The following is a 102,181-nucleotide window of genomic DNA, read 5'->3' as shown; positions in this document are numbered from 1 at the left end:
AATTGGTCAGAGTTCATGAAATGTTTATTGAAGAAGGTTAATCTTTCACCTGTGTTTTGTTTTAAATGATATAGCATTGCCTGAGTTCTCCTCTCTCTCCATGCCCTCTACACCATAACATAATTTGAATTAATGGGCACCCAACAGAATATGATCTTCTAGTGTGCAGGCAATTATTAATCGCTGGCAGAAACAAATTACCTTCCTCTATTTACCTCAGTGATGTTGTTACTCATGCAGAAAAAAGGGTAGAGGGAAGGAGGACGTCCATGTGTTTTAAATTACAGAATTGATTTCATTATTTGCAACATTTGCTTCAACGTGTTTCACTGAAAGAACTGTACACAGATAAAAATAAATGACTTTGCACTGTGAAATCACACATAGGCAGGCATAACAGTGGAACAGCATTTCATTTGAACTGTGACACACTGTTTTAATTGACAAAATCTCACCTATAGAATTGTAAATGAAATTGCATACATTCCATTCGTATCTCTATCATTTCCTTGAGTGCTGTCAAAGGGTCAAAGCATTATTATTTAGGAACAGGCACACAGGAAAGCAGTAGATATAAACTGTTGTAGAATGATCATCAGCATTTGTATACTTCTCTCACCATGAAATGCTACTGTTGAAGGCCCTGCTTATCACATCCCTTACCAAAAAACCCATGAACAAATCATGTGGGGAAAAACGTCATCGGACTGATATTGGCTTTTTTGCGCATCGTGATCAAATCGTCTATTACTGACTTTGTTGAGCTTCACAATCAATTTGAGACACTTTCAGATGATTTGGACATGATGGAAAAAATGCTAATATCAGTCCCATGACTTGAATGGGATCTGTACTATAAATGCTAAAACTTTAGCATGTGGAAACAAAGGCAGGGAAATTAAACCAAAGCATTAATTGCTGTCATACCATGTCCATAGACTGCTTACAGGGTAAGGAAACGAATGTATAATTTTGCAATTTGGGTGAACTATCCCTTTAACAAGCACTAGTTAGACTGACCAGATTTATGGAACCACAAACACTAAAATACTATATATTTTCCCTTTGTAGATTATCACCTGTCATATGGCTCTCTGTTGGACACACGGATGTCCACTGCTTGGGGGCTCGGGTACACATAATGACAGTGTAAAAAGGTAGAAGTTAGAGGTTGCTGGAGTGTCAGATAAGAGAGTATTTTTTGCTCATAGAAGACCAGCTGTGATATCATGTCGAGGCAAAAGGTCATGGTCCTCAGTCCTGTCTACTTCTCACTTAAAGACCATTGACTAAGCTAAAACTAATATAATCATCTCAGACCTCAGTTATGTGGGCAAACAGAATAATAGGATGGATGATTTAATGTGTGCATGTATGTGGGCCATTTATTTAATCATGTTGTTCACAACATTGAGTAATCCATAGCAACTCACAGTGTGTTGCTAATATCTTTAAATGGCCCTTTTACTTTAGGCTCAATATGTGAAATGATTACTATTTTAAATAGGCCTATAAATTAGAATGAACAAATTCCCTATATCAACGTGTATGTTTTATAGAGAGAGAGTCTATTCGAACGCAAGTCAGTTTAGAATATGGTGCATGCTACACATCGCCACTATAGGCCACGGCTCTTAGTGGTTGGAAGAGGCGCGGACTCAGAACATACTAGTAGGCTACACAAGTGGTGGAGGGAGTGAGTGTATGCTCGCATACTGTACAGCAGGCTACAAAGACCATGCCAAGTATAGCTGGAGCAGCGACGCCGTGGCAAGGTTCTTATCGATTATTTTTTAGAATCTATGCATTGTTACGCTTAACATTCGTAAACGAGCGTCAAGATTCGTAAAACATGTTATTTGAGAGAAAACCCGGCGTCTGTTATTCTCGTATGCATATGAGAAAATCGTCGGTGAGTTCATGTGTCTTATTCGACGAAGTGGCAATTTTTAAAGCTTGTGGAGTGGAAGACTTTTGGAGTCTGGCTGTATATTTACAGTCATAGTTTGTAAGATGTAAAGCATAGGTTGAAAGAGAAAATAGACCGAGACCGTGCGTCAGACACCCACTGAATGTAGCCTACAGGGGAAACATAGTCGGTGTCTTCTATGTTTATCTCCGGGCTGGCCGGTTACCCTCTGGCTTTCGTTTCTCGCTGTGATACAAAATAGCTTCTCAAAAGGATGCAGGTGAAAAAACAAATGTGTTCCGACAGGAGCCCTGGAGAGAGCATCCGTAAAAAGTCATCATGCTTCTCAAACATCAAGATATTCTTGATATCGGAATGTGCCCTGATGCTGGCACAGGGCACTGTTGGAGCCTACCTGGTGAGTGAAACATTTTAAACTGTGTCATTGTCTGTCATGTCTCTCATGAGAGCATCTTGCCAGACGCATGTTTTATATGCATTTTAGTATTTCGGCCGTTTTATCTTAGCTATAACTCTATATCCGTGCCAGTAGTGTGCGTGTAAGCAAAGTGTCTGTCATGAAACGTGTAACAGCTATGACATAATGAGATAATGTGTAGCTAACCGGTTTAAGAAGGCTTGACATCAAACCGTTTTTTATACGCAGTAGCCAGTGCCCATACACATCTGGGAGATGCAACACATTTTCGTCTGGTTGCAGTTGAACATTGACCGTTTGTCAACAGCAAACATAGCATATTTCTCCTCTGTCAACAAAACAGTTGTTGATGATTTAATCTCCTAATGCCGCACCTAAATAATCCAATTGTCCAAAACAACACTCAGATTCCATAGAGGACAAGAATGAACCGGTGACTTGGTAGAAGTCTATGCGGCAAAGGGCTCCTATAGCTGTAATATACAGTAGTGTAATGTACTGCAATAACACCATTTATTGATGTAGATGAGTGAAATGTTAGGTCCCTACCTGTATTATCAGTGTCAGGCTTGAAAGCAATCCTATCTTGACTAAGATGAGCAGGCAAGACTATTCATCTCTTATCTCTAGTTCAAACTTGATGGTTTTGATATTCTGTAGGCCTACTTGGTTAAGGCTTTTACATAGTTTTAGTCCTGTGATGATCAACATTTTTTACCACAGTTCAAATGAAACAACAAATGATGGATGAGTAGGTTATTTTAGGTCACATGCTGGGCTAGTGCCACTTCCCAGGGGAATCAAAGATGTAAACTGAAATGCTTTAGCCTTATTTGGAGTGGAACATGTCATCTATTTTGTAGCACTGAACTGAAAGCCTCCTCCTGGCCATGGGAATGTTCATGGCATGTTGGTATACAGTCAGAATTTCCCCTGTAAGGAGAGAACTTGGATTTTTAAGCCAAAAGTACAATTAATGAGAATCCATCACATCCTGCTTTTGATAATGAGTTTAATGACCCCAAATTATTGAGTGGAATGTTTTCCCACATACTTGGTACTTTTTTTATTTTCTTTTTTTAGATCTCTTTATTCTATTTTTATAACATGTTGTTATATATGTTTCTTAAATCTATTTGATTTGACTAACTTTATAACACTACGTGCATGTGAAGTCAAGTTCTTGTGAAATTAGACCAGTAGTCTCCACCCTTTCTCTCTCACTTGGATTGAACATTGCAGTCATTTTTCTGTGATGTGTCTCTGCTATGTACACACTTGCCAGTCACAGTGGAAGAAATGGTTCTATCAGGACTCCTCTGTGATAATTGGTTCAGTCATGTCTCATTTGATTAAAATGCAGTTGAAACGGAATATGGCACATCTGCAGTAGTGCCTCCATGGGACTGATGGCTTTGTGTCCTCATTTATACATAGGCACTTATAGCTTAGTTTAGCTCAAATGTTGACACCTACATTAGAACTGCCATTTAAAGCCCTGTTTCACTTTGAGAATGTAAATGTTTTCAACTACACTTTTCAGGAGGTTATTCCAAAGAAGGTTAACAAACATTGAACTAAAAAGGGTGTACTTTAAATTGGTAAGCAAAGATGAGTTGGTGGAAGGCTAGTCACTCAGCAGGTATGTCTGCTTGTAAAGTATACTCTGGGGCTCAGGCAGGGATTTGCGAATGATGGATCTGAGAGGGAAGCGCATGACTTGCCTAAGCAAACTGGACAGGCATTCTGCATGCTCTATGGTCGTCAGCACAGGTAGTCTCTTTCACATGGCACCTGCTCCATTTGCATGGGCTGGAAACCAGGCACCAGCTCCAGCTACAGGGACAAGTTGATGACCCTGTCATGACCTCATTAGATGTTCTCCTGTCAGAGGTACTCTTGTGTCCATGATAGGATGAGGCTACTTAAAGTGTTTTTGTGCTGCCAGGAAAGCCAGCCTGGAAGTCAGGGGTCGTGGCCTATGCTCTTGCTCCACGTTAGCAGCTTACAGTGGACGGGCTCTTTTCCAGGCAACATAGTCTCTGGGTAAACAGTCAGTGCACATACCTGCATGGACAATTACTCTCAACGCTATGGGGTTGTGATATGACTGTCAGCTTCCCTAGCTCATTTTGAGAAGTATCTGGAAATGGTGTGTAGGCCTACCTTTAGTTCTCAGTTCTCGGAAATTCAACTGAATGTGGTTTCAGCTTTGTAGTCAGTCCCATGTTCTATGTTGTGGTAATGTGTGACAGTGGTGAATGTGTTTCCTGTTATGTGCTCCACCTACTTGTGGGAAAACAGGCTGAACTATCTATGTATTTTATAATTTTTCCCTCATATATTCAATTTTCAAACCCAGTTTAATAGTTGATTATGATAATTAGACACCAACTTTTTCGAGACTTAAATCCATTCAGGTTAGGTGTTAGTTAAAGTTTGTTGTTACTACCATGCAGTCTCCAATCTTGCAACTTGCAGATTGGTAAAGCTTAGAGAGTACAGACAGTCAGTGAAATATTTAATTGCCAAGGGATCAACTTCATGTTTTGGAATTAGATTGGATTTTGTCAGAAAAAGGCCTCTGGCTGACTCTGAATTGTCCTTTTGAAAGGGCTTCTATACAGAATAGGAACCTGAGACGCACTTCAACACTTTTATTTAGCAATCGGCTGTTGTTATGTCTCATACTGTGCTTACACAAGCCTCATCCTCCTGTTTAAAAAGGGATGTCTGTGTGGGGCTTGGTTCCTCTGAGGTAATGTTGAGGTGACAGTCACATTGTCCACGAAAACGCAGCCAGACAAGTTTGCATTGTAACCATGCTGCAATAAATAAACACACTTTCGTGACTGACTGTTTAGTTTTTGGTTCAAGGTTCCATGTCTATCTTTAACTAGCTTACTGTAACCAGAGTTACTCTTCTTTCTGGAACTAAAGATATTTTTGTCAATTATTGAGTATCTCGGAATGCTGTGCCTACTCTTTAGTAAAATGCTTCACTGGCAGAGTGCATTGGATTTTAGGGGACAGGTACTCTTCTAAATTCACTGCATTTTTCAGAGCTCACTAAGCTGTCAGTCCAAATGCTGCCTGATTCTGGCCTGGGCAGTAGATGACATGACATGGTCTACCTGGCCTGGCTGCCATTCCTCTGCTGTGGTGTGGTGGTGAGGTGGAAGTTCAGTAGTCTGTGCTGGTGTCTGCTGAGTGCTGAGAGCTCCAGCTGTGCCGTGAGCAGGTTGCATTGGCTTGGAATGGGCTCTGAGGACCGGAGCAAATGGTGATGTTTCCAACCCAACTCTTCAAGCTTCCAGTATTGCTGGGAAGCCACGTTACATTCTCTGGCAACTCAGATGAGACTGCAAGCCCATTTTGGACACCCATAGCATCCCTATTGCTGAGCTGTAGTTTTAGGAGAATAAAACATTTTATAATAATAGGCCTTGTGCAAAGGATGACATCACGACATTGATCATCCTGTTGTTGTGTTCACATTTAATCAAAGTGTAGCTAGTTGTATTAGTATAGTTACTACTCAATCACACCTTCCATTTAATGTAACTTAAGTCACTTTGTAATCACAGAGAAAATATCATTTTTCCTGCTGGCATCTACGTTAGCTTCTATTTTCCTGTATCCAATGGTCCTTAGAGGAGCTTAACTTAGCCTATTAGCCTGTTTGACATTGCTGTGGGAATGGAACAGGACCATGCCCTTTCAAGGGCATTTTGGGACACATCTGAAAATAGTTTGATACATTTGTGAAAATGTGACGGGTGGGATATGGCTCAGCAGTTGGTTCTCAGACATTACAAACCCACATTATTTGTTGTGAAATCCTTCCAGGCAATACTTACCAATTGAAGTAAAGGCAGACGAGGATGCTGCATGCAAAATTAGATAAATCGGAGGATACACACATTTGAGAATAGGCAGCGTATTATACTTCCTGCAGAGTAAGGGATATTGCCCCTCTTCTTTATGGTAGAGCATTTGTGTGTATTCCATACATTTCTGTTTCAGAGTCTTGTCTTGGTCTTTCTATACATCGTTGTTGCCTGTACAGTGTTGATACAAATGTGTGGGTGGTTGTTTTTGGCTATGTTCTTTAAGAATCTTTCTACCCTATTAGTTGGGGGTGTTCCGTATCACCAACTAGGAGGCAACCAATGCAGGTAACTGGGCTTCAACCATATTCTTGTACCAAAAACAGAAGACTCAGTTGGCCAGTTTCACCAAGGTCATTGCTATCAAACTATGTACAGTCCTCCTGAGCCTGTGTGAAGTTGTTTTTTATCATTCAGGTTGCGTTCATCATTGAAATCAGTGCCTTATAAAAAAAAACTGGTCATTCACTGTCTGCTTTCATGACAGTCTGTGATGGAGTGCATATCACATGAAGAAAATATAAATGAAATGGAGATCAATTTGATCATTATATTGAGTTAAGATCTTATCTTATGAACTGAAATGCAATCCATAATGTCTGACTTCCATGTATTTTACCAACAATGGCAGAGGGGAGACAAAATCCCCTGCTGCCCCAACTTCTATCTGGAGACAGTGTTATGCTCTTATCTTTCACTTGCATTAAATGCTGCACCATTAACTCAGAGAGAGAGAGTGAGCGTTAGGGGAGAAGGCACTTTCAATAAAGCCTTGGGAGTAAGTGCTGCAGTGCCCAGCTAATGAAAGACAGGGATGGATCTTGGCAAACGGGATTTTACTCAGACCACAATGAGAAACATCTGAAGAGGTCTGTGAGTCAGTAGATCCAAAGGAAAGGGATTATGTAAAAGGACACAACCTCCATAACATGGTATTTTCATAGCCGTGCTTCCTTTCTCTCATTTGCTCTAAACCCTCTTGCGGTCTGTGTGCTACTTGATTCAAAATTCCACCATGCAAATAATATCATATTTCCTCTCATTTGCATATACCGAAAGTTTGGAAACCCCTCGGCACGTTAACCCTTATTATTCCAATATATAGAGTTTTATGTCATTATTTTGTATTACTTTTGGTAGAATCACTTCTTTCAGAGAAGTTTAATATAGAAACATTTAATTTGACTTATATGAAGTTGTTCTGTAATAACCAAAATCATATGACACTTAATCGGAATTCAAAAATACCCTAAATACAAATGTATTTATTTTCTCAATGTTTAGGCCTACAGTCTTGGTTATTTGTTTTTAAATGTCAACTGCATGCTATTCCTTATACCAAAGGCCATTCATTCAAATGCATCAAATGTTTCAAGTGATTCTAATTTTCTTACTCATGGTAAAACTGTAACCTATTTATTTAGTTGCTATTTGTAAGCTAGGTGTTTTCATGTTCCTCTCAATGACATTATTCGCAGCTAGTGTGAAAGCAATAGGCTTTAAGACTGGTCATATTTCAGCCTCATAATGATGATGCCCTGCCATTTACAAAGTTAATCAGTTTTGTGAAGTTAGTTATGATTGCCTTTTATGAGTAACATATTTCCTCCGCTGTTGCTTTCTCAGGTGAGTGTCCTGACAACCCTGGAGCGACGATTCAATCTCCAAAGTGCCGACGTGGGTGTGATCGCCAGCAGCTTTGAGATTGGCAACCTGGCTCTCATCCTATTCGTCAGCTACTTCGGGGCCAAAGCCCACCGGCCAAGGTTGATTGGCTGTGGGGGTATCGTCATGGCGCTAGGAGCTCTTCTGTCAGCACTGCCGGAGTTTCTAACCAAACAATACGAGTACCAGCCAGGGCAGACATGGAGGACTGAGGTGGGCAGGAATGGGTGCGCCAACAGTACCAGGAATGGTGGGCAGTACATAGAGGAGATGTGTTCCAACAAGGCCAACACCAACATGATGTACCTGTTGCTGATTGGGGCCCAGATGCTGCTCGGGATTGGAGCCACCCCAGTTCAGCCCCTGGGTGTGTCCTACATAGATGACCATGTGAAGAGGAAAGACTCCTCTCTGTATATAGGTAAGTGAGGTAGATGCATGAATACAGGGTTTAGAATAATAAGTAAATTAGGGAGAACCTACGAATTCTCAAAACCGGGCAATCAGGGCACATTTCCATTGGTTTTGTTGTAATGTCTGAGAAGAGGAACACAACATGAGCTTTGGCAAAATGCATAGAATTGCAGGAAATTAGCTTTAAAACTGAAAAACTGTCTCTCAGGTCCATGACAAACTGTGTAGAATTACTGGAAAGTAGCTTCAAAATGGCAAAATATTTTGTGTGTGTATAGCTCAATTGGTAGAGCAAGGCTCTTGTAATGCCAGGATAGTGGGTTTGATTTCCAGCACCACCCATACTTAAAAAATATAAACACGGAAGTCGCCTTGGATAAAAGAGCCTGCTAAATGGCATATATTATATATTAAAATAATATTTATTATAAGGACATTGTTATCACACTACCATTTCAAAATGAATTTGTTCCAGCGCTCAGGGATTCACAAGACTACTTACATTGGTACATCTCTATGGTGGAAGGACTAACAGTGGTTGTGTTTGTCTCACTGCGGGAAGGTGCAGTGTGTAGACATCCCTGCCTCTGAGTCAATACAGCGTGAATGTATTCTCTGTGTTGTGCTCAGTCTTTCTTTTGTCCCCAAGCACAATCTGACCTAAGTGACCGCAAGGTGAGCAGATCTGTGAGGGGTTTATAATCTCAATTACATTTGTGCTTGAGTCACAGTCAAGAGCAGATGCCAGGGGTGGAAAAGGAGCATTAAAGTGCAAAATATCTCCACTCAGCTGGCTTGCTCTCTCATGCAAGTATTTCACTGCTGACGTGGCTTTTCAAGGTTTTACAGTGCATTCAAAGCACTTTCTGAGATAACCTTAAATAGCAGATTATTATTTGTGAATGTACCTTAACGATACTGTAAAGGCCCATGTTTTGACATCATTGTTGAAGGCACTTGATCACTGATGTTTTTCTGCCTAACTGTAAAGCTAGCTGGCGTACATTGAGCATTCAGTATGTGTGTAATCTTAACATGAGACCATCTTGTATGACCACAATTACACACCATGGCTTAATACTCCATTCTGATTTGCTGAAGGGTGTACACAGGGCATGTTACAGCACAGCCATTAGGCTAGATGCAGGCTGCTGGCTCAAATCTGCTGCAAGAGGAAGACCACCTACAGAGATAATTCACAGTCAGATGAAGCACAACTAATTTCTCTGACTGCAGCTCGCTTTGAAGACCTACAGTTGTCAAGGTGATACATCTTTGAGGGATTATTGGACATTTCCCTGCAACATGTGCTCTTTCTTTTTTATTATAATTATTATTGAAAAAACATTTAAAAAAAAAAAAAAAAATTCTCCCCAATTTCGTGATATCCAATTGGTAGTTACAGTCTTGTCCCATCGATGCAACTCCCGTACGGACTCGGGAGAGGCGAAGGTCGAGAGCCATGCGTCCTCCAAAACCCGACCCTGCCAAACCACACTGCTCACTTAACCCAGAAGCCAGCTGCACCAATGTGTCGGAGGAAACACCGTACAACTGGTGACCGTGTCAGCGTGCATGCGCCCGGCACGCCACAAGAGTCACTAGAGCACGATGGGACAAGGACATCCCAGCCGGCCAAAAACCCTCCCCTAACCCAGACGACGCTGGGCCAATTATGAGTCACCTCATGGTCTCCCAGTTGCGGCCGGCTGCAACACAGCCCAGGATCTAACCTGGATTGGTAGTGGCGCTTCAATCGCCGCAGTGTCTTAGACCGCTGCGTCACTCGGGAGGCCCAACATGTGCTCTTTCTTCTGTATTATTTGTTGATAGTGAGAGAGAGAGAGCATTGTTAACCTTTTATATAGAGTACCCAATTCTCTTCAAAGCAGGCATGTTTTGAAAGAGGCATGGCCATAACGTGTTGTCCATGTATGCACATTAGTAGCCTTTGGTGGGATAGAGACAACGTGGCTTTGTGAATCAGCTGCTGGCTGCATACGTGGCCATGTTTGATATCTCAGCAGTACAGCAGACTGAAAGTACGGCTGAATGGGAGACAACTTCCGGAAACACTCACAACATTAGCAATGGAGATGATATTTGTTAGTGTAACTAGGATGTGATGGTCAAACTCAAGGATAAAGGCCTTCAGTGTCTTGTGTGATCTTAGGCCAGCAGCGTAGACCTCCCTAACTTTCATTCTTACTCATATGCACTTTGTTTCGAGTCCTAGCTATTTTTCACAGCGAGTTATGTTTTTTCTAGAAGTGACAGAAACAAACAAGAACAGAACACAACAGCTTCGACGTAATGCACAACTGCAACGCCTTGTTAACACTGTACAGTAGGAAGTGGACTCTCATTGATTAAAGTTTGGCAGGCACAGAGGGAGATTTGGTGCTGTTCTCCTCAGATAAGCTGCATGGAGAGTTGGAGGAAAACAAGTGGTGAGCGTTGGAGAACAATGTGTTATTGAGTTGGGAGCATGTGCTCAGCTGATCGTTCTAATCCTCATGCTGTGGGCATGTCATGTGCTTGTAGCAGCATGAATGGACGAGATTGTCTGAATCTCTCTAAGATTTTTTTTCACATGCTGATAATGTATTCAATGATTGTTCATTAATGTACACATCATTGTACGCAGGGAAAATACACATTGTTAAGGTAATCAGAAAAAGTTTTACTTTAGTTGTAATTTACCGTATTTTTCCTTTGTTAAATATTTTTCAAACACTTTTGCAAGACACTCCGAATTCAGCATGACAGCATTGAATTTCACTGCCTCGAAAAACTGAAATACTGTAGATGCTTCTATATTTCCACATATATATATATTTTTAAATATTTTTCTTTACCCCAATTTCATGGTATCCAATTGGTAGTTACAGTCTTGTCTCATCGCTGCAACTCCTGTATGGACTCAGAAGAGGCAAAGGTCAAGAGCTGTGCGTCCTCCGAAACACAACCAACCAAGCCACACTGCTTCTTGACACTATGCCCACTTCACCCGGAAGCCAGCCACACCAATGTGTCAGAGGAAACACCATACACATGGCGACCGTGTCAGTGTGCACTACACCCGGCCCACCACAGGAGTTGTTAGTGCACAAGGACATCCCTGCCGGCCAAACCCTCCCCTAACCCAGATGACGCTGGGCCAATTGTGCACCGCCCAGTGGGTCTCCCGGTAATGGCCGGCTGCGACAGAGCCTGGACTCAAACCTAGAATCTCTAGTGGCATAGCTAGTGGCATAGCCTTAGACCACTGTGCCACTCGGGAGGCCCTACAGAAGTATATTATTGTTGACGAATGTAGACCAAACACACCCATAGACGTTACAACAACAACAAAAAACTCAACATACAGCACCTGCACGGGGGAAGGCTGAATATGTTGTTTTATATGGGCTTAATACATCCCAAAGGCCCACAATATGAAGGTTAATAGCTGGTGTTATGGTAGCCTAATTGATTCTGTATGTTAAATGACTAAAACAGACAGTCAGCATAGTGATTACCCTTTAGCCCGCTAGTCTCCTGTCTCCTGCAGTCTGTGTGTCTGTCCATCTGTCCAGCCTAAACAATGTTACATGCTAGCTATGGCAGATTTAACTCTTTATATTTCACTACTATGCATTAATGCTGTAAGGATAACCTGAATGAACAGCCTCACATACTGTCCATAACATGGATGGAGCATTGCGGTGCATTTAAAGGGTTAAAGGGCATAGAAACCGTTGACAGAGGAGGAAGAGATGGTAGTAGGATAGGCAGTCAGAGAGCAGTGAGAGAGGATGGTACTCCTGCAGAACTATGCAGTGTGATCCTTGTAAAGGGCGAGAAAGTCGTATGTACTATTTGAACACGTTAAAGAAAGCTGCTGGCAAGATTTATCACTGTCTTGAGTCTGTTCTTAGTCTGACACAACCAGGTTCATACTGTACATCAATGTGTCAGGAGACATGAATATTAATCTGCAGCTCACAGTAACATATTGCCTTGTCTCCTCGTAGTGCAGTGGGACCCAGAGTGTGAGATGAAACTATGGTGATTAGACTAATATACTACCACTATCACACCATTGGTAGAAGTCTCTGCTCAGATGTATGTTCTGCTATGATATGTTCATTTCTAAATTACCATCATCACAAACTGATGATGGTGACGATGGCAATGACACCACCTATAGCCCCAGGCATAGCCTATTGTAAATAGCCACTGGGATAAACTGTTGAGGTAATGGCAGGATGACATCAGTGGAAGGCCTGTGTAAGTGTGAGAGTGTGTTTTGGGGAAGAGAGAGCAGTGGTTTGTAGGAGTGGAGCCATAATTACAGAGTGATGCAGGAATGCCAACCAGCCAGCCATGAGGTGGGTCTGACCGGCCCGACTGCACATGCATACCACATAGCTCTGTGAAAAACAACTCCTACTAACTCAGCGGCAGAGCTGGGCTGGCCTGTCGACCAGGCAGGAATTATAGTGCTTTAACATCAGATGAAACGGATTCAAACTATGTTAGCATTTTCTATATTTTTTTTACTTTCAGTTTTGTGATTAGTCACTGTTGAATTTGCAGGTCCAGTCATGTTGATCACTGAACATTGTATTATTTTGCTCAAATGTATTATTGAGGGTTGAAAGGATTTGTCTAGGAAGGAGTGAAATGGCTACCATCACGACTTGATGTTGAAAGTGGTGCTGTGGATAAACACTGTGTTTTACGAGTTGATCTTGTTTTCCATGTCATTTGGGCCAAAGGAAACAAATATGATTAGAGAGTTAGTGTCAACAGGATATCCGTCCGTTCCCACTGCTCTATGATCCTTCACCATCTCATTCTAACTATGGCTCTTCCCACAGGGCCTCAGGTTGCAAAAACATACTGTACATACATGTATGAACTGACTGTAGCTTAGCAATGATGCTCCCTCCATAAAGCATTAACTTAACCCCACCCATCCACCTCTCACAGCTTTTGAGGCTTTTTCCATCCTGGGTAATCTCCTGTAACACGAGAGGACCTAGATAAAGACTGAAAGGATCACGTTAGTTTATTCAGTGTCAATGTATAAATTGGATATGTGCTTTTTAAAAGGCTGTGTTTCTATGATATGGGGTCTATAACACATAGTTGTTTGATGATTGGAAAAGTGTTATCACTGCTGTCCATCTTGTAACTGAAGATCATATTAACTTCACAGGTTTCAGAGACGTTCTCCTAGATGTGAGGGGAGGTCATAATAGGATGAACTCTCAAGCTTGGATCTTTTCGATCTTGTCTTTTTCAGTTAATGCTTCATGTATTTTCATTGATAAAGATATAAGGTTCAAACAAAAGCCTCTATTAGAGAGGTGTCGTGAAATGTGGCCTTTTGAAATGCAATTCCATTGTGTGTCAAATCGGCACTCTTAAGCCTATGCTACACGAATGCAATTTGGATGCAATTTCTGTTGCAGATGCTAGTTGCAATTGACATCATCTCAAGCAACTTTGCTGACACACGAAGAAATTCAAAATGCAATTGAAATTGATTGCAACATCCAATCCTGTCAAACATCACATCATGGTTTGATAAATGATGTGTTTAACCAAACGTTTGGTAATTGTAACAGCATCGATATAGACAAAATCCTGACTGTACAATTTTGCTAGCAAGCCAAAATGTTGCTTATTTGCCAACCATGTTTTACCAAGCTTGAGTAAAATAAAAAGGAAACCGCTGCACACTTCATCAGGCATCCATATTCTTCAGCTTTTTACCAAGCTACAGTGCCTTCAGAAGTATTCATACCCCTTGACTTATTCCACATTTTGTTGTGTTACAGCCTGAACTCAAAATGGACATTTGCACATTATTATTTTTTAAATTCTTCAAGCTCTGTCAAGTTGGTTGTTGATCATTGCTAGACAGCCATTCTCACACCTTGTCATAGATTTTCAAGTCAAAACTGTAACTAGTCCACTTACAGTGCCTTGCGAAAGTATTCGGCCCCCTTGAACTTTGCGACCTTTTGCCACATTTCAGGCTTCAAACATAAAGATATAAAACTGTATTTTTTTGTGAAGAATCAACAACAAGTGGGACACAATCATGAAGTGGAACGACATTTATTGGATATTTCAAACTTTTTCAACAAATCAAAAACTGAAAAATTGGGCGTGCAAAATTATTCAGCCCCTTTACTTTCAGTGCAGCAAACTCTCTCCAGAAGTTCAGTGAGGATCTCTGAATGATCCAATGTTGACCTAAATGACTAATGATGATAAATACAATCCACCTGTGTGTAATCAAGTCTCCGTATAAATGCACCTGCAATGTGATAGTCTCAGAGGTCCGTTAAAAGCGCAGAGAGCATCATGAAGAACAAGGAACACACCAGGCAGGTCCGAGATACTGTTGTGAAGAAGTTTAAAACCGGATTTGGATACAAAAAGATTTCCCAAGCTTTAAACATCCCAAGGAGCACTGTGCAAGCGATAATATTGAAATGGAAGACCACTGCAAATCTACCAAGACCTGGCCGTCCCTCTAAACTTTCAGCTCATACAAGGAGAAGACTGATCAGAGATGCAGCCAAGATGCCCATGATCACTCTGGATGAACTGCAGAGATCTACAGCTGAGGTGGGAGACTCTGTCCATAGGACAACAATCAGTCGTATATTGCACAAATCTGGTTTTTATGGAAGAGTGACAAGAAGAAAGCCATTTCTTAAAGATATCCATAAAAAGTGTTGTTTAAAGTTTGCCACAAGCCACCTGGGAGACACACCAAACATGTGGAAGAAGGTGCTCTGGTCAGATGAAACCAAAATTGAACTTTTTGGCAACAATGCAAAACGTTATGTTTGGCGTAAAAGCAACACAGCTCATCACACTGAACACACCATCCCCACTGTCAAACATGGTGGTGGCAGCATCATGGTTTGGGCCTGCTTTTCTTCAGCAGGGACAGGGAAGATGGTTAAAATTGATGGGAAGATGGATGGAGCCAAATACAGGACCATTCTGGAAGAAAACCTGATGGAGTCTGCAAAAGACCTGAGACTGGGACGGAGATTTGTCTTCCAACAAGACAATGATCCAAAACATAAAGCAAAATCTACAATGGAATGGTTCAAAAATAAACATATCCAGGTGTTAGAATGGCCAAGTCAAAGTCCAGACCTGAATCCAATCGAGAATCTGTGGAAAGAACTGAAAACTGCTGTTCACAAATGCTCTCCATCCAACCTCACTGAGCTCAAGCTGTTTTGCAAGGAGGAATGGGAAAAAATTTCAGTCTCTCGATGTGCAAAACTGATAGAGACATACCCCAAGCGACTTACAGCTGTAATCGCAGCAAAAGGTGGCGCTACAAAGTATTAACTTAAGGGGGCTGAATAATTTTGCACGCCCAATTTTTCAGTTTTTGATTTGTTAAAAAAGTTTGAAATATCCAATAAATGTCGTTCCACTTCATGATTGTGTCCCACTTGTTGTTGATTCTTCACAAAAAAATACAGTTTTATATTTTTATGTTTGAAGCCTGAAATGTGGCAAAAGGTCGCAAAGTTCAAGGGGGCCGAATACTTTCGCAAGGCACTGTACTCTTTACCTATAGATGTGATAGGTAAAGACCTTTTAGAGTTTAATTCGGGAGTTTGTTAAATGATTCATTTAAAACGGTCTTATTTAAAAACATATACAGTGCATTCAGCCCCTTGACTTTTTCCACATTTTGTTACATTACAGCCTTATTCTAAAATGTATTAAATACATAAATACAATACCCCATAAAGACAAAGTGAAAACAGGCTTTTTAAAATGTTTGTACATTTCTAAAAAATAAAAAGTAAAACAGATACCTTATTTTTGTAAGTATTCAGACCATTTGCTATGAAATTGAGCTCAGGTGCATCCTGTTTCCATTGATCATCCTTGAGATGTTTCTACAACTTGATTGGAGTCCACCTGTGGTAAATTCAATTGATTGGACATGATTTGGAAAGGCACACACCTGTCTATATAAGGTCCCACAGTTGACAGTGCATGTCAGAGCAAAACCAAGCATTGAGGACGAAGGAATTGTACGTAGAGCTCTGAGACAAGACTGGGGCGAGGCACAGATCTGGGGAAGGGTACCAAAAAATATCTGCAGAATTGAAGGTCCCAAAGAACATAGTGGCCTCCATCATTCTTAAATTAAAAAAGTTTCGAACCACCAAGACTCTTCCTCGAGCTTGCCGCCCGGCCAAACTGAGCAATTGGGGGAGAAGGGCCTTGGTCAGGGAGGTGACCAAGAACCCGATGTGGCAAGGTTCACCTTCCAACAGGACAACAACCCTAGCACACAGCCAAGACAATGTAGGAGTGGCTTCGGGACAAGTCTCTGAATGTCCTTGAGTGGCCCAGCCAGAGCCCGGACTTGAATCTCCCTGAAGAGACATGAAAATAGCTGTGCAGTGACGATCCCCATCCAACCTGACAGAGCTTGAGAAGAATGGGAGAAACTCCTCAAATACAGGTGTGCCAAGCTTGTAGCGTCATACCCAAGAGGACTCGAGGCTGTAATCACTGCCAAATGTGCTTTAACAAAGTACTGAGTAAAGGGTCAGAATTCTAAAAACCTGTTTTTGCTTTGTCATTATGGGGTATTGTGTGTAGATTGATGAGGAAAGCAAACAATTTAATCCATTTTAGAATAAGGCTGTAACGTAACAAAATGTGGAAAAAGTCGAGGGGTATCAATACTTTCCAAATGCACTGTACTCTCCTGAGATATCAAGTCACTTCACAAGACAATTTCGCTCTTATATTGTACTGTATCTATGTAGTATAGTACTGTATTTACAGTATCAGCATCCACCACATTTTGCGACATAACGTAGGTTCATGTTAGCTCTGTTACAAATGTCACTTCAGCTTTGGTTCTGTTGCAGTGGCATAAACCTCGGAGGGATCCTAGAAAGACACGTCAACATTCTGCTAAAATGTTCTGAATCCAATCAGTGGCTTCCGCGAGGCATGTTTAAAAGCTACTTAAACTCAGCTCTGTTATGTCATCTTGAAGGATTAGATTCTAAATGGGTTTTTCCATCTCTGTGATAAGCTCCATGTTGAGAGTGCCCTAGCAACACCAGTTTGTTTTATTCTTAAGCAATAAACAGCATGGATTCATCAACAGGCAGCAGAGAAGTTCTCTTCATCTTTCTGTTCTGCGTGGACCTGCATTTCCACTAGCCTGATGGCAGGCTTGTCATCACCTGCTTGGCTGCATAATTCCCTGAATGCTTCAGAGGCACCACTATAGTAACTACACACCAGTTGTCAGAGCACAGTGGCCTTACTGAGCCATGTCAATTGGATCTAAATGCACAGCAACATGAGAGCATGTCAGGAGAGCGCTTAGAAATTACTGCTACACATACGTTGGAAAATGAAATCATGGGAAGCAATCACATAATGCTGTGTTTGAGACAATAAGAAGCAGGATACCTTGTACCCAAAATAGCACACATGCTGGTAAATGACAAACTGTACTACAGTGATTGATAAGTGATAGCCATTATTAACAGTTGTCATTAAAAATAGGGCGGGCGTATAACATCATTATCATTAGTTGACTCTGCTGTCGTTACTTAAACATAATGATAGCATTTATCAATGCTGTCTGCTGATGAAGCAAAACAAATGCCATGCAGTGCAAGTGAGTCACCTCCTGTGCCCCGTATCAATGAAGCAGGAATAGGCTATAATATATCATGTATAGCAGCTTCCATTTGGGCATTCCTCATGTTATCCTTAAGTTATCCGACACTATGATTATGCAAGCCTCATCATTACAGCTGCCCATGGCACAACTTTGTTGTTGTGTGTCTGTTTTGGCTGCTCTTAGTGAAATGTTAGATGGTGTCACTAAATTCCTTTGTGTGCTGTTAGGGTATCTGGTTGTTAAGTTGTTAATCCTCAGATTCTGTATGAGATGAAGCCTGGGATACCCTTTCAAAAAAAACACATGAAAAATCATGTGAAAAAACATGTGGTTTTCAGAACACACTAGGGCTGGGAATTGCCATGGACCTCACGATACAATATTATCACAATACTTTGGTGCCGATACAATATGTATTGTGATTCTTATAATTTGATATGTATTGCGATTCGATACTGCGTTTTTATTGTGATTTCAAGTTCCAAACATTTTGATCACTGTACTGTATATTTTGCTACAGAGAGACAAGAGAGGGCATGAGAGCTAGTTTTGATTAGGGAAATATAAGTACTGAAAACATGTTGACTCACTATTTAAAAAGAAGATGGAGAACAAGCTATAGAATGAAAATACCAGAGTTTTGGCGCAGGTACAGCCAACTAGCGCTAGCTAATGCTACCTACAGTAGCAAAAAATACAAATACAATTATTTTGTTTTTTTATGAATCAATACTTGAGTAAAATATCGCTATAATATCATTGCAAAATAATATTGCGATTTGTAACTGTATCAATTTTTTCCCCCATCAGTAGAACACACTTGTGAACAAATCACATGAAAAATGTCACATGTGAAAAGTTGGTGTTAACATTTAATATATGTGAAAATATGGTTTCACATGTGAAATTTAAGCTCAACATGTGAAAACAGCTATTTCACATGTAAAACGTATCACGGGATTTGTTCACACGTGTGTTCTACTGATGTAAGGGTAGCTGCAGCAGTAAGGCCTGTATCCGCTGTATGAACTGCTTTCTGCTGTTGTCCCTTATGTGATACCATATTGTGTGAAGGCTATACTTTCTGAGTGGCCATGAACATATGACAAATGTGGGCATTAACTTGTCACCCAAGCAATGATGTCGCAGTGCTCTGTGTAAATTTAGATGAAGGTGAGGGATAAGAGCTGAATGGTTTCTTTATTCATTTATGCTACGTTATCTTTATTGATGCCAATATAACACAGCACCTTTATTGCCTATGTTTATAGCTATGTATCTAAAAGATGTCCTTCAATATGCCTTAGAATTATGCTTTAAAAGGTCTGTGTGTCATCTCCCTTGTAGCTCTTGCTAGTGCTTCTATCATTTGAGTTAGAGTCTAGTCACCCATGAAGAGTTACAGATGACTGATCAGAGCATGTTGCACTGGTGTTAAAAGGTTGTCTGCAGCCTTGACCATGCCCTGCTCCCCTGCCCTCACCAGACCCAGAGCACTGAGCACTGACCCATGTATGTGCTTTGGCAGGGCAGTTTCATCAGAGCAAAGGAAAGAGCTTCACCAGTCATGCTGCTGTCCAGATGCCCTGGTATATCTCTGCTTTGGAGACTTTGAGCACTTTACTCAGAGCCTAAAAGCTCCAGTGTGGCTCACGGGTGCTGGGCAAGCCAGATGACTACCATGCATCCGTTGCTTGAATTCCAACTGGTCTCACCAGAGAGGGATGTGGAGGTTGAGTTTGAAGCCTCAAAATAGGTCAGACCTTTGAATGAAGTGGGTCAGTGTTGGATAACAGATGTGGCCCAGAGCCCCAGATGGAGGCCTTAACACGTTAACACCAGAGCAGTGTGCTGCCTGCCACCCATGGCCTGCCTCTCAGCATATCACTCACTGTACTGTATAGGCCGCCATCTGCAGCACCAGAGAGTAGGGCCAGTGGCCTGGTCCACTGCCCGCACACTTCCCACCCATCCCAAGCCACCGCACCCCATCTCTGGCCCCTACTGTATCACTCTGAGCCCTGTTACTGTAAGGCCCGGGCCAGCTCTGTGTCTGAATGCTTAGGGAAGGTAGAGTGGATGTGTGTTGGGCTAGGCAGAGGGGTGGACGTCATAACGTCCTCATCTCCCTCTCTATCTCTAGTCCCGTCAGTAAACCACCATGCAGCCTTCTCAAGGCAATCTGGGTCAGGCCCTGTCGTAGGGCTGGCCGATATATCAAATTAATTTGAATAATTTGCATGTATTTTTTATTCCAGACGCCTGTATCGCATTAATCCATTTTTGTATTTGTGTGTTTATGTCCGCTGGTTCTCATATTGTCTTTTTGGTCTCGTCTCCTTTACTCTTTCTGTGCTGTGTCAGAGGCCTGCATATAACGATGAGATGCTCATGTCGGCAACCTAAAAGTGGGAGTCGTTGTTCCAAAGGCGGGAAGGCAGTTTGACAAGCTTGTGTCACCTGGGGGGAAAGTGAAACCTCTCACTTCGCCTCATCCTCTAGCTGTGTGCACCTTCCGCTGATTAAAAAGGGGACATTGTTTTCGGTCTGGGGGGGTCAAAGGAATAAAAGGGGGCAGAGGCAGACCATAAACACAACAACATCAGCAAGCCATTGCCACGGAAATGCCTGTTTGTCTAGCTGGTTTTGACTATTGGATTGAGATACTCAGTCTTTCCCTGGCACGGCTGTCGGCTCTGGCCATATGCCTGCTGGGAAGGATGCAGCTGTCAGAGGGCTCAGGCTGATGTGAGAAGCGAGCCTCTGCTCACAACCCAGTGACACAGAGAAGTGTTCACAAATCACAGCCCAGGAACTGGCCCTTCCGCTTTAGAAGAACGCAAGATCCACGCAGGCCTCTGGTTAGATCAGTTCTTGGATGCACAGTAGCTGTTCATTTTCCGAGGTTAGGTTGACCTTGTAGTTGGTGGTCAAAGTGTGCAGATTCACTGTCCTCTCCTGGCATTAACACAAATCCCCAACCTCATTGATTGAGTGGTATGTAAGTAGTGGCTCTGCAGGATCCAAGGATTACCCAGTAGCATGTTCAGCACTTCATCCCTGTATCAATGCTGACGTGGAGCGCAGGATAACATTGCCTAATTAAATGGACTTGAATCAATAGGGTGGGTAGTAATTATTACAAACAATCAGATGTTTGACTGAATCAACTTTTATTAAGTAGCCAGGGTTAGGAGATCCCTCTCGCTGGTCCACCTGTATTCTGTTGGTTTTCAATGAATTCACAGGAGTTTAGTATGTGTAATCCCTATATCTGAGAAAAAATAATATGTGATACAAAACCTGATGAACAGTAGGCCTATCTATTTTCCATTCAATAATGCCTTGGGGGAAAATATTCTGGCCTCACCACATTACAATATCACTTCCATATTTCACTTTCAAAAATGAGCTCACTGTGGATAGTCAATAGCGCTGAACGCTCTCCACATTACAGATCACTGCCAACCTCACATTTGGCAAACCCCATCAATTTACCCTCTTCCTCAGGATGCAGAAAAATGACTGCTTAATTGTAATTTGTGGCAGATATTCTCTTGTCCAAGCAGCTTCATTATATTTTCCTGGTTGAGGAAGGAGGAGCTCTGCTGTTGGCATCTTTAGCCTGGTAATTAGGCCAAGCCACCTGCTGAAGGAGCTGCTACCAGCTGCAGTCAGTCACTGATCCCTTTACCCTGCACTGGCTCCTCCTCTCCTTCTATGTGGCAGCTGGGGGCACTCCAGTAGAAGAGAGCAGAGCGCTGCACCCCCCCCGCCTTAGCCTCCCATAGACCGCCTGATGTTCTGCCCTGCCTGCCTCCACCCATAAGCACAATGGACACTGTGTGTGTCACACTCCAGGCCTCAGGAAAACATCTGAGTCAGCATAACAAACAGATCATACAAATTGTAACAAGGCCCAGCACAGGGTTGCTATGGATGTTAAACGGTGCCCTCCTCCCTCTATATCCTCTCTCTCTTTCTCTCTCTTTCTCTCTCTCTCTCTCTCTCTCTCTCTCTCTCTCTCTCTCTCTCTCTCTCTCTCTCTCTCTCTCTCTCTCTCTCAATTCAATTTAAATTAAATGTAAGGGCTTTATTGGCTTGGGAAACATATGTTAACATTGCCAAAGCAAGTGAACTAGATAATAAACAGAGGTTAAATAAACAATCGAAATTAACAGTAAACATTACACTCACAAAAGTTCCAAAATAATAAAGATATTACGAATGTCATGTTAAGTGCAAACAGTTAAAGTACAAAGGGGAAAGTAAATAAACATAAATATGGGTTTGTTCTTCACTGGTTGCCCTTTTCTTGTGGCAACAGGTCACAAATATTGCTGCTGTGATGACACACTGTGGTATTTCACACAATTGATATGGGAGTTTATTAAAATTGGGTTTGTTTTCAAATTCTTTGTGTATCTGTGTAATCTGAGGGAAATATGTGTGTCTAATATGGTCATACCTTTGGCAGGAGGTTAGTAAGTGCAGCTCAGTTTCCATCTCATTTTGTGGGCAATTTGCACATAGCCTGTCTTCTCTTGAGAGTCAGGTCTGCCTATGGCGTCTCTCTCTCTCTCCTTCTCTCCCTCAACCTCCCTCCCTCCCTGACCTGGTGCTGACACAGAGGTGGCAGTCTGACAGTCCACCAATGTTCCAGTTCCACATCAATGCCCTGTTTGCAAACATGCTGAATCTATTTATGCAGTCTTACAGCACAGAATGACTATACTTATCATTGTGAAAGGGCTCTAACCTAGCATTATTGAAATAATTGCAAATCACAGGCTGTAAACAAGAGAATATATTTTTTTTTATTTCTCAGCAGGAACGTGCACGTTTTGATTTTTGCCCTAGCACTGCACAGCTGATTGAAATAATCAACTCATCATCGAGCTTTGATTATTTGTATCAGCTGTCTAGTGAGTTTGGGAAACCCTGAGTGTGGTGACACAAGTTTATGATGTTGACTTACAGTGTTTAGAAGATCAAACTCTTCACACGTATGTAGGCAGACAACAAACAAAACAGGAACACACACAGACAGTATGTACGTACACATAGACATACACACACAGACGGTATGTACGCACACAGACAGTATGTACCGTACACATAGACATACACACACAGATAGTATGTATGCACACATAAACATACACACAGACTGTATGCACGCACACAGACAAACACAGACAGTATGTACGCACACATAGACATACACACACAGACATTATGTACGCACACATAGACATACACACACATACAGTATGTACGCACACATAGACATACACACACATACCGTATGTACGCACATACAGTATGTATGCACACACAGACATACACACACATAGACAAACACACACATACAGTATGTACGCACACATAGACATACACACACATAGACATACACACACACACATACAATATGTACACACACAGACATACACACATACAGTATGTACGCACACAGACAAACACACACATACAGTATGTACTCACACATACAGAATGTACGCACACATAGACAAACACATATTTGATTGATGCTAAAAGCATGAAACATGACATGAATGTATGACTCCTTTTTGAAATACAAAGTTAGGAACTATGTGGTTTAGTATATACTCTCCCAGATTAACACACAGGATGACACTTCAGTGACTCATTTTTATCTCCGGAGCCAGTGTGACTGAAGCGTCCCCCCAGTTCTTCAGTCGGGTGTGTGGATGAGACTGTGGCTCACAGAACATTATCCCTAACCAAACAAACAGAAACATTCTGGGAACCAATATCCTAGCTGGGTATCGTCAATGAGGGGAGAGGGAAGGCTTAGCACTGCAAGCTATTGTCCTTAAATGGTCTCTCTGGTTTATGCAGGGTCATGTTGCTGGTGTCAAGCTCTGTCTTCACCCAAACTGGACTGTTAAATGTTAATGACAATCCGCGTTTAGAATGTTAACCCGAAGGTGATTTCTAATCATAGCAAAGACTTGATATAGACAAAAAGTGCCTGCTACTCTGTTTCTGTCTTGCTCTGGATGTGCGACATAATCCCTCTGTCCCTGTTGCGTATTATTATTCTCCTTTAAAGGAAGCCCCACACAAAGTACATCAATATCATACATCCTAATGCAATAGCCACACATTGTCTCTGAATGACTTCAGTGGACATGTTCTTTTATAGATCTAAAGAGCATTTATTGCTATGACTATGTCCTGGAGTGTGTCATGTGTCCATTCAATAAATTGCTGTTTTTAGCCTTCGGCAGCTTGTAGTGTCTTACTTAAGTGATTTTATTCTTTATTGACATCCACACTATCACAAGATGGTCACAAGCTATGGTGTTGCATTCCCAAAACAATGAAATAGGACTGATTCAAATAACATGTTATTTGTCACATGCTTCATAAACAACAGGTGTAAACTAACAGTGAAATGTTTACTTACAGGTCCTTTTCCAACAATGCAGAGTTAAAGATAAAGATGCAAAAATATAAAATACAAATACAAATAGTGACACAAGGAATAAATAAACAGTTAATAACGAATAGCAATAACGAGTAAAAATAAAATGGCTATTTACAGGGAGTACCAGTGCAGAGACGATGTGCAGGGGTACGAGGTAATTGAGGTAGATATTTACAAATACAGTCCCAGTCAAAAGTTTGGACACACCTACTCATTCAAGGGGTTTTCTTTATTTTGACTATTTTCTACATTGTAGAATAATAGTGAAGACATCAAACTAAGAAATAACACATATGGAATCATGTAACCAAAAAAGTGTTCAACAAATAAAAATATAAAGTGGGGAGAACAAGTATTTGATACACTGCAATAAAATGCAAATTAATTACTTAAAAATCATACAATGTGATTTTCTGGATTTTTGTTTTAGATTCCGTCTCTCATAGTTGAAGTGTACCTATGATACAAATTACAGACCTCTACATGCTTTGTAAGTAGGAAAACCTGCAAAATCGGCAGTGTATCAAATACGTGTTCCCCCCACTGTATTTTATATTTGAGATTCTTCAAAGTAGCCACCCTTTGCCTTGATGAAAGCTTTGCACACTCTTGGCATTCTCTCAACCAGCTTCTCTTGGAATGCTTTTCCAACAGTCTTGAAGGAGTTTCCACATATGCTGAGCACTTGTTGGCTGCTTTTCCTTCACTCTGCGGTCTAACTCATCCCAAACCATCTCAATTGGGTTGAGGTCTGGTGATTGTGGAGGCCAGGTCATCTGATTCAGCACTCCATTACTCTCCTTCTTGGTCAAATGGTCCTAACACAGCCTGTTGAAAAACAAATTATAGTCCCACTAAGCGCAAACCAGGTGGGATGGTGTATTGCTGCAGAATGCTGTGGTAGCCATGCTGGTTAAGTGTGTAGGGGTAAAGTGACTAGGCAACAGGATAGATAATAGACTGAGCTGTAGCAGAAGCGTATGTGGTGAGTGTGAAAGTGTGTGTGTGTGTGGCGTCAGTATGCATGTGTACATGTTATGTGTGTGTGGACGTATGTGTGTTGGGGTGTCAGTGTAAGTATGTGTGAGTGTGTGGGTAGAGACCAGTGTGTGTGCAAAGCGTCAGTGCAAGAGAATTAGTTCCAAGAAGGGTCAATGTAGGTATTCCGGGCAGCCATTTCATTAGCTATTTAGCAGCCTATTTTAGCAATCACATGACTTGGGGGAAGAATCTGTTCAGGGTCCTGTTTGTTCCAGACTTGGAACCAACCTCCTGGTAGAGAGGTCCTGGAAAGCAGGGAGCTTGGCCCCAGTGATGCACTGGGCCGTACTCACCACCCTCTGTAGGGCTTTGCAGTTGCCGTACCAAGCGGTGATGCAGCCAGTCAAGATGCTGTCAATTGTGTAGCTGTAGAACTTTTTGAGGATGCCACATCATTTCAGCCTCCTGAGGTGGAAGAGTAACTGTCGTGCCCTCTTCACAACTCTGTGTGTGTGTGTGTGTGTGTGTGTGTGTGTGTGTGTGTGTGTGTGTGTGTGTGTGTGTGTGTGTGTATGTGTGTGTGTGTGTGTGTGTGTGTGTGTGTGTGTGTGTGTGTGTGTGTGTGTGTGTGTGTGTGTGTGTGTGTGTGTGTGTGTGTGGACCATGTTAATTCCTTGGTGATGTGGAACCCAAGGAACTTGAAGCTCTCGACCTGCTCCACTACAGCCCCATTGATGTGGATGGGGGCGTGCTATCCCCTCCGTTTCCTGTAGTCCACAATCAACTCATTTGTCTTGCTGACATTGAGGGAGAGGTTGTTGTCCTGGCACCACACTGCCAGGTCTCTGACCTCCTCCCTATAGGCTGCCTCATCGTCGTCAGTGATCAGTCCTACCATTGTTGTGTAATCAGCAAACTTGATGATGATATTGGAGTTGTGCACCGCTATGCAGTCATGGGTGAACAGGGAGCACAGGAGGGGACTAACCACACAACCCTGAAGGGCCCCCATGTTGATGGTCAGCGTGGTGGATGTGTTGTTGCCTACCCTCATCACCTGGGGGGCGGCCCGTCAGGAAGTCCAGGATCCAGTTGCAGAGGAAGGTGTTCAGTACCAGGGTCCTGAGCTTGGTGATGAGCTTGGAGTGGACTATGGCGTTGAATGCTGAGCTGTAGTCCATGAACCACATTCTTACATTGGTATTACTTTTGTCCACGTGGGTGAGGGCAGTGTGGAGTGCAATAGAGATTGCGTCAGTTGTGGATCTGTTAAGAGATCTGTTGGATCTGTTATGTGAATTGGAGTGGGTCTAGGGTGTCTGGGATGATGTGAGCCATGATCAGCCTTTCAAAGAATTTCATGGCTATAGATGTGATTGGAGACCTGATCAGTTGAGGGGCTATTTTGACAAATATAGGCCACACTAAATGTTCCCTCTCCTTAGGTTACCTCAAACTGGACATTAGTTCAAGTGACTGAAAATATTAGCCTTTTAAAAGAGCTCTTTACGGAAGTGTATATAGTTTTATTTGACTGGCTATATTGCATATAGCTTTAGAGATTTAGTTGTGTACAACAGTTATTTGTTTAATGTCTTGTTAAATTACTCTGTGCATGATGATGGCACAGGGGCACAGTCACAAGTATCAGCATATCATTTTCTGCTCTGTGCTGCATTTGGGCTTAAAATAGCTGATGTTGTCCACTTGATGTGATGCTTTCAACCCATCAGCAAGCCCTGACACCGAACTCCCATTCAGGGTTGTGATCTCTTTGAGGTTTACTGTAGATCCACACAGACACAGACACTGGACTGCAGGGGCCTGCAGGAGACTGGTTAGTTTGGCCCAGCACTTGAAAACTCCCCCTGAAATTCCTGAACCAGACTTGTGTCCTCAGGCTAATGCACAAAGGTAGAGAACTATGACACTCAAAGGCACTCGCATATTTAGGCTCATAGCCCTACAAAGGAAAGGCATGTTGGAGTGTGCTATTTTAGTAGGACACAGTATGGAGTTGGGGACATGGATAATAAGGATAAATGGAACGATAAGTTTATAACATTAATGTGCACCACAGTTTTTTGTATTACCCTTTAAACTACTACTACTAGTTTGATTTTTGTAGCCATCAATTGCCTCATTAACAGTCACCCATATTAGCAGACTTATTGCATTTCAAACTTCACACTTAGTATAGGCTACTTATTGTAATGAACGATATAAGCAAAACCGCTTGCGATAAGTGGTCTGTGTGGTCGGTGTTGATCATTTTGGGTTTATCGTCCCAGCCCTAGCATAGTATTTTGTACAGTGTTGCAGTATGTGTGTGTCTGTGTGACGTTTCCAAAATTGCCTACGCCAGGTCATTTGCTGAAAGGAATGATTATCTGGAAAGTTATGCTTATTATTGTTTTTTTATGTATTTCAAATGTACACTTTTATTTTCCAGTCAGCTAAATAAAATACCAGACCAATCACTTCCACAGAAACCCTCAATCCCCCTCCTCTCCTCCTGACCTACACAATACTGCACAATAACTAGCTAAAACACCCTGAGCAGCAGGCTGGTTTACATGCTGATGGTTTGACGTGAGTGGCGTCTAGGGGGGCAGCAGTAAGCAGGATGATCCTGATGTATTGTAATGGCATTTGACTATGAGTTGAGAGCCTACTTTAGTTCTTTGGCTTGTTATTTAGGTCAACATAGTTGTGGAGTGTTGTACTGGTAACATTATGACAGTTGATTAACATATCATCCCAAATGTGAAAAATGTGCGTGGTCAACCTCAAAACAGGACAGTTAGGAAGTTCTCAGTTAACACCTGTGCTGTTTACAAAACAACTGACTGAAACCCAACCTAAATCCTTATGTTGAAACAATGATACTGTTGCACAAACTATATGTATAAGACCATGTGTGTCTGGAGGCATATCCGGACACATCAGTAAGATACATTTGTCTGTGTTTAACTCGGTTTAAAGCAGATGCCTGCAGAACAACATGTTGACATTGTGATACACCATAGCCTGAAGACTTTACAGGCCAGGCAGGGTAATGCTGTTAGTTGTGACTGGTAGACAGGATGCAGATCGGGCTAGGCCTAATCCCCTCTTATACGGTGTACTCAATGAAAATAGACGTCCTCACCTAAGTTTACTCAGCGGGTTCGTCCATTATTTGTCCTGTTTGCTTGGTCTGAGCGGTCACTGTTGACATCCCTTATGAAAAAATATTGCAGTCAGAGTGCTGTATAACTGCAGTTAGAATGCAGCATAACTGCAGTATGCTGAAAATACGGCGTCCAGTATAAAACAACAATTTACTGCGGTAATTTGGCAGTGTAACTGCAGTTACAGTGTAGTATTACTGCAGTACACTACATTTATTCTGCAAATAGTGTGTCCAAAATACCACAGTCAACTGCAGTTACTGCAGTCTTTTTTTGTAAGGGATAATACAGCTAAATGCGCTTTTTACCAAACTAATGAATGGCACTCCCACAGTCTGTACTCTTTTGGACAGGTTGGTTGTATGTTTGAAATGGTCAAGTACGTTACAGCAAGGAGAGAAGCCATTTTAGTGACTGTGAGAGACAGAGAATGTGGCAACTCTGAAGACCTATGTCCTTGAGCAGGGCATGAAATGAGCATCTCTATTCCTGTTATAATTACCTCAGTTATCCTTTGGGGTTGGTCAGGGGACCTTGCATAGCTAATGAGTTACAGGGAATCTCCTAATATCAATGCTGCAGAAAGACAGAGCATAATCAAAAATGAATGTCTACCAAACAGTGTTGTTGCTGCTGAATCACCTCACCAGTGGCAGCACATTCTCACACTCCTTCCCATAGGAAGATTCAAGACAGTTTGCTTTGCTCTCATATCAAACAGCAGTAAAATGCTTTCATTAAGTTCTGATTACCCCTCTGTGACACTGGGGTGGTGCAGCCTGCTCCCTCATTGTGTAGACAAATGTATTTCAGGTAAGACATATAGTATGTTTCCTTTCAAAATGTTACAGTACAGTATGACTCAACGGCGCAAATGTAGTAATCTATTTGAAGTCTCAACCAATATGGATATTATCCAGGGCTGTTCTAGCTTTTTTGGGTACCCTAAACGAGATTTGATTGGACGTTGCATGTTGTGTATTCTACTATTCTAACTAACAGTTAGTTGAGACCCCAAAAGCGGTTGGTTATGTCTAGAAACGACACTGATATTATCACACTATTCTATGGGCTTGTCACGCCTGCTCCCGCTCTCCCTCTCTGGCGCTCGAGGGCGCCAGGCTGCCCTTCATTGCACACACCTGTCACCATCATTATGCGCAGCAGCGCTCATTGGACTCACCTGGACTCCTTCCCTTTGTTGATTGCCCCGTCTATAACTGTCTGCTCCCCCGTTTGTTCCCGGTGTCTGCACTGATGTCGTTATTTTTCCCCTGTCCAGATGCTGTTCCTGTCCTGTTTCATGTCCGTTGTTCATTAAATGTTCTCCCTGTACCTGCTTCCGGTCTCCAGCGTTGATCCTCACAGGGCTACCATTTGATAACCAGAGGTTATGGCATCTCACCATCTTCCACCTCCTTATTAAAACCTCTTGAAACTAGGGAGCACTATTTTCATTTTTGGAAAAATAACGTTCCCAAAGTAAACAGGCTATTTTGTCAGGACAAGATGCTAGAATATGCATATAATTGACAGCTTAGGATAGAAAACACTCTAAAGTTTCCAAAACTGTAAAAATATTGTCTGTGAGTATAACAGAACTGATATTGCAGGCAAAAGCCTGAGCAAAATCCAATCAGGAAGGGACTCTTATTTAGAAAGCTCTGCGTTCCTATGTGTCCCTATTGAGCAGTGAAAGGGATATCAACCAGATTCCTTTTTCTATTTCCCTAATGTGTCTAGTGTCACAATACATAGTTTCAGGCCTTTATTTTGAAAAATGAGCCTGAACGACAACATTGCATCAGTGGTCAGCTGGAGGCTCTCAGAGTGATTTGTGCGTAATAGACAAATGCGGCTATTGTTTCTCTCTTTCCTACTAAGAAGCCAACTGTCCCGGTTGATATATTATCGAATAGATATTTGAAAAACACCTTGAGGATTGATTAGAAAAAACGTTTGCCATGTTTCTGTCGATATTATGGATCTAATTTGGAATATTTTTCGCCGTTGTCGTGACCGCAGTTTCCTGTGGATTTCTCAACCAAACGTGAAGTACAAATGGAGGTATTTCGGCTATAAAAAATTATCTTTATGGGACAAAATTCACATTTGATGTCTAACTGGGAGTCTCCTGAGTGAAAACATCCGAAGCTCATCAAAGGTAAACGATTTAATTTGATTGCTTTTCTAATTTTCGTGACCAAGCTGCCTGCTGCTAGCTAGGCATAATGCTATGCTAGGCTATCGATAAACTTACACAAATGCTTGTCTTGCTTTGGCTGTAAAGCATAATTTCAAAATCTGAGATGACAGGGTGATTAACAAAAGGCTAAGCTGTGTTTCACTATATTTCACTTGTGATTTCATGAATATTAATATTTTCGAGTAATATTTTTTGTCCGTTGCGTTATGCTAATTAGGTGTCAGTTGATGACAATTCTCCCGGATCCGGGATGGGTAGTTTGAATGATACATTCAGAAATGATTGAATGTGGAGCTACTAAGACCACTGAAAATATAAATAAATGGTCTAATAAAACCAGGGTTTTAGCAGCAGCTTGTAAATTATGTAATGTGAAGATGATGCAGAGATGTTTGGACTTTTTGATGCCTTATGTGTTGACGGTCAAGGAAGTCAGCTCAGAGACCCAAATGATATCAACTCAGGGTCAGAAGTGAAAGTGAAAGTTGCTCTCTAAGGAATGCTGGGTTAGGGTTTCTGGGTGAATTGTTATACGCTCCAGTATTTATTTGCCTCTGATATATTCTCATGAGTGATTTTTAAACTATTTCTAATATTCCCATGGGAATCCTACATAGAAAATTAGAATGTTTCATTTGATACAGTATAATACTATATTTACCATAATAATTTATCGTAATAATTTCCTCATGTACAACAAAAGTGCATAAATAATATAATTAGCAGGGTATTGTTCTGGCTGTAGGCTTCTAATGTCAGCTACACTGACATTATATCTTCTAAGGCTGTTTGGGGTATTCAATTAGAGCACAGTAAATTTTCTAACCAGCTCAGTAATGTGTGATTATATTTTCCACTCAAAGGCATACAGTATACTCTCCATCTAACAAGAAATCAAAGTCAGTGTGATTTACATCTCTTAATACAGTGGTGAGCTCTGAAAACAGACCCATGTTTCACTAGGACTGATGCTGACTTAATCACCAGTCTGAATGGGACAGACTCAAGCAACTGTGAAAACACCCCATCTCCTTAATAATCCAGGTTGAAAAGAACTGTAGGCTACAACAACATTTATGTTACTAGGTTTATCATTCTTGGCAATACGCAATACCTAAAGTGTTGTAATGTTATTGCACTGCAATTTTGCTCTGTATGTTAAGGAGTCGTAATTTTATTTTTATATACTATATTTTATACCTATTTTCTCTTGGAATGTTAGAATTTGAGTAACATTGGTGGAAATGTTTTGTTTGACAACAGATAACTTCATAGGTAGGGCATTGTTGGAGAGCTAACATCAGCAGCAGTTGAATACAGAAGTTTGGCAACTGTCCATTTTGGCAACTGTCCTTTCCTTGTTAGAAAAGCAAAGACTCATAATGTATTTAGTTACATTTCCCCCATCCTAGACTACCCTTAACAAAATGTCTTGACAGAACAATAAGGTGCAATTTCAGTGCAGATTTAGCTCAGTGGAGAGAGAGGGAAGAGGAAACGAGTTGGGCGAGACCAGGGAGCACATTGTGTAAACTATATGTGACAGCTCTAGAAAATATGGCGCTTTCTCTCTTCACATAGCTCTGCATTCCCCAGAAGTCCTTGTGAAGTTGTGGATACCATTTTTATGTCTCTGCGTGCCGTTTGAAGGAAGTTGCTAACTAGCGTTATCACAATGACTAGAAGTCTGTGGTAACTGATAGCATGCTAGTAGATACCAAAGACTTCATCATTGCACTAACACTAGTTAGCATTGGCTTGAGAAACTACTTTTAACCTACTTCATACTTTATGCAGACATAAAAATGTTATCCATGGGTTCATCTTATTTTGGGGGGTTGATTTTAGGACTCCCAAGTGGCACAATGGTCTAAGGCACTCCATCTCAGTGCTTGAAGCATCACTACAGACCCTGGTTCAATTCCAGGCTCTATCACAACCACCTGTGGTTGGGAGTCTTATAGAGCAACACACAATTGGCCCAGTGTCATTAGGGTTTGGCCAGGGTAGGCCGTCATTGTAAATAAAAATTAGTTCTTAATTGACGTGCCTAGTTAAATAAATACATTTTGAGGAAGTAGATAAATTAATTGCCTAGATCCCAAAGTATCCCTTTAATCACTCCAGGCAGCAGGAGTTCACTGTACTTAACTCATGGCTTTATCTGAAGGTCAATAGAAAGTGATATTACTGAAGCAAACAATGTTACAGTAAACTAACATGTGTTTTGTGTCCCGTCCGGGCAGTTGTACAAATGCCCTCCTGCCCTTCCTCGCCTATACATTGTGTTGTTTTTTGTGATACCCGTTCGGTGTATACCCTAATTCAGAAAGGTCTCAGACTCTGAAACACTGGCAGTTGGCACTAGCTTAAGGATGATCTCTGTCTCTGCCTCTCAATCTGGTCCCATGTGAAATTGTGCTGGGCTGGGCAGGATGTTGCTTGGCCTCCCACGTTGCCCTGCGTCCCCAAGCTCTAACTGAGCTCAGGAGGATTACTCTCCTGGATGCTTAGTAAACTTGAGCAGGATTAATGGAGGGAACAAGAATTGCCCTCTGCAGAGAGAGCAAGGCAAAGAAATGAACTAAGGCTAACGGCATAAGCTCTACGGGCTATTAGGTTCAGCAGCCTTTATTATGTTCACACTTCCTTATATTTTTCCCCAACGTGTAGGCTAATTATTTAGAATATAAATGACTCATATATAATGAACAAAAATATAAACATACTGTATAAACATGTAATAATTTAGTCCATATAAGGAAGTCAGTCAATTTAAATAAATTCCGTAGGCCCTAATCTTTGGATTTCACATAACTGGGCAGGGGTGCAGCCATGGTTGGGCCTGGGAGGTCATACAGTAGGCCCACCTATTTAGGAGCCAGGCCCACCCACTGGGGAGCCAGGCCCAGCCAATCAGAATGAGTTTTTCCTCACAAAAGGGCTTTATTACAGACATAAATATGCCTCAGTTTCATCAGCTGTCCGGGTGGCTGGTCTCAGATGATACCACATGTGAAGAAGCCAGATGTAGAGGTTCTGGGCTAGCATGGTTACATGTGGTCTGCGGTTGTGAGGCCGTTTGGACGTACTGCCAAATTCTCTAAAACGATGTTGGATGCGGCTTATGGTAGAGAAATCAACATTCAATGCTCTGGTAACAACTCTGGTGGACGCTCCAAGCTTGGCACACCTGTATTTCTCTGGTGGACACTACAAGCTTGGCACACCTGTATTTCTCTGGTGGACACTACAAGCTTGAAACACCTGTATTTGGGGAGTTTATCCCATTCTTCTCTGCAGATCCTCTCAAGCTCTGTCAGGTTGGATGGGGAGCGTCGCTGCACAGCAATTTTCAGGTCTCTCCAGAGATGTTAGAAAAGGATCAAGTCTGAGCTCTGGCTGGGCCACTCAAAGACATTCAGAGACTTATCCCGAAGCCACTAGTGCGTTGTCTTGGCTGTGTGCTTTGGGTCGTTGTCCTGTTGGAAGGTAAACTTTTCCCCAGTCTGAGGTCCTGAGTGCTCTGGAGCAGGTTTTCATCAAGGATCTCTCTGTACTTTGCTCCATTCATCTTTCCCTCAATCCTGACTAGTCTCCCTCTCCCTGCTGCTGAAAACATCCCCAAAGCATGATGCTGCCACCACCATGCTGAACCGTAAGGAATGGTGCAAGGTTTTCTCCAGACTTGACGCTTGGCATTCAGGCCAAAGAGTTCAATCTTGGTTTCATGCACTAAGTTGACTGTGCCTTTAAACAGCTTGGAAAATTCCAGAAAATTATGTCATGGCCTTAGAAGCTTCTGATAGGCTAAATGACATAAGTTGAGTCAATTGGAGGTGTACCTGTGGATGTATTTCAAGGCCTACCTTCAAACTCAGTGCCTCTTCGCTAGACATCATGGGAAAATCAAAGGAAATCAGCCAAGACCTCAGTTAAAAAATTGTAGACCTCCACGAGTCTGGTTTATCCTTGGGAGTAATTGCTCCAAACCTGCCATAAAAAAGCCAGACTACAGTTTGCAACTGCACATGGGGACAAAGATCGTACTTTTTGGAGAAATGTCCTCTGGTCTGCTGAAACAAAAATAGAACTGTTTGGCCATAATGGCCATCGTTATGTTTGAAGGAAAAAGGGGGACGCTTGCAAGCTGAAGAACACCATCCCAACCGTGAACCACGGGGGTGGCAGCATCATGTTGTGGGGGTGCTTTGCGGCAGGAGGGACTGGTGCACTTCACAAATAGATGGCATCATGAGAAGGGAAAATTACGTTGATATATTGATGCAACATCTCTAGACATCAGTCAGGAAGTCAAAGCTTGTTCGCAAATGGGTCTTCCAAATGGACAATGACCCCAAGCATACTTCCAAAGTTGTGGCAAAATGCTTAAGGACAACAAAGTCACGGTATTAGAGTGGCCATCACAAAGCCCTGACATCAATCCCATAGAAAATGTGTGGGAAGAACTGAAAGAGCGTGTAGGACCATGGAGGCCTACAAACCTGACTCAGTTACACCAGCTCTGTCATGAGGAATGGGCCAACATTGAAGCATGCTTTCACCCAAATTATTATGGGTAGCTTGTTTACGGCTACCCGAAACGTGCGACCAAAGTTAAACAATGTAAAGGCAATGCTACCAAATACTAATTGAGTGTATGTAAACTTCTGACCCACTAGGAATGTGATGAAAGAAATAAAAGCTGAAATAAATCATTCTCTCTACTATTATTGTGACATTTCACATTCTTAAAACACATTTGTGATCCTAACTGACCTAAGACAGGGAATTTTTTACTAGGATTAAATGTCAGGAATTGTGAAAAACTGAGTTTAAATGTATTTGGCTAAGGTGTATGTAAACTTCCGACTTCAACTGTATGTCTGTGCAGTAGATAAGTATAAAGAAATGCATGTCGGTGTCGGGAACATGGAGCCGGCATATCTCTATCTTTCTCTCGGTCTCTCCAGGGCTAGGCCTAAGCTTCTCTTCCTTTATATTTATTTGTTAAATATTCATATCATACAGTGGATGCCTAGGCCTATATGCATGCAATGCCCTGATGCATTTAGCGCTCAAATCTCTGACAGCTGAACCGTGAGGTGGACAATTATTGTTTTAAAAACAATAGGCTATAAAACAATAAGCTATACAGTTTTGAATTTGCTACACATCGAAACATAATTCATTGTTTTTTTTGTAATTTGCTATAGTCCGTTTTTAAGGACACATAACTGTGGATCATTTGGCCAATATCACTTGTTTATTGATCGTGCTGGCAGCGCCCAATCTGAGGTTTATTTTTCTCTCTCTTTCTACTCTCGGATCTGAACGGGTCTCTCGGATCTGAACGGGTCTCTCGGATCTGAACGGGTCTCTCGGATCTGAACCAGCACTGACTATTTGGTTCTGTTTTCCATGGGCCTTTTCGGAACGGGTCCTACTGCCCTTGGGTCTATTCAGAATGGGTCTCTTTAATTAAATTTTTTTTTTTATGCATATTGATTCGGGTGGGAAAGCCACAGGTCCTTTCCGGATCACCTGTGAAGACCTCTAGTGTGTAGGCTTATGTGTTTTATGGTTGCATAGCTTTGAAACGTTTGTCTCAAGAGGTTTCATTTGGCTCTGGAGCACAGGCGGCAGTGGCACCTTAATTGGTGAGGATGGGCTCATAGTAATGGCTGGAACAGAATTAATGGAATGGTATTGAAGACATCAAACACATGGTTTCCATGTGTTTGATACTATTCCATTCACTAAATTCCAGACATTATTATGAACCGTTGCAAGGCTGCTCACTGCAAGGCTGTGCAAGGCTGCTCACTGCAAGGCTGTGCAAGGCTGCTCACTGCAAGGCTGTGCAAGGCTGCACACTGCAAGGCTGTGCAAGGCTGCTCACTGCAAGGCTGTGCAAGGCTGCTCACTGCAAGGTTTCTCACTGTCTCTTTTTGTGACCTGCATTGTGTTTTAGCATAGATGTTAAGTTCCCTATATAGGAGACTTTGAGTGGTTCTGGACCGGTTGCGACGGATATTTCTGTGTACAGCGCCCTCTGTGAACGTCCCAACATCAATTGCTTTAGATTCCCTAAAAGCGTAGGTTGTCCCGACTCATATGCACTATTCTTGCAAGCGCAGCTGTGAGGTTCACAAACACAGGGAATCGTCTCTTTGTATAGTGAGCGGCACGTCACATTTTCTGTCCTATCCAGACAAAAGAACGATTTCCTGTGCCTGTGAATCTCGTAACTGCAATAGCGCATATGAAACGGGAGACTAGCTGATGCAACAATATCAGTTTCATCTGTAAACAACTGTAAAAAAAATAATAATAATTAAAAGGTTGTTTAGGAAATCTGTTCCCAAATATTCCCACAAATAAAATAAAAAGACATCTGTGATCATGTCTCAATGTAATCAAGGTATAAAATGATTATTTTCAAATACTTTATGGGCTTAGTTGTGGTCAATTTACAGTGTACAAATTATTATAATTATGTTCCGGGCCCCCCGACCATCCACTCTGACAAAAATGCAGTTGCCTACCCATGCTCTACCAAGAGTAATTCACGGGATACATACATTCTTGAACAAAATACAACAAGAAGAAATGTATTTGTTTTGTACTTGTTCCAAAGGGGATTTCAGACGCAATTAAGGGAAATACTATGGACGTTTACAAAGAAGCCCATTTGGCTCTGATCATGGCCTTAATTATGATCTATTTCATTAAACAAAAATGCCCATTAGTTCCCTAGCATAGTATTATATAGCAGTTTTGTCTTAACTGCTTTCATGAAATCAATGGAATTCTTTTTCTAGTTTAAAGTGTGTCTGATTTTCATTCTCAATTGCTTGTACTGTAACCTCCCCATGCAGAGTAAAATGCTTTCTATCACATTCATCTATCAATGCTCAGATCTAGTGGAAAGACTTAAAGTGTGTAAACATTTGAGCTGCTTCACCCACAAGATGGGTGGGAATAACCAGAGGCCATGCTAAATGTAAAGACATCCGCATGCTTCCCAGCCGAAACAGTTCAGGGAGTGAATTACAGGGAGTGAATTAAGTACAGGGAGTGAATTTAATAAATAAACGAACATGGAACAAAACAAGAAACACGAGTAGCGTACAGACATGAAAGAGATCAAGAGAAACAATAATGCCTGAGGAAAGAACCAAAGGGAGTGACAGATATAGGGGAGGTAATCAGGAAGGTGATGGATTTAGGTGAGTGTCATGAGGCACAGGTGCGCGTAACGATGGTGACAGGTGTGCCTAATAATGAGTAAACTGCCGAAAACGAGCGCCAGAGAGGGGGAGCGGGAGTAGACGTGACATCGTGCATATATTAAGACAACATTTTGTGAATTTTTTGTTTGTTTTGGACTTTGGTGAGGGATATTTGGGCTGTTCGGGCTCAGTAGTGATTGTTCAGTAAAGTCTTTGTTGTCGTTCAGTGAGAGACGACTCGTTTTCATGCAAAAAAAATAATTAAGAAATACTGCACCAAACATCTTAGTTAGATGTAAAATTGTGCAACTAAATTAATGACAGATTTCTTGAGTTATTTTACATTAATTCTGACTATTTTGACGAAGTGTGTACCGGCTACGGCGTCTCAAAATGGACAAACGGTACTATTACCATTTTGTTTCTCATTTTTCAAGCAAAGGTCTTTTAAGGGAGTAGATGAGCACATCCGTTCGGTTCGGCTAGGTGCCAGCCGAACTGAAGCATGCTTACACCTTTACAAGCTTGTCAGTGGCCTAGTGGGGAATCTCCTAAATAAACCATGCAAAACCACACCTCTCCATATGGCCACACCACATTCATCATCCCACAGAGTTCAACCAGTAGACCGTAGAACTCTTAGCAAAAGCAAGAAAGACAAAGAGAGCGAGAGATAGAGAAATGTAATAGGTAGAAATGAGGCCTATCCACTTGACGTCAGGAACGGGGGAAAGGAACACTTACTTTTCACGTACTGTCCTGAGATGACAAATAGAGTGAGAGAGAGAAAGAGACTATATCACTAAGTCAATCGTACAACATGTATCACATATAGGCCTCCTAGATTACTCTACGATCAATCACTTTGGCTCTAGTCTAGTACAGTATGTTGTCTATTTCTCCAACCAGCTGTAACAACAAGTGCTGATCTGAAGCCATCTCTTACTGGGATTGGAAAGCCTACAAGTCAATTCCAGTGAAACAGTAACTTATGCACCAAATCATCACTGGTAGCTTCACCATGGTGTTCTACAGTAAGTAGACGTCTTAAAAAATACTACATGGAACAAACTATGCTCAAAATAGAACCTGAGTTGTAACATTTTTATAAAAACAGGAGAGTTAGCACAGTAAGCAGATATACCAATGAAATTGTTTATGCAGTCTGGCAGACTTTTTTAGGAGAAACTGTAGCATCTTGTTATACATGCTAACTGGCCTGTTGTGCATCAAATGAATACTGTGCAGGCACTGTTTCAAGTGTTTCCTTAGAAACAGCGAGTGTTGTCTCCTCATAGCAACAACACCATCCTTGCTTTCACCACAGGAAACCTCATAGAGGAAACTCAGTTAGTGAAATCACCTTCCAGGAGATGACGGTTAGGGTGAGTCTACAACTACTCACAGGCTAAAAGTTTCCACCTCTCTTAAACCTGTATATAGCCATAATATTACATTTGAAATCTCTCTATTCCGTTGGAACTTTTGTGAGCGTAATATTTACTGTTTATTTTTGATTGTTTATTTAACTTTTGTTTATGATCTATTTCACTTGCTTTGGCAATGTAAACATATGTTTCCCATGCCAATAAAGCCCTTTGAATAAAGCCCTGAGAAAGAGAAGTAGATGGGGGCTGCCTGCATGTCCTCTGTTGCAGAGGGGTAGGCTCATGTGGTGCACCTTCCTGCATGGAGAGAGGAACAGGGCGTGTTTTTGCTCATCCTCAGAGATTTTTTTCTGACAGCTCAAAAAAAATAAAACCTCTCCTAGACCTGAGTATCTGGCCATCTCATGTCTTCCAGATAAGACTCCCTTGGAGTCCCAGATACAGTACTAATAATATCTTCTGTTCACTGCTATTTCCCTCATCTGGAACGGTTAAACCAGCAGGATGACAATAACATCTTCTCAATACAAGGTATTAAAACTGTCAGATGCACAGAACGCGTGGTCCTTGATAGGTTGAAATATGTTAGGTTCATGACATGTACTGTGCACCAGATGTAGGATAGTTGAGTGTGATTACCAAGGTGACTGTACTGTGTTTCTGTAAGCACTCAGAGGCGGAGAGTTTGGTGGAAACTTTTAGCCTGTGAGTTGTTGTGGTCTAACCGTCATCCCCTGGAAGGTGATTTCCCTAACTCAGTTTCCACTATGAGGTTTTCTGTGGTGAGAGCAATGATGGTGTTGTTGCTATGAGACAACACTCTCTGTTTTTAAGGAAACGCTTAAAACAGCACATGCACAGCATTAATTTGAATTTTTAATCCTAAAAAAGTCTGTCTGACTGCATAAACAATTTCATTGGTATATCTGCTTACTGTGCTAACTCTCCTGTTTTTATAAAAATGTTACAACTCAGGTTCTATTTTGAGCATAGTTTGTTCCATGTAGTATTTTTTAAGACGTCTACTTACTGTAGAACACCATGGTGAAGCTACCAGTGATGATTTGGTGCATAAGTTACTGTTTCACTGGAATTGACTTGTAGGCTATCCAATCCCAGTAAGAGATGGCTTCAGATCAGCAGTTGTTGTTACAGCTGGTTGGAGAAATAGACAACATACTGTACTAGACTAGAGCCAAAGTGATTGATCGTAGAGTAATCTAGGAGGCCTATGTGTGATACATGTTGTACGATTGACTCTGGAACAGGAAAATGATCCTGCTGTACAATAGTGTTTTAAGGATACACACATACAGTAGCTCCCACTATGCACAGACGTCAGTTCAATGTCTAGTTTTCATTTACATTTGGTTGAGTTGTCAACTAGCGTGAATTCAACGTGAAATCAACTAAAAATGTCACCATGTCATAGGATTTAGGTTCAAAGTTGGGTGAAAAAAAACACGAAATTCCCATATGTTGATGACGTCTTGCAAATCCAATCAGTTTTCCACGTTGATTCAATGTCATCACATAGATTTTTTGGGTTGAAATGGAAACAATGTTGATTCAACCAGTTTTTGCCAAGTGTGCTGCATCTATATTTGCCTTCAACCAACAGACCATGTTGGCCTTTACCGCCAACCTTCCAGACAACCAGGGTTTGCCTTAGGTCTCAGGAAGAAGCAATATATTTTTGTTCCAGCTTGACAACCGCAAAGCGAACACTCTAGACTCCCCTCTCTTTATCCAGAAAAAGTCACCTGATTTGTCCTGTGTTATGACAGGAACAGTGTGCAGTACTTTATTGCTGTGCATTGCCTTGCGTAAGATAAACATAGTCATTTATTGAGAGTATAACCGCATAAGCAGCAAAGTAAAACATAGCCTGTGGGATATAATGAATATGTGGGCAGTATGGTGGTGTGGTCAGGAAACAGGGACTCATTGTCAGTGTTCACAGGGATGTACATTATATACAGCTTTGACCTGAGCCAATGTAATTAAGTGAATGATGAAACTGACTCATTCATTGGCTGCTTGAGGTGTATGCGTAACATCTGTCATGCTGACTGTAGCTGGGGTTCCTATCGGCAGCAGTGCTAAGGCCGACCCAGAGCCAGCATGGGCTAATGTCAGGTGGCTGTTCAACTTAATGGGGCTCCCGCTCCCTACCTCCACCACCTCACGTTGATGGAGCACAACTGCAAAGGGAGCTGGGATAGCAAGGAGTGCTACTGCTTTTGAGTATCTCTGAATCACCCTAATTAGTCAACCAGCTAGGGCCTAATGCCACACCCGCTGCTTAAGTGTTTTCAGTACTTGCTAGAGAGGATTGATTTGTGATAATCAAGAACATTTGTTTTTTGTTTGCACATTTTCTAATTCAATTCCAGGAAATACATTGCTCGATTGAAACATTTTAGGGCTTAAACCCATTATGCATATTAAAAATGTTGGGATTAAAAGACTTCTTATTATCTGTAACTTATTATTAGTAAATATTGAATTGTATTATTTGTAACAATAAAAGTTTTTAATGTGACTACTACCATGCATTAGTGGGAAAGGTGAAACACACTCTGCAAACATACTGTATCTTGTACAGACCTGATGAATGAACGAACCACACTTCTATCTTCTGACATTTACAGTATCAATGGTTTTTGGGCTGTGAATTGACTTGTGTTAGTTGAAGTGCTGCCTGTCTACCCACCTCCCATTGTCTGTCTGTCCGTCAGGCATTTCAAACAGCGTCTGCCAAAGCTCAGTATTATGCTAAGCAGGATTTTATTTCAGGAATGACATGACCATGGGCTATGAGCCTCCCCAGCACAAGACCCAACTGGCCTGTGCCTGAGCCTAAGCCAGAGCAGGACTGAGGGGGATCAGCAGGAGGCTCTGGAGAGTATCAGTTGGTCCAAGAGCATCCTTCTGCTCGTACCCAAGTGATCCATATTATCCATTACCCTGTATAGCACTGGCTCACTAACACATTCAAATGTGTTTTATGTTCCACTTTGAATGGATCAATTTACACTAAATGAGATGTGTTGAAAGGTGAAACAGGATATTTGGAGGCCAAATAGAGCCTCCCAGGTCCTCATGAGCTCTGGCCCTTTGTCTTCCCCTGTCTGTCTGACTCCCTGTGCCAGGCTCTCACCCTCTGACAATCAGCACTTTAATGAGGATTTGTGGTCACACAGTGTTGCTCCAGCTAGCCACACTGTTAGACTCAGGCTTTTTTGGAGTAGGTTTATTTTAGTAGGTCAACTGAATCTTTTTCATTATGTATGTAGCTAGCGCAAGTATATATTTCTCTCCTTATTGTATGGCATCATCAGTGATGATGATTGTCAAGATCTGGCTAGTTAGGATCAGAGCCGATACTCATATTCAAGTGTAGTTCAATTCAGCTTCCTTAAAGCTTATACATTTGTTTTGCATAATTATTTGCATAGCATGCATTAAAAAAAATCCGCTCTGAGCTTGCCTCATGCTGCCCTCTGGAAAAGGCTGTGGATTAGTGAACAAGGTGCGACACCTTGTGGTTAAATTAAGAATTGTTATATTTCACCCAGGAACTGGTGATAACTTGTTCATACCTGTGTTGTCTACTGAACTAATCTCTCCATGTCATCCCAGGGATTGTCTTTTCTACTCTGGTGTTTGGACCTGCCTGTGGTTTCCTCCTGGGGTCCCTCTGCACCAAGTTCTATGTGGACTTTGTCTTCATCGACACAAGTAAGTCACTGGGAAATACAACCGACCTCACCTTACACCAATACTGTGGAAAAAATGATCTAGCAATGCATGGAACTTCCTTCCATCTCATATTGCTCAAATAAACAGCAAACCTGGTTTTAAAAAAACAGATAAAGCAACACCTCACGGCACAACGCCTCTCCTCTATTTGACCTAGATATTGTGTGTATGTATTGATATGTAGGTTACGTGTGCCTTTAAAAAAAAAAGTATTTAGTTCTGTCCTTGAGCTGTTCTTGTCTATTGACATTCTGTATTATTTCATGTTTTGTGTGGACACCAGGAAGAGTAGCTGCTGCTTTTGCAACAGCTAATGGGGATCCTAATAAAATACCAAATAATTAGAACTAAGTAGTGTGCTATTCAAGGTTAACCAAAATAACATTAATCTGTAAATTGATTATGGGGAAATCACTGAAATGTGTGTTTGATGTTAACAATGCTTGTATGTGTTTTTTTCTGTCCCTCCACAGGTAAGCTGGACATTACCTCTGATGACCCTCGGTGGATCGGAGCCTGGTGGGGGGGCTTCCTCCTGTGTGGTGCCTTACTCTTCTTCTCATCCCTCTTCATGTTTGGCTTTCCCCAAACCCTGTCAGACCGAGAGAAGGATAGGGACGGTGGAGGGGAGAGTGAGCAGGCCATGCTCCCCTCTTCCTCTCTGCCCCTGGACTATAATGAGATGCCCAAGTCCAGCAACGGGGTGGGACGCAACAACCATGAGCCCATCAATGGTCCCACCTGCTTTCAGCAGCTCAGAGGTGAGAATTGTTTTCTGTCCCTTTATAGTACATGTAGTATTTGTGCAGTTAAATTAACAATTGTTATGCTATTGTATATACCGTATCACATCACTTATTCTCCATCTCTATCCCACCATGATTTGTTTGGCTATTATGTGCCCACACATAGTTCTATACAATACTCATGTCAATGGTGGAGAATTCAGTGTAAGACCAAATAAACATAATGTAGTCCCCACAAACTATGTATTAATTTAACACCTGTGCAAGAGAGTAGACACTAAATGGGAACATTTACCCCATCAATGTTGGGGTACAAATCTGAGTATATGCTTGAATGGGTGTCACCAATCAACTACATTACACGTAAAAACAGCTTCAACTAGCACCACCGATTCTATATGGCTAGCCAGTCTACCAGCTTAAAGGAACAGAAGTTAGCATTTAGCAGTCTTTTTTATAATCCTGAAAAGGACAACTTGTAAATATTATGCAGCAAAAAAAGCAATACATATTAAAATCGGATTTTAATAACCACATTGTGGGTTTGTTAGAACACATAAATCATTACGGATTTTACTAATGTCGATTTTTTGAATGCCTGCCAATGATGGTGTCCTTGCGCTTTCCCCCATAGTCTGCGTTTCATTGACCTCTTTACCGCATGTATGTTTTTTCTCAAAACCGCAATAAAGATTTTTTTTAAACCTAGTTTCAGATGCTGTTTTGTAAAGTGTAGACCAGGGCTCTCCAACCCTGTTCCTGGAGAGCTACTGTCCTGTAGGTTTTCACTCCAATCGTAATCTAGCCCACATGATTCTAATAATTAGCCAGTTGACAAGCTGAATCAGGTTAGTTACAACTGGGGTTGGAGCGAAAATCCACAGGAGGGTAGCTCTCTGGGAACAGGGTTGGAGAGCCCTGGTATAGACTATTCTCTGATAAGCCAGGGGTAGTGTATGATTTATGCTGTCTGTTATGAGAAAATAAAGGGAATTAAATCCTCTGCTTCCACAGATACTATTTAGCTTGTTACTAAATATGAAGAAAGAGAAATATACATTCCACATGAGAATACAAAATGTTTTCAGATTTTGATATTACCCTTACACCAGTTAAATTATAACTAGCAGAATATTTTTTTCTAAAATATATCAGAAATAGCAAACGATAGTTAGACTTGTTAGCAGTTGTCTGTGTCCATGTGGCACTTTGAAATTAAGGATCTCTTCATCTTCTCTTCTCAGTGATCCCTAAGGTTACCAAGCACCTTCTGTCAAACCCGGTGTTCACTTGCATCACGCTGGCAGCCTGTATGGAGATCGGTGTGGTGGCTGGCTTCGCTGCCTTCCTGGGGAAGTACTTGGAGCAGCAGTTTAACCTCACCACCTCCTCAGCTAATCAACTACTAGGTTAGGGCCTGTGGCAAGCACATGCATGACACACACAAATACACACAGCCACAGACCCCCTGGTGCAACACAGTACACAGGGATCAGTACAGTGAGAAGCATCAGTACAGTATATGAGAAGGTGATAAGGTTAACATATGGCGGTATTAACTCTCTTCAGGAATGACTGCAATCCCCTGTGCTTGTCTGGGGATATTCCTGGGGGGGCTTCTGGTCAAAAAGCTGAACCTCTCAGCGCTGGGGGCCATTCGCATGGCCATGCTGGTTAACCTGATCTCCACCGCCTGCTACGTCTCCTTCCTCTTCCTTGGCTGTGACACAGGGCCTGTCGCTGGGGTGACCGTCGCCTATGGCAACGAGTAAGAACAGCCTGTACCTACACCACTGGTTTAGCATATGTAATAGCAGAGCTTCTCTTGGGGGAAGGGGGTTTGATGAAAGTAGGAACAAGGTCGGCCACACACTGACTACAGAAACATTAGTCAATATACAAGTTACTTAAAATCTGTTTGGAAATAGCGCTTTCACTGATTTCTGAGATAATAGCTGAGATAGTAGCTTATACTGTCTAGTTCCACAGAAATGTGATTTCCACCATTTAAAACATGCTCAATTAGATACATAGTAGCTACAGAAACTTTCAGAAACATTTATGTGCTTTTTATTCCTTTCTGATATGTACACAGCATAGTCTAAACAGCTTTCTCTATCTCTTTCGCTCTCGCGCTCTCCAGAACACTGCGGGTGGGCGAGAAGCCAGAGGTCCCCTGCATGAGTAACTGTAACTGCTACACCTCATCAGTCAGCCCAGTATGCGGCTCCAACGGAGTCACCTACCTGTCCTCCTGCTTCGCAGGCTGCACTACAACAGTACGTACAGGCATCTACCCTGGAAGGCTTCCACCCTCATCTCCATTTTTTTATGTTTTTTGGAGTTTAGTCAGGGTTTTAAATTACTTTTGAGCGTTTGAATAATAGAATACACAAGGTGTGATTTAGAAATGTGATTGTGCATCGGTAGTTTTTCTCTTGTTATGTCAGTCACGGACAGTCACTCAATTAGCCATGTTAGCTAACAATTTTTAGATCGGTAAGTTAGTCTTGCCAGTTATCTAAACCTGTTGTCATTATGGCCAAACACCGACCGGGCCCTATTGATTTTGTTAGTCACTCTCACTCAGATATCATATTAACATGGCATATGTCATGGCAAAATGTGTAGAGTTACAGGAAATTAGCTTTAAAACTGCAAACATGTCTCCACTTCATGGTAAAATGGATACAATTGTAGGAAATTAGCTACAAAGCTGAAGGAAAATTATCTCTGCCCCATGGCAAAATCAGTAGAATTGCATGAGATTTTGGTGTAAAATTGCCCAATTTCTCTCCACCCCATGACAAAATGCATACAACTGCAACACTGTTTCTATGCCTCATGACAAAATTGCAGGAAATTTACTTACAAACACCAAAAAATTGGCCAACCAAATCTTGCTTAGGGCACCCAAAAGGCTAGGGCTAGCCCTGGCTACTGGTATAATGCATTTATGTAAGAGAGTTAAGTAGTTTATCTGCACAAATACAGTACCAGTCAAAAGTTTAGACACACTTTATTTTACTATTTTCTACATTGTAGAATAATAGTGAAGACACCAAAACTATGAAATAACACATATGGAATCATGTAACCAAAAAAGTGTTCAACAAATCTAAATATATTTTATATGTGAGATTCTTCAAAGTAGCCACCCTTTGCCTTGATGACAGTTTTGCACACTCTTGGCATTCTCTCAACTAGCTTCTCCTGGAATGCGTTTCCAACAGTCTTCAAGGAGTTCCCACATATGCTGAGCACTTGTTGGCTGCTTCTCCTTCAGTCTGCGGTCCAACTCATCCCAAACCATCTCAATTGGGTTGAGGTCTGGTGATTGTGGAGGCCAGGTCTTCTGATGTAGCACTCCATCACTCTCCTTCTTGGTCAAATAGCCCTTACACAGCCTGGAGGTGTGTTGGTCATTTTCCTGTGGAAAAACAAATGATAATCCCACTAAGCGCAAACCAGATGGAATGGCATATTACTGCAGAATGCTTGGTAGCCATGCTGGTTAAGTGTGCCTTGAAATGTAAATAAATCACAGACAGTGTCACCAGCAAAGCACACACACACCATCACACATCCTCCTCCATGCTTCTCGGTGGGAACCACACATGCGGAGATAATCCGTTCACCTACTCTGCATCTCAAAAAGACACAGCGGTTCTAAAATTTGGACTCATCCGAACAAAGCATAGATTTCCGCCGGTCTAATGTCCATTGCTCGTGTTTCTTGGCCCAAGCAAGTCTCTTTTTATTATTGGTGTCCTTTAGTAGTGGTTTCTTTGCAGCAATTTGTCCATGAAGGCCTTATTGACGCAGTCTCCTCTGAACAGTTGACGTTGAGATGTGTCTGTTACTTGAACTCTGTAAAGCATTTATTTGGGCTGCAATCTGAGGTGCAGTTAACTCTAATGAAGTTATCCTCTGCAGCAGAGGTAACTCTGGGTCTTCTTTTCCTGTGGCGGTCCTTATGAGAGCAAGTTTCATCATAATGCTTGATCTTTTTTGCGACTGCACTTGAAGAAACTTTCAAAGTTCTTGAAATTTTCAAAATTGACTGACCTTCATGTCTCAAAGTAATGATGGACTGTCGTTTCTCTTAGCTTATTTGAGCTTTTATTTCCATGATATGGACTTGGTATTTTACCAAATAGGGCTATCTTCTGTACACCACCCTTACCTTGTCACAACACAACTGATTGGCTCGAACGCATTAGGAGGGAAAGAAATTTATCGAGGCACACTTGTTAATTGAAATGCATTCCAGGTGACTACCTCATGAAGCTGGTTGAGTGAATGACAAACGTGTGCAAAGCTGTCATCAAGGGAAAGAGTTTTGATCTCTTCACTATTATTCCACAATGTAGAAAATTGTAAAAAATACAATTAAAATAAAAACCTTGAATGAGTAGGTGTATCCAAACTTTTGACTGGTACTGTAGATTGGTTGCACAATCAGTTGACTGCATGTGTGGGGAAGGATGTGGGTACACAGACCCGCGAGCCACTGAGGTCCCTTATGAGTTCAGATCTTTTGTGGTCCCCACCCCTATCAAAGTGGCCCATCCCTGGGCTATATGGTCTTCATTTTTACACCTTGCTCTGTAGTCAGATGCTTATCCCTGTGCAGTGAACCGAAGCCCCAAAAACCTACCTATAGAGAGATGGGAGACTGTTTTGTTGTCTCTTTGTTAATCTGGCTTTTTGTCACATAATTTAAGACAGTAATACTAACGCAGATGCATCTATTCTCCTGTCTTCAGAATCTGACAGGGTGTACATGTATATCCAGTGACAGCGAGATGGCCACAGCTGTCCCAGGGAAGTGTCCCAGTCCAGGCTGCCAGGAGGCCTTCCTCACCTTCCTCTGTGTCATCTGTGCCTGCTGCATGATCGGCTCCATGGCTCAAACACCCTCCGTCATCATCCTCATCAGGTAACCCCACTGGCACTCACCTTACCACCATGCTATACCAGTAGAACCCAGTCAACCTGTAGAGAGGTTTTACATTACTCAGAGACAGCTCTCTCTTTTCTGTGTGTAACAAATACTGGTGTCTTTTCTTCCTAGGACTGTGAGCCCTGAGCTGAAATCATATGCTCTTGGAGTTTTGTTTCTCTTGCTGCGACTACTTGGTAAGTTACAGTACTGTTAGACTTGCATCTGAACTAGTCAGGTTGCACTATTACATTATTTTGTTTATAAATCAAACATACTGAGGTTTCAGATGCTATAGTATTGATTTCTCTACACACCTGTTCTGTAGGATTCATCCCCCCTCCTCTGATCTTTGGTGCTGGGATTGACTCAACATGCCTTTTCTGGAGTACAGAGTGTGGGGATAAGGGAGCCTGCCTGCTGTACGACAATATCGCCTACAGACATCTGTATGTGAGCCTGGCCATTGGTCTTAAGGTCACCGCCTTCATTCTGTACACCACTACTTGGTACTGTTTACGCAAGAACTATAAGAAATACATCAAAAATCACGAGGGCTATACAACACCAACCGAACTGTTCCCCTCCAGTCTCACAATGGACAACATGAAGGATGGGAGTCAGAACCCAAACAGGACAAAGTTTATATACAACCTAGAGGACCATGAGTGGTGCGAAAATATGGAGTCGGTTTTATAGTTTCTGAACCATCAAGAGGACTATCTGCGACCTTCATAATTCTCTTGAAGGATTATCGTCTTTCTGTCTTTCTTTATTTATTAAATGATAGAACATGTTTTTTATCTGAAGTCCTATTCAGGCTCTGGAAGACTGTTGCTGCTCTCTTCTCCAAATTGGTAACTTTTGATAGAGGCCATTTTGTTTGTAGAGGTGTTATCAGCGAGGATGTCGTCCAGTGCCAGTAAACTCTGTTGTGATTGTTAGTAGAATACAATTACTGTCTGGTTCTGTCCTGCTCATAGCTGATTAGATGGTCAATATTATACTACTGTGGGCGCCATACTCGCTTGAGTATAAAATGGATCCAGTCAGTGAAAATGACAGGTCCTGTTCGGTCAGTATTACTATGTGTTACATCTCGTTCCGCCAGGGAGCTAATATATAAGTGTAAATGATTCGGTGTTGTGTAATTTACGTTTTACTTTGATGAAACGAACAGAGCACTTTCTCATGTACTCTATATAGTAGAGGAAGTAGAACGCTTATATAGGACGATAGTCTGAAGTTACTGTATGCTTTCAGTGTCAGAATGCAGTTCAGAGGAGGTAGCTGAAATGGTGTTAATGTCAGCATACATTGTACAAAAACAGTACTCTTGCTGGAACAGAAAGACTGTTTTTGACTATGAACATAGAATACAGTTTGTCTTACTATGGGTTATCTTATATTATTCATATCCATTTCTATCATTGTGAAAGAGATACTGTATATCTGTCTTTTTGCAGACTCATTTCTGAAGGGTCTTCAAGTTGTAAACATTTCTTTGCTTTTTATTTGCCTAGTTTATTAAACCCTAATATTTTTTAATATGAGGGATTACTAGATAAGAATATTATTTATGTTTGGGGGGGGACCATAGCTTTTGGACCATAGTGGAAAAGCAAAGATTGGAAAATCAACAAGTATTTTTGTGTGTGTTGTTTTGACATACCATATCTCTTCAAGCTAAACCATGAATATTACAGTTTATATATTTGTACTTGTGAGGTTCAGAATATTTAATTAGAGTTAACTAAACTGAGATGATAATATAATAATTTGATATTTAATTATTAAGACATTTTTAGTTGGAATCACATATCAGATGGGAGCCAATGTCATAACAAGAAATGAATAAGAAACAAACAATGAACAAGATCGAAGCAAACTAAAACAGGGGCTTTTCATAGGGCAGAGTAACACTGCTTGTTGCTTTAGGCATGCAGAATCTACATGTGAAGTCTCACAAAAGGTACTTGGAGTAATTTACATGCAATGGCTGATAATCCTACAAGGTAATAGGCGTTCTTATTTTGTTATCCCTTGACATATTTATTTGAAAACCCTCAAGGCTTGATGGCACATCTAACTTCTTATTTTCCATTTTCTCTACAGTTAAAGTTTTGGCATTGTCCCTTTTCTTACACTTTTTTGTATGGCAATATATCATTTATTTTACTCTGGAAATAAAATATTTTTCAGAAAATAAACCAGACATGGTGTCATTTTCACTTTATTTCTTTACAGAGACAATGTATGTACTGACATGCACTGTACGCGTAGGCAGAGAAATGAATGATCTGTATATTTAATATGTGTCTAAAGCACTCAGCAATCAGCCCTCTTTATTCTGATGTCCAGGTCCTAAAATAATTAAAATACAGGTGTAATGATTGATTTCAGTTTGTCAGAATATATTTATATAGCTTCCCAGAGCATATGTATGACCTATTGGTACTTTGTACTTGATGTATGCTGAGTGTCTTTTGAAAATGTAAATGTACAACTGCACAGTGCTTTCATCTGGTCAGCTTGGTAAGTAGATTAGAGTTATTATTGATATGACTTAGATTCTCTTTTGAGCCATTGCAGATGAACTGAGTTAACACTGGTGGAGGGGAAGAGAATGCAAGGCGGCTTAGAGCTAATCATCACTCTACTCTACACACTCACTCTACACACTCCAAAAGGTTAAACCCAAAAGGGTTCATCTGCAACCTGGAACCAAAAATGCTTCTTCAAAGGGTTCTCCTGTGGGGACAGCCAAAGAACCCTTTTAGATTCTAGATCACACGAGGTTAGTGGCACCTTAATTAGGGAGGGCGGGCTCATAGTAATGGCTGGAACGCTATGAATAGAATGGTGTCGAACTCACCAAACATATTTTCCATGTGTTTGATGACATTCCATCCACTCCATTCCAGACGTTATTATGAACCCTCCCCTCAGCAGCCTCCTGTGTTCTAGATAGCATCTTTTTTTAGTTGTAGCCATCAGAGCGTTTGGCAAAACAGTAGGACAGACACAACAGAATCTATCAGCCCACATGACTCTCCACTCCTCTGGCTGGAGGAAACAGGAAAAATAGTCTTCACATCCCTCTATGTTTAAGCTGGAGGTTTTCCATGTGTCCCCTGTGTGCAGTATTGTGCCTCTATCTTTAAAGCAGAAAAACATTGTGCTACAAAATGGCCTCACAATTTCAGTGTGTGCATGTTAATAGTTCTTCTTTGATAGCCCTTATTTGATAGCCCTTGATAATGAAAATAATAACAGAGGAAGTGGTAGAACATTGCAAAGATTGTAACATTATGGGATGTGTTTGATGATGCTTTCACACACACACACACACACACACACACACACACACACACACACACACACATATACACACACACAAACACATATACTGTACAGATAAACAAAGCAAAATTATTTGCCTGGTTTGATTTTGCAGCATCTTGAGACTGGCATTCAATTATTGGTGATTTATCAAGGATGTATTATGCTTTCCCTCTGTTTCCTGTATTTCTCCTTAGAATCAAATATTACTTGCAGCCCTAATGCATTTTTAGATTAATCTGTATGTTGCAAATCTGAAAGCACTTTTTCCACATGTTGAAGTGTTATAGCCTTGTTCTGTGTTACAGCCTTAATAGATTAAATGAAGAAAACATCCTCAGCAAGCTACACACAATACCCCATAATGACAAAGCGAAAACAGGTTTTTAGAAATTTTTTCAACTGTATTAAAAATAAAAAAAGATAAGTATTCAGACCCTTTGCAATGACAATCGAAATTGAGCTCAGGTGCATCCTATTTCCATTGATCAACTTGAGATGTTGATTGGAGTCCACCTGTGGTAAATTCAATTGATTGGAGATTATTTGGAAAGACACACACCTGTCTATATAAGGTCCCACATTTGACAGTGCATGTCAGAGCAAAAACCAAGCCATAAGGTCGAAGGAATTGTCCGTCGAGCAAAGAGACAGGATTGTGTTGAGGCACAGACCTGGGGAAGGGTACCAAAACAATTCTGAAGCATTGAAGGTCCCCAAGAACACAGTGGCTTCCATCATTCTTAAATGGAAGGCATTTGGAACCACCAAGACAAACTGAGCAATCTGGTGAGAAGGGCCTTGGTCAGGGAGGTGACCAACCAAGAAGCCGCTGGTCATGCTATAAGGAAGCCACAAAAGGCACATGACAACATCTAAAGGACTCTCAGAACATGGGAAACAAGATTCTCTGGTCTGATGAAACCAAGATTGAACTCTTTGGCCTAAATGCCAAGCGCCACATCTGGAGGAAACCTGGCACCATACCTATGGTGAAGCAGGGTGGTGGCAGCATCATCCTGTGGGGATGTTTTTCTGCGAAAGGGACTGGGAGACTAGTCAGGATCGAGGGAAAGATGGACGGAGCAAAGTACAGAGAGATCCTTGATGAAAACCTGTGCCAGAGCGCTCGGGACCTCAGACTGGGGAGAAGGTTTACTTTCCAACAGGACAACGACCCTAAGCACACAGCCAAGACAACGCAGGAGTGGCTTCGGGACAAGTCTCTGAATGTCCTTGAGTGGCCCAGCCAGAGCCCGGTAACATCCAAAGGTTGAATAATTAACAGTATTTCTGTATTGCAAACATTTGGATTAGTCTGTGGGTATTTAAAGAACAATCATGTCGAATTTGTTAATAATTTGTGATGTAACTAAAGACAGTCTAACAGCATAACTGCATCTCTGAATGTATATATTTCCCAGTTGTCAGGGTCACATCAAAATGTTGTGGAATGTATATGTTTAAATATGAAACTATTTGTGAGAAGAATGTGATGTTAGCCTTCTAAATGAGAGAATTGTTTTTCATATGAAGTCTTAACCAAGTCAGTGGCCGTGCCCACATCGGCATCATGGAACCCCCTTTTCCCAGAAGTGTATAAAACCCACTTCCGACAAAATTTACATTAGGCCAACGAGACCAACAGCGTGAGCTGAGAGGGACATAATGGCTAGAACTCTGAAACTTTCAGCAGAGAAGAAGAAAATCTCTACAAAACGAAAGACTACAAAGGAACATTCAGTCTCTGCAGCTGTTTAAGTAAATGAGTCTGGTAAATGCGAAGGAGAACCAACGGGTGGTATTTTGATTGATCCATTCTGGAGAACATTTCCCTATCAAACGATCATTGGTACGTCTGACATATCTATAATAACAGACACTTGTTTTTTTATGTATTATTTCTTACATTGTTAGCCTAGGAAATCTTAATTCTTATTACATACAGCCGGGAAGAACTATTGGATATAAGAGCAACGTCAACTTACCAACATTACGACCAGGAATACGACTTTCCCAAAACAGATCCTCTCTTCAAACCACCACCCAGGACAAGGCACCACCCAGGATCTAATCCCAGCAGTTGACCGAAAACATTGGCGATGCAGAAGGGGCAGATGGAGCGGTCTTCTGGTCAGGCTTCGTAAACGAGCACGTCGCTCACCACTCCCGAGTATACTACTCGCCAATGTCCAGTCTCTTGACAACAAGGTAGACGAAATTCGAGCAAGGGTTGCCTTCCAGAGAGACATTAGAGACTGTAACATTCTCTGTTTCACAGAAACATGGCTCTCTCGGGATATGGTGTTGGAATCGGTCCAGCTACCAGGCTTCTCCATGCATCGCGCTGACAGAGATAAACACCTCTCTGGGAAGAGGAAGTGCGGGGGTGTATGCTTTATGATTAACAACTCATGGTGCGATCATAACAACACGGGAACTCAAGTCCTTCTGCTCACCCGCACTAGGATTTCTTACAATCAAATGCCGGCCATTCTACCTACCAAGATAATTCTCATCAATTATAGTCACAGCTGTGTACACCCACCTCAAGTGAACACCAAGACGGCCCTCAAGGAACTATATACCGGAGGTTGCATTTATTGTAGCTGGGGATTTTAACAAAGCAAATTTGAGATCAATGTTACCTAAATTTTAACAGCATATTGATTGCAAGACACATAGGGCTAATACTCTCGACCACTGCTACTCTAACCTCCGCGATGCATACAGATCCCTCCCCCGCCCTCCCTTTGGCAAATCCGACCATGAAGCCATCTTGATCGTCCCGGCTCTTAGACAGAAACTTAAACAGGATGTAATAGTGACGAGAACCATTCAACGCTGGACTGACCAATCAGAAGCCACGCTCCAAGATTGTTTTTATCATGCGGACTGGAATATGTTCCAGTCAGGCTCAGAGAACGACATTGATCTATGCGCTGACTCGGTGAGTGCATTTATAAATAAGTGCATTGGAGATGTTGTAACAACTGTGACTATTAAGACCTACCCTAACCAGAAACCGTGGGTGGATGGCGGCATTCGCGAAAAACTGAAAGCGTGATCCACCGCATTTAACTATGGAAAGAGGTCTGGTGATATGGCTGAATATAAACAGTGTAGTTATTCCCTCCGCAAGGCAATCAAACAATCGAAATGCCGGTACAGTGACAAAGTGGAGTTGCAATTCAACAGCTCAGACACGAGACGCATGTGGCAGGGTCTACAGAAAATCACAGACTACAAAAAAAAATAGACACATCACAGATACCGACGTCATGCTTCCAGACAAACTAAACACCTTCTATGCCCGCTTTGAGGATAATACAGTGCCACCGTCGCGGCATGCTAACAAAGTCTGCAGCCCACCCCTCTCCTTCTCAGTGGCTGACGTGAGTAAAACATTTAAACATGTGAACACTCGCAAGGCTGCTGGCCCAGACGGCATCCCTAGCCGCATCCTCAGAGCATGCGCAGACCAGCTGGCTGGTGTGTGTACGGACATATTTAATTGCTCCCCATCCCAGTCTGTTGTCCCCAGAAGTTTCAAGATGACTACCATTGTTCCTGTACCGAAGAAGGCAAAGATAACTGAACTAAATTACTTCCGCACTGTAGCACTCTCTTCTGTCATCATGAAGTGTTTTGAGAGGCTAGTCAAGGAGCATATCACCGCCACCTTACCGGCCACCCTAGACACACTTCAGTTTGCATACCGCCGCAACAGGTCCACAGATGACGCAATCGCCATCGCACTGCTCACTGCCCTATCCCATCTGAACAAAAATAATACCTATGTAAGAATGTTATTCATTGACTACAGCTCAGTATTCAACACCATAGTACCCTCCAAGCTCATCATCAAGCTGGATGCCCTGCGTCTCAACCCCTCCCTGTGCAACTGGGTCCTGGACTTTCTGACGGGCTGCCCTCAGGTGGTGAAAGTAGGAGACAACTTCTCCACTTCACTGACCCTCAACCCTGGGGCCCCACAAGGGTGTGTGCTCAGCCCTCTCCTGTACTCCTGTTCACCCATGACTGCATGGCCATGCACGCCTCCAACTCAATCATCAAGTTTGCAGACAACACAACACTGGTGGGCTTGATCACCAACAACATTGAGACAGCCTACATGAAGGAGGTGATGGCACTTGGAGTGTGCTTTCAGGAAAACAACCTCTCACTCAACATCAACAAAACAAAGAAGATGATCGTGGACTTCAGGAAACAGCAGAGGGAGCAACCCCCTATCCACATCGAAGGGTCAGCAGTGGAGAAGGTGGAAAGTCTTAAGTTCCTGGGCGTACACATCACAGACAGACAGACTGAAATGGTCCACCCACACAGACAGTGTGGTGAAGAAGGCGCAACAGCGCCTCTTCAACCTCAGGAGGCTGAAGAAATTTGGCTTGTCACCCAAAACCCTGACAAACTTTTACAGATGCACAATCGAGAGAATCCTGTAGGGCTGTATCACAGCATGGAACGGCAACTGCACCGCCCTCAACTTCAAAGGCTCTCCAGAGGGTGGTGCGGTCTGCACAACGCATCACAGGGGTAAACTACCTGCCCTCCATGACACCTACAGCACCTGATGTAACAGGAAGGCCAAAAAGATCATCAAGGACAACAACCACCCGAGCCACCAGCTGTTCACACCGCTATCATCCAGAAGGCGAGGTCAGTACAGGTGCAACAAAGCTGGGACCGAGAGATTGAGAAACAGCTTCTATCTCAAGGCCATCAGACTGCTAAACAGCAATCACTAACTCAGAGAGGCTGCTGCCCACATTGAGCCCCGATCACTGGACACTTTAAATAAATTGATCACTAGTCACTTTAAACAATGACACTAAAAATAATGCCACTTTAATAATGTCTACATATCTTACATCAATCATATCACGTGTATATACTGTATTTTATACCATCTATTGCACCTTGCCTATGCCGCTTGGCCATCGCTCATCCATGTATTTATATGTACACATTCACCCCTTTAGATTTGTGTGTATTAGGTAGTTGTTGGGGAATTGTTAGATTACTTGCTAGATTTGTGTGTATTAGGTAGTTGTTGGGAATTGTTATATTATTTGTTAGATATTACTGCACTGTTGGAACTAGAAGCACAAGCACTACGTTACACTCACATTAACATCTGCTAACCATGTGTATGTGACCAATAAAATAAGACTTGCTATTTCTTTTTAAATGAGCGGCTGTTCATGTGCAAAGTATTAGCATTTCCATGAGCCTAGTTATCAGCTGTGTGTACAATAGTGGAGTCCTTTGTCTTTTCTCCCACTCTTTCTTACCTGCCCCTCCCTTTTCATTTGATATAACAAGCTGTTAAAGTGGTTTAGTCCACTAGGGACTTTTCATTGTATCATGATAATAACCAACGCATAGCCTATCCTGTGTGTGTTTATGTACTTCTGTGTGATTATTTAATTAGTTAGTAAATAAATAATTAAGGCAATTGGTATGCCGTTGATTCATAATTTATGCTACTGTTTGTGCAGACATCCAGGAGTTTGCAACATTCAGAATATGACTGATGAGGTAATATATTAATAAGACTGTAATCGATAAGATATGAAAATATCTGACGGGAGTTAAATCCGGGAAATAGTTTCTCTTTAAACAACATTTTCCTGTGGTGCCCCAACTTCCTAGTTAATTAATGTTTACATGATTAGTTTAATCACGTAATATTTACACATAGAGAATTGATTTGATAATATAACAGTCTTCACATTATTATAGTTCAAGACATGACAAGCCCTTAACCAACAATGCAGTTCTAAGCAAATACCTAAAAAGAGATAAGAATAACAAATAATTAAAGAGCAGCAGTAAAATAACAATAGCAGGGCCAAAATATACGGGGGTACCGGTACAGAGTCAATATGTTGAGGTAATTGAGGTAATATGTACATGTAGGTAGAGTTATTACACTTACAACCTGGGGGCGGCCCGTCAGGATGTCCAGGATCCAGTTGCAGAGGGAGGTGTTCAGTCCCAGGGTCATTAGCTTAGTGGTGAGCTTCAAGGGCACTATGGTGTTGAACGCTGAGCTGTAGTCAATGAATAGCATTCTTACATAGGTGTTCCTTATATCCAGGTGTGAAAGGACAGTGTAGAGTGCAATAGAGATGGTATCATCTGTGGATTTGTTGCTCCCTGGAGTACAAACTCTAATTATATTTATAGTGCAAACTGTCACTATCATCAATTCCTGTCATCCCTATCAACAACAAACAAGACCAGACCCATAGGAAATTAGGGTTATAGTCAGACTGCAATACACAGATAAATATTGTACACAACATTGTTACCACTGGATCTGTAAAGCATTGGATTCAGTAATCTGTCATTGGTTCTACACACACACATTTGCTTTGGGTTAAGATAAAGTGTTTCATGTAAGAATCGACAGGAAGGAATAGCTCTTTTGTCCTGCTGACAGATATCTTGCTTTTTCCCTCAGGTGTAAACCATTGGCTTTGTACCACAAAAAAACAACTGCGTGCAATCAAGGATTACAATGGGCAACCAACACTGTGGACATCCAACACTGTATATGGTCTCTGAGAAATTGACTATTTTGTGTGTGTGTGTGTGTGTGTGTGTGTGTGTGTGTGTGTGTGTGTGTGTGTGTGTGTGTGTGTGTGTGTGTGTGTGGTGATCCATCAGCTGCTAGGGCATTGTATCACACTACACATCATTAATTCATTAATTTAGGAATTCATCGTAGAGGCTAATTTCTCCTGAGCCTCTAGTTTGTGAAAGTACATACTACTGTAAAACATTTTATAAATCAAACTACTGCCTCTGTAATGTAGCAGAAGTCTACCCCTCAAGTCTAGTCTATTGAAGTAGTTCCAGGCCTTTTATGATTGCAAATCACCCCCCAAAAAAACTTGTTTTAAGTAAATACTTATTCTATTTCATCTTCAGGATATTCTTCAAACACAAACTTTTATCTTGGTTTTTAGTATTTTTTACACATACACAATTCATTAAATCACCCAATTTGATCTGATAATTATATTAATTAACAGTTTAATCCTCCTATGGCAAGTGTTTTCGTAATCAAAGATCACAATGTAATTATAATTTGTAAGAGCTTCAAAATATTTAGGAACATACAGGACACATTTCAAGAGCTATAGGAGTACACTCACAGTGTTACCTTGAACAAAAATCATCATATTCTCAAATTAGAGTTCACTGCTAAAAAGCAACTGATTGCAGCTAAAAAAAACCCCACCATTTTGGTAATTCCAACCAATTGTTGACATAGATTGTTGATTTTTCTACTGTGGGTTTTAGACACCATTGTGTCAGACAGCACAGTGAGACCCTTCAATAAAGGAGAGAGGCTCATGAATACCAATGGTATTGGTTCGAGCATCATAGACACCTCAATTACTAACACACTCCTCGACATGTATCACACTCTGGATCACATCAAAGCCTGACAAACGCAATTATAGTTAATCAAACAAAACCTATTTTGAATGTAAAACCCATGCATGATCAGCCTCTGTTCATTCCATCCAGTGCTCTCAAACAAATGAATGCTTCCCCTTGTGAATCAAACACAGCATCACAAAACATGACAGTTTCAAACTGCAAAGTGCAAACAAAAAATAAGGATGAATTACCATTTTTAGCATCACACTTAAATTCAGGCGTTCATATTCAAAGTAATGTTTATATTTTGGCCCAATGGAGGTTGACTGGGTGACATTTAAAGGAAAAAGAGAGGTTGATGTTAATTGGGTTACTGTAGAGGTCAGAGATTGATTTCAGAGAGGTTTGCATAGTTGAGATATGGCCCACAAACAATTCTGTAAACAGTGATTGACTTTTGTGATGTAAAGAAAAACTCTTCACTCTGTTTTTCGCTACAGTATGTGGTTTGGGTGGTAAATAAAGGCAAAAAAAAGTAACAAAAAATATATACTGCATTTGTTATTGCTGGTTTTTGAATCCAAGTCTGCTTTAGAGCCATGGCCTCATGAAATCAGATGTGGTCTAAAGGCTACAGTTGAATAAATGAATGCCTATTGCTCCCTGGAGTACAATTGGATAGACATGCGTGATACACAATGGAGACTGAGCAGAGAAAATGTGAAATTGCAGTAGACAGTGCTGGATATTCACTTGATGCTTTGTGTTACTGGCATTTCTCTCCTCTCTTGGAAAACAGATCCACGAATCTCATTAATTTAGTCAAGTTCAGCCCACTCAAGCAGTTATTTTGTCTATGAGTGTTTTGGGATTCAAACAGGTTCTAAACATGATTCAAACATGGGGTTCAAGAATGTTGAGCTGGTACATGGTCTACTGGTAGGCAACAAAATGACCTGTCCTTAGCTACAATGCCTTAAGTTATTTATTTAGTTAGTTCAAGTTGCCACAGAGAATAAGAAAAATCCCTGCAATATACTGTCACTGACTTCAAAAACACACCAAGTTAATCTCAACTGGACAGCCTTTTTTGCTCCATTTTAAATCCCAAAGCATGTGATACCAAACATCTTGTAATGTTTACACACATTAAAAGAGACAGCAAGTATTTTAATGAGGACACTACTAATCCACATCTTTAATCCCTACAGCAGCCCTTGGCGGTAGCCAGGGTTATGTCACACAGGTACAACTGACATTTAAGATGCTTACTGTTGTATCTCCTTGACCATTTGAATTGTCAACAGCTAGGACGATGATACAATGAAATAAAGTGGCTGTTCTCTAGGTCAGCAGAGAAAGTTCCTCTGGTTGCATTAAGATCGTTTCATTTCTATTTCAATCTTTTGACTCAATTTCATTTTCCCGAATGAGGCTAATTAATACGGAAATTCCCTCCACATTAAACAGCTGCTACTCCACCATGCACTGCTCTGAGCTGATGAGCTAATTTGTATAGAGTTTCCATTAACAAGCCACTGTCCTACAACAAAACTTTGAATTTATACGACAAACTTGGGATTACTTTCTTGTTTAGAATAACTCTGCAAACAATTACTCCCCAACAGTTACCCCCCCCCCCCCCCCCCCCCCCCACACCCCTGATTGCAAACATTTGTTGCTACCCAATACATGCTCTTGACTTTGATGCATACAAACTGATCACTCTAAAAAGTGTTGTTTGGGAGTCTGCCAAGTAGGTGCTGTTGAAAAATCAACCTGGCTCAGCTTGAGTGATTGTGCATTTTACGTGTCAATTTATTGTTTTGTCCTTAATCTTATGACAAGATGAAATATAATATATTTTATAACATACTTTAAATCAAGGTCAGTGTTGTTATTCCCACTGCATAACAGACAACAGTTCAAAATCGGTGGACTTGAAGCAAAACCAGACAGAGAACTGGAGGTAGTGCGGTATTGACAGGCTGTCTGCTGATATCAGAATGCTGAACATTTAGAATGATTTGGAGACGCTTTATGTCGGTCTTTCAGATATACTTTGCAGGATGTTTTTGTGCTGACTCACAGAAGTAGAAAAATCATATTCATTTACCTCAGTATCACAGCCCATACAACCCATATCACTCCATGCAACAAAATCCTTAAAAGGTTTTATGGAGCAATCCATTTCCAATGTCACTTTACAGATTTATTGGAATGCTGTGCTGAAAGAGCACTATTGGTTTATGGAATAAATCAAATACAGAATACCAGTACGCTGAGCCAGTAAAGTGACCAAATGTATATGCAAATGCATATGATTTGAGAACATGCTCTATTTCATTCCTCTCTTAAGTCTTCAATCCCCCACCCTATCATCTGCCTGACAAAGGACATTTTTACTGACTCAACATGACTATAAATAAGACAAGACAACCAGGCAGTTGAAAACTGAAAGGTTTTGCATTGATCATATTGGGGTGAGGCCAGTAATACAACTCAGACAGGACAGTAAGCTATTCAAAGGACAATTTAAGATATGATGAAACCAGAAGGCTACCCAATAAACTTCTTTATGATACAAAATTCGATTTTTTAAAACATTATCTCAACAAACCTGACCTCACAAAGGCACCAATGACAGATTATAGTATTCTGTGTCTATTATAATGATATTCACATGATAAATGGTTGAATATAGAAGGTGAATATTAATTTGATCACATATGCTAGTCTACTAATGCCTGATGGTCCTGTGAACCTGGTTATCAATGTCATGCAGCAATAGTGATTCCAATTCAATGATGATCAGACAAAGGTAATAGATAGTATCCAATAGCAGCCTAGTCTAAAGCCTCAAAGAGCAGCCATAGGCTACCCTACTGTAGAAAGCCATAAAGTGCCTGTACCTTTAAGGTTTGTGGTATTTTCCATATTGTTCGTATCTCAATCGCAATGTAGTTTCAAACACAATCTTTCAAAGTTTGACTGGGGAATTGAGGTGAGGATGCAAACAGTGCCACTGCCGTTTGGAAAAAGGAAGAGAAAAAAATACGTTATAAAAATATATCAACCTAGGATTTGTTCCGAGACAAATGGTCTTCGTTCAAGATAAACATTGAATAATAATGGTGGAGATAATTGAGTAAAATCTATCAATTTCAGCGATTAAAAGGATAATGTATTCAATCGATTTAGATTTTGGTCGCTTGGATTAGTTCTGCAGCCTTCTCAGTCATGCAGTTAGAATTCCGAACATTGATGTTTGGAATTGTAACACTGCTGGTTATATTTCTGATAATTGCTGATATTGCTGAAGTCCAGGAAGAAATTGGGTAAGTATAGCGGTGTTTCTGATTCGTTTTGTTCATGATTTCTGTTGCACTATAAACGTGTTATCTAGATGTGAAATTGCATTATTCAAAGAAATTGAATCTTATGTTCATGTGCAAATTGTTTTCGATGCTGCGTTATCTTCACTCATTCAGGAGAACTTTAGAAGACATTGAGTGCTCCTCCAACGTTAACATTTCTCCAGTAGGCTGTAGGCTGTTAGGATACATTTGCAGAGATTCATTCCAAAACGCTATACATTTTCTGAAATGTTGGTAAATTAGCTTTTATTGTTTAAAGATATTATGAAAGAGATGAATGTGTTGTTGTTCAATGACAGACGTATTTGTTTAAAATCTATTGCTTGATGGTTTATTTTGCAAAATGCTACATATCAGCTTAACGCTCAAATAAATGAGTAGGACTGCTAGATTTTAAATAACTACATTGTTTATGAAGAAATGTACCAAATGATACATTTGTGACGTCAATATTATTATTATTTTTTGTAATAATACAGTAATATGAGATCTGTATGTAAAACATTTACATTTGACCTTTTAGTAATTTAGCAGATGCTCTTATCCAGAACGTCTTACAGTAAATGGATTCATCTTAAAATAGATAGGTGAGACAACCACATAAAGTATCACAGTCAAATATACAGGATAGAAACATTTTTATTTCAAATCAAATCAAATTGTATTTGTCACATGCGCCGAAACAACAGGTGTAGTAGACCTTACAGTGAAATGCTTACTTACAAGCCCTTAACCAACAATGCAGTTTTAGGAAAATACCCCCCAAAAAGTAAGAGATAAGAAAAAAACAAATGAATGAGCTGCAGTAAATAACAATAGCGGGGCTATATACAGGGGGTACCGGTTCAGAGTCAATGTGCGGGGGCATCTGTGTCGAGGTAATTGAGGTAATTATATACATGCAGGTAGGGTTATTAAAGTGGCTATGCATAAATAATAACAGAGAGTAGCAGCAGCATGGGGGGGGGGGGGGGGGGGGGGGGGGTGCAAATAGTCTGGGTAGCCATTTGATTAGCTGTTCAGGAGTCTTATGGTTTGGGGGTAGAAACTGTTTAGAAGCCTCTTGGACCTAGACTTGGCGCTCCGGTACCGCTTGCCGTGCAGTAGCAGAGAGAACAGTCTATAACTAGGGTTGCTGGAGTCTTTGACAATTTTTAGGGCCTTCCTCTGACACCGCCTGGTATAGAAGTCCTGGATGGCAGGAAGGTTGGCCCTGGTGATGTACTTGGCCGTACGCACTACCCTCTGTAGTGCCTTGTGGTCAGAGTCCAAGCAGTTGCCATACCAGGTGTTACATCTTCTCCTGCCACGCCCTCTACTGCTCATCCTGTGTCTCCTTAACCTGCCACCACTCCCCCAGTGCTCTCTCCCTCTCTCTCTGTGTGTGATTGTGCCTGTTTTCCTTGCCTGACACGGTTTTCCTCTCAGCTGCAGTTCTGCCCGCTCTGACTCTGGTTCCTGTCTCCAGTCCCACGTCTCCTCATCCTGCAACTCTGCCCTGGATTCTCCACTCTGCTGCTTCCTTGGATTCCCCTCCTGCCCTGCTTACCCTCTCCCCTCTCACTCCAGCCTCAGCCTTCGCACCTGGTTTCCTGCACCCTGCCCAAGCTTCCCCTGGCCTGCACGCCATCTTCCCCCTGTGTTTCAATAAATACCTTGGTTACTTCATCCCAGTCTCCTCGTCTGAGTCTGCTCTTTGTTTTCCCTTTTCCACTCTGCAAAACAGTACGATCTGGCCAAAGAGATGAACCCAGCTCTCAGATCCTCTCCACCAAACCCTCGCTGGCCAAGGCGCCCTGCTTGAGCAACATGACCAAGCCCTGAAAGCCCTTTTGGAGCACATCAAGGTGTTTTCACGCAGCCTGTCTAACCTACAGGGCCAAACCTTCACCCAGAGCTCACAACCAGTCCCAAGGCCTTTTGCCGTTTGTTCCGACTCCCGAGCGCCACGATGGCAACCTCAGAGCTTGCAGAGCCTTTTTAGTACAATGTTCACTAGTATTTGAGCAACAGCCCTACTCTTATGCTAGTGAACGGACCAAGATTCCCTTCCTGATTGGCTGCCTCCATGGAGCAGCGCTTTCCTGGGCCACGGCGGTGTGGGAGAGATAGTCCCCCATCTGCTTCTCCTACTCCAGACTCACGGAAGAGATGAAGAAAGTCTTGTTGAGCCAAATCGCCTGTCCTTCTTCCCCCAGACCCCTGCTTGAAGGCAACCTTGTGTGGCAGAGCCAGGCTTTCCCTCTGTCTGCTCTCATGGATTCGGGCGCCAACGAGAGCTTCATGGACCAAGGTGTCACTACTCAGTTGGGCCTGGCCACTGTCCCACTCGATTCACCTCTTGATGCAACTCTCTCAACAGACAGCTCCTCGCCCTAGTCTGTGAGAGAACCTTCCCTGTAAACCTGTGTCTCTCTAGAAACCACCAGGAAAAGATCAATTTCCACATAATCGACTGTCCTTACTCCCCCCTGGTTCTTGGCCATCCATGGTTAAAGCTACACAACCCACAGATTGACTGGACCACCGGAAAGGTAACCACTTGGAGTTCCTTTTGTCACTCAGATTGTCTACATTCTGCTCTGCCCCTGCCTTGTCTGTGCCCCAGTCGATTCCAAAACCTCCGGACCTGTCATCAGTTGCTCCAGAGTATCACAATCTAGCTCCTGTGTTCAGTAAGCACCACGCCCTGTCTCTGCCGCCTCATCGGCCGTACGACTGCTTCATTGACCTCCAGCCTGTAGCTCCTCTTCCCAGTAGCCGGTTATTTAACCTCTCTCGTCCCAAGCAATAGGCTATGGAGAGGTACATCCAGGATTCTCTGGCTGCAGGTCTTATCAAGCCATCATCCTCCCCGGTGGGTGCTGGGTTTTTCTTTGTGAAGAAGAAGGATGGGTCCCTGAGGCCATGCATAGACTTCCGTGGGCTGAATAATATCACAGTAAAGAACAAGTACCCCTTGCCCCTCATCAGCTCGGATTTTGCTCCCCTCCATGGTGCCGCAGTGTTTTCCAAACTCGACCTCCGGAATGCCTACCACCTTATCCGCATAAGAGAGGGGGACGAGTGGAAGACTGCATTCAACACACCACTGGGTGACTTTGAGTATTTGGTCATGCCTTTTGGTCTGACTAACGCCTCTGCTGTTTTCCAGAACCTAGTCAATCGTGCTGAGGGATGTGATAGGGCACTTCGTTTATGTCTATTTAGATGACAACCTGATTTTTTCCAAGGATCCTGAGGCTCACCAGCAACACGTTCACCAAGTTCTTCAACCGCTGTTGGAGAATAAGCTTTTTGTTAAAGCTGAAAATGTGTGTTCCATGCTGCCTCATAGTCTTTCCTGGGTTATATTATTGCACAGGGACAGTTACGAATGGACCCTGCCAAGGTCTTGGCAGTCACAGAGTGGCTTGCGCCCCCCAACCTGAAGCAGCTACAGCATTCCTGGAGTTTGCACATTTTTACAGACGTTTCATCCGCAACTACAGCCATCTGGCTGCACCTCTCACCTCCACCTCCACTCTGTTCCACTGGACTCCTGAGGCAGAGGCAGCATTCCTGGAACTCAAGCGTTGCTTCACGTCCGCTCTGGTCCTTACTCAGGCCGACCCAGGACTCCAGTTCATCGTGGAGGTGGACGCCTCTGACACCGGGGTGGTGCTGTTCTGTCTCAACATTCTTCCTCTGATCAGAAGGTCCACCCATGTGCCTTCTTTTCCCGTAAGATCTCACCAGGCAGTGATGCAACCCGTCAGGATGCTCTCGATGGTGCAGCTGTAAAACCTTTTGAGGATCTGAGGATCCATGCCAAATCTTTTCAGTCTCCTAAGGGGGAATAGGTTTTGTCATCTTGACAACTGTCTTGATGTGCTTGGACCATGTTAGATAAACAAGGGATATATAGACTTTTGCAACGACAAAAAATACAATTATACACATTTAAAATCTATGAATAAGAAATCTGAGAACAGTAATATTTTACACACACATGACGGTACCCATAAGCAATAATGTCTGATGAAAAAACACAAATGTGAAGAATTGGGGGATATAACGTTTTGGAAATTAACTCTCCAATTGTGTCCATTTCAATGTTACAAACCGCTGTCCATTTGTTGACACATTCTACTCCTATTTCTTTACTGTACATCTTGCATTTTTAATCGAACCTTTCACTTTAGCTTTCCCTTTGTGATATCCCAGTATAATAGCCTAATGCAATTGATGACAGATGTTCAACAGACGCTCTATACCTAGATCTACAAAGACCAATTTGTCTGCAGTGTAGCCTCCATGCATTATATAGTAGGCTCCAGTATCTTGAAGGACTACCTTCAGATCCTGTGTGTGTGTGTGTGTGTGTGTGTGTGTGTGTGTGTGTGTGTGTGTGTGTGTGTGTGTGTGTGTGTGTGTGTGTGTGTGTGTGTGTGTGTGTGTGTGTGTGTGTGTGTGTGTGTGTGTGTGTGTGTGTGTGCGTGCGTGCGTGCGTGTGTAATCTTGGCACTTTACTTATGGGGTGCATGGATGGAATAATTGCTACAAAACTAGGGGAGTCCTAACACACGGGATCAAAAGTAGGCTACCTAGTATGGAGAGAATGGACTAATCAGATAGTTTCAGGTGTAACTCTACACTGTTAACTCTCTTCACTGCATAATACTGAACTCTCTAACAGCTGTGTCAACTGGGTTTTGCTCTAATTCTATTGCTCTTTCATAATAAAAACTGTGTATAGTCACTATTTTAGAAGACATACTATCACAATAGACCAGACCATTGTATCAAAAGGAACCAACCCAAGACTTGGAAGCCCATTTTACTTTCCACATCAAACCTTGAATCAATTGCATCATCAGGCTGAGCTGAGGAACCCCAGGGCTTCTTGACAAATGGCATGCGCTTGGTGGTTTTGTTCAACACTTCAGTGTATCCTGTGTGCACTCCTTAACGTGAAATGATTAACCAGCCCTTAACCAACAATGCAGTTCAAGAAATAGAGTTATATTTACTAAATAAACTAAAGTAAAACATTTTTTTAAAGTAACACAATAAAATAACAATAAAGAGGCTATAAACAGGGGGCACCGGCACCAAGTCAATGTGCAGGGTCACAGGCCAGTCAAGGCAGTTTGTACATGCAGGTATGGGCAAAACAACCGTGCATAGACAATAAACAGCGAGTAGCAGCAGTGTAAAAACAATAGGTGGGGGGGATGTCAATGTAAATAGTCCTGGTGGCCATTTGATTAATTGTTCAGCAGTCATATGGCTTAGAGGTAGAAACTGTTAAGGAGCATTTTGGTCATAGACTTGGCACTCCGGTACCGCTTGCTGTGCGGTAGCAGAGAGAACAGTCTATGACTTAGGTGACTGGGGTCTTTGACAATTTTTTGGGCCTTCTTCTGACATCACCTAGTATATAGGTCCTGGGTGGCAGGAAGCATGGCCCCAGTGATGTACTGGACCATACGCACTACCCTCTGTAGTGTCTTATGGTCGGATGCCGAGCGGATGTGTGGATAGAAGATGGATATGGATGTACTAGGCGGTGATGCAAACGGTCAGGATGCTCTCGATGGTGCAGATGTAGAACTTTTTGAGGATCTGGGGACCCATGCCAAATCTTTTCAGTCTCCTGAGGGGAAAAGGTATTGTGGTGCCCTCTTCACAACTGTCTTGGTGTGTTTGCACCATGATAGTTAGTTGGTGATGTGGAAACCACGGAAATTAAAAGTCTTCACCCACTCCACTACAGTCCCCTCGATGTTAATGGGGGCCTGTTCAGCCCGTCTTTTCCTGTAGTCCACAATCAGCTCCTTTGTCTTACCTCACTGCCAGGTCTCAGACCTCCTCCCTATAGGCTGTCTCGACGTTGTCGGTGATCAGGCCTATCACTGTTGTGTTGTCAGCAAACTTAATGATTGTGTTTGAGCCGTGTTTGGCCATGCCGTCGTGGGTGAACAGGGAGTATAGGAGGGGACTAAGCACGCACCCTTGAGGGGCCCCAGTGTTGAGGATCAGCATGGCAGATGTGTTGTTGCCTACCCTTACCACCTAGGGGCGGCCCGTCAGGATGTCCAGGATCCAGTTGCAGAGGGAGGTGTTTACTCCCAGGGTCCTTAGCTTAGTGATGAGCTTTGTGGGCACTATGGTGTTGAATGCTGAGCTGTAGTCAGTGAACAGCATTGCCACATAGGTGTTCCGTTTGTCCAGATGGGATGGGGCAGTGTGGAGTGTGATTGAGATTGCATCATTTGTGGTTCTGTTGGGGCGGTATGCCAATTGGAGTCTGTCTAGGGTTTCCAGGATGAAAAAGTGTTGATGTGAGCCATGACCAGCCTTTCAACACCTTTTGTGGCTACCGATGTGAGTGCTACGGGGCGGTAATCATTTAGGCAGATTACCTTTGCTATCTTGGGCACAGACATAACTGAGCCCTGCATCAGAAGACTCTTCTATCTTACACAAATACAACTCTTGAAGCTTGGAAGATACAGTTCTGCCTTCTGATAGGACAAGAATCAAGCTTCTTGTGGCTGTAAATGTTAAGTACCTGGAACAGTTGGTACTGTAGCACTTTATTTTACAGTACAGAGATGACCAGGTATTTATTACAAAATGATGGTGGTAATATCACAATAATAATCATGTGTATGTGGTAATTACAAAGTAATAACATATTAATTACAACTGTTTGTTTCATGAAAGAGCTTTCCTATATTGGAACATCTCTCCACTCCAAGAACAATAGAATAGTTGTGTTGCTCCCTAGATAGCACAGCTAGGCCTGTCACCTTCATTTGAGCAGACAGAATGCTCCTGGCTCCTTGTCTGCTGCCTGGCATATTAGTGATTCTACTTGCCTCTGTAATAACTGACTCAAGATGCAATTGTACATACTTAATTGAGACACACTCAATTTGCAACATCCTTTTGGACATAATGGAGCCGTAGTATTAGAGTACTGTGTGCTTGCTCTAATTTAATTTCTGGAGCTTTATGGTTTTATAAACCCCATGAGAGTTGGGACTTTGAAGCAGATATGTTAGCCGACTTAATCGTCTTTTCTTTAATACATTGATGTTGCTGTCATAAAAGGCAATAATGGTCAATGTCTTGAGCAGTAGTCCATGCTGCTCATAGTGTACAGATTGTATATCATTCAGGGTTGATCTATACGAGATTTATAAGCAATGTTGACCAACTACACCTCTTTATCCAGACTCACAAGTAGAGGTCGACCGATTATGATTTTTCAACGCCGATACCGATACCGATTATTGGAGGACCAAAAATGCCCATATCGATTAATCGGCCGATTTTTATTTATTTATTTGTAATGATGACAATTACAACAATACTGAATTAACACTTATTTTAACTTAATATAATACATCAATAAAAATCAATTTAGCCTCAAATAGATAATGAAACATGTTCAATTTGGTTTAAATAATGCAAAAACAAAGTGTTGGAGAGGAAAGTAAAAGTGCAATATGTGCCATGTAAAAAAGCTAACATTTAAGTTCCTTGCTCAGAACATGAGAACATATGAAAGCTGGTGGCTCCTTTTAACATGAGACTTCAATATTCCAAGGTAAGAGGTTTTAAATTGTAGTTATAGTACTTATAAGACTATTTCTCTCTACACCATTTGTATTTCATATACAGTGCCTTGCGAAAGTATTCGCCCCCCTTGAACTTTGCGACCTTTTGCCACATTTCAGGCTTCTAACATAAAGATATAAAACTGTATTTTTTTGTGAAGAATCGTGGGACACAATCATGAAGTGGAACGACATTTATTGGATATTTCAAACTTTTTTAACAAATCAAAAACTGAAAAATTGGGCGTGCAAAATTATTCAGCCCCTTTACTTTCAGTGCAGCAAACTCTCTCCAGAAGTTCAGTGAGGATCTCTGAATGATCCAATGTTGACCTAAATGACTAATGATGATAAATACAATCCACCTGTGTGTAATCAAGTCTCCGTATAAATGCACCTGCACTGTGATAGTCTCAGAGGTCCGTTAAAAGCGCAGAGAGCATCATGAAGAACAAGGAACACACCAGGCAGGTCCGAGATACTGTTGTGAAGAAGTTTAAAGCCGGATTTGGATACAAAAAGATTTCCCAAGCTTTAAACATCCCAAGGAGCACTGTGCAAGCGATAATATTGAAATGGAAGGAGTATCAGACCACTGCAAATCTACCAAGACCTGGCCGTCCCTCTAAACTTTCAGCTCATACAAGGAGAAGACTGATCAGAGATGCAGCCAAGAGGCCCATGATCACTCTGGATGAACTGCAGAGATCTACAGCTGAGGTGGGAGACTCTGTCCATAGGACAACAATCAGTCATATATTGCACAAATCTGGCCTTTATGGAAGAGTGGCAAGAAGAAAGCCATTTCTTAAAGATATCCATAAAAATTGTTTTTTAAAGTTTGCCACAAGCCACCTGGGAGACACACCAAACATGTGGAAGAAGGTGCTCTGGTCAGATGAAACCAAAATTGAACTTTTTGGCAACAATGCAAAACGTTATGTTTGGCGTAAAAGCAACACAGCTGAACACACCATCCCACTGTCAAACATGGTGGTGGCAGCATCATGGTTTGGGCCTGCTTTTCTTCAGCAGGGACAGGGAAGATGGTTAAAATTGATGGGAAGATGGATAGAGCCAAATACAGGACCATTCTGGAAGAAAACCTGACCTGAGACTGGGACAGAGATTTGTCTTCCAACAAGACAATGATCCAAAACATAAAGCAAAATCTACAATGGAATGGTTCAAAAATAAACATATCCAGGTGTTAGAATGGCCAAGTCAAAGTCCAGACCTGAATCCAATCGAGAATCTGTGGAAAGAACTGAAAACTGCTGTTCACAAATGCTCTCCATCCAACCTCACTGAGCTCGAGCTGTTTTGCAAGGAGGAATGGGAAAAAAATTCAGTCTCTCGATGTGCAAAACTGATAGAGACATACCCCAAGCGACTTACAGCTGTAATCGCAGCAAAAGGTGGCGCTACAAAGTATTAACTTAAGGGGGCTGAATAATTTTGCACGCCCAATTTTTCAGTTTTTGATTTGTTAAAAAAGTTTGAAATATCCAATAAATGTCGTTCCACTTCATGATTGTGTCCCACTTGTTGTTGATTCTTCACAAAAAAATACAGTTTTATATCTTTATGTTTGAAGCCTGAAATGTGGCAAAAGGTCGCAAAGTTCAAGGGGGCCGAATACTTTCGCAAGGCACTGTACCTTTGACTATTGGATGTTCTTCCAGGCACTTTAGTATTGCCAGTGTAACAATATAACTTCCGTCCCTCTCCTCGCCCCTACCTGGGCTCGAACCAGGAACACATCGACAACAGCCACCCTCGAAGCATCGTTACCCATGCAGAGCAAGGGGAACAACTACTCCAAGTCTCAGAGCGAGTGACGTTTGAAACACTATTAGACCGCACCCCGCTAACTAGCTAGCCATTTCACATCTCGGGAGTTGATAGGCTTGAAGTCATAAACAGCGCAATGCTTGAAGCACAGGGAAGAGCTGCTGGCAAAACACACTAAAGTGCTGTTTGAATGAATGCTTACGAGCCTGCTGTTGCCTACCACCGCTCAGTCAGACTGCTCTATCAAATATCAAATCATAGACTTAATTATAACATAATAACACACAGAAATACGAGCCTTTCGTCATTAATATGGTAGAATCCGGAAACTATCATTTCAAAAACAAAACATTTGTTATTTCAGTGAAATATGGAACCGTTCAGTATTTTATCTAACGGGTGGCATCCCTAAGTCTAAATATTCCTGTTACATTGCACAACCTTCAATGTTATGTCATAATTACGTAAAATTCTGGCAAATTAGTTCGCAATGAGCCAGGTGGCCCAAACTGTTGCATATACCCTGACTCTGCGTGCAATGAACGCAAGAGAAGTGACACAATTTCACCTGGTTAATATTGCCTGCTAACCTGGATTTCTTTTAGCTAAATATGCAGGTTTAAAAATATATACTTCTGTGTATTGATTTTAAGAAATGCATTGGTGTTTATGGTTTGGTACAGTCGTGCAACGATTGTCCTTTTTTTGCAAATACGCTTTTGTTAAATCATCCCCCTGCGTTGCATCGATTATATGCAACGCAGGACACGCTAGATAAACTAGTAATATCATTAACCATGTGTAGTTAACTAGTGATTATGATTGATTGATTGTTTTTTAGAAGATAAGTTTAATGCTAGCTAGCAACTTACCTTGGCTTCTTACTGCATTCGCGTAACAGGCAGGCTCCTCGTGGAGTGCAATGAGAGTCAGGTGGTTAGAGCGTTGGACTAGTTAAATGTAAGGTTGCAAGATTGAATCCCGGAGCTGACAAGGTAAAAATCTGTCGTTCTGCCCCTGAACAGGCAGTTAACCCACCGTTCCTAGGCCGTCATTGAATATAAGAATGTGTTCTTAACTGACTTGCCTAGTTTTAAAAAAGAGGCCAAATCAGTGTCCAAAAATTCCCGATTTCCGATTGTTATGAAAACTTGAAATTGGCCCTAATTAATCGTCCATTCCGATTAATTGGTCGTATTCTACTCACACGAATCCTCTACCAGGGATCATATGACACATTTTGCTCACATGCTTCTTTAACGACATGAATGGCCTTCAGCACTCATGTATCAGTGTTACACCAACAACAGTTCTGTTTCACAGTCTGACTGCGTTTTGATGCATGCTCTTCTCTTTCACGTTCATGTCAATGTGATGAGCCTACTGCTCATCTGAATACACATTAAGAGCATAGCCATGGATATTCTGACAGACTGAATTATATGTGATGCCTGGAATTAGATTAAAACACCTCTTGCCCCTCACACTTCATGTTCTGCATGATTCCATTCATCTGAAAATCATATGATGAATTATTCTGATAGTGGCTAAAATAACTTTTTCGTTGGTCTAGGAATATTGGAGGTTCCAGAACATTGTACTTGCACAGCCTCATCCCCAATCCCAACAGGTTTGTCAGGCTGACCTGCTCCTTCTTCCATTTCCTTCTGGTTTTATAATACTCATCAATTCTGTTATTCTAGCCTTTTATTTGCTTTCCCCTTTGAGCTATTATGCTTGCAGACTTGTAAAATAATTAACAGACTTAATACACATGAACATATCAGCAGTGGATTACAAAATTGTGTATATCTAATTTAAATTATTAATAAATCACCCAATTGATGTACATTCTCAGGTGTGCAAGTGATAGACAAATAAAACTTCCCTGGGGTTTGAAAATAAGTATCACATTAATGAAGACATGAAATTGACTGGCTTTCATTACACATTGGATGGCTTTACACACATGACATCGTTGTTCATTCACACTGCTTTTTCAATTGATGATTTGAGTTCTTATATCACATGTATCAAAGTAATGTTGCCTTTCATTTCTAATGGATGCCTCGCTGTCCTGTTGTAGAAATGTAGCAGTGAAAGCCAATCCTACACCTTTAGGCAATGAAGGGGAGGAAAAGAGTCCTGCTTCTCCTTCAGGCTTGAAGAATGCCACCAGGCTCTCTTCAGATAACTGGACCTTCAACAGAACCCTCTCCAGCCTCATCAGGTAGGAATACAATCCTCTTCTGCATTGATCTCTATTAGGTCTCACACTCCCATAAGCTGGGTATTCCTTCATGGATGACCTTATTCCTTCTATAGGAAGAACATCCTGGGGTTCTTTGACCCAGAGAGGGACATCTCTATTCTGAAGGGCACATTGAAACCTGGAGATGTCATCCACTACGTCTTTGACCGTCAGAGCACTACCAACATCTCAGAGAACCTGTACCGGTTGCTACCCACTGCATCCCCCATGAAGAACCAGCACCACAGAAGCTGTGCCATCGTAGGGAACTCTGGGATCCTACTCAATAGCAGCTGTGGGCCAGAGATAGACTCCCATGACTTTGTAATCAGGTGAGGTTCCCATAACAGCTATTCCATAAATTGAATTGATACAGGTGATTTTCAGTAGTGCGTTAAGGCATCTCCATTTAATTAAGCAATCTTCTCGTATAAAAGGGAATGATGAGTTCATTTATTGCTGCATTTTCAGTGAAATATTCAGGATAGTAATGAGTCTCTCTCTATAAAAGCACTATTCATCTTTATACTCATCTAACTGTTATGTAAGCACAGTCTCTTGGATTGAACAAATACTTCACCTTGAGGAATCAATGCCACTGAGCTAGAACACGCATTGTCCACACCTTTGAAATACCCGCTACTTTTTTGACCTTCAAGTTTGTTTGATGATTTACAGACTTTTAGAAATGAGCAGCAATACTTACAGCAATTAAATTCCTTCTGGATAAATGTGACATTTTAAAAAGCTACTGCTGTCTACCCCAAATTTAATGAGGTGCTTTAGAGAAGCACTGCCGTTAGTTCCTACGACTGCTACACTCATGTACCAGGGGAGAATGTCTGTCTGAAACCATCCGTCAGTGCTGCTCTGTGCGAATGTGTCAGCAAATGGTTTCTGTGAGTAGGTTATTTATTGCTACTCACCGGTTTGTCTGTCAGTAACAACAAAGTACAACTATGAATTGTAATGTTACAGGGGGAAGAGATCCAGTTTGCCTTACTGTGTCGCCAGTACGGCAAGGCATTGTGATTATGATGAAGAGAGAGGTATCTGAACTAATTCATGGGAATTGGGAAATATGTGAAACCATATCAATAGTACATGGATTGTTTGGATGGAAAATCATAGCATATCACTGATCTTTTGATTCCTGTACAATAATTGTGACTCATTACATTGGGGTGGGATTTTATTCCCCATCCTCCTTGTGTGACTTCAGCTGCAACCCCTGCTGTTATTACAGGGCCTTAGTGTCATTAATCTACCATCCTCTGGATATGCAGAGCCATCAGCAGCGGTGCGTGGGTAATATCACTGGTGAAGCCAGCCAGAAAAAAAGCCATATTACAACCTATGTGATGTGATAATTGCTTTGTTTGCTTGATAACCAGTTCATATGCCTAAGACGACATAGTGGCAGAATAAATTCAACCATCTTTGTTTCATCACAAAACCAGAGAGCAAGCTCTGTCCGGTGAAGTGCACAAAGCTTATTGCATGTAACAAACAGTTACATTACCTACAGCATGGTCAAGTAAGTTAATGTTTCCGCAATTTTTGGACCACGAAACAACTATTGATTTAGAACCACGGAGAGTTACCGCAAGTCACAAAGAAAACAGGAGCTGCCTCTACTATTCCAGCACCATTTCAACTTCAACATCATCAAATCACCTATGCTTAGTCTAATACAGTACCAACTCTAATATACCAAAAACCTGATCAAGTCCGATCAACAAAAGCTAAATATGATGTGACTGTCCATGGCTCTGATTTCTGTGTGTGTGTGTGTGTGTGTGTGTGTGTGTGTGTGTGTGTGTGTGTGTGTGTGTGTGTGTGTGTGTGTGTGTGTGTGTGTGTGTGTGTGTGTGCGCGCATTCGTGCAAGTAGATAAAACATGTTGACTTTCCCTACTTGTAGAGAAATGCCAATGCCATCCTCCTCTCTTTCATGTTGAAGAAACGTCATACAGTACTGTCATACAGTACACACTTTCATTTTTTGTTGTCTTAGACTACCTAGCTAAAAAGTTCGCTAGCCTAACTTCCTTTCATGGGCAATGTTAGCTAGTTAACATTAGCCTTCTACATTTAGCTATACATGTATATTGAACTTCCATCCTCTCAGGCCAGGGGCACAATGTATGAAGTTATGGTTGGATCAGAATCACCATTATAATCATTGCCCAGTATGCAGAATTAAGTGAAACCACAAGTCCAAATTACTTTTAAGTAAAAAAATCAAAAATTCAAATGCATTTGTCACATGTGCCAAATACAACAGGTGTAGTAGACCTTACAGTGAAAGGCTTACTTACAAGCCCTTAACCAACAATGCAGTTTTAAGAAAGATAAGTGTTGAGTAAAAAATAGATAAGTAAAAAAATTAAATAAAGGTTACAAATAATTCAAGAGCAGCAGTAAAATAACAATAGCGAGGCTATATACAGGTGGTACCTGTACAGAGTCGTTGTGCGGCGGCACCGGTTATTCGAGGTAATTGAGGTAATATGTGCATGTAGGTAGAGGTTAAAGTGACTATGCATAGATAATAAACAGAGAGTTGCAGCAGCGTAAAAGTGGGTCTGGGAAGCCATTTGAATAGTTGTTCAGGAGTCTTATGGCTTGGGGGTAGAATTAAGAAGCCTTTTGGACCTAGACTTGGCGCTCCAGTACCACTTGCCGTGCAGTAGCAGAGAGAAGTCTATGACTAGTGTTGCTGGAGTCTGACAATTTTTAGAGCCTTCCTCTGACACCGCCTAGTATTGAGGTCCTGGATGGCAGGAAGCTTGGCCCCGGTGATGTACTTAGCCGCACTCACGACCCCCTGTAGTGCCTTGCAGTCAGAGGCCGAGCAGTTGCCATACCAGGCAGTGATGCAACTATTCAGGATGCTCTCGATGGTGCAGCTGTAGAACTTGCTGTAGAACTCTCCTGAGGGGGAATAAGCTTTGTCGTGCCCTCTTCACGACTGTCTTGGTGTGTTTGAACCATGATAGTTTGTTGTTGATGTGGACACCAAGGAACTTGAAGCTCTCAAACTGCTCCACTACAGCCCCATCGATGAGAATGGGGGTGTGCTCGGTCCTCCTTTTCCTGTAGTCCACAATCATCTCCTTTGTCTTGATCACGTTAAGGGAGAGGTTGTTGTCCTGGCACCACGCGGCCAGGTCTCTGACCTCCTCCCTATAGGCTGTCTCATCGTTGTTGGTGATCAGGCCTACTATTGTGTCATCAGCAAACTTAATGATGGTGTTGCGGTCATGCCTGGCCATGCAGTCGTGAGTGAACAGGGAGTACAGGAGGGGACTGAGCACACACCCATGAAGGACACCCATGTTGAGGATCAGCGTGGCGGATGTTTTGTTACCTACTCTTACCACCTGGGGGCAGCCCATCAGGAAGTCCAGGATCCAGTTGCAGAGGGAGGTGTTTAGTCCCTAGGTCCTTAGCTTAGTGATGAGCTTTGTGGGCACTATGGTGTTGAACGCTGAGCTGTAGTCAATTGTCGTGTCTTTGGCTATGCCGGATTAAGTGGCGCTCCGGTACCACTTGCCGTGCAGTAGCAGAGAGAACAGTGTTGCTGGAGTCTGCTATTCTATACAATTATTTATCTGTAATTAATATTACCTGATTAAGCTAATCAGGTAGATAATTAACTAGAAAGTCGGGGCACCACAAAATAATGACCTAGTAATCTTTTACATCAATAGCAGTCCATATGTAATCGTCACCTTGTTTAGTCTCATCTGAAAGTTGTAAATTCTTGGTTATCTTCACGAACCCTGGCTAACAAGTTGAATCAGCAATACAAAATGTGGTTTAATTATGTATTTACTAAATAATCACACAAAATGGATCATACATTGATTACAAATTATGTCATAAAGAAAATGTCCCTGGTGGACGGAACAGATACGACGGCTGGTTACACAAAGAGAGGAGGTTGGGTTTGAGTGAAAGAGCAGGAAGACTAAGGGAGTAACAAAGTAAGAGTAACAAAGGGAAGAAGCTATGCTATCGTAAATACAGAATCTTATGCATTCTAAATAAACGCCTATTTGAAAAAGGAGAATGCAATAAATATTTACTCTGAGCTGCGCTTCGGTAGATGGGAGGCCGGGTTGTCCAGCATGGATCTCTGGTCCTCTGAAGACTGTCTAGTGGTGAACTGGAGCTTGGTAGAATTAATACTCTGTCCGTCTTCTCCTAGCCCACGTTTAGCGACTGCTGCTAACTCAACGGCTAGGAGGTATCACTTCTGGAGTGAATAAGAGTTCAAAGTTCATACGAAGTTGCCATACTTTTAAGCTCATGCTATATTCTGGCTGGTATAGTCGAAATTCATCCTTCCGGGGTGTAGGTCGTCACCTTCACATTGAAATTGGATGCTAATTTCGTTAGGTTCTCTAAGGTTGGCTTAGTTCTGTAGGTGGTCTTTGTCCTTTCAACATGGGGACCTCAAGTCCACACGTCCTTGGAACAGCTTATTATCTGTACCCTTTTAAATGTAGGACTGTCGCCCTAACGTCCTCGGAACAGAAAGTTACATTTTCGTCAAGGGATTTATATAGGAGGGTAGAGAAGGGCGTGTTTCATAGTTTATAACCAATGTCTCTTCACATGGGCGGGGCCACTGAGTGAGCAGAGCTTTAACCTTATGAAAACCCAATTCTCTCATTTGGAAGCTAAAATTATATTTAATTCACAAATAGTTTCATATTTAAACATTTAAATTGCACAACAATTCCATGTGAATTTGATTACTATAATGTATAGACTTTCCAAGATACAGTTTATGTCATCCTATCATTAGTAAGAATGTCTCAGACGCCAACTGATCTGGCATCATATTCATTAAGTACTTATTTCACACTAGAAGGTGTGCTTCTACACCTGCATTGCTTGCTGTTTGGGGTTTTAGGCTGGGTTTCTGTACAGCACTTTGAGATATCAGCTGATGTACGAAGGGCTATAGAAATACATTTGATTTGAAGTACCAACTCATATTTTCAACTGGTTGCAATCCCGAAATATGGTTCCTTTCCCCCCACCTTTTGATGTTCCCAGACTATATGTTTAACAAAGGCTTTTCAAGAATCCTTCTGTAGTCAGGAACAGCTGATGCTCTCATGCATGTTTCAGTGTTACTGGCCTGAAGCAAGCATAGAAGTAATTTAGCCTGTCTGGTAGGCTCGTGTCATTGGGCAGCTTGCGGCGTACTTCTTTCTGTAGTCTGTTACAGTTTGCAAGCCCTGCCACATCCCACGAGCATCGGAGACATCGGAGTGTAGTAGGATTTAATCTTAGTCCTGTATTGACGCTTTGCCTGTTTGATGGTTCATTGGAGGGCATAATGGGATTCCTTATAAGCTTCCCACTCCTTGAAAGCGGAAGCTCTAGCCTTTAGCTCAGTGCGGATGTTGCCTGTTATCTATGACTTCTGGTTGGGGTATGTACAGTGCCTTGCGAAAGTATTCGGCCCCCTTGAACTTTGCGACCTTTTGCCACATTTGAGGCTTCAAACATAAAGATATAAAACTGTATTTTTTTGTGAAGAATCAACAACAAGTGGGACACAATCATGAAGTGGAACGACATTTATTGGATATTTCAAACTTTTTTAACAAATCAAAAACTGAAAAATTGGGCGTGCAAAATTATTCAGCCCCCTTAAGTTAATACTTTGTAGCGCCACCTTTTGCTGCGATTACAGCTGTAAGTCGCTTGGGGTATGTCTCTATCAGTTTTGCACATCGAGAGACTGACATTTTTTACCATTCCTCCTTGCAAAACAGCTCGAGCTCAGTGAGGTTGGATGGAGAGCATTTGTGAACAGCAGTTTTCAGTTCTTTCCACAGATTCTCGATTGGATTCAGGTCTGGACTTTGACTTGGCCATTCTAACACCTGGATATGTCTATTTTTGAACCATTCCATTGTAGATTTTGCTTTATGTTTTGGATCATTGTCTTGTTGGAAGACAAATCTCCGTCCCAGTCTCAGGTCTTTTGCAGACTCCATCAGGTTTTCTTCCAGAATGGTCCTGTATTTGGCTCCATCCATCTTCCCATCAATTTTAACCATCTTCCCTGTCCCTGCTGAAGAAAAGCAGGCCCAAACCATGATGCTGCCACCACCATGTTTGACAGTGGGGATGGTGTGTTCAGCTGTGTTGCTTTTACGCCAAACATAACGTTTTGCATTGTTGCCAAAAAGTTCAATTTTGGTTTCATCTGACCAGAGCACCTTCTTCCACAGGTTTGGTGTGTCTCCCAGGTGGCTTGTGGCAAACTTTAAACTACACTTTTTATGGATATCTTTAAGAAATGGCTTTCTTCTTTCCACTCTTCCATAAAGGCCAGATTTGTGCAATATATGACTGATTGTTGTCCTATGGACAGAGTCTCCCACCTCAGCTGTAGATCTCTGCAGTTCATCCAGAGTGATCATGGGCCTCTTGGCTGCATCTCTGATCAGTCTTCTCCTTGTATGAGCTGAAAGTTTAGAGGGACGGCCAGGTCTTGGTAGATTTGCAGGGGTCTGATACTCCTTCCATTTCAATATTATCGCTTGCACAGTGCTCCTTGGGATGTTTAAAGCTTGGGAAATCTTTTTGTATCCAAATCCGGCTTTAAACTTCTTCACAACAGTATCTCGGACCTGCCTGGTGTGTTCCTTGTTCATCATGATGCTCTCTGCGCTTTTAACGGACCTCTGAGACTATCACAGTGCAGGTGCATTTATACGGAGACTTGATTACACACAGGAGGATTGTATTTATCATCATTAGTCATTTAGGTCAACATTGGATCATTCAGAGATCAAGGGGGCCGAATACTTTCGCAAGGCACTGTATCTCCCTCACTAGCTTTAAGCACCAACTGTCAGAGCAGCTCACAGATTACTGCACCTGTACATAGCCCACCTATAATTTAGCCCAAACAACTACCTCTTTCCCTACTGTATTTCTTTATTTTGCTCCTTTGCACCCCATTATTTTTATTTCTACTTTGCACATTCTTCCACTGCAAATCTACCATTCCAGTGTTTTACCTGCTATATTGTATTTACTTTGCCACCATGGCCTTTTTTTGCCTTTACCTCCCTAATCTCACCTCATTTGCTCACATCGTATATAGACTTGTTTATACTGTATTATTGACTGTATGTTTGTTTTACTCCATGTGTAACTCTGTGTCGTTGTATGTGTCAAACTGCTTTGCTTTATCTTGGCCAGGTCGCAATTGTAAATGAGAACTTGTTCTCAACTTGCCTACCTGGTTAAATGAAGGTGAAATAAAAAATTAAAAAATATTACTGCACTGTCGGAACTAGAAGCACATGCATTTCACTACACTCACATTAACATCTGCTAACCACATTTATGTGGGTTTGATTTGATTTGATTTGACCTGAGCTCAATTTCGAGTCTCATAGCAAAGGGTCAGAATTCTTATGTAAATAAGGTATTTCTGTTTCGTGTTTTTTATACATTTGCAAACATTTCCAAAAACCTGTTTTCGCTTTGTCACTATGGGTTATTGTGTCTAGATTTCTGAGTTAAATTTTTTTTAATCCATTTTAGAATAAGGCTGTAATGTAAAAAAAATATGGAAAAGGTCAAGGGGTATGAATACTTCCCGAAGGCACTGTATATGGTGGAAGAGTACATCCCCAACCCCCTTGCTGCAGGAGTGTCAGATTAACATGGAAATTGCAAGACAGGTCAGGATAAGTTGGCAGAGAAATACATGGTTTAGCAAAGGCAGTTAGCAGGGAGGGAGTGATGAGGGATTTGCTGAGGTATTCAGGCAGGGAGATAATCCCTCTACTCACAGCAGTGCTCAGCTCCACCCACCTCTGGCTCTCACACAGTAGCCTCACATTCAACTTTCATAGATATAGGACACTTTTTTCAATTTTAGATCATTATCTTTCTGTGCATTGGCACTGTTTAGTAATCATTTTTTACTGAGGTCAGTCAAGTAACTTTCTGTGAACGCCATACCAATACACAGCAGCATGACACATGGCATACATTAATTAAGGTTATCAACCCTGAGCTAGGTGTGTTTGGTATGGGATTATTCTTAGCTGACTGATTATGTGCCTAATTCAGGTTGAACAATGTCTGAGCTACCCAAATGAGTGTATGTGGTGTTTAGAGCCTCTGGAGGACAGTAGGATATGGCCAATTTATGACTTCTGGGGATTGACCTCAATATTTCTGTCAGACTAATCAAAAGGATGAAGTGATAGCATAATCATTTATATGCATGTCTCTTTGCAGATGTAACCTGGCGCCAGTGGAGGAGTATGCTGGGGATGTGGGGCGGCGCACCAACTTGGTGACCATGAACCCATCGGTGGTGCAGCGGGCCTTCCATGACCTGGCCAGTGAGCAGTGGAGGGAGCGCTTCCTGCAGCGGCTCCGGGGCCTCAGCGGCAGCGTGCTGTGGATCCCAGCCTTCATGGCCAAGGGAGGAGAGGAGAGGGTGGAGTGGGCAATCCGTCTCATCCTGCTGCACACGGTGGATGTGCACACCGCCTTCCCCTCACTGCGCCTTCTCCATGCTGTCAGAGGGTAAGACAAGGAGGGAACACGTGTGCTCTTTGTGACACTGCACTAATCTAGCAGCAGTTTACAGGTCCCCTGCTATTTTTAAACACAGCATTACACTTACTCTAAAGGCCGTTGGTGACCAACTTACTGCCGCTTACTGCTGCTGGCCTCTCTGTCTGCTGTTGGATTTGCAGAAGGAGGACAGTTAGACAGGGACAGCAGGACTGGTATTTTCTGTAGTATAGTTAGGCAAAAAGCCTGGAATCTTCTCTGAAGGGCAATAAAAGTTTTGAAATGCAGGGAAAACGCTAATGAAATGCAGTGCATGTCTATGACATTTTAGCTATACGGGTTTTTGATAAATGCTCAGTATGCCAAACTGAATACTTTCCCCTGGGCTTCTGCTTCTCTGACTACTAGATGCCCTTTAGATAGATCATCATTTTGCTTCCCCATTGACCTGCTAGTCCAGAGAGTCTACTGCTAGGAGAGTATCTATAGGTCCTGGTGGGACAGACTATGAGTGAGAGGACCAGATGGACCTTGCTTTGTTACTTGCGGCCCCAGACCCAATGTCTTATCACATTTCAGCTCCTCTGCTCGAGTCCACTGGCTCCTAAATCAAATCAAATGTATTTATATAGCCCTTCGTACATCAGCTGATATCTCAAAGTGCTGTACAGAAACCCAGCCTAAAACCCCAAACAGCAAGCAATGCAGGTGTAGAAGCACGGTGGCTAGGAAAAACTCCCTAGAAAGGCCAAAACCTAGGAAGAAACTTAGAGAGGAACGAGGCTATGAGGGGTGGCCAGTCCTCTTCTGGCTGTGCTGGGTGGAGATTATAACAGAACATGGCCAAGATGTTCAAATGTTCATAAATGACCAGCATGGTCAAATAATAATAAATACAGGCAGAACAGTTGAAACTGGAGCAGCAGCACGGCCAGGTGGACTGGGGACAGCAAGGAGTCATCATGCCAGGTAGTCCTGAGGCATGGTCCTAGGGCTCAGGTCCTCCGAGAGAGAGAAAGAAAGAGAGAAAGAGAGAATTAGAGAGAGCATACTTAAATTCCCACAGGACACCGGATAAGACAGGAGAAGTACTCCAGATATAACAAACTGACCCTAGCCCCCCAACACAAACTACTGCAGCATAAATACTAGAGTCTGAGACAGGAGGGGTCAGGAGACACTGTGGCCCCATCCAATGACACCCCCGGACAGGGCCAAACAGGAAGCATGTATCCAGCAAGAGATCTAAGTGAAAGCCACCACATAGGGAGGGAATGGCACTTATTGTTTGGGCTTATTCAATAGGATCGTGGTGTGTTTACAAGTGTATGTTAGTTCAATAGATTCTATAGAAAAATGTTCAGATATTAAGGAAAACACTCACTGATAAATAGCTCAAGCCTAAAACAAACATTCTTAAGATTTGTATAAATTTTTCTTAAGACATCTGAGATTTCTTTCTCAGATGTCAAGTCTCTTGGGTGCCTTGAAGGACCATTTGATTGTTTACTCTCCCTCTTCATTCTTCCTCGTCAGGTATTGGCTGACTAACAATGTCCAGATCAAGAGACCCACTACTGGTCTGCTGATGTACACCATGGCCACTCGCTTCTGTGAGGAGATCCATCTGTATGGCTTCTGGCCTTTCCCTCGGGATTCACAGGGGAAACCAGTCAAGTACCATTACTATGACACTCTGACCTACGAGTACACATCCCATGCCAGTCCACACACTATGCCATTGGAGTTCAGGACACTGAGTTCACTCCACAGACAGGGGGCGCTGCGACTCAACACTGGCTCTTGTGATGCAGGAATGTAATCTAAAAAAGCAGCATGGAATATACACTGAGTATACCAAACATTTCGATCACCTTCCTAATATTGAGTCGCCCCCCCACACACACACTTCTGCCCTCAGAACTGCCTAAATTCGTCCGGACATGGACTCTACAAGGTGTCAAAAGCGTTCCACAGGGATACTGGCCCATGTTGACTCCAATATTTCCTACAAAGTTGGCTGGATGTCCTTTGGGTGGTGGACCATTCTTGATACACAAGGGAAACTGTTGAGTGTGAAAACCAAGCAGGGTTGCAGTTCTTGACATAAACCGGTGCACCTGGCACCTACTACCATACCCTGTTCAAAGGCACTCTCTGACTGGCACACATACACAATCCGTGGCTCAATTGTCTCAAGGCTTATAAATCCTTCTTTAAAATGTGTCCTCCCCTTCATCTATACTTATTGAAGTGGATTTACCAAGTTACATCAATAAGGGATCATAGCTTTCACCTGGATTCACCTGGTCAGTCTATGTCATGAAAAAAACAGGTGTTCTTAATGTTTTGTACACTCAGTGTAGATCGCCATCAAAATGACCGATACACTTTTGGGAAAATACCTTTTTCTGAGTTGATGTCTATCAGACACAGACATCTCAAAGGAAATAGTTTCATTGTATGAAACTGTTACAGGACACTTTTATGAAGCTATGAATTGAGTTCCATGACAGTATGTAGGATCATGCATGTCTAATTTGGGCTCATATTGTTGCCCTACAAGAGACATGAGCAGTGAATAATTTTGAAAACATGTTTACAGTAATCTGTAAAAATGTTCTAAAACAGAAACGTGTTGCTTTGTTCATTGTTAAATCAAACTAATTGGTGTTGGTAGGCAAATTGCTTCTTTGTCAATGAGAAGACTGAAAATGTTATTGCATTTACATGGCAAGTGTGTCATCTAAAATGAATGTAATTACAACGTTTATAAATACTTCCTCCAAGGGCAATGTGAATGTGAATTGAACTACTAAGTTATCAATAATACATTTTGGTCATTATTCCTTTGAATTATACAATAAATCTACTTCATCAGTACTGTTGGAGACATCATGTTATATCATATCATATTAGACAGATTGAAGGCAGGAACACCAGTCTGCAGGGCACTGGTTGAACCACAAGATGGAAGCACTTCTTCATAGGGGAGCTAGCTATATGTAATATTATTGCATTGTCTTACATTTTAAAAATCCTTAATATATCTACAGTAATAGTGAAATGATAGTGTTTAACAATATTTCCACAAAATGTTTTATTGGGCTCACACAAAATTGCATTCTAATGGTGCAGGCTTCTTATTGATTAGCAAAAGACGGACCGTCTCTTGTTGTCAAATTGACTGGGGCCAGCAAATCTCTTGTTGTCAATTCAACAACGGACTAGTGAATTTGACAAGAGATTTGCTGGCCCCAGTCAATTTGACAAGAGACAGTTCATTGTTGAGTTGTTACATGTAGTACCTTTAATTAGTGAACATGGGTTCAACTACATGCTAATATACATATTTGTGATGATTTGTAAGCTTTCACTTTAAATTGGGAATTTGATCATTGAAGTAGTAGGTGTAGGCCTAGTTTCTTATCTCGCCTTAACTTCTTCCTCATCAGGGAAACTGTGTGTTACAAGGAATGACATAATTGCATTTCTTTCCTTCTGTTCTGTTTGGAGTTTGGTGTATAATTAGTCTTTGAATATAGTGTGTTCACTTATGAATGTTTTCATTTCATTCGATTTGGAGATAAGAGGTAACTGCACACAGAAATCCCTGGGTAAAGCATGAATCGCTGAAAATACAGCACATTCGTAATCAAAACAATCAAAACAAAAACAAGATGGTTTCATTGATCCTACAGATGATCTACAGAGGCCACAGCAAGTGTTGTAGACAACAACCAGTTGCTTTGTGAGAGGACCCTCTTCAAGCCACAGGACTCCAGTCATCCAGGGCAGACATGGGCTATTATTAGTTTACCTAAAGTGCTCAGTCAAAGGCAGTGTAACATAGTAATGTTGAAAAGAGGCACTCAACTGGTGTGGAAAAAGTTTGAGATAATACAGTCCAACAGGGAACACACCCAGCTGTTCACACACTACTGTTTACACAGGAACAGCCAACATCTTCAACCTTTCCCTGAGGTTTTGACAATGACTTTTTTGGAATGTGCCTCTTAAGACCATTTCCAAATATAGGTGTGTTTAAGACCTTGGGTTGACATTGGCTAATACTTTGCTGTTCAGAAGGTTGTGGTTGTTTTACTAAATGCCCTACTCATCAATAAGTAGGAAGCTGTTCCTGTGAAAATGTTTTATGTTGTCAACTGGACATCATAATCGTCAGACAACTTGTTATCAACAAATAATGTGAACATTGTTTCTTAACAAAACTGGGGCTTGAGATGGAATGTGTGTAAATATTTTGCAGTCTGTTTATATGCACCTCTAGCTCAAGGGAGCTGTGTTAAAGAAAGTTATACTTAATTCTAAAAGTCATTTCAAAGGTTTGGCAAGATGTTCAGCACTGTAGAAAATGTTTACTTCCACGGCGGAAACATGCCTCTGTTAATAGATGTTAGTAGAAGTATTTAAAATATTCGTAGTGTGGCCTACTCCAGTCGCAGCCTCTCATGTGTTCTCACACACGTGATCCTTCTGCAAAAAAAGTTTTGTTTTGATAGGATTCTTCTGTAGAATTACATGTTGCTCTTATTACACTGACAATTAAGTTAAATATAGATATAGTCTTACTATAGATGTCAGAGGGCCATCCAGAGTAATAGATGCATTTATTCCTAAAAGAACTGCAGTGTTTTGCAAAAGCAGAAACGGACTGTGACCAATAAAACTAAACAAATTACCCCTGAAACGGGCTTGTTGGACATACTAAAGAGATGTTCACATATCCTTCTGTCAAAATGTGATCATTATGATCTTTCTTTGGTATTCTATTTTGAGGTTTTCCCTTCTGAAGTCTATATATGTCCTCTGAAACACAGTCAACTTTTTTGTTCAAATTTCTTTGATGCACATTATTGTGTTGGATCTGAAAGTGCTTTTTGTTTCGGAACGACACCATACTAAAATTCCCTTTGTAAATCTGTTGAAATAGCCTCATTTCGTCAGGAATGGTTCTTTCTAATAAAGTTAATCTATAGTATCACAGGAATGGTTTGATAGTTACAGAAGGGAGGAAAAGTTAATGGAAAGGTGTATAACATGGTGACAGAGTCGATATACAACCCTGACTTCATATGGAACTCCATAAGCCAAGGGCTTAGCAAAGATTTGTACATTTGTCACATTTCAGTACAATTATTAATTAAAATGAATGACATGTTTCAGCAGACAGACCAAGACAGGAGATAGTTGATGGTAGGGGAGAGTAATTTTATTTGGTTAATGTTTTATATAAATGGAAATCCATGGAGCCAGCCAGTGGGTTGATATCAACTACATTTTTTGTGACAGAAAAACCAAGCGTAGACATGCTTTCAATATTTTATAAAAGAAGCGTTAAACATTGGTTTTCTAACGTGTTTGGCTTAGAGTTGGGATGAGGGTAATTAGTGAAGGTCTACCTATAGCATGGCAGATTTCATTTCATTTACAAGAGGAAAAGCTGCATAAACCAGATGATTCATTTAAAATAAAAGTTCTCAATAAAGTTCTAATGAACATTGTTACAAGACATAAGCCCAAAAATAAATTACTTGTACATTCAAACACTGCACTGAAGATCAGAAACATTCACACTATTGTCCTTTTGGAGAGGATATTGTAGAAGAGATAAATTGCTGAGGAGAGGGACGATGAAGGTAGCAACAAAATATCTAAAACAAATACATCAAGAATACGATCAAAGGAACAAGGCGCCAATTGTGCATTACTGAAAACTGAAGCTAACTTAATCACACACAAAATATCTAAATAAAAATACTCTGATGACTGAAATATGATATAGACTACAGTTTCTTATATTAGTATACAATGGGAAACATGAATCTTACTGTCAATCTTAAACAGTAATGTATTTTAACTGCAGGCATTAAATATATCAATCTAGATGTAAAGCAAGTAAACAGCTTTAAATCATAATGCGCCGCCTGTCAATGTGTCATAGGAAGAATGAACAGAAAGTGGTAAGTTCCTTAATGGTGTTACTTTTGACCATATAATAACAGTGAATAGAATCAATAGATTGTATTCTGAAAATATAACGTGCTTTTTAGTCATAATAGAAAATTAACTTGTAATGATTGTATGCAAAATGCTTCAGCTATCCACTATGGGTTAGTACACATTTCCCTTGTGAAAAGATTATTATTTGCATACAGGTGTATGACTTATCAGGCAGCTCAAATGGAATTAATTTGAGTTGCCTGAAAACCCCTTCATTTACTGTAGTTGATAGTGTAGGGTTCTCTCAGATAACAAAACTGGTTAACCAGACAAGGTCACCTGAGTTCATGGGTAACTTGTGTTCAACAATGGGTTTTAGGTTGTGTACATTTACTGAGGTATGGTTCAATTAAAAAGCACTGTACATGCAAAATTACCCTTTATCCATTCATTGGGGGCTGAAACATGTCTTGCAAGGTCATATTGATTAAAAAAAGATGAGCTACTGTATGTGTGTGTGTATATATATATATATATATATATATATATATGGAAGACTGTTCATAGAATAGACTTTGCAGGGTATTGAAAATAAATGTATGTTTCTCAATTGTAAAAAAAAATTATAATACATTTAAAAAACAGTGGGGCAAAAAAGTATTTAGTCAGCCACCAATTGTGCAAGTTCTCCCACTTAAAAAGATGAGGCCTGTAATTTTCATCATAAGTACACTTCAACTATGACAGACAAAATGAGAAAAAAAATCCAGAAAATCACATTGTAGGATTTTTTATTAATTTATTTGCAAATTATGGTGGAAAATAAGTATTTGGTCAATAACAAAAGTTTATCTCAATACTTTGTTATATACCCTTTGTTGGCAATGACAGAGGTCAAATGTTTTCTGTAAGTCTTCACAAGGTTTTCACACACTGTTGCTGGTATTTTGGCCCATTCCTCCATGCAGATCTCCTCTAGAGCAGTGATGATTTGGGGCTGTTGATGGGCAACACAGACTTTCAACTCCCTCCAACGATTTTCTATGGGTTGAGATCTGGAGACTGGCTAGGCCACTCCAGGACCTTGAAATGCTTCTTACAAAGCCACGCCTTCGTTGCCCGGGCGGTGTGTTTGGGATCATTGTCATGCTGAAAGACCCAGCAACGTTTCATCTTCAATGCCCTTGCTGATGGAAGGAGGTTTTCACTCAAAATCTCATGATACATGGCCCCATTCATTCTTTCCTTTACACGGATCAGTCGTCCTAGTCCCTTTGCAGAAAAACATCCCCAAAGCATGATGTTTCCACCCCCATGCTTCACAGTAGGTATGGTGTTCTTTGGATGCAACTCAGCATTGAGTTTAGTTTTTACCAAAAAGTTATATTTTGGTTTCATCTAACCATATGACATTCTCCCAATCTTCTTCCGGATCATCCAAATGCTCTCTAGCAAACTTCAGACGGGCCTGGACATGTACTGGCTTAAGCAGGGGGACATGTCTGGCACTGCAGGATTTGAGTCCCTGGCGGCGTAGTGTGTTACTGATGGTAGGCTTTGTTACTTTGGTCCCAGCTCTCTGCAGGTCATTCACTAGGTCCCCCCGTGTGGTTCTGGGATTGTTGCTCACCCTTCTTGTGATCATTTTGATGGTTTTGATCATTTTAATCTTGCGTGGAGCCCCAGATCGAGGGAGATTATCAGTGGTCTTGTATGTCTTCCATTTCCTAATAAATGCTCCCACAATTGATTTCTTCAAACCAAGCTGCTTACCTATTGCAGATTCAGTCTTCCCAGCCTGGTGCAGGTCTACAATTTTGTTTCTGGTGTCCTTTGACAGCTCTTTGGTCTTGGCCATAGTGGAGTTTGGACTGTGACTGTTTGAGGTTGTGGACAGGTGTATTTTATACTGATAACAAGTTCAAACTGGTGCCATTAATACAGGTAACGAGTGGAGGACAGAGGAGCCTCTTAAAGAAGAAGTTGCAGGTCTGTGAGAGCCAGAAATCTTGCTTGTTTGTAGGTGACCAAATACTTATTTTCCACCATAATTTGCAAATAAATTCATTAAAAATCCTGCAATGTGATTTTATGGATTTTTTTTTCTTTCTCCTTTTGTCTGTCATAGTTGAAGTGTACCTATGATGAAAATTACAGGCCTCTCTCATCTTTTTAAGTGGGACAATTGGTGGCTGACTAAATACTTTTTTGCCCCACAGTCACATATATATATACACACACACACATACATACACACACACATATATATGTTGTCGTTTTTTTTACAATCCAGCTTTTGAGAAACATACATTTATTTTCAATACCCTGCAAAGTCTATTCTATGAACAGTTTTCCACTATACTTATATGCACTTAAAACTTTAACCAACCCCCAGTTAGAGATAGCAGCAAAATGGGAGACTCTGAAACACACACAGGAAAACATATGCACTCAAACCAACCACGAGACAGAGGACAGAAAGCCTCAGACAATTTACAGTGTATGCATATTTTAGTGGTTAGTGTAATATTTGGAATAGCCGAATAGTTGCCAATTAAAATAATCTTTGCACCAGACTAGTAAATAAGTATTCTTCAGTGTGCAAACCATACATATGAAACTAATAATCTGAGGAATGCATCTAATATTACAGTGAATAATATACCATAAGCATTAGAGGACAGCCAGAGGATTGCCTTTACGCAGAAGCCATCAAATGTTCTCTATGTATTTAGTTTTAGCTTAAAGAGGATATGCATTTACTGAGCTAGCTGGGCGCAGTATCCCTCTGAAGATGAGTCTTCTGCATTAGAAGTGTATGATGTGTACAAAATGATTGTAAATACAGCATGTTCACAATCAGAATACATTCTAGAAAACAAGCCAACCGAGGTACCTCTTCTGAAAATATTGGGTGAGATGGGTAAACTTGACTAGACTTGACAGAAGTTACCAAACACTGAATACATCAGGGAACAGCTTTACGAAACATATCCTTGGGTTGTGTTTCCACTGGAGAAAATGGTGGGTTCAAAATCCAACATCCTCTGTTTAATGCTGGCATTCACCTGAAAAACAAGTGAAAATACAGAATAAGGCTACATATAGAGTACCAGTCAAAAGTTTGGACACACCTACTCATTCAAGGGTTTTTCTTTATTTTTACTATTTTCTGCATTGTAGAATATTTCAAGAACTTTGAAAGTGCAGTCGCAAAAACCATCAAGCGCTATGATGAAACTGGCTGAGGACCGCCACAGGAAAGGAAGACCCAGAGTCACACCGTGACTTTAGAGAGCTTTTTATGTCTCTATTATGGTTTGGGCAGGGTGTGATTTGGGTAGGCATTCTATGTTCTTTTTTCTATGTTTTTGTATTTCTTTGTTTTGGCCGGGTATGGTTCTCAATCAGGGACAGCTGTCTATCGTTGTTTCTGATTGGGAAACATACTTAGGTAGCTTTTTCCACATGGTTTTTGTGGGTAGTTGTATTCTGTTTTGTGTCTGCACCAGACAGAACTGTTTCGTTTTGTTCCATTTTGTCTCAGTGTTCAGTTTAAATAAAGTCATGAACCCTTACCATGCTGGAGCTTTGGTCCGATTCCTCCTCTTCAGAAGACGACACCCGTTACAGAACTACCCACCACCAACAGACCAAGCAGCGTGGTATGGAGGAGCAGAGGGTTCAGGACTCCTGGACATGGGAGGAGATATTGGACGGAAAGGGACCCTGGAGACAGGCTGGGGAATATAGCCGCCCGAAAAAGGAGCTGGAGGCAGCTAAAGCTGAGAGGCGGCGAGATGAGGCAAGGCAGCGCAGCAGGCATGAGAGGCAGCCACAAAAAATGTTTTTGGGGGGCACACGGGGAGATTGGCGGAGTCAGGCGATAGACCTGAGCCAACTCCCCGTGCTTACCGGAAGCAGCGTGGTACTGGTCAGGCACCGTGTTATGCGATAAAGCGCACAGTGTCTCCAGTGCGCGCTCATATCCCGGAGCGCTATATGCCAGCTCCCGCAAGTGCCATGCGAGAGTGGGCATCCAGCCAGGGCGGATTGTGGCAGCTCAGCGCACTTGGTCTCCGGTGCGCCGTTTTGGCCCAGGGTATCCTGCGCCGGCTCTGCGCACTGTGTCTCCGGTGCGCTGGGACTGGTCAGTTCGTCCTATGCCTGCGCTCCGCCCATGCCGGGCTAAAGTGGGCATTGAGCCAAATGGAGAGGTGCAAGTGGTAAGCACCAGATGTCCAGTGCTCCCCCACAGCCCGGTTCGACCTGTGCCTGCACTCTGGAGGGGCTGGGCTAATGTGGGCATTCAGCCTGGAGGAGTGGTGCCAAGGCTGCGCACCAGAGCTCCAGTGCTCCCCCACAGCCCGGTTCATCCGGTGCCTCCTCTACGCACCAGGCCTCCTGTAGGTCTCCCCAGCCTGGTGGGCCCTGTGGCAGCCCCACGCACCAGGCTGTCTCTGCATCTCCTCCCTCCAGAGTCGCCCTCCAGTCCGGAGCCTCCAGAGGCGCCCTCCAGTCCTAAGCTCCCAAAAAGGGCACCCAGTCCGGCGCCCGCAACGAGGGCGCCCAGTCCGGAGCCCGCTACGAGGGCGCCCAGTCCGGGGCCCGCTACGAGGGTCCAGTATTTATTTGTTTTGGTCGGATATGGTTCTCAATCAGGGACAGCTGTCTATCGTTGTCTCTGATTGGGAAACATACTTAGGTAGCTTTTTCCCACATGGTTTTTGTGGGTAGTTGTATTCTGTTTTGTGTCTGCATCAGACAGAACTGTTTCGTTTTGTTCCATTTTGTTATTTTGTCTCAGTGTTCAGTTTAAATAGTCATAAACACTTACCACGCTGCGCTTTGGTCCAATTCCTCCTCTTCAGAAGACGACACCCGTTACACAGAGTTACATCTGCTGCAGAGGATAAGTTCATTAGAGTTACCAGCCTCAGAAATTGCAGCCACCAAAAAATGGTTCACAGAGTTCAAGTAACAGACACATCTCAACATCAACTGTTCAGAGGAGACTGCGTGCATCAGGCCTTAATGGTCGAATTGCTGCAAAGAAACCACCACTAAAGGACAGCAATAAGAAGAAGAGACTTGCTTTGGCCAAGAAACACGAGCAATGGACATTAGACCGGTGGAAATCTGTCCTTTGGTCTAATGAGTCCAAATTTGAGATTTTTGTTCCAACCGCAGTGTCTTTGTGAGACGCATAGTAGGTAAACAGATGATCTCTGCATGTGTGGTTCCCACCTTGAAGCATAGAGGAGGAGGTGTGATGGTGTGGGGTTGCTTTTCTGGTGACACTGTCAGGATTTATTTTGAATTCAAGGCACACTTAACCAGCATGGCTACCACAGCATTCTGCAGCGATACACCATCCCATCTGCTTTGCGCTTAGTGTGACTATGATTTGTTTTTCAACAGGACAATGACCCATCACACCTCCAGGCTGTGTAAGGGCTATTTGACAAAGAAGGAGAGTGATGGAGTGCTGCATCAGATGACCTGGCCTCCACAATCACCTGACCTCAACACTCTTTTGGTTACTACACGATACCATATGTGTCATTTCATAGTTTTGATGTCTTCACTATTATTCTACAATGTAGAAAATAGTAAAAAATAAAGACAAAACCTTAAATGAGTAGGTGTGTCCACATTTTTGACTGGTACTGTATAGTTTCTTGTGAAATGATTCCAAGTTGTGAATACTGTACAATCGGACAGACCTGGCTTCCTATTCAATCAACATGAGCTATCAGGAGACAGAATATATTTGGCATGGGTTCCCAGATCCTCAAAAAGTTCTACAGCTGCACCATCAAGAGCATCCTGACCGCTTGTATCACCGCCTGGTATGGCAACTGCTTGGTATCCGACCGTAAGGCACTACAGAGGGTAGTGCTTATGGCCCAGGACATCACTGAGCAAGCTTAATGCCATCCAGGACCTACATACTAAATAGGCAGTGTCAGAGGAAGTCCCAAAAAATTGTCAAAGACTCCAGTCACCCAAGTCATAGACCGTTCTCTCTGCTACTGCACGGCAAGCGGTACCGGAGCAAGTCTAGGTCCAAAAGGCTCCTTAACAGCTTCTACCTCCAACCAGTCTTTTAATCAAATGGCCACCCGGACTATCTACATTGTTTTTACACTGCTGCTACTCGCTGCTTATTATCTATGCATAGTCACTTCACCCCTACCTACATGTACAAATAACCTTGACTAACCTGTACTCCCGCACATTGACTCGGTAGCAGTACCCCCTGTATATCGCCTCATTACTGTTATTTTATTGTGTTACTTTTTATTTTCATTTTTACATGAGTTTATTTTATAAGTATTTTATTAACTCTCTTGAACTGCATTGTTGGTTAAAGGCATGCAAGTAAGCATTTCAAGGTAAGATTTATACCTGTTGTATTCGGCGCATGTGACAAAATACATTTTATTTGAAACCCCACATCTTACAGAAGAACAATGTTGAAATAATACCTATTGATTTACTACTGATCCGTTTGCATTTCTAAGTCGACTGTCCACTGGGTGTGGGAGGAAATAGCCTTGCTGAGCTGAGTTTGACTTATAAGAATACTGTAGAATATAAGGTAAACAGGAGGCCATATCTTTCTCACAGGAAATTGGGACTGTGTCAAAGAACAATTGAAAGGACGGATGGGAGAAGCCTTATATCAACACTTGAAATTTCGCTACACATGAAAGCATATGTGACGTAAAGCTGTGCAGAAACCAGAAGCACTTTATTTTACCGTACTGTTTCCATTTTTCCTGGTATTTTAGTAGCAATGGATACATTCTTGAAGGCTACTTCAAAGAATTTAACACCAGTAACATTGGAACTAGGCTACCTGGTACCAAATGTTACATGGTGGTGTTTGTTTTATGGAATCACAATGAAACATATGTTATTTATGTTATTGCTATGTAATTAAAATTTTCGCATTTCATTTCTTAGATAATAGCTATTAATTACTTTACCGTGAAATAAAGTGAAACTCCAAGAACTTCCCGAACAATGTGAGATGGATGATATTGAATGTATTTGGTTGAGCTCAAACAGTTCCCACTTTCATGGTTATCGTTGTTTAGTGTTTATTAAGCAGACAGTCTCAAATCTAAATATCCTACTTTCAAACATTTCCAAAATTTGCAATTATGGCAAGGGAAATGTGTGTGGCAGCTCCACACAGAAAACCTTTCATGATTAAACATCTAAGGGAAGAACATTATTGTTACCTTGTAAAATGTTTAATTTAGCTTAAGCACTGGCAATGAAAGTAGTGGAGATTAAACAAAAAAGCCAATATGATGCATTTCCGTATGCTCTAATTTTGTCCTTATGTTTTTAAACTGAAATAGTATGAAGAAGGGCTCAGGGCACATGCGCTTTGCATTACGAACTGAACATATCACAGAGAAAGTTACCCATTCACGGATGCAACAAAAACATATCTATAACATTCATCTAATGAGTTAATCAATGGCACGGAAATATTTTTAAGACTTCTGAAACAGGAATAATCAGTGAGCTATAAATAAAGGTAAAAAAATAGAAAGCATCCTCATAAACAGGGATGTCTGAATCAAAAAGAAAAGGCTGAACGGCTGTGCCACTCTTGTGGGTTTGGGAAATATTTTGGTGCTCCCTCATTTCAAGTTCAGACCGCCTTGAACTGATGAGAGTAGGCCTACCTGTACTTGACATCAAAGAGGGTGGAGTCCTCTTCATCATCATTCTCCTCATTCAAAGGAGCCATTTCTACTCGCTCTGCTGGTGTCGTGATTATGTCATACTTTCGTGTTTTCCTGATTCTCCGTCCAGATCTATGAAAAAACAGAGAAGTGTTGTGATAATTACATTTCAAGAGGGCTGCATTTACACAGGCAGCCCAATTCTGATATTTTGCCTAATTATTGGAAAAATTGCTGATCTGATTAGTTAAAAGACCAATTAGTGAAAAAAAATGATCAGAATTGGGCTGCCTGTGTAAACGCAGCTGAGGTGTGTAGTAGTTTCCCACTTGGAACAAAGAAGAATCTGATATGACTGCTTTGCCATATGGACAGGATTAAAGTAGTGTATTGTGGTTGCAGTTTAGCGTTTTTCGTCATTAATCTTGTTCTGTAGGCAGCTCTGCAGAGTGGTCACTAGCTGGTACAGCCACAAAGACATCAAATCTGATTTTAAACCTAACCACACTACTAACCCTAATGCCTAACCTTAAATTAACACCAAAAAGCTTGTTTTAAGGAATTTTTACAATATAGCCCATTTTGACTTTGCAGCTGGCCCATCTAGAGAAATCGCTCCGTTGTGCCTCTAGGGTAAGATTCATGACAGTAAACGTCAACCTGCATTGTGGTTAAGGCCTAATGTTCCACCTGGTGTAGGGAATGATTATGTCATCGCTGATGTAGCCTAATGTAGTGGTGTTTAACATATTTAGATATTCAATTACTGACACAATATGATAGTTGCTGCAATATAAAGAACACCAAGACGCATCCCCTGTTTGCCAACTCTCCTACTACATACTGGCTGATCGAAATCAATAATGACGCACATGCTAAGTTATTTAAGTAAGATCTTTATGAATGCTTCAATTCGATTTCATAGAAGAATAGTATAGTATATTACAATAGTAATATATGTTAATTAAGATAATACAGTTGCCTATAGAGTTTTTGGTTGCCTATTGGTGTAAACATAAATCAGCCTACCTGATCACTTTGATTACCAAGCACGTGATGAGAACAGCTGTTAGCGCGCAAATAATAATTACAGTATTTTTAAGAGTAGGAAGATATTGTAACATTGAAGACATTCTTGATTCGGTCTTATCTGTGTCGTTATTTGACAAATCCCCTCCATGAATGGATGATGTTGAATTTAGCTGCGTTGAGGGGGAAGGTAGAGTTTGTGGTTCACCGATAACTTCCCATGCCACAGCAATAACCAAAGTGAATATGAAACTGTATGACACCATCCTGCTTGAAAGAATAAGAGCAAATGTCTTGTGAAAATTATCGTCTGTGTTCTTTCTATCTAAATTACTTTCACGAAGATATGTGATTGAAAATATTCAAAGACATGCTGTGACATTTCATGAAAGGTGTCTAAAATTGCGCCACCGCTCGCCAAACGAAATTGAAACGATTCCATAAAATGGTGTAAATATCCAATCTGTATAACCCAACAATAATATCTCCTGAATGGTTGCGGACTGCTTCTTTCGCTGCTTCTCCTAACTGCTGTCAAAGCAAAAGGTGCCAGGCTTCCGGTCTGGACAGCCTGGTATCATAGACTAGACGTAACATAGTACACGTAAATCCGGGAAACTAATTTCTATGATATGTTACGTTTGGTATTGTTACATAAGACATATGGTTACTGAAAGTAGGGTTGTTGGGTTGGGTTGGGCGTATAATGTGAACGTCTAGCAGCACAAAGGTTGTGAGTTTCAATCTCATCACTGACAATTTTTGAAACTTTTCAACTACTTACTACTTTTGTGCAACTTTGCAACTACTTAGCATGTTAGCTAACCCATACCTAACCATAACCTTAACCTTTTTAGCTAACCCTTCCATAGCTACGTGAAGTAGGAGTGCTTAGGGTGCTGCAGTATCCCCTGAAAAATTGGAATAATAATATATATATTTGTAATTTTATTTCACCTTCATTTATCCAGGTAGGCTAGTTGAGAACAAGTTCTCATTTGCAACTGCGACCTGGCCAAGATAGAGCAAAGCAGTTCGACACATTCAACAAAACAGAGTTACACATGGAATAAACAAACACACAATCAATAATACAGTAGAAAAATCTATATACAGCATGTGCAAATGAGGTAGGATAAGAGAGGTACATTTAAAGATGAGCTATGTACAGGTGCAGTGATCTGTGAGCTGCTCTGACAGCTGGTGCTTAAAGCTAGTGAGGGAGGTAAGAGTCTCCAGCTTCAGAGATTTTTGCAGTACCAGTCAAAAGTTTAGACACTAACTTATTCAATGGTTTTTCTTTATTTTGACTGTTTTCTACATTGTAGAATAATAGTGAAGACATCAAAACTACGAAATAACATATATGGAATCATGAAGTAACCAAAAAAGTGTTACACAAATCAAAATATAATTCTTCAAAGTTGCCACCCTTTGCCTTGATGACAGCTTTGCACACCCTTGGTATACTCTCAACCAGCTTCATGAGGAATGCTTTTCCAATAGTCGTATTTCATGGTTTTGATGTATTCACTATTATTCTATAATAAAATAATAACCCTGGAATGAGAAGGTGTGTCCAAACTTTTGACTGGTACTGTATAGTTTCTTGTGAAATAAGTTCGGCAGACATGGCTTCCTATTCAATCAATATAGATATATATATATATACAGTGGAGAGAACAAGTATTTGATACACTGCCGATTTTGCTGGTTTCCCTACTTAATAAAGCATGTAGAGGTCAGTAATTTTTTTTATCATAGGTACACTTCAACTGTCAGAGACGGAATCTAAAACAAAAATCCAGAAAATCACATTGTATGATTTTTAAGTAATTAATTTGCATTTTATTGCATGACATAAGTATTTGATACATCAGAAAAGCAGAATTTAATATTTGGTACAGAAACCTGTTTGCAATTACAGAGATCATACGTTTCCTATAGTTCTTGATCAGGTTTGCACACACTGCAGCAGGGATTTTGGCACACTCCTCCATACAGACCTTCTCCAGATCCTTCAGGTTTCGGGGCTGTCGCTGGGCAATACGGACTTTCAGCTCCCTCCAAAGATTTTCTATTGGGTTCAGGTCTGGAGACTGGCTATGCCACTCCAGGACCTTGAGATGCTTCTTACGGAGCCACTCCTTAGTTGCCCTGGCTGTGTGTTTCGGGTTGTTATCATGCTGGAAGACCCAGCCACGATCCATCTTCAATGCTTTTACTGAGGGAAGGAAGTTGTTGGCCAAGATCTCACGATACATGGCCCCATCCATCCTCCCCTCAATATGGTGCAGTCGTCCTGTCCCCTTTGCAGAAAAGCACCCCCAAAGAATGATGTTTCCACCTCCATGCTTCACGGTTGGGATGGTGTTGTTGGGGTTTTCCTCATCCTTCTTTTTCCTCCAAACACGGCGAGTGGAATTTAGACCAAAAAGCTCTATTTTTGTCTCATCAGGCCACATGACCTTCTCCCATTCCTCCTCTGGATCATCCAGATGGTCATTGGCAAACTTCAGACGGGCCTGGACATGCGCTGGCTTGAGCAGGGGGACCTTGCGTACGCTGCAGGATTTTAATCCATGACGCCGTAGTGTGTTACTAATGATTTCCTTTGAGACTAGACTGTGGTCCCAGCTCTCTTCAGGTCATTGACCAGGTCCTGCCGTGTAGTTCTGGGCTGATCCCTCACCTTCCGCATGATCATTGATGCCCCACGAGGTGAGATCTTGCATGGAGCCCCAGACCGAGGGTGATTTACCATCATCTTGAACTTCTTCCATTTTCTAATACTTGCGCCAACAGTTGTTGCCTTCTCACCAAGCGGCTTGCCTATTGTCCTGTAGCCCATCCCAGCCTTGTGCAGGTCTATAATTTTATCCCTGATGTCCTTACACAGCTCTCTGGTCTTGGCCATTGTGGAGAGCTTGGAGTCTGTTTGATTGAGTGTGTGGACAGGTGTCTTTTATTCAGGTAATGAGTTCAAACAGGTGCAGTTAATACAGGTAATGAGTGGAGAACAGGAGGGCTTCTTAAAGAAAAACTAACAGGTCTGTGAGAGCCGGAATTCTTACTGGTTGGTAGGTGATCAAATACTTATGTCATGCAATAAAATGCAAATTAATTACTTAAAAATCATACAATGTGATTTTCTGGATTTTTGTTTTAGATTCCGTCTCTCACAGTTGAAGTGTACTTATGATAAAAATTGCAGACCTCTACATGCTTTGTAAGTAGGAAAACCTGCAAAATCGGCAGTGTATCAAATACTTGTTCTCCCCACTCTATATATACACTGTATACACATATATAAATCTGAAAAATAACATATATATTATTTTTCAGATTTACATATGTATATTCAGTGGTGATTTTATACAGTGGTGATGTAGAATGTAAATCTTGGTGGGGCCAACAACAAAAAAAGGGATACATGCCAGCAAAGCCACTACACAACACAACACTAAACAATACATTAATTGCACTATAACGGTGACAAATGGTGCCCACAAACTGTTAGGGCCTACATAAAGCTGTCCCAACAACAGAGTCCCAACAGCAGTCCCAACACCTTACGACTGCTTCACCTGGCTATCAGCGGAACCTTGTCTGGCAGCAAAACAGTTAATTCAGCCTCATTTACTGCCTTTAAAAAAAGCATACAGTGGGGCAAAATAGTATTTAGTCAGCCACCAATTGTGCATGTTCTCCCACTTAAAAAGATGAGAGAGGCCTGTAATTTTCATCATAGGTACACTTCAACTATGACAGACAAAATGAGAAGAAAAAAATCCAGAAAATCACATTGTAGGATTTTTAATGAATTTATTTGCAAATTATGGTGGAAAATAAGTCATGTAGGTCAACGAGCCAGTGGCGTGTATTCACGGTTTTTTTTTTTTGCGTTTTCTGTAACTTATTGTGTACATAATGTTGCTGCTACCATCTCCTATGACCGAAAATAACTTCTGGACATCAAAAGAGCGATTACTCACCATGGACTGGAAGAAACGTTTTACTTTAACGAGTCTGGCGAGAAGGATATCCTGCTTTCACTGGAACAAGCCCAGACCCACGTGCTTTGTTTGAAGAAAAGACGCCGGAAAAGGGTCAGGCGAGCGAGTAAACTCGCACTGCTTTCCATTCTTCTCACTAACATGCAATCATTGGACA

General features: G+C 41.6%; 2 protein-coding genes and 1 long non-coding RNA gene across 3 annotated transcripts; 2 read left to right on the top strand and 1 right to left on the bottom strand.

The window, feature by feature from the left end:
* The first annotated feature begins 1,661 nt into the window (after nt 1-1,661).
* Nucleotides 1,662-51,146, top strand: LOC139402892 (solute carrier organic anion transporter family member 3A1-like). Its single transcript, XM_071146777.1, has 10 exons — nt 1,662-2,327; nt 7,865-8,324; nt 43,121-43,219; nt 43,714-44,001; nt 45,231-45,395; nt 45,556-45,754; nt 46,130-46,265; nt 48,756-48,928; nt 49,064-49,128; nt 49,260-51,146. The coding sequence occupies exons 1-10, from the start codon at nt 2,184-2,186 to the stop codon at nt 49,628-49,630; spliced, it is 2,100 nt and encodes a 699-aa protein (XP_071002878.1). The 5' UTR covers nt 1,662-2,183; the 3' UTR covers nt 49,631-51,146.
* Nucleotides 51,147-62,682: 11,536 nt separating this feature from the next.
* LOC139402777 (alpha-2,8-sialyltransferase 8B-like) lies at nt 62,683-87,775 on the top strand. The gene is made up of 6 exons (XM_071146730.1): nt 62,683-63,033; nt 74,050-74,106; nt 74,563-74,706; nt 74,802-75,059; nt 83,022-83,315; nt 84,843-87,775. Exons 1-6 carry the CDS (start codon nt 62,936-62,938, stop codon nt 85,126-85,128), a joined length of 1,137 nt encoding a protein of 378 aa, XP_071002831.1. The 5' UTR covers nt 62,683-62,935; the 3' UTR covers nt 85,129-87,775.
* A 742-nt stretch (nt 87,776-88,517) lies between these two features.
* LOC139402722 (uncharacterized) lies at nt 88,518-98,057 on the bottom strand. Its single transcript, XR_011633262.1, has 3 exons — nt 98,009-98,057; nt 96,980-97,111; nt 88,518-92,338 (listed from the first exon to the last, which is right to left on the bottom strand). It is a non-coding gene; the product is annotated as an uncharacterized lncRNA (long non-coding RNA).
* Between the last annotated feature and the right edge of the window lie 4,124 nt (nt 98,058-102,181).

Source organism: Oncorhynchus clarkii, chromosome 1 (genome assembly GCF_045791955.1).
Source record: "Oncorhynchus clarkii lewisi isolate Uvic-CL-2024 chromosome 1, UVic_Ocla_1.0, whole genome shotgun sequence".
NCBI classification, from domain to species: Eukaryota; Metazoa; Chordata; class Actinopteri; order Salmoniformes; family Salmonidae; genus Oncorhynchus; species Oncorhynchus clarkii.
Note: the sequence above shows the minus strand (reverse complement) of the source record. Positions and strands in the feature narration are given on the sequence as shown.

Bases quoted from the DNA above. Each gene is read 5' to 3' on its own strand.
- LOC139402777 (XM_071146730.1), top strand. From the start codon at position 62,936: ATGCAGTTAGAATTCCGAACATTGATGTTTGGAATTGTAACACTGCTG. The intron at 63,034-74,049 runs GTAAGTATAGCG...TCGTTGGTCTAG, and splicing joins GAAGTCCAGGAAGAAATTGG to GAATATTGGAGGTTCCAGAA. The intron at 83,316-84,842 runs GTAAGACAAGGA...CTTCCTCGTCAG, and splicing joins CTTCTCCATGCTGTCAGAGG to GTATTGGCTGACTAACAATG.
- LOC139402892 (XM_071146777.1), top strand. From the start codon at position 2,184: ATGCAGGTGAAAAAACAAATGTGTTCCGACAGGAGCCCTGGAGAGAGC. The intron at 2,328-7,864 runs GTGAGTGAAACA...TTGCTTTCTCAG, and splicing joins GCACTGTTGGAGCCTACCTG to GTGAGTGTCCTGACAACCCT. The intron at 49,129-49,259 runs GTAAGTTACAGT...CCTGTTCTGTAG, and splicing joins TCTCTTGCTGCGACTACTTG to GATTCATCCCCCCTCCTCTG.